The sequence below is a fragment of the Schistosoma haematobium genome, chromosome ZW, assembly GCF_000699445.3.
Source record: "Schistosoma haematobium chromosome ZW, whole genome shotgun sequence".
Classification (NCBI taxonomy): Eukaryota; Metazoa; Platyhelminthes; class Trematoda; order Strigeidida; family Schistosomatidae; genus Schistosoma; species Schistosoma haematobium.
In genome coordinates this window covers 43,436,452-43,560,851 of record NC_067195.1, presented here as the reverse complement: position 1 = coordinate 43,560,851, position 124,400 = coordinate 43,436,452, and the positions used below count along the sequence as shown (strand labels likewise).

Here is a 124,400-nt window from a genome sequence, read left to right as displayed (position 1 = left end):
TGTCCTCTTCTGTCAAACGTATCAAATATATTTTTATAACTTATCTCTAACTTTCGTGTGGTAGAACTACACAATATGTTTATAGTTGTTCGTAAGTACCAAAATAAATGCTGGGTTTAGCAAATCTGTTTGTGAAAGACAAAAGCCGAATACATGTCTAAATAAATACAAATGGCTGGCATAGCCTACTTATTTGAAGTGGAACAAATGAAGGTATGTTTAGTCAATAGGCAATACCCAGTAGACTCACTTTCGTAGTAACGAACAGTCGGTAGTTTGAATCCAGACGAATTAAAAAAGTTAGGTGCAATACGTAGTGAATCACAACAATGGAGAACAGGTCTACGTTAAAAGAAAAGAGGCCAGAGTATGAGGCATGGTAAATTTTATATATTTCAATTAAATAACGAAGTTATGCTAAGTGTTTACACAACTGCATAACTTTGTCATTATTACTACTTTTTATTTATCATTTTCTACTAAATTATAGTCCTTTATTTAGAGGGTGTGTCCGGGTTTGGATATTGTAGATTGCCCCCATATCATAATTAAATCTACTTAAGGCCGAAATTTGAGTCCAAGAAATGGCAAGCACGGTACAATAATTAAACAAAATAATTAAATATCTTTGTGTAATTGTTACAACCATGAAGAGCTCAACGAGTGTCTTGCCCTGCACAAAAGAATGAAATGATGTCGTTACCATTATCTTCACTGTTTACTGATCAGTTACTCTGTAATACCTAGGTTCAATAGAATCTGTTGAAATTGATTAGACTTGACATGTGGTGAACAAGAACCCAGGTGGGAACAGCCAGTCAGTTGTTTAACACAAAATTACAGAATATTTTCTTAATATATAAGAACCACACATTAAATACTTCATTTTCAAATCTTCCATCAACCGTTTTTCACGTTTAGTATGATTCTTTCGACTCACAGTTCATTTTATTCAACTAGATCTATTTAGTCTTCAGTGACCAGTCATTCAACGTTTGAACGATGTTACATACTACTTATATCTGCCGACATAAGTTACACACCCTACAATCATACTCCAAGCTCTGTGTTTCACACTATTTATATAATTGTGTGATGATTAGGAGTATTTGAATTATAGTATGAACTAAGAATTCCAGAAACAACGCCACTGGGTCAAGAAGTACAAGATAAGCACGAACGAATGTACTGTATTTGAAATTTAAAATCAAGCATTCAACGAGTACAAAGGAATAATTAGTTCATTGAAACACCACATCTGCCACAGCTTAAATTGGAGTCTAAGTGTTTGTAATTGATTGTACGTGTTCTTCTTAAGTTCATCCTGTGTCTGTCCGACATTTTATTGGACAAAGTCTCTGTATTATATAGAATGCACTCATTAGTATTAGAGTTAAAGGAAATTTTTTATATCCTCATGAATCATTTTACGAAGCCTTCCTTTACCTCATTCGAAATTTGTATACTTAACATAATCTAGCAGTAGTTCCTTGAGAGCTGTATAACGAAGCGAAATGGGCCCTTCCAGCATAGCCAGGGTTCTTAATAAGTTATATGCTTCTTTACCGATGAATATGAAAAAATGTGCTGCAATATTAACATCATCATCATCTTCTTTGGTCGTGTATATCCAACAATTCCATCACATATTTCATCGCGAAGTCAATGTGATAATTAGGAGTATTTGAATTATAGTATAAACTAAGAATCCCAAAAATAATGAGATTGGATCAAGAAGTACTAGATAAGCACAAACGAATGTACTGTATTGGCAACGCTTCGGGAGTATCGTCCACTGATGGAGGTTGTGAGGACTTGAAAGTCAAACTGTCGCAAGATGATTGCTGCGTCACATCGACAATTCGTGAAGTTTTTCAGAAGCGGTCAAAGCAAGACATTTTTGGATTTGAATAATATGACTCCTTTGGTCAATAATTATTTTTGTAGTATACACATACTAAGTACGTTATGTAAGTATGTAGAGAAAACAATGATGATCCAACTTTAAAGTATTTTCTCGTGAGATATGTCTGTACATATGGACGTAAACGCAGTTCATCAGAGTCAGATGCTTGTCTTCAGGATGTAGATGATGATAGTGATCATCATTGTTCTGAAGAGCATACAAATTCTAACTCATCAGCACAACCTAGACAAAGAAGACGACGTCGGTTATCTACGTATGTCTTGTTTCGACTGAATTTTTCCTACAGGTCGAAATATTGCCATTGTCAATCCGGATTTTGTTCCGCGAAGTAAATTGTGAGCTAAAAGTCACTTCTATCAAGACCGTGCAAAACCATCCTGACACAGAAGGATATATTTCTGTAGATCCTTCAAGACGACAGTTGACGTTAAGTGAGGACTTATATTTAAGAACGTTTCTTTTGAGTCATACGCCAACTCGTAGCTTACGGCACCTGGTTTCTTGGAAGTTCCATAAACGGCTTACCATGGGCGATATCGCCATAACGCATTCACAGTTGTACCCAGGCAGTATGTACTGACTCGACTTATCAGATCAACAAAGGTGGGTAAGTAACGATTAATAATAAATTTATCTCAAAGTTTTCCAGTGTTCCAGCTAGTGGCTACTGATAGTCTTGAGCAAAGGCACTGTTATGTACGCTCTTTGCAGGCAAGAACGACGCAAAGATCTCGTAAGACTACTGGAATGCTTTAAAGACATGATATGAGGTACTTATCATGCGCGCACTTTCGTAATGGATTCGGCAGCGACCGAAATTTCAGCGGTACAGTCTGCACACAGTCATTCCAACATAATACTTTGTTCATTCCATGTCTTAAGAACATTATTCAGAAAGGTTAATGTTAGCTGTACAAATTATTTTCTGTGGTTCCGAAATCCTGACTACATGCTGCCCTGTTGCCATATTTTGTATGCACGTTCTAAAGATCTAATTCGTGAAGGTAAGTATGTGTTCCTCTGTCTCTATAAGCATTGTAGACTTAATTCGACATAGCAGCCGGTGGACAAGGAAATACCTAATGGACTTGGTTCTTCGTGCGATGGACAACGTGTCAATCTCTACAGGGAGTGATGATCTGCTAGAGGAGTTCACTAAAAACTACCACTCAACCCATGCTCTTAGTGAATCTTTGACAAGTACTCATCCGTTCATTCTTCGAAGCATCGGAAGACATATGCGCACAAGTGATGAGTTCAGTCGGTGTTAATGATAAAGCTACTTCGTCAGAATCCATTGTGCTCACTGACCATAGCTATGCTTCTTGATAACAAGTTCTAAAATTGTAAGCTTTTTAGTTTTACATAGATTCATTTATATGACCATTAACTTGTTCTTATAGCGTAACGGCAGGAAGAGTGTACTTTGAAGTCTTTTGTGGTTGTGAGACATAGGGATAATTGTTGTAACATTTATTAGGTTGGCGCACATGCGATTAGTCATACAGACCGTTTACCAAATACTGCAAACCTGAACATGGTGTACTATACTACTAGGTCGAATTCCGGTCTGTCACGCTAGATAAGCATTGCCGTAATTAAAAGACTGGTGCGTTACAAATGAAGACGTTTAATAAAGTTTAAAACCAGCACAAATGGTCCATTAATAAATAACTTCCAATTCTTAAGAATTATTCTTGCGTTTTGGTTAAGTACATCAGGTTGGTGTTTAACTTTCATTCGATGTTCTACAAAACAGTCCATTACAAATGCAGTATCAAAACAACCTAACAGCTTATACTAGACGAACAAATGCCCCATATCGTAGCCATCATCCAACCTATGAATTCATAATGCATGCCAATATATATCATATACATAACATTTACAACACTCAGGACAGCTAATATTTTCACTATTTACCTATTTCTGCCATAAACGTCGGACAAGACAGTGAAAATAAGCCAGTTGCAATAAAGAAGGGAAAAACGATAAATCTTATCATGGTATCGTTACTTGGTGCGCAGTTTTGGTAGCTTTGACGACAAAACAATTTTTGTGACGATATATGCTTAGATCATGTTATTTCATATAAAAATAAAATGTTTGCCTACCCTCAGTGTAAATTTAAGGGGAAATAATTGCTAGTCTGCGACGCAAATACGGAAAAACTATTAAAGCAGCACCTGAATAATGAATTTTCAAGGACTCAGCGATACCATGTACCGCAAAAGGGAAAAACCACTTTTCATTTGGTTGTGAAAATGGAAAATAAACTTTCAAATTTTTTATAAATCATTTCGAATTTTGGCTGTGCACATAGCAGAAATAAGAAAGTAGCGCAAAAAGAATCGCGATATCCTTGGAGCGTTGCCTACTGCATTTGAAATTCGAAATGAAGCATTCAACGAGTACAAAGGTATCATTAGTTCATTCAAACACCAGAGTCTTCTTCATCAGAAGTACCTTACTCTGCGTGATAAAATAAAGCTTTATGGTTAAGCTAAAAAATGGATGGTCAATATTTAACTCTTGATGGATTTGATTTGTTAAAAAGAAAAGCAGAAAACTGTTTTCCATAATTTGAGCACCATGTTCTTCAACATGGTTACGATAGAACAAAAAGGACAGCGAACAACGAAAGACCCTTCAAAGTTCTTCAACGTGAACTCAAGTACTATATAGTCGATAAGAAATGAACTAACGATAGTATCAGCATCGATCGCCCTAAAGCTGCGTATTTATAAAAAAGAAGTCTTATCCACATCGACTTTCTATCGTACAGTCGAACAACACGGCTCTAACACTTATAAAACTTCATCCGACAGCCAACACGCGCGTTGATACTTTGGCAGTATCGGAAAATAAACTTAAAACAGCGCATTCTGGAAGAAGTTTAAGATTTCCAGGACTTTTAAGCGACTATCGCACGTAGGACACCAGTTAACAGTTTGCTTCATCTCGGCTTTCCTTTGTATTACATATAATAAAGAACTTATAATGAAAATTTATTCGAAAAACAAACAAAATCCTTTTTGCTAATAGGAATGATTCTGAAACCACTCTGGGTGCAGCACGAAACCATTTAAATGGGCTTCCGATCTGTTATACAGATGCCCGAAGCTTGTACAATAAGTAGCTAAACTCTGTCAAACCGGATGTAATCGCAGTCACAGAAACTTGGGTGATTCATTCTATATACAGTATGGAATTCGATTTTGAAGGTTTCGCGTCAGTAAGAGCCGACAGAATCTATATGCATAAAGGAGGTGTAACGATAAATAAATCCCTAAAACAAGTAGCTCTGTCAGTCTTCGACAATAGACTCACTCAGCTGAAGGCGCTCGGTTATGCATCTGTATCAGATCACGAGCGCAAACGCCGTGCTCAACATTTCCTGCAATCACTAGCCAGATTAGATCAGTCCATCCTCGATACATTGATAGCCTATCTAATATATCTTCGAACCTCCTCTCTTCTGTCCTTTGGTTTCACTTGGTGGGTACGATTCATAATAGAAGGTGTTACTGGTGTTACTCCTAATACATGAGGCATATCGACATAAAGATATAGATATTTTAGTTTTTTACTTTCTCTTATCGTATGTTTGATGTGACGAAGAAGTACTACCAGATGTGTTGTGGACACTTCTACATAATTTCTGATAATGATGTCGGGCCACAATAATAGCATAAAAATCCCAGAGTATCTTATTCCCTTCAAAAAGTTAGGTCTGTCTACACACAAGTCATCAAATAATTATGTAATTTCGACTTAAGTCATGTGGTCAACAAATCACAATGCTCTGCTTTTTAGAACAAAAAGAATCCATGATGACGTCATGATTGTTCTTAATGTTATATAATAATTTGGTTGGTTTAAATTGCGAGGTGTAACTAGAGCATTGTGTTTTTTAATTCAGGCTTGTTTATTTAACTGCGAACGGTCGTTGATTTTGAGAATTACTAGCTCCTAAAGTGGCCAAAACAATAACCTCAAAGTTTTTAGTGAGGAAACAGTATGCCTTATAAGGTTTCCTCTTATAATCTCATGTTATTTCGAACTTCTGCTTTTGTAGACAAACTTCTACTAAATTAATGACAATTAGGAACATGAGATTGTACTCAAAAAATATATTGCATGTGGATATCTGTCCACCTTCGCTTACGTGTCTTCTTCAATAAACAGTTCCCATCCTCTCTAGTTGAATGAAAATATTATAAATGCTTAACCGAGAAGAGATTCAGTTAAAGGATGAACTCCCGTCTTGTCTCTCTCCAAAGTGATGACCACGTTTTTCTACTCTCTTGGTACCTTCGGAGGATACAAATAAGCATATTAGTGATATGACGTAATAAGTAGAATTTACTGTTTCTGTGTATATAAACTACAGATTCACCATCTCATTTTTTGTAATCATGCTGCTAACAGAGCACTTGATGTTCATAACCTATGGTGTTCATAAAGTTAGTCAAGTTATTCAACTTTCAGTCTTAAGTTTGCTATGGTATAAATATATTCAGCCTGAGGTCTAGTGTAATTTCACCGACGTTATTCACAAAACAAAGGCGGAAAGCCTGATAAGAATCTGTCAAATGATTAGCAATATTCTGGTCAGTCCAGCTATAGCAGATAAAAAAACTTGGTTACATGTCATCGAACGATTAGAAAATTCTTAGTTTAACTGAGGTGGCAGAACGAAGGTCAATTACATACAAAAATAAACCGCGTGGTATGTTATACATTTTTGTTCTCGCTGGTAGTTCGTTTTGACACATGGGAAATTCTCATGCCGCAAGAAAATGCATTTCCGAAGAAAGTATGTTGACTTCGAGATGTTAACCTGACTCGTAGTCGCTGAGTATCTGGAGACAGCAAAGCGCAACTACTTAGAAAACTATGAACATCCTGTTAAAGTAAAGAAACAATATATGATGTAATTGTTGAAGAAACCAGCGTCTTTAGATGAATTCAAACAACTGCGAACCTTGGGCACAGGATCTTTTGGTCGTGTTATGCTTGTACAGCATAAAAAGACATCCAACTTTTTCGCGTTAAAAATCCTTGACAAAGCAAAAGTATCAGTGGCTTCTCTAAATTTTTACATCGAAATAGATAATAAAACTTAAACAAGTTCAACACACACTTAATGAGAAGAGGATTTTACAAGCCATCGATTTTCCCTTTCTGATTCGGCTGGAATACAGTTTCAAGGTTTGTATGTTACTTTATAAAACTAGTAAGTAGAATGAAGTTTACTTGTTTTTAGGACTGGAATACGTCTCTGGAGGTGAAATGTTTTCTTATCTGCGAAGAAAGGGCCGATTTAGGTAGATTTTGTTCTTAACATTTTTTTGACTGCAGTGAGTCTGCAGCGCGTTTTTACGCAAGCCAGGTCATATTAGCTCTCGAATACTTGCACTATCTTGACCTAATATATCGAGATCTGAAACCAGAAAATATACTTTTGGACCCAGTTGGATATATAAAGGTGAGAAAAACGTATTCTGTAACTTTTAAATTTCTTTGAGTTTATATGATTATTTATTTGTTATTATCTGCAATTTAGCTGAAAAACATTTAGATATATTATGTCGTTTCTAGTGACTTGAGAATTCTTATACTTCAAATAAAGATATTACAAAAGATAATAATGAAAGCCTTTCCACAACAATTGGTCAAAATCAGGGACATTTTGTTGGCAAAATAACTAAGCGGAAAACGTTTCTGTTGTCAAATACTGAGTATTGCGGTAACGGTTACATTTTGCCGTTAAGTGGAAAAGCTCGTATTTTAAACCAGAAGCCCCATTTTTATTTGACTTAAACACTTTTCAGTGAGTAGTATGTCTTATAATTGAAATTCTGACTTGCATTTACGCAGCTTTCAACACATATTCATTCCTGTATACGAGAATAAACGAGATGTGATACATTTGCCTTAGCTCATCTTCAGTGTCCTACAAATAGGACAACAACTCAAGATATGTATAACTTATCAATAGCAACTTGTTATCATTGCGTTAACGAAGCGTGAGATTTGATGATGCTGAACGGTAGGTTATCATAGAGAATTAAAAAAACGCTGAAACTTGATCGGCCAGTCTTTTGATAGATTTCTACTTTTTGTGGCAGTAGACTGACCCATGAGTAAGGGCAGTATTCGAAGTAGCTCTATAATCGACTAATCCACAGGGGGTAGAAAAATATCCTTTTGTTTTGAGTAAAAGGCTTATTTGGCGGAAATATGCTTTCCAGGTTAAACAAAGGGTGACGTTCTAGTTGTCTAGATTTTTGTATAACATACAAAGAAGAGCATAAATGGTTTAAGGGAATTCATGATTTCCTGGGATCTAGGCATTTATGTTTTATTGTAAGCGCCGATCGGTTAATGTCCGTATATTTTAAGATTACATTCAGATTAGATTATTGCTCTGTTTTCAAAGTGTACTGAGAAAAGATTTTGCAGGAATCATATGTAAGTGTGATCTTAACCACAACATTTTCCATTAGTTTGGTCTGACGGGAAATGCAATTTTTCATTACTAGGGAACTTATTTGTAGAGGATACTGTCTAGAATAAAAATCGCGGCTAAATCATACACGAGAAAATATTAATTTTCATCGAAAAATCATTAACAAAGATATTTATATATATTTTATAAACTATTTTATTTATTGAAAAAATTTTAAATCTCAATAAGGTCTATATCAAGAAAAGTTGTTTTGATTTGTGAAACTTAAAATCTAGCCACAAATCTTTAATAATCCGACAAATGTTCGATTTGTGGTTCAAAATTACTTCTCATATTTGACGGTTAGGTGTATACGATTTTAGTGATCTTTCTATTGTTTTGTGAATTCAGGACAAATGTTTTCATACTGTTAATATGTAATATATTCAAAGTCTGTCATTCTAAACGGAGCTTGATTGGGTTTTCGGAGATGAAAGACGAATGGCGCAGAGTGCAAAATTTAGTTCTGAATAGTTTACATACAGGACCAAGGCTTAACTGTTATCTTGGGAGACGTGATAATCTCCTCCAAATATATATATAAAGGCTACTTTTAACTATTTATGGCAGATCGCTAATTGTATTCAAGATGTTCGGAGGGGATTTAAAACTTCCTGGTGTGCTAAAAATTGGACAGATGAATTGACAAAGCTGGAAACCCTCGGTGACTGAGGTGGCTTGGGCATATATTAAGTATTCTGAATCACCTCTTGCCTCAACTGAAGATTTCAAATGGTTCAGAATTAGGTTTGAAGAAAGTTAACAAATGCCGAACGAAGAAAGTTCACCAGTTCATAATGTCAATGACTGTTTAGTCAAAGAACTTTTACTGACTTGGACAACCTGTTTGTAGTTTGGGTAAACACTGTAGCTATGATTGAAGGTATTTCGTGATATGGGCAGGAACTGGTCGTAATCAAGCAGATGCAACTCATCCTTGTTTACTATTAGGTTTTAAACTTCAAAATTAATTTAAACTTTTCAGTTTCTCTTTCTTGGTTCATATTTCCTACGCACAGTCTTTCTTATCACTAAGATTAACATTACTTTTATTGCTTTGACACCCTTCGTGGTTACTTCGTGACATTAATTTACAACTTGGGCCGATATATTTCTATGTCAGGTCATACTTTGCTCACGATCGGTCAGGTGGCTTGATTGTTTCAATAAAACTAATACCCTAGTATACCATGAACTAAAAACATTACATGTATCTGCATAGAACTGAAAAATGATCTTCAAAAACAGATACTTGCAGCAGTTATTTAGAACGTAACCTACTCTTTGAAATATCAAAGGAGATCAATGCATATCGTTTCCTAGTGAGCTTGGAATATTATTTTATGGATGTAACACAATATATTTTAGAGTAAGAAGTATTCAAGTGAGAAACTTTTAAATAGCATATAAAACTTGTGTTTTGCTGCAAAATCCGTCGAAAATAGAACATATGAATTAACTACTACCTGAACATATATGTGTTTGCTACGAGCCGAGATAGGTGAAACTAATGCTACTCAGTCTTCAACTAACTGGACACTCCGTCTCATTTACAGAAGTTTTGTAACTCGACTATTACTTTGCGTCTATTCCCCGACCGTTGTTGCTACCTTGACGTGGTGGTCGGGCTTGCCTATCGTGATGAAGCAACCGAGCTATACTGGCTGGAACAACCGTTCCTCAAGGTCCTACCATGTCAAACAGGTCGGTTGAAGAGCAGTAAGACTAAAAGCAACAAACCCAAGATCCGAAGGCGAAGTCATACTGCTGACTGTACAGAGGTGTGACAGCAGTAAGGTGTTTCCTTCAGACAAACAGCATGACAGCGATGCTGCCTTCCCACAAGGAGGGGTGGGGTTGGAAAAGGTTGACCCTAAAAATGCGCACCTCACCTTACCTCACGGATTTCCGTCTCCGGCGGTAAGGCCCTTTGAAGAACGGAGCTAACACGTCAAAAACCTCCCACGAAAGGGCCGTGCGCGACCGGCCTCAAGCGGTTGTCCCTTGGGCACTGCGGTCACGCTCTCGGGTCACTGAGACCACCTCTAATCCAATTTCCTTTTCAGGTACCTCCAGAAGGACCCTTCCACGGTGTGGGCAACCGGGAAGTGATAACCGCCCTCATACCTCTAACAGCACCCAAGGCCACTGTATTCATAATCAACCTTCCTCTTCAATTCCTATTATTCCTCCTACATCGACTTTCAACCCTAAACTTCCTCCTTCGGCTTCCTCCTCAAGTGTCACCATAGCCAACGATTCTAGTGCTCAAAACTCTGTCCCAGGTCTACTGAAACCTCGCTCCAAACTACACATTGGAGCTTTCAACGTACGCACTCTATGTCAAATCGGTCAGCAGGCTCCCTTGTCTAAAACCCTAGAGTCTCTTTCCATTGATGTATGCTGTGTCTCCGAAACACGCATACAGGATTCCAGTGTGGTCATTCACTTGATCTCACCTCGGCAAAACGGAGAGCCAACGAGATACACCCTCCGTGTATCTGGTGTCCCGATGGCCAGTTCTCGTGGACTGGCAGGTGTAGGCATAGCACTAAGCACGAGGGCGGAACAAGCACTGTTAGAGTGGATTCCCGTCAACAGTCGTCTATGTGCTGTTCGGCTAAACGGCTCCGTAAGAATTCGGAAGGATAGGGATACACGTCGTTGCCTTTTCGTCGTTTCTGCCTACGCTCCAACTGACTGCAGCTCAGATGATGTGAAAGATGAATTTTACAGAAAGCTGTCCGAACTTCTTCAGAAAGCTAAACGCTCAGACATAGTACTCGTAGGGGGTGACTTTAATGCTCAGATAGGCAGCTTAAACCAAACAGAAAGGTATTTAGGTGGATATTTTAGCATTCCGGCACAGCGAACAGATAATGGTGACCGTCTGCTGCAACTGTGCTCAGACAATCGCTTATTTTTAACAAACACAAATTTTAAGCATAAGGAGAGACATCGTCTAACGTGGCGACCGCCTGCACCAAACCAACGATGGACTCAAATAGACCATATTGCCATCAGTCATCGTTGGAGAGTCGGTAGAAGATCGTCGCTGATTCTAAAGTACCTGCTTGGACTCCGACCATGCCCTAATGCGGGCACGCATCTGCTTGCGCCTCACTGGACGCAAAAAAGCCACAGTAAAAAGACCCATTAGAACTGAACTGAGTGACGAGAAAACCAAAAATAGGTTCCAGAAACAACTGAGGTCACGATTAGGTAGTTCTGAAGACGAGGCTGACCCAGATGTTGCTTGGAAAGACATACAAGCAGCTTTGGAAGCAGCAGTGACATCTATTAGCGACTTAAACCACAGAGTTTCAGAGAACCAGTGGATTTCTTCAAAGTCTATCACACTGATGGATTCTCTCAAACTCGTCCCATCAGGTTCCGAACATGATGAAGAGCGACAACAAATCAGATCTAGGTTAAAAAAAGTCTAAGAAACGACCGTGAGCAGTTGTGGGCAACGAAAGCAAAAGAGATGGAAAAGGCGGCGACTATAGGGAACACAAGACAGCTTTACAGACTAATAAAAGAAACTGGAATTAATAAGTCAAGTGTAAGTGAGATTATATCGGAAAAAGACGATACACTCATCTGCTCTCAGTCCAGGCGTTTAGAACGATGGGCGGAACATTTCAGAGAACAGTTCAACTGGCCTTCAGCTACTCTACAACTACCCTCCATTCCCAGACAGTGTGAATGGAACATTGAAGTAGGTCCCCCAACTCTTGCTGAAGTTCAAAAGGCTATTGCTAATCTGAAACGAGGAAGGGAAGCTGGTCCAGATGGACTGGCTCCAGAGGTCTTTAAGGATGGTGGTCTAATTTTAGCGATTAGGTTGACTAATATTTTAGCTAAGATCTGGGAGTTAGACGTTATTCCATCTAACTGGTCACAATCACTTATCGTCACAATATATAAGAAAGGGTCAAAATCATCCTGTGACAACCACAGAGGGATTAGTTTAACTAATATAGCATCTAAAATACTAGCCTCGATAATGATCGGACGCCTAACTGAGACTCGTGAACTGCAAACACGAGAAAACCAGGCTGGCTTCAGATCTGATCGTGGTCGCATCGATCAAATAGTCACCATTCATCAGGTTCTCGAACACAGGCATACTTATCGGCGTCCGACAATGGTGGTCTTTCTCGACTTAAAGCAGCATTTGACTCGGTAGACCGCGAGATTCTGTGGCAGTGTCTGTCATTGAAAGGCGTACCCCAGAAGTACATAAACCTTGTAAAGGCTCTTTACTCGAACACTACTAGTCGAGTCATAGCTTATGGCGAACTGTCATCTACTTTTGCAAACTCAAGTGGTGTCCGTCAAGGCTGTCCACTTTCCCCATTTTTGTTTAACTTCATCATAGATCTACTGATGGAAATAACTTTCTCGTCGACTGAGTTCTCGAGTATTGATCTCCTACCAGGAGGTCCACTTATCGACTTAGAATACGCAGATGACATAGTCCTGTTTGGTGAAGACGCTGACAAAATGCAGAGTCTTCTGGTAGCACTGAGCAACAATGCCAGGATGTTTGGAATGCGCTTCTCTCTCTCTAAATGCAAGTTGTTGCTTCAGGACTGGTCTGCGTTAACACCTGAACTAAGGATAGGGAGTGAAGTAGTCGAACGCGTTGACAACTTCACTTATCTCGGAAGTCTGATCAGCCCTAATGGGTTGGTATCGGACGAAATCTCAGCACGGATTCGAAAAGCTCGATTGGCTTTTGCCAACTTGCGTCACCTATGGCGAAGGCGAGATATCCGTCTATCAATAAAAAGACGAGTATACTGCGCGGCAGTCCGTTCTGTTTTAATTTACGGCAGCGAAACATGGCCATTAAGAGTAGAAGACACTCGTAAGCTATTAGTATTTGACCACAGATGCCTTAGAAATATTGCTGGCATCTGCTGGGATCACCGGGTAAGTAATAGTGAGGTTAGACGCAGGGTATTGGGGAATGATGGTAAATCAGTTGATGAGGTTATGAATCTTCATCGACTGAGATGGTTGGGCCACGTGTTACGTATGCCTGAACACCGATTACCACGACGTGCAATGCTATCCGGTATTGGAAATGGTTGGAAGAAAGTTAGGGGCGGCCAAACCAAAACGTGGCATCAGTGCTTGAAGTTACGAACTTTTAGTCTGAGCCATGTTGGTAGATGCAGACTACTTGGTTGGGGTCCGCGTGAATATCGTAACCAATGGTTGGAGACTCTTGGTGACATGGCTCAGAATCGATCACAATGGCGTCGGTGTATACACTCCCTGTCTTCCCTTAAACTAAGAGGTTAAAATCACTTCATATCTTTCTTTCTACGAACCAATTTTTTCTTCTTGTACTATATCTCTATATGCAATCTTTCTCTTATATATTACTACCTTTGACCTAACCACTGCTATGAATCTGGTGTTCATCTTGTTGTGCTGATGCGGTATGGCAACCTTGACCGATGCACATATGTGCCTGGTCCTACGTTGTAGCTGACTTGCGTCTATTCTAAAATATCAGTCAGTTTAAAAAGTATACTATGTTCTCATCAAAAATAGCAAATGTTGGGCTAATGTGTATTGTTTTGTTATACCTCGATGAGAAAACGCTCATTTTATTAAGTTTTACTCCCAAAAGTATTGTTTGATAAATATGGCTAGATGGTCAAGGTACTCGATATCTAGAAATTTGAGGAAAGAAAAGTCTTTCTATAAAATACTAGATTCATGGAGTACTTTTATTCACATCTTATCTCTGAAAATAATGAGAAAATGTGTTCGTAATATGTCAAGTATGCGACTTGAGATCTTAATTTTCCATGTCTAGCAAAGCCTTACAACTAAAATGAAGAACCAGCAGTCGATTAATTTTATTTTATTACACAATAGTTCATAGTGTATCAGTCATAGTTTCCTGGCTAATTTTTAAAATGCGTGATCAGTAATATTATAAAAATAATTAGCAATTCACTAAACACCTCTATTTTGCCTGTTTTAAAGTCAGGCTTGTACTTCATTTAAGTCAGTAAAGCCTTTAGGTCCAATATAAACAAAGATAAAACTCTTGATGATGGAACTATCGATATTTTGTGGCCCATGGTTAAGGTATCCATGCAGTATATGAAGCTTTTAGTATTCCATTGATGTTGCGGAAGTAATCGTGTATTCACGCGACTTAGTCAATCATGTTGAAGCATAATCCATTTTTTATGATCAATGAAATGATGTTAGTATTTGTTAACTGAGTTAATATAACATACATTTTCACTTAATTAAGAAAACTCGCCAAATAGTCAGATGGTCGGCCTAACAAAACTTAGTATACTCGGCTACGGGAATACCAGAAACAGTATATGTGGACGAAGTGGAAAACCGCTAGGCAATGGCATCCATGCATTGTTATTAAAACGGTACTGTGGTTAAAATAGAACTACTTTCAACTGAATAAAAATTACAGTTAAAACCAAGCGATTTATGGGAACGTGAGTAAAAGTGAATCTTCTGTACTAGAATTATTTTCGCTCCATTTTACTAGAAGTCTGTAGTTACTGTGTGAGCACACCCCGAGACTCATTTTCGGGAGGCGAAATCTTTTGGATTAGCTGTGTTCTACCAATTGAACTAATAATATCCTGTGACTCCGTTGCTCTTACTTTACAGTATAGACTAAAAAACCTCACTTCGTTGCTCTTTAATTTAACTGTGTTCTAGATTTTAATGTAGCCACAAATCAATAATACATTGAAGACTCCCGTGATAAAATAACTTGAACCTCGTTTTTCATGCCCTCAATTACTGTCTCTTATATACAGAGAATAAGATATGATAAGTCTCTTATTATATTAGCTTTCCCGTAAATGACTTGATATCTTGCCAGTATAGCAGTTGCTTTAAATTAAAAAAATGGCTAAATAACTTTCCAGTATGTCTCCTGAAGTCTCATTGTAAATCGAAGCATCAAAGACAATGTAAGCTCTGAAAAGGTTTACATTTCTAGTGTTCAAACGATTCATAATTCTTTGTTAAAATTAAGTTTTTGTTGAGATTTATTCCAAAGCCTCATTTCGCACTTATATAAACCCAAACATCTCTACCCTAACAAAATGTTTGCATAACGATAGTGAACATATTCTAGAAATGCTTAGGTAAAATGTGATGTAAATGTTCGACATGCTTATACATGAATGTATATATATAGCATAAACCAAGTGAGGTAAACGATCTTGAGCTATTATTAAATGGTGAGCATACCAATAATGTTTACACACATTTTTGTAACACATTTGATACATCTTACAAAACACGTCATCATCCATACTGATAATAACCTCTTACGTTTACATTTGAACTGTTCTAAACAATCAACTTGAATTTATGCATCAGTGAGTTCGTTTGTTAATTATTTGTCAATGGTGAACCACTGAGAATGGTTAACCATGGCTATGTGTTCATAAAAAAACAATTACAGTTACTACATACGAGGTTGTTTATGAATGGCTGAATGTCTTGGTAGTTATCGAAATTGTGTTATGAAGTAATTAGTAATTCGTACTCTATCATCGTGATATCTATGAAAACATGGACTGTTTAATGAATGTAGATCGAAAAGACCGTGATTTGTTCTTCGTACAAGTTAAATCTTTTCATGTGAGCATGAAAATGTACTCTATCAACATGTGGCTACATAACCTCAAATATTTCTATTTGGATCTTTTATGCATGTTTTCTAGAAAGCTTGATTAAGGCATGTCTTGAAGCAAACATTTATTTAAAACATTCAGTTTTTAATATACTATTATATTTTATTGACCTTTAAGGTTACATTAAAATTTGGGCTACAACAGTGTCGTTTATACATTAACAATCGCTTAATGTAAGTTCTGGCGTTGTGTTGATCAATTAATGTAGTTTGGTCACTCAAATAAACAATGGAATACTGGTTCAGATACTGGAAGTTTAAAGTTGCATACAGCACATGATATTTGACACTTTTGTGCCTCATATAAAACACTGAGGAGAGTCGCTCTTATTCTGGGAGTTAAATCTATGTTAGCTGATGCACACAAAGTACAGTCAGAATTAAAATAATGCCTTAATTTATGATAAGTAGTGAACTTCTTTGGTAGTGCCACGAAATAAATAAATTTTAATCTAATGGTGAATGTGAACTTTTAATAATTAAAAAGTGTTCTGTGAACAAGCCATTCCCATGGCTTTCCTCTCAATGTAATTCAGGCGCTATTATAATACGTTCTTGATGTAATTGGGTAAGCGTTTGATTCATCAGCATGTCCCTTGTACTTACAGATTTCACGAGTAGTGAGATAAAGCTAATAAGTAAACTACAACCCTTAAATTCAACAGAAATATCGAAATATGTTATTCTCAGCTGTTGAAAAATGGTATTGACCGAATGTTTGTTATGTGAAACAATGAATGGTAACAGAGAGTTACAAATAAACGGACCTAATAATTAATGTATAGAATATTTTTGGTGAAAGAAATTTGAATTAGACCAGGATACACAATTTTATTCTTAGAAAATGATTTTTATTCGTGTTTTATATATGCAAGTTTATTAGTCTTTGAAATTATCACTTGGTCTCACCCCAGATTGATAGATAATTTAAAAGTTAGTGTGATTATTGTACTTAATACGTTAAACAAAACATAAAATATAATGAGACTGTCTTGAATAAAGTTAAAATGAATGCATTGTGTAATAGATTAATTAATTAATCTTAGAATTAATAATAAAACAACAGCTCTGTTTTAAGAAATATTAGTCTTTGGAAACTTGGAGTAAAGGGAAAAGAAACTTGGAGAATTCGGAAGTTTCGTAATTTCACTGATGTAATTGTTGACTTATGTTTGGAGCGTTTTGGGCTAACCACCACTTTTTCATTGCGTAGTGAACTGAATATAGTGACTAGCGTAGGACCGTATTTTGTAACATTAATCTAGTTTATTTCGTGAGGAATCACGTTAAATATATGAAAAGCTTATTAGTGATTCTTGTAATTTTTTAATCACAAACTGACCTGAATCTCTTCATATGTCAAGTAATCTGTATTCCATCTACGTGAATAAATAATTTGATTAGGCAGGAAGATTTGATAGCTATGGTAATTCCCTCAGAAATCTAATAATTATTTAACTGATAGCTTTGGTAGTCTAAATTTCAGCATCGCTAGAAGGAAACGAAAGTAATGCATATTAATTACAAGTCATTTTAAAAAAATTATTGAGTTGCAGAGAAATTAGTTATATAATAGGCGTACCTGCCTAACTTATATATATGTTTGCAGTTGACGCAGAAGTTCAAACCTCAAGGGTAATACTATCAAGTATCAGAAATTGATAAAAATCCTTATTTGAATAGTTTATTTTATGGTCATTATTTATTTGATCACATTATTATTGGTACAAAGGGGCACCAAATACATGTGCGCCACACAAGTCAACTTGTATGTGGGCTGTGATACTACCCGGGTGCCCAGACCGAAACAGGTGGTTTTCTTAGGGGGGTTATGTGGTTACTAAAGTAATATTCCACAGATAATAAAAGTTCAGTATTGTTATATTTATTATTTTACTAAAATATAATTCCAAAGTTTGAAAGATCGCAACAGAATTAAATTGAGATTGCTCCATCTGTTCATAATGTATGAAACAACTCTTATACTGTTCATAAAATAAATACTAGCTTCAAAAATAATCTTCAGCTACCCTGAAATGAAATGTACTTACTGACTTAATACTTGATAAGCTTACAAATTTTGATAATTACTGTCAAACTATTCGTTCTAATCTTGACGAATATTCGTATAATTTGATAATCATTGTTCCATCAGATTTGTAATAGAATATCTATTAATGAAATGTGTTAATAGACACGGAATAAACCTTAAGCGGATTAAAACGAGGCTAAAAATAATTACAAGCGGTTACGACACGAATACATCATTAAAGTACAAATTAAATACTATTCTCAGGTTAAATAAATGTGGTTGTTCAACATCTGAAACATCCGACCATTTATACATTAAAAGATAACTTCACTTATTTCGTGCTTGATATGGTTTTTGCACCTTGTTTTTCACAAACATTTTTTTCTTAACTGTCGTTGTTGTTGTTATTTAGCCTCTCGATAATTTTAAATAATCACAGTTATAATGTTAATTAGCATAATATTATTAATTCACTGCCTTCAGTTTACATCGCCATCACATGGTCGTTAGCTTTTTATTTTTTCGTATTGAAATACAGTTATGTACTATGTTTCTTTATTGGTTTATGCACTGCATAGATTTATTTTATTTATTATGAAGAGAAGAGAAATGAAAGAAGTGTGTTAAGCAGATTGGAATCATCAGGTACATGAAATATTGGATCTTTTTTTTCATTTCAATGATATATATGCTATCTTATGTAACTGTTCAGTCTTCACGTTTTCTAAATGAATTGTATTGGCTTATCTAACTAGAGACTTTAAAAATGTATTTTTATGCCTATTTTAAACAGATACTTTCTATGTGATATTTTCATGGATTTCGCTCGCCAAGTGTACAGAACCTAACAATGAGTAGCCATGTGTATACCATATCAGTAGTGATTAGGTTTTTAAGTTCGGTACATTATTCATGTTCATGTATGGAGGTCATCCGTTGGAAAAAAGTATTTATATACTGATTTTCAAATTAACTCTGATGGTTATTTGACTGACAAAATTGTATTTTTTCACATCACGTTTTTGGTGTTGATAGGACTTTTTGAGTCATCTTAAAAAACATCATTCTTTTGTATGCAATAATAGTTGCACTAGTAATATTCTAGATTTTTAGCAGTCGATTTTCTCATATAAATTGAAGTGTCGTTAGAATACACATGATTAACTAGTTCACTGAGCCAGAGCTTAAAATTATCCCCTACTAATTATTACATTATTTTGATTACAAGTAATGTACAATCAAATGTCAACCATGGATTGTTGGTGGTTTCTTTAGGTGGATTCATTTGTAACAACATTGTGGTGTAAATTTTTATGAGTATATATATATATATATATTCATTTATTTATAACAGAAGGGGTTTGTGGATATTATAGTAATTTTAATTGCTGCGACCATGAGTCAATTGAATTTAGACCACTATCTGTTCACAACATTTAACATGTATATGAAAATACCATGACTTCTCTGCCAATCTACGGTGATTCGTAAGCACTTAAAATCAGTAAATGAACCATTGCCACTAAAAAACAAGAATTTCGTACATCATTTGAATTTGGCTACAACCTAGACTTTCAAATCATTGATTTTATATTTCGATCGACAGTACTGTTTGGCAACGACCATTTTAATGGATATATATGTTATTCTAATAGCCTTTTGTATCTCCCTAATGGAAAATGGTAATGATGGTAAAAATAGATAATTTTGTATGTATGTTAGCTGCATTGCTCATATTGATTAAAGTTGCTTGAAGTTAATTTAGTGGTACGTATTAGTAATAAATGGATCATAACTTCAATAATTATCAGAGATTGCTGTAAAAGCATAGATATCAGACCATGATTTGTCGAAAGAAACTTTTTTTAATATGTCATAATATAATATTTGTGAATTTTTGCATATTAATCACACGATGAAACTCTCAGAACCAAAACTATAAACGTACAACGACTTCTTAGAAAGGATCCCAAAACACCAATCATATACATGTTACAGCTTTTAGATATAAAATGAGTTAATTTAAATATTTTATCAATTGACCGAAATGTTTGTGAATGATTCGACATTTTGAAATTCATGTAAATGATATTAGTTGTGCTCGGAAAACGAGATTCATAAACTCATTTTTAGATTATTTGTTTGTCCGTTTTTTGGTTTTCTGTCTTATTTGAAAAATAATGAGTGTAATAATAAAATAGAATAAATTGCATAATGTGCTTTTAATCACAAAATGACCCTGAATAAAATGAATTGCATGATACAAAAAGTATCTATTCTTAAAGTCAAAGTGAAGAAACACATTTTATTTGACGATTCATTACTTTAAACATTTATGTTATAAACGAAATAGGTCATGCATGGTTAAGTTCATTCTATTAAAACAAGCACCATTCGCAAATATAACGAAATTGCATAAAAATAAACGTGACGATAGAACCTATTTATCAAACTAAATCATTTACTAGAAATGTATGTCTAATGTTAATATATTGATTCATGTTCACAATCACCTGAAATATTATTTCAGTGTATGAATTATCTTAAACGATATCTAAAAATCAAACACATCGTTTTGAATAGTATACTGTATTTTTAATGAGACCTATTCTAAGCGAATACAAATTCGCAAGTAAAAACTAATATTTCATAGTCTTCAAGGATGTTACTAAATTACCCTTTAAAATATGCATGCCTATCATTTACAAGTTAAAAACCAAACTATTTTGTGCAAATATATATATATATATATATATATATATATATATATATATATATATATATAATTACTGAACTATTTTGACCTTCAGTGATGTGCCATTTCTTAAACCATGAAATATCAAACAATAATTCATTTTCCCCGCTGAGTTTTTACGTATTTCAATTTTAAAGATCTGAGTCGACCTCAAAAAATTTCATTTTCCAATAGCATAGTTTAAATGAACTACTTACACACTCTCAATATGAAACTAGAGTCAACTTTACTTCAAATCACCGGAAAAAAAGATCATTCAAAATATATCTAGTTTTTACTTCACTTTTGTATCATTTGTCTGATTAACGTATTCATGTTTCTGAAGCATCCTACCAATCGCGTATGTAATATCCTAAAAGGAATTTAAACGTAATCCCTTTGAAGACGAACCGAAAACCCTTTCCGTAGTAGGGTTATGAAGTAGTAACGTACAAAGCGATAATTCAGCACTTAAAACTAAAAATATGGAAGATTCGAATCCTATCAGATAAATAATCACATTTAAAATGTTCTGTCTATGGTTTGTTTTTAAAAATAATAAGCAAAACCTTTTGTCTTCAGTTTTCAAGTCTGAATTCTTACTTCTAAAATAATCTTTATAATGGAATGAAGTCTGTTGGGAATGCAATAACGACTAGCAATCTATTATATCATCTAGCATTGTTTTGCATGTTGTAACGTTCTGCATTAGCCCTTTATTTATATGAAATAATCGATATCAAGATTGTGCTTTATCTAATTAACTGTTTATTTTTAATAATTTATGTACATGCGTTGTTCATCCACATATAACAAACACTCCCAAATCATCATGTGTTTAGTTAGTTTGTTTTGATCAGGTCAACTGATCAATTTTAATGATATTACATCACTATTTGCGATTGTGTAGTAGGTCAAAATAGTATTGACTATTCGCCTTAAAAAGCTTAATTTTTATAATATTTGAACTTTGTATTTCAAGTTTAGGTCAGATGATTTAAGGAAAACGTACTGACATTAATTATCGATCACACCATCTACCACAGTATTCTAAATTGAAATCTTAGATACATTTGTGGTGTGAATATTAATAAAATTAATCAAAATAAGCGATTTTATGGGAGATAATTAAATTAAGGGGCGCGTTAACTTACTGTTAAAATTAGATGAAAATAGAGTAAAGAACAAGGCAAAAGTGTAAAGTTAGTTTTTTCAATTACTTAATGTCACCATAACAATATAATCAATTAACTTACCCAAATATATTTTATCAAATCAAATTGTTGATACTTTTGACTTGAAGGATATCTATATATGGCTTGTCTAATTATTCATATGTGACTGATATTAGTCAGGCGTACATGTAATTTTACTGCAGTTGATATTGGCTGCCATAATGAGACTTGTCCAAAACAGTATCATTTTTGTTCTAATCCTTGATTAATCCACGATGAATTATGTTGGGAGGCTATTATAATGCCCAGTCCACAGTGTTTATGATATAATTATGTCACTGCTCTGTGACATGATACAGTCATGTACTCTATTCAGTATTGTGATCAAAGATAGTTACTGATCAAATTCGGTTGATGTATGTTTGTTTTCTGACGTTCATCAACAATAACGATGTGTTACATAAAGTAAACTTTTCATACTTGTTGAGATTTTAAGCTTTTAAATTGGCAAAATATATTTGTCATAGGCTACAAAAGAAGGTGAGAAAAATGTACACCCTACGGAAGATCAATTTACTTAAAGGTTTATATTTAGTCCCGTAATTAAGATAGTGAAATCAAACTGTGTTTCTTAATGTCTCAGAGTATCTGTTTCAGAAAAAACTGTTGATCTATTAACCAAAATCATGTACTAAACCGTTTTGTTTTAATCTATAAAATAATTTGTCGATCAAGTTGATTTCAAAACTAACGTTGAGTTTTATTTTCCATAAATGTTTATTATGGTACAGAACTAGAGTGATTAGTGCTGCGATTAATGAATGCTACATGATACATAATATTGATGACACTTCACGTTTAATGTAAGAATCAGCTAACTGCTTATTTTCTTAAACTCGCGATCAAGCGATTATGTAATCCTGTTATATTATTAAGACCCCTTAAGTAAATCTGTTAGAGGTTTCAGTTTCAAAAACCCTGATATAAGCGATAATGATATGATAGTATATGCTTTTACAATGTTACTTAACTAGTATTCGTACTGAATAACAATTTTAAGTCTCCAGTAATTATTTATTCTAGGGGAAAATTATCTTTCAGAATCGAAGTAGAACATACATATACTTTTATATTCCATGCAAATGAAATAAAATTATGTGAAGAATAATTACCTAGGGATCATAACAAACGACTGGACTACCTGATAAAATTAATGTGTAAGGCATAATATCAAATAAAATTAGGCATCTTAAATATTTTCAAACCCGAAAAATTGTTAAAAACTCTTCTGTAACAATGGGAAATTCAAATTAAATTGAAGGTCAGGTTCACAACTAACTTTAATTAGCAATTGTCTCTAAGTTCTGAGTGCTTAGTAATATTTTCAAGTGACAATAAAATGTAGATATTTTCGTTCGTTTAAGGTCTCGTTTTGGTTGGAACCCAAGTCATAGGGTCAAAACTAAAACACCAGTTATATTTTAAAAATTCTACAATTTATTTCATTCACATCCAGTGTAAAAAGACTTGTCTTCACATTATTCAAATGTTAAATGGATGATAAACTGTTAATCGAAACATGACTGAATGATAAAGAAACCATTATTTTGTCATTTCATATATTTATTTCTCATGGTAAAAGTAAATAGAAAAATTATAATTGTAGCGGAAAACTATGAAATCACTTGTGTTTGAGTATTCTCTATCTACACACGATGTAAAATAATGATGAAAAAAGCGCTTTAACTAGCTAATTAAACACATTCATACAAAGCATCGATTACACAAATTTCACATGCATATATGGTAGTTGCAACCATTGAATGTAGAGATCTCAGGGATTATGCATAAGGTATGTCTTTTTATGGACACAAAATTTATCGAATCACGATTGCTCTAATTTACTATTCAGTTTGTAAATTGTAACTGGTAACATAGTTGAAACATAATCGAGTAAAAATGGATAGAATTTGACCATACATGCCATTCATTTAGGGACGTTGGAATGACAATAACGTAACAATAAAGATGGCTATATTAAGTCACATATTGGTAATATTAACAATGAAGATTGTCGAATATTTATTGGAAATGTCATTAAGTAAAAGTTAGTGTTACATTAATGGTAATGCAATGCGTTTATTAATGTATTCATATATCTTGCAATAATGAACCAAAGTGTTATAAAAAACATTTCAATATATTCCAGTGTAACTATCCTCCTCTTATACCATAGTATCTTAATCCCATTCCTTTGAAGATGTGTTTTATATTACATAGACACGAGGACATATATAGTTCGGGTTTTAAATTTTATGACATGATCTTTGTTGGGTTAAATGAACACTATAAAATATATTAACGACAGCTTATAAGGTTATCTTGCTATTTAAACAGTTATTTAACGTCAGCAAGATAAAATAGTCATTAAAGTTCTTGTTGAAAATCGAAAATTTCAAAAATCTTTACTTTTTCTCAAACAAATTAAAACAAAACCCTTTCAGAAAGCATAATAATGAGTTAATATGAGTAGAAAATTGTTGCAGATTATTGTAAACTGATTAAATTTGGACATTATCACCAATGAATCCCGCCTCACTTATCTGGAGCTTAGGCGTTCACATGCAAAACTGAAGGTCCTCGTTCCGATCTCCGGAAGCAGGATAGTCGATATACACTGGTAGGAACTCTACACTTGAACGAAACGACTGTTCGGTGCTTCTTGGGCATTAGTGGTCGTCTAACTTAGGTCGATTAGTGATACTAACAACGTGAAGGTATCAGTCAGATAAAAAAGTAAATGCTGTTTGTTTTAACTTATATGAAGCTCGAAATAGTTGTTCATCATATTCAAAACTGGTTGTTTTAAACTGTCCGAAATTTCTTGAAATAAATGACTGCATAATACGACAATACATGCATGAAGACGTCATATCATGAACAGAAAAGTGTCGTTTACATTAATTTTCACTTGGGGCTTTGGATTGGAATAATGACTGTTTGTTTAATTGGTTTTAGTTTGTTCTTTGCCCAATCTAATATGGTCTTAAAGTGTTCTCTTGGCTTTATATCACATGAAATGCACTTGAAAAGCAAACTAAATATATTTTAAAGTATTTAGGGGTTTATTCATTTGCACCTGTTTTCTTACATCACTTGCTGCAATCACAGAAATGATTTATTAAGAAAACATTTTTATTAATGTTTGTTATCAGTATTGTAGCCAGGTGTTTCCACTTTATGGAAAGTCATGATAGAATAGTTTGAAATATTGATAACCGTATAACTGGTGAGATACGAAAAGGTGACCATGACGTCTAGAGTATGTTCTGAGGTATATTAAAAACATTTTGATATAAATACATAAAATGGACCAAATGAATGTTTGAGGATTATTAATTTAACATTATTGAGGTAATCTGTTTAGTTTACCATGAGAAATGGCTTAAATCAAAGAGGTTTTTTTAAGTAAAATTAATAACCTGATTATTTTCAAAGGGATTTGAACTAAATTACCGATTTGAAAGGTATAGTTACCCAATAGTATACCAGTTTTCTTTATGCTGGGTGTATATTAATGAGTCGCTAAGTGATTAGGTGTATCAAAGTGAATATTCAACTACTTATTTTCTTCAACAAGTTTGATGTTGTACGATGGTTGGTCTTCCTGAATTTAAAAATGTAGTCAATTGGATTCAAATCCAACCATTTTTGTGATGTCTGTCTGTTTACCAAGTAAGAACTTTCAACGTCGATGACAATTATAGGAATAAATGCTCATTACTGAAATTTATGGTACCAGATAAGAATTGGGATTCGGTCTATATATTATACAATCATTATCTACAAGAAAACGTTCTAGTTGGGTAATTTAGACCATTTACAGACATTGATATGAAAATTGGTAGTTGAATAAGTCACAATATTTTTAAAATAAAATATTGTCAAGTAGCAAATTCAGTAAACTGTAACATGTTTGCTTAATTAACTAAATGCAGTCTTTTGAGATTATTCTAAAATGTAAAGACAGTAATCTAAAGTGAGACTGTGTTAATTGGACTTTGTTGCGATTTTGCTAAAGCAGTGTTCTAAGTTCAACTGGGCTTGTATTAATATATCTGTTTTTACCCATAACTACTGAAATTAAAATATTTGTAATACATATGAATTTAGTAAGCTAGTGACCACAAAATGGAGTCATTCTCCAACTTAACTATAAAAAGTCCATTGTTATGAGAAACATTTATTTTTGAATGACGAGATTATTAACTCAAAGTATCAAACTATGGAGTCATTGTTAAGGTATACTGTACTGAGATTTGAGTGTGAAAATTAAGAAAACGTTAACTTTTATTCATGATCGTTCATGGGCCTGTATTCACCTTTATAGTCGCATTATTACATATAGTCGACAACCTTAGGCAGAAATTAAGTATGACTACAGGATACGTCTTCAAAATCCATGAGCCTACATTCACTATAATGTTTCGAGAAATCTGCTATGTTGTATTAGTGACGTTCCATCTTCTGTGCATTATTTTAAACCGTTGGAAGATGAAAAGAAAATATTGTTGGTCTTGATAAATAATCCCGAGAGAAACTAGACAATTGTTAAAGTCAGATTTCTAGAGTATTTCTGTGATGAGCACTCACGAATTACACTTTAATACAAAGGGTGTGCATTCATAATCAGGGGAGGACTAATTGTTTTTGTTTTGTTTGAGCCCAGTGAAAAGTTTTTACTTTTAGTTCGCTCTCTTTTCTAAATGACTGATCCAGTAAACTAGGCAATTTTAAAAAAATAAACATTTTTTAAAAATATATAACTTAGTTGAGCCAATTGAATCTGTTTTGTTTCATGTTAAATTCCAATAAAATTTGGAACAAAACTCAAGAGTTAGGCCCTAGATTTGCTAGCATGACGTTTTTAAGAGATTTCAAGACATTCATGATTTATTTAAGAAAGCAAAACAAGTGATGCTTCAGGTCCCATGAAATATATATATATATATATTTCTGTCAAGAGGAAGCATTCACCTGAAACAGTTTTTTTATGAAATGTGTGAATTACGTTCTACCAATGGTTATAGAAAATGGACATTCATTGGCGAATGACTCGAGCTTCAAACGACAACGAATAGGTCCTTAAAACAAATGTTTCTGATCAAGTTGTAATATAAATTGCTATACATACAGAGTGGGGTTGAAATTTTTTGGCCTTACAACGAGTAAAAAAATAAACTAATTCACATGTGTACCTATAAAGCAACCTTTCACGGTTCGAGTCTGTTATTTGAAACATAAGGGTTCATGATTAAGTGTTAAAGTACATTAATTATATTCTTATGCTTTATCTCTTACATTTGGTTTTATCTAATCTTACGCTTATCAAGAAATTTTTATAATTAAAAGGATGTAGCAAACATTTTCAGTGGTTTTAAGATATAGCTTACCTCTTTATTATTTCATTATTTACTAGTCTCTGTTGTGTAAAGATACGTTAAAGTTAATTTCAAAGTGAATTTAGAAACATATATGTCGTTAAAAATTGTACTCGTGGTTTTTCGACATGTTTCGTGTGTATAAAAAGATTCGAATCTCAATATCATGTAAACTCAGAGGATGTTTTGACATTACCTGACATTTAAACTGCATTGACTTTCGATTATGTTACAAAGAGAGACTTGGATAATGCAAAACGTTAGTTTAACTCGAATTATTGGTTTAATTAACAAGAATGTAAGAAGTAGTATGGTTCGTTTGAAGATTCGATTAAAAAACAGCTATTCAAATGTGATGAAGCTCATAACAGAATATTTGCCGTTGATGTTTGTATGTTTGTCTTAAGTTTGCTTAATTTGCAATTGTAATCAAATCACTTTGAATGGACATGTGTTGTTGTTACTTTCACCGCAATTAGTTCCAAAAGTTTAGCCGGGAAACGTTGAGCTGATATAAATGTAGGAGATATCTGCTAAAATATGAACCTAAAATGAAGTTGAGACTAGAATTTTCACTTTAAACTCAATAACAGGTTACAGTTAAATCAAATGCATTAAGTCTTTTATGAGTATTAAAAAATGAATGATGATATTTAATCTGTTTTACTCTTGTTTCGTAATTTGATGAAGCTATTCACTACAGAGCGGATTAATCTAAACTATAATTAGTGATGTTATCGGAGCTTTCTAGAATTACGTGAAACAACTGGAATTTGTATTAAGTACTTTTCATACAAACGGATTAGTATATAAGATTTTATATAAGTATGAACTTTATTTTGACAACTGCATTATCTTTGTTAGGCTTTATAATAAATATTGAGTAAAATAGTAAAATTAATGTTCTAATGAATCAAAATGTTTAGAAGTACGTATACGTGATAAGAATGAAATTTTTCGCGATTTTTAGCTGATGGTAAACTATTTTCTTTTAGCTTAGATAAGAGAATGTGTGTTGGGACTATTTATACCAAGAAAGAAAACAGAATCCTACCTTGACTGTTTATGAAGTCTCCTACTGTTGATTGCGATTGTCGTTCTTTTACCAAAGAATATTTATCGGATTATTTGTTTAAGAACTGTTAGCTTTCTATCTATTCATTAATTTACGTATGTAAACAATAAATATTTCAGTATGTTAGGTATGTATTCCCGAGAACACTCTTTATCATCTCTGTTTTTACAGATTGCTGACTTTGGCTTTGTTAAGCACGTGAAATATCGAACATACACACTGTGTGGTACTCCTGAATATTTAGCTCCAGAAATTATTCAAAGTAAAGTAAGTTGTAGTGTTTCAAATATTTGATTTTGTAAAATGACCAACTAAATTTGATATAAAATATCATCATAGAACATTTATGGTAATTAATTATAAAAGCTATTGTTCATTTAAATCTCATTTATCAAAAACGTAATAACTACAACACTTTTCCAACAATTTCTTATTGGAATATTTAATGAGCGAATGTCACTTCTTATAGAAAATAAGATTCTTCACACCATACATGAAATTACTTATCCGTTTATTCTTGCAATATTTCGAATAACTCTGGATAGACAAATCGTGCTTGTGTTGTATTAACACCAGAGATCTGGAAACATCTCAATCTTACTCAATATTTTCAACCGACACTTATCAATTTTATAATCATAACTCATTTTAAAGTAAATATTTATTTATTTACAATCATACGAGAGTATCAGTTCAGTTCCTTAGTATTTTTTACATCACATTATCATTTATTTTCTATTAGGAAGCAATCAGAAGCCATTGATAAATTAAAATAGCTTCTTACTTTGATCAATATACAAATACATATTTTTTTATTATAAGCCGTTTCGATTAGGTAGTGAATGATTGTCTATTTTCACTTAAGGATTATACTATTATAAATCATTGAAAATTGATAAACTAGAAGTCATTTAATTCCGTTAAGTTAAAAGGTGAATTGAGATCACTGAATTACTCTGGTTTCCGTAGTTCTTTGACATTTATCTCATTCACATAGTTTATAACTCCAGGGAATCAAATAAAAAGTTGGAAAGCAGACTACTAACAACGGTGGTATGAAATTTCGTTATTCTCTAAGGAATTATACATAGTTAATAGACTCACTTTGATATTTTATATAACTGCATTCCAAGTAAATTGATAAGGAGATATATCCACCTGATTTTGAAAGGTTTGACTTATTATACGTACTTGTCAAAAAAAAGAAACTTTCATTGGTAAATGTCATACAAATAAATAATATGAAGTGTTTTTTCATTAAGGCATTTAATCTTCCGTTTTTATTTCGGAGCAATGACACTTTTCAATAAATATAAATCAGTAGTAGAAGGGGTTTTGTGGATATTATAGTGATTTTAATAGTTGAAGTTATGAGCCAATTGAAGCTAGACCATTATGAAAAACCTAAACAGCACCGGACGGCCGTTTTGTCCTATTGTGGGACTCCTCAGCAGTGCGTATTGACAGTCCCGCCCCTCGCGAGATTCGAACTCAGGACCTATCGGTCTCACGAACGAACGCCTAACCTCTAGACCACTGAACCGTCATCCAATATGAATCACTCGTAAAATATCAAATTTAAGTTTAGAAAGTTAACTGTGTCAGTAATATTTCAGTTCCTAATCATTCTATGGTAATTAATATTGATTATAGTAATGGTTTATTCATATATGATTTGTTTATTGTAAATAACTTTTATTGAAAATATTTAGGTAAATAATCTCGTAAATACTCTGTCACATATCCCTGTTAAAGTTTTCAATGGAAAGATTCAGAACATCCATTTGTAGTAAATTATTTAAATTGCCTTTCGGATTCTCAAGACATTTCTTTTACATTGATATTATTGAAATGAAAAAGGTATTTTTTGTAGTAGGTGACAGTGCACTCATTGTATCATATGGATGTTTGTATTATGTTATTAGTTAATAATATTAATAGATACATCAGTATTTACGAAGTACTCGACATCAGCTTATTATTCAAGTTGACAGTTGTGTTTTCATTTAAACTATTTTGGGTATCTGAAAGCATGTTATTGAGCAACTGATAGTTAAACATTACAGTTTGTCTATAATACTTAGATGGCAATTAAGATATATAGAACTTATTAATTTTTCCTCAATACTACCACTAGATTTTAAAGTTACTAAGCATTTGCTAGAGGTTGTTGTAGACACTGATGTGGATATAAGTCATCAAAAGAAAACCATATACAAATTTTGCGTCTGGTGTATCCCGTTTTCAATAGATGAACAGATGATCACTTATAAAGCTTCAGGTCAATAATGAAATTTTGACTACCACGGTTGATAAGACAATGACATAGTCCCGCCGTGATATTATCTTCCTCTTCTACCTGAAGTTTGTGCTGATGATGTCGTTCAGAAGAACGCTGAAAGCTCCACGAACAAACCATCCAGCTTAGAGAACAAAACTCCATCAAAATCATCCACCTGAGCTACAAATCTTCTCCACCGTTCTCTTTTATGTGCGCAGGTGTAGTACAAATACGTACCCTTTAATTATATAGTACTTTCAGAGGTGTATAAAACAGAAGTACCTGTACAAATTTGTCATTTATCGATACAACAGTGACAACACTCGAACCGAGCAAACGAAATGCAATGTATGTTTCAAGTAACTGAGTCAAGTTTGTTACCTAAATAACTACTCATCTACCGTAAGAAGTACAGATTAAAGAGACAACAAATGATGACGTTTTATTACTTTAAATACAGACATATACGAAAAATGAATCTAGGTGAGTTATATACTTGTGCATAAACATATAAATCTGTATCCTATTGGAGACTGAAGTAATGGTAAAATAATGGTGCCCATGACCTTACAATTATGTCTCATTGCCTAGCATGATCTACCAAACAAAGTTTTATACTTTTTTCCATTAGTCAAACCAATATTTTAAACAGAAGAATAGTTCACTCTGAGACTATGATCTCAAAAATCATTCAAAAGTATAAAGTCTTTGTTAAATAGACTGCATATAGGTTGTGGACATTTCGATATAAGTAAGAATACTACTCTCAACTTAACAGTTTAGTTATGATTGTTTCAGTCAATATATTTAAATTAGTTATTTTTTCGCGCTTGACGCTATTTAATATATCACTATCAATTTCTCACCATCCCACACCCATCAAATCAACTAAAAATATTCACCTTGAAATAATAAGGTAATCTTTCCAGATGCCTGATAAGATTTGAAAAGTGTCTAAAACATCTGCAGATGTATGAAACAACAGGAATGTTTTAATGAATGAAAGAGTATTTGAAGCTAAGTCGTTAATAGTAATCTGCATCCAGGTGCCTGAAGTTTTTTAAAGTTTTTTGAATTAAGTAATCAAGATATTTAGAAGGACAATTAATCGAATAACAGCATAACAGTAATGTAGTGAAATGTTTTTGTAGGTCAACTTAGGTGTTAAAACTCGAAGAAAGAAGTGGAGTTTTATGTGCACAAATGTTTTTCAAATGAACTAACTATGCTTCATTTAGAGCACTGGAAATGCAAAATGGAGATCCGAGATCTAAGAGGAAGAAATGAGTTAGTAAAATACTAGTTAACTAGTCTCAGTGACATTGCTGGTAAAAAAATTATATTTTAAAGGATTTTCAGATTTTTCGACTTAAATTACACAGTCATTAAAAGAGACGTTACGCAACCATACAAATTACGTTTTTTTAAACTGTTTTGCTTTCGACTGAAACAAATAAAAGACGCTTGTTTCAACTTCCTTCTAGAGTTGATAAAAAGATTTATTTGGTAAACTGTGTGATATTTTACATTTTTAATTCATAGCGAATTCAGTAAAAACACTGTTAGAGAATGCATGTAACTTTTCAGTACTCACTCCATCTTCGAAATGAAATTACTTAAAATAATCTACTGTGGAGATAAATTGTTTCCGGTTTTTCGTGAATGTCTGATAATAATAAATGAACATTCAACATCTTCCAGCTACAAGCCTTAATTCATTGTCAATTTAAAAAAAAACATGATTACAACAAATTGGTTTGTCTAATTACAATGATCAAATTAAAATCATTAGACTCATTGTGGACTTGTAAAACCTTCGACTACAAAAAGGATATTACATTAATGGTAGATACGATTAAAGAAATATGACACCTGGATAACAAACAGGAAAACAATTTAAAATGATTCTAAATACAATATATATTGATCTAAACTGCTTTGTTTGTCAGTAGTTCACGGAAATTATCAATACAGAGAAAACGTCCAAAAAATCCAGTATTAGAATGTTCAACAACAAAAAATTCATACCAATATTTAAGCAAGTGGTTCACAGGTTTTGGTAGTTTTGGGTTCACTGAGCTACATAGCCTGATTAAGAAGCTTTCGCTGTTATTTTGGACAAAAGTATCAGTGATTATCCTTAAACCGAATGTGAATAAACGTCTGTCAGTTGAATGAGGAACTGGAACTGACATTTACCATAGGTATTTTTATTTAAACAAATAAAGCGGTTGGTTTATTCGGTTTTTCAATTAGTTAACATGTTTAAAGTAAATTTACCATCCGTTAGTATCTATTTATTTCCAAATTTAAACAATGGGAAGACAAAACAAAAAATGAAGTTAAATGGTTTCTGTTTTTATGCACAAAGTAAAATAGAAATATAATTTATTTGTCATCTTGTAAATTTCATATGTATTTATAAGGAAAAAAACTAAAAAAAACATAGGTGACAGAACCTAAGATTTGTAGACATGGGCTATAACTAAAAGTCTAGTAAATATATCTTCAGAATACTGAAAACACAAAGTGAGACTGATGAGCACGGTGATTACTTTTGGTACAATGATAATAACAATTCAAATAATAGTTTCCTTTAATAGTATCTTCTATCATAGGTATCATCCCTTCCTTGATCTATATACTATTTTCTACACAACTTTTCTCGGCTTTCTGCACTGCTAAATATTAATTATTCAGGTCACCAATTTCCAATGAGAACTATTAGATTGTACTTTTTTAACCCATCAATAACCGTGTTCTGAACAGACTGATTTCCTTGCTGCTTACTTACTTACGCCTGTTAATCCCAATGGAGCATAAGACTCCCACCAGCATTCTCCGAGTCACTCTGTCCTCGGCCTTCGTTTTTAGTTCTATCCAATTGTAGCTCATTCTCCGCATGTCTGTTTCCATTTCTTGGCGTATTGTGCTCTTTGGTCTTCCTCTTCTCCTTCGGCCTTGAGGATTCCAGGTGAGGTCTTGTCACGTGACGTAGTCGAGTGCTTTCCTCAATATGTGTCCTATCCACTTCCAGCGCTTCTTCCTGATTTCTTTCTCCGCTGGGATCTAGTTTGTTCTCTCCCACAATAGGTTGTTGCTAAAAATGTCTGGCCAAAAGATCTTACGTATTTTTCGTTTAGATTTTGTTACTAACTAGTATATTTTTCATCTTTCTGCTGTATTTAATCGTGTATATTCAATAGTTAAAAATTAAGCTACTTACGAGCTTCTCGAAAGCAGACACCAACGTCGTTACAACATTTATATTATATTCTTTCATGTTTCATCGGTAGATTTGCATAGACTATTCGTTTCTCATGTTACATTGCGTTAAGTATAAGATAAAGGTGTACCTGTGTACTTAGCTCTACAAAGCCGAATGTTAAAAGTACTTTTTTAGTTAAATAGTCCCAGAAATAATTTATTCACAATCACATACCATTCTCACACTGGTTATGTATTGGAATATTTGTGAATACATTCTAAACCTTTCTACATTCTCATTTACTTCCTGATAACAGTAATGAGAAAAAAGGTTGGTTGCTTCTCTGACTCTCTTTTGTAAAAGATAATACATTTTCAACCAGCTGATTTCTGTCATAATTCAAAGTTAATGTAGTATTTTGGTTTGCTCTAATGTATGTCATATTTACTTGCTTTTTTATTTATATTAGGTCTTGACAACCTACTAATGGTTTCCGTACAGTGTTACAATTTATTAGCTTTCTTCGCGTCATTTGTCAGATAACGCTTAGTAATTAATAAGAGTATTTTTGTGTTAATATTTTTCTAGACATGTGTGTGAAGTGCAAGTACGGGAATCTAATGAAACGACTAAATTAACTTATCTAATAACGATAACCTTGACTTTAATCAATATATCCAACAGCAGACGTAATCGTAGTTTTATACTTCTTACCTGGACAAGAATATTCTCTAACTTTTTTTTAATCCTGTAGCAGATAGAGATAAATTCTAAGTATACAAAACAGGCCCTAGGAAATATAGAAATATAATTTGTTCATGTAAATTTCCAAGTTTACTGACAATAAACATGTACACGTCAAATTATTTTTATGTGCTTTAAATTTGCCGTGAAATCTAATTATCTGATCATTTTTTTCTGCAACATATTCCGTGAATTGTTTTCAAGAAATTCAATTATGTTTGCCTACACAATAAACAAAGATTTCTAATAGCCATTGTTCCTAGTTTTTTAGAGTAGTTGTTTTCTAATATTGTTATGTGTAAATTTTAGTCTTAGCAAAAAAAACAAAATAATTTTATACTTCGATAAAGACTTCACAGAGTTAGCTTCATAAACAAAAAAATGAAAATATATTTATAAGAAGGAAAGCAAATTTTATGTACCAATTATGATTGAAAACAAGAACTAATGATCAAAGTGTGGACTAGTTAAAAGAAATATTTTGTTAAAAGTTGTATTGTATTAAGAAGGAAAAATATAGTACGTAGTTACACATTTTATGCGTGTTGTGATTTTGTCTTCATCATCGACAAGATTAATTTTCCAGGTTTAAAAATGTTGCTAATACCAAGCTTCTAATTTCAAATATTATATCCGAGATTATATTGAGAGTTAGCATATACGTGAACATAGATGATTCATTATTAAAAAAAAATTAGTTACCAGCATATTATTTTGAAAATTTGCATATCATACGTAGCTTATCTCTCGTTCCAGTGAAACAACTGTTGTTGTCTTGAGGCGATGAACAAGAGGTGTATATTTCGAAATATACTTCTGTATTCATCAACTATGTTGAATAAATCAACTCAAAATCAGATGTTTAAAACAACTTACGTTTACTTAACAAGGACAATCAATGTTTGTTAATGAATACTTATCATATTACTGTTTACAGTGTGCAGTGCCAGTTAACATCAAATTAGTGTTTTTGCATTTCATTTTTGAATAAAAATTGCACATCTAGATAGAACGGAGTGATTTTATCAAATTTCGTATCATCGCAATTTTATTGGCTTTTACAAATTATTGAATATAACTCTCGAAGCAGATGTACCAATAATGTATATGATATTGTCATACCTTCTAGGTTTCTGACTTTTTTTGAACTATTGAGCTTTCTCTAAAAGTCTTTTGGAATCTTACAGCTGGTGCTAAGGATTCTATTCACTTGACTTCTTTTTCATATGCTTATCCTGAGCGAAATCACTTGATATCGCAATTAAGTTATATTCAGTTTGCTCAGCTTTAGATAGTGGCTACCAATGCAATCCACAACGAGTGTTTCATTCTGTTCGAGACTAGTTGCTTTTACAAACGTGTTGATGTACAAATCAGATCTTGTACACAGTCTTTCGTTTTCAAAATTGAACCCGTTATTTGCTCAGGATGCACATATCCTGATAAAACGCAGGTCTTAAGAGGAACTGCAGGACTTAAAACAACCTTTAAGTGATAAATCAAAATCAAAGTCTAAAGATTTCAACCTATTAAAGTAATGATTATGGGACCTAGACTCTCTTTTTAACATTACTCGATAACACGAGAAATGTTACAGTTTTTCTTTCTACTAGGGAAAATAATTCACTAATGAATGATGTGCTGATAGCTTAAATTCAACCATGAATGTCGGTTAAAATAAAGAGATCAAAGCTACTCACCAACAAAAGCACCACAAGTGCAAAAAAATAACAAACTAGCTTTGACACAATTTTAATTTCATTTACATCATATGACGTTCTTGATGAGTAAAATTTATAAAAAAGTTTATTGTTAGTTTTATATTCATTTACTGTTCATGTTTTTGTTTCTGATCACTTTCATTTTCTTCATAGTTAGAAACATGAAAAGAATTCTTTCTATTAATTAGCGTCGTTTATTTTGCTTTCGGTAAACTAAGAGTCATAAATGGTTAATAATATTTTTTGAATAGATATTTCGGAGATTTACAAAATATCATGAATCTGTTAACTAGTAAACAGCAAATTATCGACAGAACTGTTTACTTTCTAATGATTTATTTATTCCTATAACTATATCCAATGTGAGATTTTTTAAAAACTAGTCTCAACTACGATAATAAAAACGCCCAAAATTAAAGGACATTAGTAGTGTATGGGCTTACGCATTACGAAATCAAGACAAACACTAGTTTTCGGACATATGATTTGAAGCTACTTGATAATGTAACTTCGTTCATTTTACCACATTGTAATAATAATTAGTAGTGTTTCAACTAAACATATTGAAAACAAGATTCTGAAATGTTACCATTGATGACTATATTAATGGTAATGATAATATCAGTTAATGTGGCGAAGAAATCAGACATCCCTTAATAGCACAGTTAAAACCAAAAAAAAAAAAAGTGAAAACTTAAGCAGAGCTTATAACAATGGAAATGATAAAATTAGAGAACTTAAAGATAATAAATATTGCAATTAGACTAATCAAATTATTATAAACATGTACTCACCGTTACAAGTTAGTCTGATGAATAAGTTTGTTACATTGATTTTCATCATAGGTTGATTGAACGTGATCAGCTATTAGAAATCAGAGGATATTGATTCGGTATTTCAACCCAATACAAGAAACCATGAGGGTATCAGATATATAGGCAAGGGAATACAAATCGGTTTACAACGCAAACACGAATATTTAATAACCGACTCAGAAGTAGAAATTCGACACTGTTCAGTATTAACTAATTCGAGAAATTTAAATGGAAAAAAGGCAAAGATCACATACTATTTTCACTGGATTCACCGAATAGCACTAAATCTATCAAGTTAAATGATCGATAAGAACCCATATTTTAATTAGTTTTAAACTGATACATGATAGATTACCTACATTATACATTAGGTAATAAAACGGTGAAGGACAGATTAGTGCTTAAGGGATTCATACTTCCTAACTCTGATGAGATTTCTTTATGAAATATTTAACTTACTTTTCAGACTACTCTTAACCGATCAGCATAGTGTTGGCGTATAAAATCATTACAACTTCGTTTTAATTCTTAAAAAATATCACTCTTGTGGTATAGAATATTTCAAGTGGACAAAGTCTACTGGTTTAAGTATTGTGGCTCAATTAACTATTTTTCTAATTTTCCCAAATGTATATTTATTCCATCACAAAAGCATTGTAAATATAAATAAAGTTTCACTTTGGTGGGTCTTTTTATGTGAGCAGCTTGTCGAATGCAGTTAATATATAAATCTGTTTAACTTGCCTGGTGAATCAAAGTCATCTGTTCTGATGCTACGGATGTTGCCATCATATGGTCTATCTACTTGTCATATTTACAATTTCAGTTTATTCATTTTATTTATCGCTTAAAAATAATGACAAGTATAGTAATTCTAAACATTTTATTGGATTAAGCGAATTATGGATTTCTCATAAACTAAGAAGATATATTTCAATACACGATTCACTTTATAATCAAATGCTTTAGAAACGTGGTATATATATATATATATATATATATATATATATATATATATGTCTGTTTATTTAATAATTAACTCTTATTTTTTACGTTTCATTATCCAAGACATTTCATTAAAATGAACTGATGACATTTATGTGTTCATAATACCATGCTTAAATGTTAGTAAAAAAGTTGAAGATCCTAAGAAATTCAGATTTTGTTTTATCAGCAATACACTTGTTACAGCTATTAAGTTCAAAATATTTTTTTCAATTAATTTTAATGCATTGAGAAATAAGTATGGTTTTATTCATATTATTATTTATAGGGTTATACAAAAGCTGTCGACTGGTGGGCAACTGGTGTATTAATTTATGAAATGGTCGCTGGTCATCCACCGTTTTTTGCAGACGAACCAATAGAAATTTATGAACGTATAGTTATCGGGAAAGTAAGTTAAAGAACGAATTTATTTAATCATTTTTTAAAACATCTGTTGTACTCATTTTTTAAAACTTTATAGCTATGAATAATTCACAGAACAACTTTTTAGGCAATGTTTACCTATTGAAATAGAAGTAGTGTTGCAATAATAATTTTTTTTCTGAAAATAATGTTTCAAAGAGCACTGTCTTAGAAAAGGTCATCCATCAAAAGTTCATACAAGTTATTAATTTTAATCTTCGAAGATTTTAAAAGAGATAAACCTTAAATATTTTATCATTTTAAGTTGTTTGGACATCACTCAGTAAGCATTCCTACTGGAGAATTAAACCTTATTGTTATGAACTGGAACATAATTGTTAATCAGATTTTTAAGGAAATTGGGTTACTTTTATCTTATTAAACTACTTAGTAGGTGTTTCACACTATTATGACTGATACAAGCAAATAGTTCGGATAAATGTTGCTTTAACGAAATTAATTATGTTTATTTACCAAACTTTTAATTGCTAATGTATTAAATTTATAAAATAAACATATCCATTAACTTAGTAATGAAATCTACGTTTATAAAACTGTAACATTAAACTTTCAGCCATCATGTCTTCACAATAAATGAAGCTTTATATGTTCACATTATTAGTGAATAACAGACTACATACTCAATAAATTGAGTTGATTAATTAGGTTCTGGAAACATCATTTCAATACAAGATAACTAGACAGAGAGAAATAAATTACTAATATAAATTTTCAAATGAACCAACTGTTCTGTAAAATGAAATTTTTATTAGGCGACACAAAGGTTTTGGAACTTTTACTCAATACAATTTATTTCATCCTAATAATTTTAAGTTTTTTTAAACTAAGATGTATACAATAAAAAATAAAAACAGAACTTCTGCGGTGAAACTAAGGCATAGTGATATATATATATATATATATATATATATATGATTATTTCAGCTTATATAATATTATTGTTATTAATTAATAATTTAATTAGTATTTTAATTTTTTCCTCTGAAAAGAACTTACCACATGTAACGTTTGTGATATACTGAAGTAGGTATACTTTTGAAACTATTCACATACGTTTCATTTGCCGTACATCATACTATAATTGTATTACAGTGACTTAACTTTAGCAATAATAAAAAAATTTTTGGTACGAATTATCTTTAACCATTTGTTTGCAGATTAAAACAACTACTACTGAGTATGCTCAGCAATGATACATACTTAAATGATGACCTAGATGCAACTATACATATATTAACATGGTAAATATAATGTATTGAACGTCGTCAAGGCACTTGGATCTTTATTATTCCCAAATATGGATTTAAATAGTAACATTTATGTTATGAGTATTTTACAAAATCATGTCCCATGAAATTGCGGATTTCACCATTTAGATGAGAGATAGAGGTTATATGGAAGGAAACATGTTTAAACAAACGAGAAATATTTTTGGTTAAGAATTGGATATGGAGAGTTGTGTAGTGTTTCAGATTAGAATTAAAGCATAAAATGAGTGTCTGCAACATTATCACTAAATTATTCGAAGAGGAAATCAAATAACTATCATTTATAAGTTTCATTCATGTATGCCCATATCAACAGTTTGCGGGTACACATAACGTACAGTTTTGTCGGATTCCACTAGTGTTTCCAGATTACAGTCCAATTTATTCGTTAAACTTGTGCCTGTCTTCTTATTTTACTATTTCATTAACTGTTAGCTTATAGCAAAGTTTTATTTATCACCTAGGAATGTTATTACTGTAAATTCTGGTAAAATATATAAACTGTATGGTGGTTCTTCGGAAACCTTCGATCAATCTGGTTACAAGAGTTTGGGGAAAATGTTTATTCACTATAGAGTTTGTACGCATCTATGTATCTTCGTCAAAGTCACGTAAAGATCAGTAATAGAAAACCGTAACGACCACCATTATTAGCTGGAAAACTCAAGAGAAATTTAACAGAAAATCTGAGGTTAACATTTTGAAGGCATTTTTTCCTTATTGTTGACCACATGATACGTCAATAAGATATTATTGAACTTACTGGAAAGACACTATAGAAGTAAATATGTTATACTTCTTGACATATAGCCCCCTTCTCAAATAAAAAATTGTCCAAGTTTTTCTGTTGAAGTGAGATATATTCGCCAAAGCTTTTATGGGCGTAAATTTTTATTTAATTGTTCTTATGTAATTATCAGCAGATGCAAAAAGAATGACAGTTCAACGCAGGAAATCTTCTAGACGATGTTCTTTACTGAAGCTCTACAACCGTATTTATAGTTGTTTCCTACGAAGTAAGCTATAATAAAATGAAAGGATGTTGAGTCATTGACAATGTTATCAAAACATACTTGATGACGAAGTGAATAAAATAATACAGACATTTATGGACAATGGATTCGCTTTCAAGTTTACTGACAGTCTTCAAACAAAAAGTCGAATGGAAATAACTTTTATTATTTGGAAGAAATTATATACTAACATTGTTTACGAAGGGAATACGGCAGCCGAAACCTTGAAAATACGATAATCGAGTCCTCTGATAAGAATATTTTTATATGACCTACGAATTATATTTTTTGGTAGGTAACTGATTTGAAGATGTGTCAAGGATAAACCCCTGCGTCGAGCCACCTCAATGAGAATCTGCTGGTTTATTTACTCTCGCGGATCATATTATGTTTGTCGTGCACCTTTTGTAGACTTATACCTGAGTACTACTTTTTACGGCTCTCTAAAAGGTAATTACATAGCAGTCATCAGTTCTATTATTGAATGTTTAATCAATTCTGATCATCTGTCTCCACATGAATTGTCATCTACAACTAGCCAGCGTCAAAGTAACTGGATTTAAAAGAAGTTGAATGAGAAATGTATCTGCGGTAGATTTTTTGATAATTCATCAAATTAGGCCTATTCTAGCAAGCTTATAACCCTCTCTTATAATTTTGTAAGTTGTTTTTGACAAATAGTTGTTTCTTCCTTATACTCAGGATGTGTACAACTATCTCCTGACTCTTCCTTTCATAGGTTTTTTCACTTTACTATCTTTAATGGTCCCTTGGCTTTCATATAAATTTTATTTATGTCATAACTCAACGCATTTCTATATATTATAGACTGTTGTTTGTGAAATATCTATGTATTCGATTGTAAATATTTCGCAAATATTATCATCTAAAAGAAAACCTCATACACAAAAATATTCTTTTCTTGCTTAAGATACAAAAATTGGACAGATCACAGGAGACCCACATAGTATCTCATTAAGAAGGCGATAAACTATAAGTTGGGCTTAATCTTTAAATAAAGTAACTCGCATATGCATATACTGAATGAATCCCAAAACCCTACTTATGCTAATAGTATACAAAATTAACAGGGATTAGGATTGGGTATGAACTAAACTGTCTATCAAATGATATATGAAATAACTAATAAGTCCAAAAATTTAAAATATGTATTTTAATAGCCCAAATATTCATGTTTACTTTAGTAGATTACTGTAAATCAATGAAATGAAGAGAGAGTAAACTATGGATAGTCCATTTATTAATCTTTAGCCATCATTATTCCAGAAGCACATAATAGAAAGATAAAAGTTTAAATTCTTGATAAAATATCATTTCCATGTCTAAAATGAGGTTGAAAATAAAATACACTAAAGCATCCAGTAATCATTTCTCTTAAAAGCCTAACAACAGTAAATTGAAATATTAAATTATTATAAATTAAAGTTAACTAGATTGTGTTTGATTTTCACTAAACTTTCCCCATTTCTAATAGTTGAATTCATGAGACCACCATGAAAAACCTAGTGTAGCTTTATTTGACTCATGAATTTGACTATTGAATTACTATAATCTCCACAAACCCCCTTTTCCCTTTTTGTTTTTTGCTAATAATTTGAAAAACCATAAACAGTATTCAAATGTTTACTGACTGTCTTTGAGTGTTGAACATTAATTAAAAACAAGCTTGTAAAAAATCAATGAAAGACGAAGATTATCTGTTTTTTCACACATGAATAAATTACTTCACATTTTATAGATCTTAAAACCAACTACAAATAATGAAAGTCACATGGTTAGTACTAGACTTCAACAAAAAACTAAAACGTCTAATCGTGAGATATTTCTGACAAAATAACTGAGAATCAATATCATAAGCAATTGTTTAGAATGCTGATTAATGTGGTTTATTCAGTTCATGGAATAAATTATGTCGGTAGTTTTGGTAATTTCCATGTAAATTATGGATGTATCGCTTCCTAAAATTGGTTCTATCAGGTTTTGTACCATTACATCGATTTATGGAAAACAAACTATTTCATGTGTCAATGAATGTAACTAATATGACTTTAAGTAAATTATTTCATATTCATAAGCTATTCTTGGGCTGAGTTTAAAACAAACTAATGACACTTTATTTAAATTAGTTGTAGTTAAAAGTTATTCATATTACATCAAGTAATTACAGCTTTTCTTTATTCAATAACTTATGCTATAACTAGATTTTCTAGTATTTGTCTCAAACCTCCCAAGCTACAATCAGAGTACTTAGTCAATTTCCTGTTTGTATTCACAACTCCAAACCTTCTTTTGCAAAGGAAGTATCTGCTAACTACATTTCGTCAATAACTAAAGCACTAAATTGTTGACAAGGACTCAATATCACAAAATTTAAATTCATAGCTTCTGACCCATTTGCTTACAGCTATCTAACAGTTAGGTGTAAAATCCTTTGATTAATATGTAAATTAGGCATAGATTTATGTAAATTTATCAGATATACTGGGTTTTATATGAAACTGTCTTTAGAGTTATTTTTCATAGGCTTTTATTACAAAACAGCCTCATAGCTACATAACAGGAATTGTATGTCTCCTACCGAACTGGACTATACTGTGATGTTCACTATTTTGTTTGATATATTTTGCGCGGTTTTACCGGGTAATCAAATAGAGCAACGAAATCAGCATAATAAATGAAACTTTAATGGTAATTTGGTTTCGTTTATTTTTGACTTTTACTACATAATTGAAGGCTTAGATTTCTTGAATTTTCGCGTGATCAAATAATAAACTTATACGATTATTCTAAATAAGTCACTAAATTCATGTTTTATATCTTCATAACTAAAATACAATTGATTACGAAGACGTTTATTACATACATTTGTTTGTTTCTCCAACAACATATTAACTATTTGGCAGGCAAAATATTTACCAGTCAATCGTATAACACATATCGATGGGTTTTTCATGAACGAAGAAAATGAAAGTGGTTCCTTGCCTAATACATGTAAGTGGAATAGGTTAAAAATACGTAAACTGTAACTAACCACAAAATGTATATGGCCAGAATATCTAAAGTTATTCATTATTTGGTTTCCACCTCTAACTTAACATAGGTAACTTTCGCATTATTTGAACTAAGATTTCAATTGTCAAGTAACCATGTATCAAAGTGTATCTACTAACAAATGGAAATTTAGTGCTTTCAATAGATAAATTATTTACTTGTCAGAAAATCACTAAAGAAAAATAGAAAAAACCATGAAGAAGTATTAAGCAAACATTATTACTTCAGTTGTTGACCTACTTTTTTATTTGATTATTATGCAACATATATGTAATAAAGCATCCCTTAGTACAAACGTTTGATTCCTGTTATATCTGACAACGATTTTCTTCATTACTTCCCTTAAACCTATGTGAATGAAATGTGATGCTCAGTAAATCCATTCATGAGTTATTCTCAAATTCATAAATTCACTCACACAGGAAAAGTTCATTTAAGAGATTCAATGTTATATGTTTTAACTAGTTTTTAACGAAATCAAAAAATAGTTTGATTGTTTTAATTTACTAGTGCAACAGATAGCACTACGATGCCTCATTTCTATGAAAGATATATAATTAAATTAATAAACCAGTTAAAATGTCATATGATTTAGCCAAGTTAACTCATAAGATATTTAGGATATACAAAAATCAGAAATAAAGCTTTTCACAGAAAACAGACCGGTTAAGAATTAAATAATCATTTAGGATATATATATTCATTGTTTTTTATCCGAATGATTTTGTTCATATTCTTAAAAAAGTGAATTTTTAAAACACTTTGTATATAGAACAGTACGTTAGCTGTAAATTTAATGGTTTTCTTAGCATATTTTTTGAATGACGATGTGGATTTTGAAATTTTATGAAATGGTTAAAGTAGAAGCTGGTTTTTTGCTCCGACAGAATTTGGATGAACCTGGTTTTAATCTTGTTAATTCATAAAATCTGATATAATGCATTGAAACTAGACATTGTGGGTTACCGGCTACTCAGTTTGTTATTAAATGACTTACTGTTCACTGAGGAAACAATCTCAGATTTCTAAAGCGTAGCATTAAAATCTTTATTATTTTCGCTAAACACCACAAATACATGAAAATCTTTTTAAAATTTACTTTAATTTGAACCCCATAGTTTAAACCAAAGCCTTTTTTGTAAATAAATTATCTTTTTGCTCGCTATATGTATGGTTCATATTTTTTACATCTAATGTTTAGAATATTTAACCATGCCCGCAAATAAACTTTGTTATGGATGTCAACTGAATACAAAGTACTTGTAGCACAGCGACGTCTCCTGACATTCAAAACTCACAGTATTTAGACTGCCAAAATTAAACAAAGACAACACGTTGAAAGCTTTGCAAGAGATTTTAATCAAATGAAAAAGCTTTCTTCTCATTGAACATTTGGATATAACGAAACAATGTTTGTGTTTTATTCAATTGTTTAGGGAAAAAAACTGCAATATTTTTTTCATTTTCTTGTATTACCTACAAATTACTGTAGACGAAGTTTAATGTGAATGCAGAAAGGTTTTATTTAAAATTACAAAAACATGTTACGTCATCCAGATAACTAGTGGGAACAAGCAATTTCCTAACTACAGAATATTTTGAAGTGCCAAATTTTTTTTTAATTCGTCGAGTAATCCTGTATTTTTGTAACAACGATAATCATATACCGTTTTTTTTAGAAGATGCAGCAAAACAGAGTAATTCATGTTATTTGCTCTCCGATAAAATATGTGAATTTTATTTTCGATACTAAAGTACCAAACATGGACTTATTCTTAGAATGTTTTTTGCAATCTAAAGAAAAGTGTATATTGAGAAAAAAATGAATGTCTCATATTACACGAAATCTGATATTCAATTAATCATGTTTTATTATGAAAATAAACGAATTATACAAAAAAGTTCCATTTGATTTTAAGAGTTCACCTGGAATCCATTAACTCTGACAGTTAAGGATGTTTATTGAACTGAAATCGATATTATAGGGTTTTAATACTTTGAAAAAAAGTGAGATGTTTAGTAAAATATTGTACAAAATTTTCAAATATATGAAAAATTCATTAAATTATATGTTATCTCATAAAATATAAACTTAACACTTTTCAAAGTTCGAATATCACTAAATTCCATGAAAAACCTTCACTAATGTTTGAAAACAATCTTTGACCCATAGATTATTATTCTGGATCTATCTTATTGATTTAACAATATATTCCTGTCGAAATAACCAAAATAACTCTCTACTGTGGCTAAGCCATTAATTTTTTCATAAATATTTTTTAAAATTAAAAACCGAACTTAATTCAGCAGAAATAGGTGAGAATAATTGAGCTGTATTACGAGCTGAAATTTATGACAGTTTTTTGATGTCTTTTTTTATGTAGTTACGTTAATTCTCCCTTTATTATCTTAGTTTATTAGCGATTGTTGGTTCACAGTTTTTAAGAAAACTAGATAAATATGTGTGTTAATATATTCTGTTCCTGTTCTGTCCCTGATAAGTAAGTTTCACTAACGAATTTAGTGAAATAACTTAGATAGATTTATCAATATTTATTTAGATAAATGCGTGTATTATATTTATTTAAATATTCAGTACAGATTCAAGGTATCTCATGTTCAGAACTGTATCATAAATGAGTAGAACAAGATTTTATATATTATTGACTACAAGTAATTTGAAAGGTAGTGGTTAAAACACAAAATTCTATGATACTCTGTAACACAATTTCACTTTTTCATGATGTCCAGAAAGGTAAGAAAAACTTTAGTAACAGTTTGATGTAGAAAACACTTTTTTCCGAAAACAATAAAGGCTTGTTGGTATTCTCCATTATCTCTAACGAACCTGAGGTACATCTGTGATGAGATAATAACCATGCAATGCTGAGGCATCCTGTGACACTATAAAACAGCCACCATATGGTCAATATTTTTTTAATGATGGCCTTAATTAAAGCACGGAATAATTATATTAGGTGTTTCAGACTTTATCACATTTACTGATGTATGTTTTCAATGTTTTCAGCTAGGTAAAAGCTATTCACCAGTTATTCTGTGGATGTGATAAAACTATCGAATAAGACTGTTTTATAATAAGCTTTCATCATAAAAGTCACTAATGATTAACATATTCAGTGTCATCTGGTCAAAACAATTACGAATAGTGTACTTAGTATCGGTCCTATGATATTTTCTCTGGGTCCTGAATGTGCCAACATTAGTTTTAATAATATAGATTAACATTTTGCACTAAAATTACTGATATGCATGTATCTCATCAACATTCCTCTGTCTGATTTTGTTAAACCATTATTTATGTACTTATATATCTTATTCAATATGCTATCTCAAACCGTCTACAATGTTGTTTATTTATCGAACTGAATTTTCATATTTTGCGTTATGCTAAAGCTACACAAGATACATGTCTTCACCCACTTAGATGTTAATATGGGTTCGTTAATATTCGTGATGAGCTTGGCAAGTAATTGCATCAACACAAAATATTACGTCTTATCAGCTAAATCACAGGTTAATAGAAATAAGAATTTCTGTTTAGTCAGAGGAGTTTTACCATTTATTGTTTAAATAAAGTATTCTACATTATAGTGAGCTGGAGCTTAGCTTAGTTATTGTACATTCTAGTTGATAAATTGTTTCAAAAAATTAACCAAGTGTCAAGCATTTCAATCTCTGAACTTGAACATAAAGCTAATTTTTTAAATTTAATTTTCTCATGCATCATCAGTTTCAAATTTAACAATTGGATTCGTATGCAGGTTAATAACTACATAATAATTCCTTGTGAAACGTATATGGCTGATCTATATATGCACACATAAATATATTTGTTTTATGAATTTGGGGATACAGTGTTTCATATAATATTCCACTTCTCAAATGCCAAACTCTTACGTTTATGCACTATTGATAAACGTTTCCCATGAAACATGCAAATTACAAACTTGTTAATTAACAAAAGCTATAAAATAAAATGAAATAAGTATTTTCATTAATTTTGTTCTGACAGCTTTATCTTTTAATACGTTGAGTAGTAATTCATTAGTTAAAGTAACTAAACTTTCAGCCACTTAATCACGAGCTCTGCTTCTATTTCTTTTACTTCATATTATTCAGCTTTTTAGATTCAGTATTACTTAAGTTTAAGCATTGGTTCAGATGTAAGTGTATGAACCAGTACATAATTGCTTAGTTATTTTAAACACCAAATCTCTTTACAAAATGACTTTTTTTCAATAGTTCGTACACTTCTCTTAATCATACACAAAATCGTGTGAACTAGATTTATAAATTTACAACCAGTTGGTCACTCTCCTAGTCGTTGCTTTGAATACTCTATTAATCCTTATTGTAATTGTAAATAAATTCAAAAGAATTTTAGAATATATTGATTGACCTTTAAAAATTTACGATGGTTATCAACATTCACATTAAGAATTAAAAGCACATATCAATCATTCTTATCATTAAAACGTACTTATTATTCATTCTTATTTTACTTTCAGTATAAATTTCCTTCCCACTTCAGTTCAGATTTGAAAGATCTTTTGCGTAATTTGATTCAATCTGATTTAACACGACGATTTGGTAATTTGAGAAATGGTGTTCAAGATATTAAATCTCATAAATGGTTTTCACATTTGGACTGGTTAATGATTTTCAAAAAAGAGGTAAACATTTTATGGTTTGTTGTTATGATTGCTGTTTTGTTGTAAATTATGTTACTTGCAACTACTTTTGAAAAATGAAAAGAAAAAATGACTTCATGTCTACTTGTTGTTTATGGTAGAACTAACTACTATAACTTTAGTTTTTATATGAGCACTATTCTAAATGTTCCAACATTGAATGAGCTATGACAGAAGTATTATAAGTTACTCAAAAACTAGTGTTTATTTACGCTTTTGTTCGCGTTTGTAGCTGTTCTACTAACAGATTAATATTTACTTGTTCGAATTTAAGTATCATCTAATTTTGGTATTCACAAAAATATTTGAAAACAAAAAACCATGATAAATCGGGTAAAATTATTTTTATTTGACGCTAACCTTGTTAAGTCTTAATTACATTCACTAACTTATAATAACAAAGTTTGAGTTACTTTTAACTATAACAATCATAATCACATTTTCTTCATCTGAAAATGATAAAATTCAATACAAATAATAATTAGCTTTGTAATAAATATTTAATAAAAAACCGTAATTGTTAGATTGAGAAGTTATGTAAGATAGTTCAGAAGCAGCACCAACCAGGTAGATGTATTCAGTTTTTATTTTTTCCTATATCCCGAGTTTGAAAACCATTTGATACTTTTTATTTCTTCCTAATTTATTCCTAATCATTTCTAATATTATCGATAATACAACCATTTGGTCCATCATCCTGATAATTTCAAATCGATGGATTTATAAAAACGCAACAACTTCGGACAATGCACCACTGTACCATTTTTACGTTGCTAACGACTAACTAAATTACGATACAAAACATTACAAAATTGATATAGCAACCATTCATTTGTTGTCAATTATTTCTCTAATAATTAAGTAATGAATTTCTAACTACTATTAGGAAACATTATCGGAACCAGAAATTATTTTTGCGTGTTAACCTGGCGACGATCAATGTTAACAAATAATTAATGAACGACAATAGCTGTTTTAGAAGCATAAGCTGTACAATCTCGTGAGCACAATATACAATAGTTATGACGGTTGTTGAATTATGAATATTATACAATATTATACAAGAAATTTCAAAGCTATCACCTTCACAAACACGTTCTGACATCTTGAACATCTTGAACTGGCATCCACTGGTGAAGGTATTAGTTAGTAATTTACCTCAGCATTTCAATCACTCATACAACATAAGTTTTGTAAACACACTCATAAAAGACCTTTAACCTACAGAAACCATTTCAACAAGTGTTAGGGATGTGCACTGATGAAAATTTGCCTTGGAAACAATGCTTTCTCCGATAAATAAACAAGCAACTTTTAAAAAGAATTTTACTATTTATAGTGTATTTGTGGTACTTCATATTTAAACTGTTTGTCTTAGTCTACGTTCTATATAATAGTATTATATTCTCCAGTAGTTCTATCTGTTATCACACTCTAGACCATAATCTGTCTATAAATTATAACAAACTGTACCAAATATACCTAAGATCAAGTATAGCAGTCCCTTTACTACTGAAAACCACCTACTATCAAAATTTAATGTAGAATTATACGGAAACATTTGGTTGATATGATCACCAAAATCGGATCACAACTTGGTATCCTTGTCAAGATTTAAGACACATATATAAAAGATCAAATCGACGTAAACTTCAAACACCCTTTTCAGTAATCAATACCTTCTTTGTTTTTATAACTAAAACAAGTATAAAATTAATTATCAAAATATATCAAAAGATTCAGATTGAAAACTAAGATCTTAACAATACTTTCTCTCGGTGATGCTGGTCTGTGAATTGAAATGTTGTGACAAACCATTGATTTTCTTCATATCTCGATGGCAAAAACGTCTTTTATCAATCTAACTGTAAATAACCATAGTGATAGTGATTTCTTAGAGTATTCATGAATTATCAGAAAAAAGCTATTTTCATCGACAAAAAGTTAATCACCTCATTAATTACATTGAATTCTTATTTGAGCCATCTTAAATCTGTAAAATTACTATCCACATATTTCGGTGAACAAGTTAAAATACATTAGTCTATTTTACTGACTATTTTATGGACTCGTTCAATTCATTTTGTAATGTATGTTTTTAACTTGAGTACAGCTTCATCGTTGACGAAGATCTTTATGTCTGTGTTTTTAAAATTATTAGTAAAACTTTTCTTTCTACGGATTATTTAAAACACTCAGTGAACTGTGCAAATAAATAAATCCGTAAATATGATTGTCATTCATTGAACAAAACTTAAAGATGGTCAGTAATAAGTGCTATTTACAAATTTTTTGTAGTGGTATCTAAAATAAAAGCTTGATAAATTATAAATTGTTATTAACCATATAGTTTATTCAATACTCATGTGGGATAACGTTTTAATTATCAGAATATCATTCACGATATATATTCAACATGTTATTCTGTCAATATCAAATGGACGGTTATGGAATGTTACTCACAGGGTTGTTCTGCTTAACATTTTAATATTTAGTTGCCTTTGAGACCAGTTGCGATAATAATCTTCACAACTCCTGAATCATTACATACTTAATTCGATCAAATGTTATGACTGAACTTATCATTATCAAATTGTTTCTGTGGTTAATATTACTGCTGCGCAGTATTCCCATTAAGATCCTTCCGGCCATGCATCTGTGAGACATGTATTCATGCAGAGTCTCTACCTATCAAAGAGTGAGTATCCACTACCTAAATGAAATATATACCCATCAGCAATATTATCAATGACACGTGATCGTACACACGTTTGGAAACAGCCTCCAAAACTTCGAAAAAAATTAAATGAGGAGAATACTTAACGGTGATCTTTATAAATGGTTTATTTACATAGATACATAAATTAACATTTTTACGTAAAATAATAAGATGATGAAGTAAAACATCGGTAGACAGTTGATCATATTAACTTAGTTGTCAATAAACGTAGAATTTTAAAGATCATGTTTCTTTATTCATTTACAATACTTTAAGAAATCATTTGAATAATTACAACATTAAAACGTGAACGACATATGTGCGCTTTGTTTAAACAAAAGAAAATAAATAGTAAATAGAAAATAAATAGAAGGGCCATTATTACATTTTTAATCGTGTGACGATGACAGTTACATGACGTACGTCCAAAATGTTGTGCAATTTTTAGTTAAACACTAGAGCATTTTCATCTCTGTATGATATATTGCTTAGTACAGTACTTTTTAATTTCTTATTTATTCTTAAAGTGAATATAATTTCGGCTATTTTATAAACAGGTACAAACTTATTAATCAGTACGAATTGTAAATCATATTTTTTAAGTAATCTGAAACTATTTGAAGTCACATGGTATTTTCATTTCATTTTCAACCATTCATACATCTACTATTTTTGACCTTATCTCCTTTGAAATAAATCAACTTTAAAATGAAGATAATATGAATGGTTAGTTTGTTATTTTTCATATCTACACATTGTATTTCAATGATTTAAATATTTGTGGACAATAACTTAAAGAGTAATATTCCAATCAATCTTGGTAAATATAAGTAATTAGCTCTTCTAGAGTACTTTAGTTTTACAAATAAACATTTTTGCATGATAAATTTACTTAAATATTAATTTATTCATCCTCCATATTCTTATTTTTTGGTAAAATCTCTTTTTCTTCATTCAGCAATTAAACTTTACGATAAAATAAATTATCCACATTAATAGTTAATCTGTTTTTTAAATGTTAAAACGATAAATATTGAAACAGATCCCTTAACAATTTAAAACAAGTAAGTGTGGGATTTTAAGAATTATAATAATTTTATCAACTTACTAACTGAAGTGTTTAATCAAATCTTTAGGATTCATTCACTTAAATAAAGCTTCAGTTGAATGACTTTAACTTCCGTAAATGTCTCATATATCTGGAAGTAACTTTATATATGTCACTGCAAGAAACTACATACTCCAATTATATCGTTTCCAAATTGAACGTTCATAAATCAGTTCTATGGAGACCTAGTGTTTATAAAATACTTTTTTAAATTAGAGTACGTTGTAAAACTCACTTCCTGAAGTTATTGAGTTTATCAGTAGCAATTGCAATAGTATTTCCATTAATCGTAGGAAACGCCGTTAAGTTTTTTTATCACTGAATCTTTAAGTTAGTTTCAAACAGTTATATGATCTGCTACAAATTATGAAGATGAAAAAACTCAAGCAAAAAATAGTTCTTAGTTCACTCATCTTATATTAGACTGGGACTTTTTTGGGATACATTGTTTTCATTATTTATTCACCGAAACGTTGCAAATGTCCAGGAATCAGCATTTCAATGTCCTCGCATTTTATGATGAAATTTCATTACTCTTAAAATTAGTTCTTTAGTCTTATTCAGAAGCATAACAAAAAAAATTAGATTTCACTTAAACGGTTAACTTAGTGAACTAGTACATCGTTATTGCAAGCGAAAGGTCTAACAATCAACGATGTTGATACGAAAGACTAGAGTATTTAATAACAAAATTTGTTAATCAAGCACGTTTGAATAAATGATTCATTAGAAGCATTCTAAAGTAGACTAATTAGTTTCTTGCCGGTCAAATAACGTCATAAAACATAGACCGTCTAGTAATACACTTGATGAAAACTCGGTGCAATTCTATTTCAAAATAATCTTACAGAACGTTGTTTTATGTTCACAGACTCTGAAAAATATTTTTACCCGATTACAATAAAAGAAATCCAATTTAATAATATCGTTATCGTATTCTATAGTTATCTTAAAGCAATGTTTAAATAATGGAAATTGATTCGTATTTGGGTAAACTACTCAAATAATATTATTCAGCCTAGTTGTCGATTGTTTCATCTTGTTCCCACGTAAGACCTACATAATAAATTACCCCTTTTACAAACGAAAGTCATTATTAATTTGTCACTTTTTCCATCCCATTTCGGAATCATGTCTTGTGATTTGAACTGATGGATAATTATGAACAACAATGTCTTTCTTTGTGGTCAAGACATGCGTTAGACAATTACACTTTTTACTTATCAGTATACTTGTTTACCCTGTAAAATTTATTTATCAATTACTTTCTGTTACATAAATTAGTTCTCTCGTCTCCAGTTTTCTAAGATGTATTCTGTCCGTCATACCTAATCACAGCACGAATTTTTTCTGACGAGTTAAACAGTAGAAACCTGAAAACATAATTTCTTAGCAGTAAATAACTTGAAAACATATTAGTCTTTACGTTCTTTATTTTACATCACATTCATTTTTAATACTCGTGTTTATCGTCAAACGGTAATTATATAAAATACATATTCTTAATGACGCTTAATTTATTTTCGGACGACGTGGAGTTGATATATATATATGCTTATTTCCAATCACACTGTTACTAAACATATTTAAGTACCTACTTAGATTAGGTTTTATGTTTACATTGTTACCGTAAAATGAAACACAGTCAAAATCTCTGAATCATTTACAACTACAAATAAAAATTTTGGAACGTTAATCAGCAATATATATGTGGAGGGAGTCAGTAAAGAATGCTGTACTGTAAATGAAATAAGCGCGTTATAAAAATTTTACCGTCAGTTCTCTAGGCAGAGGTCTGGCTAAAAACGTGAGCAGTTAAAAACCTAAATATTATTCAGCATTGGTTTTTTTTATTTTGAGTAATTCAAATAAAAGTTAATTAATTCATATATAACATAAATCTAAGTTACGAAGGAGAAGTGATGACATTACAAACAAGAAACCTCAATCTATAATCTTTCAGTCTAATTAGTTAATGAATAATTTAATCGTTCTTCTTAATTCATGAATAATTTGTTGGTTTCTATAATATGCGATATTTGTTGTGTATTTCACATTTTAGATCCCATGTCTATTTGTATCAGTTTATTACTTCGTTGTTTTTAAATTTAACGAACTAGTAACCATTGGTAACAGGAAACGGTTTCCGCGTGTGCTTATACAATGAGGATGATATTAATGTTTCAAATAGATCTTACTGATGCATAAACGTGTCTATGACTACAGATTACCCTTCCTTATTACTAGCTTTGTTCACTGAATTACGTTTAAACAAAAATTTTAATTTTTTTGGGCTTTTTTCATCTTCCAGTCTTTCCATTTATATATAAAAATGTATATAGATGGTTAAGTAGATATATATAGTCAAGCCCATTTTATTTTAGTAAATTACCTTTTCAATCAACTCGACAACATAATAAATAAGTTCGATTTTCTACAAATTCATTTGTTTAAAATTGATTGAATAGGGCAAACAATGAAACACTTTCTTTAGAACTGAAATCTACAGATTGCAACAATAAATGAATTCAATAAATGAATTTCAGTTATTTTTCGAATATATATGAAGACAGATTTTTACAATAAAATGAATATCTTATTACTCGTAATTAAGTGAACCATCTTGACAATAAACTACAACTCATTCATTTGTTATAGTTTGTGTACTGACTACACCTGAAAAATGTTTACTTTTACGCCTATGGTTAAGAAATAATGCTTAGTTCCATTGGATCCATCCTAAAAAATTTATACAGTTTTCTAAATTTTGCGATTCAATTCGGTTTTTTAACTACTCATAAATAAAATCTTCAAATGTGATTGTAAGAGAGCAGGAATAAATCCCAATGAAACCGTACACATCACATATCTACTTAAACAATATATATAGCGTGAAAACAGTTGAGGTAAATGAATAAATTCACATATCGAAAAGCAAAATGCGGTAAAATGTTATAAACAATAGGTGTGAGTTTCCTAACTGGCGGTTTATCGAAGCATAATAGTACATTCTTATAAAATCATTTTTATAGTTTTTATATGCTTTTGGCACCACGAATAAGTATAGTGATGCATTAAAATAATGTCATTGAACGGGTCATTTTTAAATTATCCTTAAACTTTTTTGGTTTCAGTAATTAACTCAACCTTTTTTGATGATGTCATTAGAAACTCATAAATATGTCTTATTTATGGCTTTGCTGCTGTAAGAACTGTTTGGTTAGCAGTCTATTAGTTGACTTTTTCAATTTCACTAGCTGATGTAGCTTGGTTTTCATGTGACTCATTGACTTACAATCTGTATATTTGGTTTTTGCAGCGAATAATAAACGTCTCTTATTTATTACCGTAGAGCTAAATATGCTCAGTAGTCAGTTAATATTATTCTTCATGTAAGAATAAACTCTATTTAGTATAACCAAGCGTAAATCTTATTAATGAAATATCTCAGTTCCTTATAAGAAACCAACTCATTATGTGATATATAGTCATCACTAAAGCTTTCGATTCGCCAGGTTTATAAAGAGTAAGCTAGTTCTTTTAATAATTTGGCCTAATTGAGTTAAATGTATTATTTAGTTGATTTTAACCTATAACGTTATCATGAATACTAAGTAAAACAAATAACTTAAAACGATGAACGTTTACGTAGATCACTATCTCCTTGCACATGTAACCTTATATAATTTAATAACTCCTTTTGGTAATATTTTGCATATATATATATGTTATTCTAGTTTTTTTAATGCAATTTCTTTTCCTAACATTGAAAACTTTGTTCTGGACTTATTCAATCATTTAGTCAACTTAATTCATCAAAAACACATTTGTATGATAATGAGTGTATTTTGAATCGAGTGGAATATGATAATCTGTCGCATTTTAATTTTTTTCTAGAAAGAATCAGCTAAACAATATGCGATAAATCAAAACTTTTATTTTAGATTCAAGTGTGTGTGAGTTTTTGCTATTCTTATATAAGCTGTTTATAAAACAAAGCAGTTCTGAATTACATAGATCTCAATGGTAAAGTTAGTGAAATAAATTGTCCAATACTCTGTAGGAATATGTATTTATATGTAAATACACGTATATATATAATTAGAGAGAGACTAGTAATATCAGTACAATACGTACTTAAAATAGAAACAACTATTGATGTCGTTAACATATCTACAATAAGATCTTTGAGTTATTCTAGTTTTAAATCTACCCAATGACATACTTTGGTATAATTTCTGTAAATGACATTACAGCTAATATAAGTTTGGTTGATGTGAACCAAGTAAATGAAATCATGGTTAATATTGTCTTTAGAGTAATATTATAACTTTACATCCTTAAAATCATCAAACTATATAGCTTTCCAATATATATATAACCTGTATTTGCATTTCATAATTAACAATGGAATAGTGGCAGTTGGCTTTCAAAGATAAGCAAATTAAAAACAGTTACTTTACTTTAATAGTTGATATCATGATTTTGCACATTCCAATTTTCTTATATTATTCATTTTTATCGGTAATAACTTTCATATATTCAATGATGTTAGTATTTTGTGCAAGTTGAAGTTTTCTCGCAAGTATAGTTTCACTGAAATCAATTTGTATCCACGTTATGTATTAGACGCATATTTCATACGAAGATAATAATTAACTTTTTTAACACTCCAATAAAACGATTAAATACAATCAGAAATTACAGTTGTAAATTTCATAATCAGTGAATATTTTCTTTTCTGTTTAATTAATCTTATCGTAAAGAATCACTTTGATAAAAAACAACCTAATCTTTTGTGTATTTTACAACATCCTGTCTACACATTGAACAATTCATATACAAGTAATTCAAAGAACTAATTGCTGTTTAACAATATTTGTGAAAGAAAACTCTAATTAAACTTCCGAGTGACAGTAATCTTAAATAATTTTTTTCTCCAAATATTTTGAAGCCATATTACTTCTATGTTCACTATCCAAACAAATATCTATGGGTAATCGTGTATTATGACTTAATAACTGTAAGAAACTTGTAATCCATTCTACTCTGCTTCATTTACTGGAAGTAAATGTTAAGATTTCCAACCAGTGGGAAATTGTTTATTTACATCTAGTACACTTCAGTTATTGTTTTTAAATTAATTTTCGGGACTCGATGTTGCCTTGTTACAAAAATCAATCCATCTTATAAATAAATCCTGCCTTATGTACTTATCTTTACTGTGACTAAGTACAGTGTGTTAAGATAAACGTTTTACTCAAAGAATTAGAAGGTAAATATATCTTCTATATTGACATAAGATCATAAGGAAAATTTTCGTATATTGTCACCCCTCAATTACTAAGTAGTGTAAATCAAATGACTATATAATAAAAAAACAAACCTTATCATAGTTGTTTTTCAATATTTATACTTTTAATTACCCAATATATATATATATATATATATATATATATATATTTCCAACTCAGAATTGCTTAAAAATAAATAAATATATTAAAGCAAGATACATAATTGTCCATTAATATAAATATCCATATCCGTATCACTAAGTTCAATTTGATACTTAGAAACCAGCAAAGTATTGAGTAAATAGTCTATAAGTATAACATTCCAATGGGTAAAAAATTAAATTTAAGTTAAACAACCATTGAAGGCTTGAAGCACTGGACGGCCAGTCCGTCCTTGGGTGGGACTTTCGGCGGTGCGCATCCACGATCTCACACCCGGGACTCGAATCTAGGACCTTCAGTCTCGCGCGCAAACGCTCAACCTCAAGACCACTGAGCAGTCATTCAGTGGCGACAATGTCTTACTATGATATTGCACGATCATCTTCTGCTGTATTCGGTGGATAACTGCCTCACACCTGACTCAATTGAAGTCCCCTGGTCACGGCTCCTCTCAAGCAATTAATTATGATGAACATGTAAGCTAAAGATGGATTTTGAAAAGTCCGTTTCAAAATTTCTCTGCTACTAATCAAGAAGCACCCATTATTATTATAGAAAATAAAAATATTTACGCCCGTATAATTGTTTTATATTAAAAGAACTAAGTTATAAATAAAATGGAACGATATAATCTCTTTAAATTTATATGGACAACGCAAAAACTTTCGACTATATTTGTTGTTTCTTTCTCCACAAATGTTGAAGAACAATTATATTTTCGTGAATCTTATATGTTAATATCTACTTATTCTTGGGAGCGATAACCATCAGTATTATTTTAAAATGTTTATATTTATGCACTTGCTTACTAAATCTGTGTAAACACTGACCGGATGTGTCTTATTATGAATATATATATATATATATATGCATACCATTTTTTGTTTGGACAGCTAACAGATGTGTTCTACATATCTTTTTTAGATAAAGCAAATAAGATTTCAGATGTATGCATTAAAAGATTAATTTTATCTGGTTGAATGTTATGTAAATGACTTCATCTGAACATTATCTAGAAATATTAACTAACTTGTTAATATATATAAAAATTAGAATTTCCGTTCCATCAACACTAAATATCTGCTCACACAGTACTTTCTATAAGCCGAAGTAAATGACTGAAATATTATTGTGAATGCGCACGACCGTATCTCCTAGACGAAGCAGACTGCACTAATTGAAAATGTCCAATTCTGGTTATCATGATTCAACAAATACACATAAATCTTGTAGATCTGCGTTAAAAGGAACCATTTTTATTTAGATATTTCTTCGCCATACACAATTTTATCGTCATTTCATGCAATTGTTTTATTAAACGTATTTGTTGGACGTCACTCTTTTGTAAATACGTATAACAATCTGAACTAGTTGCTTGTTGAGTTTCATTTCTAGAAGATGCAGATAGTTTATAAAGTCATTGTCATGAGTGTGTTAACTTATCGCAGACAAAAGTAACGATTATGTCAAAAAGTAAATTTTGTGTATATTTCTTTTACAACTAGTTCACGAATGGTTATTTTGGGTATGTTAAATGTTATACGTTGTGGCTCAATATTTTCGGAAGTTTCCTTTTCCTTACCATGAAATTTAACTCAAAAGCATATAGCCAAAAAGTAAACTAAAAGGCGGTTTACTGTAGGCAAAATCAGCTATGATATTTATATATATAAAGTAATGTATAGTGATAAAAATATAAGTTGCGGAAATGTAACAACTACAAATGAGAACTGTCTTCTACTTTGCATTAGTTATGTATTTCTAACATTAATAAGTGGTAGAATTGAACCATACATTTCCAAATAAGCATCACTGAATATAATTAAGGTTTTGGTGATAACAATATCTATTTCCAGTGATGAATAAATTAATATGAGAAACGGGTATTTATGTTGTGCGTTAGCTAAAATTCTTCGATCTCAATTCTTCATATTGTTTTAAATCCAAATACTCCATGAATGAAATGGGAAAATATAACTTCTAGATGACTAATAAATAACAATCAATTTAACTTCTGTGAATAGCACTAAATAACTTAGTCAAATAAAGATCAATGTAATAACGTAAGTTTTATGAACTATTTAGAAAATAAATCTTTGCTAATGTAACAAACCGAAACAAAGTTTGTTTGAAAAATGTGACATGTTGCTTTAATATCTATCGTACATAAAATTGATCGCAATGCTTTGCTTGTCAAACCATTTTACATGAAAATAAAGTCAGATAAATCGATCAAAATACTCTAAAATGTAGATAAGAAATGTATTAAGAAGAAATCGTAACTGATTTTAACTTGAACAACAAACTATTCAAATTACTGAAGAAAATATCTTAATCTCATACACTTATATTTTAGACGGAGGAAAGTTTAAACTATCGTACGTTCAACGACAGAATTCCCTAGGTCGGTACATGCATTGGTACTGTTTATGGTAAATGATATTCTAAGCGTATTGTGTCTACTAGCCTAGTTGTTCGAAATTTTCTCTGAAAAAAATTGATCATTCAGATTTCACTCTCTTTCTTAATGCATTGACATAAGCAGTAAATTTACAATCAAATTATTCATGATTTATTGAAAACATCAATCTCATTTGACACACAAGTCTGTCCTTTCCATAAGTCTCTGCAACTGATATGCGGAGAATAATCTTGAAAATAAATCATTTAAAATATTCACAACTTACTCTTGGTTACCACTTGACAAGAAAACAGCATTCGGACAACAAGTTAGTATACTCTTTGCAACTATATCGATTTAGATGTTTAATGTTATTTTCGTCACCCAACTGAATAGTTTCATTACTAAATACTAACTAATTATACTTATTTCCCAGTTCTTTCAACAAAATTTATATATAAACTGTACCTCAAAACAGTTCTTTATTTGCGACACAAGATAATCGTATTTCTCTCTGATAGCTTTAAAATGGTAAATTGGTAGATTTTCGTTTTGCTAAAGAGTTAATTCAGCTCGGTACGAAGTTGTTTGAGAAACGTAAAACTTTTCATATACGGGTTTATCCTTTGGTTCATTACTTACTTAGCTTTAAAAACGTTGAAAATTTCTATATGTGGAAAGCAGTTTCTCGTGACATTTCAAATAAAAAACCAAACTTAAATTAATGTCATGAATATATCAATTTTTATAATTATATATGTTATTTTCTTTCAGTCCGGGTTAAAATTTTTATATTCACTGCACAAGAATGAATATAAATTGCGTCAATAAAGTATTGTATATCCTTCTAATTACTTGAACAAGTTATAATGTTCATTTTTTGAACAAGAATGTAGTCTTTTAGTGCGAAACTATTTAAAAAGAGAGGCTATCCACAGCTGATATTCTAGTTAAATAGTACATCGTAAATTGTCGGGACAATATGATTCATCATAATACGTTCGGCAACTGATAAAACAAATTAAGAATTTACACCCAATACCCCTCGTGAATTAGCATAGGCTCACGACCAGGACTCTTCTTTACATTTGTTTACAGCCGATATTTATCCTTTACATATCTCCTTCCGATTCTCGACGTAAGCTGTTCTTCAATTTTCCTCTATCCATCCTGCATTCAGATTTCCAAGGTAGCGCATGCCTCATGGTTCAAGTTATTGATTCCCACAATCTATGTCCTATAAAACTCCAACTTATCTTCCTTATTTACTATTCAGATGGAAGCTGGTTTATTCTCTCCCACAGTAGGCTGCTGCTGATGGTATCCGATCAACGGACATTGGGTATCTTGCGTAGACAATTGTTTATAAATACTCATCCCTTTCGATTATGGTTTTAGCAGATCTCGACATTTCAGCTCCGCACACTAGAACTATCTTGACGTTCATGTTGAAGATTCAGACTGACCGATGTTGGTTGACAGTTGTTTTGAGTTCCATATGTTTTCCAGTTGTAGAAATGCTGTACATACTTTGCTAATTCCTGCCTTTACATCTGCACCAACTTCTTCCCGTTCATCGATGATGCTGTCCAGGAACGTGAAAGTTTCCACCTGTTCCAGAGCTTCCGTATAAGATGTGACTGGTTGGTATTCTCCGTGCCGTATTTTCGAATCTTGCTTTTTCCCTTGTGTATGTGTTGAAATTTGTTATTTCAATAGAATCATGGTTAACAGTTTATTGGATTAGAAATTAATAAAACAGAATCATCTATGACAAAATTATATTAGCTTCAGAATTGGTGATCAACACAGATTAACTGAAATCTCTCTTTTTCGTTTGAAATTCTTAGACAGCGGGCATTTAACCGTTTTCACTCAAAATTGAAAATAGGACTTTCGTTTCTTCCAGAGATTATGCAAACCAATGTGACATATTGTTGAAATCTGACGGTTGGTATTTTTAAACTTGTGCTACTTAAGAATCTAGCACGATCTACATCTTAGAACTTATATTCCGTTTGTTTGTTCCATAGTTTGAAGAGCTAGTAATTAACAGAAGGTCTTTTACAATAAAATTTTTTCTATTGATGTAAACAGTTGCATGTAACTTGTTAGTGTGTTACATAAATTGTTATTTACCATTTAAAAATAATATCATGTAATCGTCAATTATAACAACTGGATTTTCTCATAACTGTGAATGTGATGAATCCCATTTAATCCAATAACTATGATCCCATCTAACTGAAAGTCATTTCCGATGACTTCACTATCAGAATCATAACATATGGTGTATTTTGTCATCTAGCCTGATGAACTTATGAATTATTTGTAATTTAAACTTCAGTGAGTTTGAAAATTAAGTTTTTGAAGGTAAACCCGTACTTTATATTCAACTTAAATGCGATAGTATTTATAATACATTGTAAAGAGAATCATCCATTATTTGGATATTGAAAACTGTAAGCACGTCGATTGAGACATTTGGAATTGAAGTAAGTAATCAATGTTGATTTATCCTGTTTCTGCCTGCAAGAAACGCCTTCACATCAATTTTTGTTTATAACGGTAACTATGGTCATTAAAAATAGTTAACTGTAAAATTCGGGATAATGAATCTGATCATGCTCGACTAAATAGTCGACTCTCAACTATTACCGTAAATTGTGTAGAATTGAAATTACAGTAATGATAAGATTATCTTTTTACATGACATTCAATGTACAATGATTTGAATTTCAATTATTTTGTTTCGGTTTTGCTTTTTTACGAAAATATTATAGGTAACAGCTCCTCTGATACCCAATTGTAAAGGACCTGGTGATGCAACAAATTTTGAAAGATATCGAGAAGAACCATTGAAAAAAAGTAAAATTAATAAATTCGAAACAGAATTTGCTGATTTTTAAATTGAATAGAGAAAAATAAACAAATTAAAGAATTTATTTTTTCATCGAAAATTTAAATTCTATCCTTTCTTTTTTATCACAACTTATTATTAAAATACAAACTGAATAAGAAACATAAGGAATAGGCATGTTTTTACCTATTTGCTCATATAATTTTCCTTTGGTTTTCTACTACAATAGCACATATTTAACTGTTTGTTTATCTTTTTGAATTTTGTTTCATTATTTTTTTTCATATTATTGTTTCTTTGTTGGTGGTGTTCATTGTGTTATTTTTTAATATTATCTAACAATTATTTAATGACAATGCCAATTATTTGTCAACAATTTGCAACCACACAATTTTAAAAACTGAAAGACAGACGATGAATAAAACAAGATTATTGCTCGTCACTTCAAATAATCATAAAATATTCGTGATAACACAGCAATATTAGTTCTAACATTACAAATGGATATATATATATATATATATATATATATATATATATATATATATATCACCTCATATCCTTAATTAAAATACACTTTACCTGAAAATGTGTATGGTTTAGCCTCAGTTATGCGCCTGGTTGCTTTTTCTTTATTTGCATCAGATTAAAATGATCATCTAATTGAAATTAATTGTAAACAGTTGAGTATGGAGACATTCACTGCCTTATTACTGTATGTATGTCTTCAGCCTATTATTTATTTAGTAAAATAATTGCAATTATAATGAGGAGTAAAAAAAAATAAAACAACATACACATTAAAATTATTTAAATCAATTTTCTGTTCTGGGTTTTTCAGTTCTTGTAAACCTTAATGTTTAGAAAAGAATAAAACATAAAATACTATGTAAAAAGGTTAAAAGTAAATTAAATAATATCTCTATAAAACAATTGTTTACATTAATCTATGGAATAGAACTTGGCACATATATTGGTTATTGGTTTTACAAAAATAATCCTTTATAAAATAATGAAAACTGTGATGACTCAATTGTTGTTTCGAATTGTAACGACTCTATAATTCTTTAGCTTTGGAGTTGTTTTATTCTCTGATTTCAAGAGAAAATGCAACATGTTTCACGTTTCCCTCTTGATCTACAAATCTTCATCCTCTTTAAATTACTTGTAACCCATTTTGTGTTACCATTAGTTAACTAATTTCATCATAGTTGACCATTAGCAGCCTGAGATTTAAAGTTTTATGTGAGATCTATATTCAGTCAATTTTAAAATATTATCCAATCATTATTTAATTAGATTGCTAACATTTTAAATGATTGTTAGAAATCTTTAGTAATTGGAGCAATATGTCAATGAAAAGTTAGCCATTCAGGTAAATCTAAATTTTATAACAGAACCGGAAACTGTTGTGTGGCCTACTTTGATTTTTAGTAAACAGAGCTTGAATCTTTCTTTTTGTCTTCTTTAAGATAACAAAGGAAACTAAGTGTGTGAAACGAGGTATATAACTGAAAAACGTATTAGTTATGTAGGACGATAATATATCAGTCATACCATAAATAACATTAAATATTTAAACACAGTTCATGTGAAATAATGGAGCAACTCCTTAATGTATAAGGACAAAATACGACTGAAAAAAAAAGTAAACATCATTTCATGTTAATAGTGCTTGAAGGAACCGTTACTACTTTAAATTCATTTAAACTCTCGGTCAAAAGTTTTGTGATTCTAAAAACCCTTTTAGCTGTCTTTGCTTATCTTATATTTCAATGACATTATTCTTGATTACAAATTTCATCATTTAACTTCACAATGCTGACTTTTTTTCAAATTAGCTCTAACTCCAATTTTGAACTAGATATTTAGTTATAAATACATTTGACTTAAACTGTACAATAAGCTAATTTAGATGTACATTATGGATAAGTATTGTGCATCTGTAAAATTAAACATTCATGCATAAATACATCATTACATAAAAGAATGAGACCGAAGAATTGTTAATGAAAATTTAAAAAGAATCATCGCCAAATATATTTATTTATTTATTTGTTCAAACCTAGCATAATCAAATCAATCTATGCTCTAAAAACTACTAAATTCGTGTAACGTTTTGAAATAAACCGATGAAAATTCTTAGAAATAATCATGTTAATGTAATGTTAAGTAAGCTAGAAACCTGGGACCCAGGTCTCATGCTATTTGATACCCATCTAAAGAAAATCATACGTTCTTTAACGATTTCAGGTAGACTATTTTGACGAGCACCAGCTAAGACTAGACCTAAATTCTATGTTTTCTGCTAACTGTCTCCAACTACATAGATCGAAAAAGTAGTGCATGCAATGTCCAGTCACTTCGAGTAGTGATCACATAGCAACCATATCGATTGAATTTAGTCAATAATATATCTAAGAATAAGATACTTAGTAACCAAATATCGTCTAACATTTTGTGAAACTATATATATATATAAGGATGTAGGTGACATTCCATTGATCACCTAGTATTCAAGCGTCTCGTTTTCACAGGATTTTTTGGCATCATAAATAGCTCGACTGTAAATCTTTGATAGTGTCACTGGATTATTTGGATTCAAATCCTACTAGGAGTATCAGTCCCCACTACATTTCAAATACGCATTGCTGGAGACGATCAAGGCTTCTTCCTGATCACATCTTATTATTATCTAATACTAATAATGAAAAATTACAAGCTGAGTACTATGAACTTATTATGTGTTATTTCTTACTAAATGAATTAACTCAGATCTGTATTCTTTCGTAGTCTTTAGATTTTATTGTATTAGGAAATTTTTTATTTTGCTGACGCTTAATAATTAACTCTCCATTTCCATTCAACTGTATTTATTTAGCTTTATGAATATCTTGGGCTAAACATTTTCGCTCCATTTTGCAGCAAAAGTTTTTACCAGAAATCAAACTTGTAAAATCACATTGAAAAGATATGGTTTACAAAGTCATGGAATTTGATTCCTAAGAACGAGATAAACAGAAATTTCGGGTCACACAAGTCTCTATATTTAATCAGAGTTAATAATTTCATAACCACCTTGAACAATACACTACTGTATAAAAATGTTAGTTGAAATGAAAAAAACACTATTAGGTATCTCATTCAATCATCACTTTACGTTATTTTTGGTTTGCTGTCTTATCTTTTGTGTATATGTCAGCTATGGACAGTTATTTTTCGGCAAGCGATATTTCTGATATTTTGTTATTTTTCATTATAGTGATCAAGTCGATGTCTGGCTTATAAGATAGATTTTACCATTAATTTATAAGACAAACCTTACACTTTACTTACATTTTTAAATAGTCATTCAGCTTATTTCATTTGTTATGTTTGAAGAAATAACTGGTTGGTAGTTGGTCAAACTGATAATTTTGTAATTATTTTATCAGCGAATACTAATTGCGAGGTAAGCTAACGGTGAAGTATTTATTCAGTTGATTTCATCTTAGTCGAAAACTGTGCAGGTGTTTTTTTCTGATAAAAAAGATAGCAATCATTTTGACATTTTTCATAGCGAAGTCAGTAAATTTAACTAATCACTGTCTACTCATCTGCCTCAAGTATGAATAAGGTTATTGAAATAGCTTTCTACTGAGTAGTTTAGTTATTCTGAATATTAATTAAAATTAGACATAGTAGTTTGCTTTGATGAGTTGCTTCGAGTCTGTTAAGCTCTCGAAATTAGCATATTGTAAGATAATAAACAAGCTCTTTATTTGTTTACAGCAATCATGAATGAATCTAAAGGTTTAACAACTGAATTAAAGGCTCTACAGAAATATTTTGGTTATTATAGTTCAAATAACTTTACTTCGTGTATTATGAATCCATCACAAGTATTTATTCAAATAATTCTTAAACAGATTTGTACGGTAAATCGTACGAATTACGCCCGATAGTTGACATGACCTCCAAATTAATGTTGGAACACTTGAAATTTAGTAGGATATATTTCTACTAACAAGTAAGAAATCAGACTGTATCACGCGGTAAACCTGATCTCTAGCTTATACAACGCCGTTCATTTCAACAAAAGTATCATGCTTAATAAAAGTCGCTTTGAACATGTTAAAATATAGAAACCTTATATCAGTATCTGTAATACTACATATATTCAGTTGCCAACATTAGCATTATTTACTACCATATGAGTGACAGGATAAACAAAAAGAATTAGGTATTAACATTTTTTATTAGAATTTTGTATAGTATCTCTTGATGTCGTTAGATAATTTTCATAAATTTATATAAACATACATATGTAAATGTATTTTGCGTATAAAGTGATCGTATAGATACTTTGTTATACCTTATTATGCTGTACAATATTAACTTTCAATCAATTTGGTGATCAGTGACTATAGTACTTTAAAGTTCTTATTCACTTATGTCTGTTGGGAAATGCATGAAAGCAAGGAAGTCATATTGTGGAGTGTGCTACTTATATTGATGTAAGTAGTATATTACGCGAGTCAGAAACGTAATGTCTGGCAGCAGAAGATGAGGGGAAGATCAAGAAAAGAAGAGCGAGAACACAATGGAATTTGTTAGAAAACGCATGATCAATGGAATGGGAGACAATGGATTGATATTTGCAACAGAAACAGTTCAGTTTGATATGATGCATTAATATTTTGCAAATTGACGATTTACTATATGGTATTCAGATTTTAGATGGTGGTTGGAGGTAGTCAACAGGATAACATTTAGTGTGACTTCCTCCCCCTCTTTATAAGCAAAGATGGATAGTGGCTAGCAGTGGAATTCAGGAAACGCGTTTCGTTCTTTTTGGGACTAGTCAACTGGATGTTCACTCTTAGACTCGAACACAGTACCGTTCGTTTTAAATACTACCGCGATATCCATTTATATACTGAGTCCTGATAGTCACTTCTTTGTTTTGAAGGATGCTTTGATGATCCTGGGTTGATGAGATTCTCATCCTATAAGTGCTTCTTTGGACAGCATCAGTGCAACTACCTGAGCGTGCAGCACATTTTCTCCCTCGTGACCAGAGTACAGCAGCATCTCTCCCGAATCTAATCTATTCTGTCCACCCTTGGCCTGATGGATTTCACTTAGTTCGAGCACCGCCAAGTTGTATTTCCTCATTTCCGTAGCCATTTGACTGGTTTTCTTAGTCTCCTGAATTGTCCAGACACTCCATGTACCTCTATTGATTGTTTCTCTGGTTGTTAGAAGGAGCATGGGTTTCGTGACTTCCGAAGAATTTCGACTTTCACGATGAGGCGTCATAATTCTTTTGAAAGAAGATCCTCTAACTCGGAGGGCACAGTCTAAGTGGTTTAGCTCGTTTATTCTGGCTAGCGCTTTATTATCAAGGTCGTTTTCTACGAAATGAGGTTTCAGGTTTCATGCCAAGCTCTCTTCTTTTGTCCAAGTTTGGGACCGGCAATAACGTTGAAGAGCTACATATAACTCACTAAAGTGCAACTGTAATGTTAAGGCGTCAACAGATAAATCATTTGAATGAACTAATTTGACTTTTCTTTTATGATATAAACTTGATGCTAACCATTGCCTTATTTGTTGGAATGAACCATCACTGCATAGTATAGAACCTATCCATTAAGAACCATATTTTGCATGTCATATTGTAGTGAACATGAACATGGGTGGGGACAACCGAACGTATTTAGCACGAAATTTACAGACTATTTGGATAAAATCTGAATACAATTGATTGGTCACTGGGTGGTGATCAATCTCATGCTTGTCTAGTCCCTATTAGTGCAGATCGAATGCTATCGATCATGTTGCAATGTGGCCACCAGTCTAGGTGACTCGACACTGCGGGCACTATGTATTGAGATTAGATGGTGGTTGGAGGTAGTCAACAGGAAACCCTGGACCCGGGTTTCGTGCTACTTGGCACTCGTCAGCAAGGTGTACCTGTAATCTTGAGGGAACTGGTGCTCCCTGGCGGATTCGATCTCGTGTCACCCAGCTTCACAGTCAGAGACGTTACCACTGAGCTATCCGAGCCGTGACTAACCTCCTGTAGGACTGGTGGCCACATTGCAACATGATCGATAGCATTCGATCTGCACTAATAGGGACTAGACAAGCATGAGATTGATCACCACCCAGTGATCAATCAATTGTGATTACATCTCAGTCCTACAGGAGGTTAGTTAGAAAGCACTAACTTCAACATGTCAGAAGGTTATGGACCAAAAGAAGCATCATCATAAGGAATGGATCTCTCTGGAAACCCTGGACAATACTCAAGAAAGTGATAACAGGAAAACGACAATTAACAACAGCTGAACAAGAGCAGAGAAGTGAAAGCGCACGCCGAATACACATAAATAAACAAGCAAGTGAATAGGAGCAATAGAGCCGACATGCAGAAAAACAAGTAACACCTAACCAAGAGAGCCAATGTAGCAGCAGCCTCTACAACAGTAGACCTCAGTGTACACAAGTGAAAGATCAAGATTCTGAAATACAACACATCTTATACGGAAGCTCTGGAACAGGTGGAAACTTTCACGTTCCTGGACAGCATCATCGATGAACGGGAAGAAGTTGGTGCAGATGTAAAGGCAGGAATTAGCAAAGTATGTACAGCATTTCTACAACTGGAAAACATATGGAACTCAAAACAACTGTCAACCAACATCGGTCAGTCTGAATCTTCAACATGAACGTCAAGATAGTTCTAGTGTGCGGAGCTGAAATGTCGAGATCTGCTAAAACCATAATCGAAAGGGATGAGTATTTATAAACAATTGTCTACGCAAGATACCCAATGTCCGTTGATCGGATACCATCAGCAGCAGCCTACTGTGGGAGAGAATAAACCAGCTTCCATCTGAATAGTAAATAAGGAAGATAAGTTGGAGTTTTATAGGACATAGATTGTGGGAATCAATAACTTGAACCATGAGGCATGCGCTACCTTGGAACCATGAATACGGTTGTGTGTAACTATTCAAAATAAAGTTAACTGTTTTATTAACAGTGCATAATTTTCTGTTATATGAGCACTCAGAACAATAATCCTGACCAATTATGTTATCTACCTATTTTATAAGTTTTCTGTTTCATTGTTTATTCACCTGTTTGATAAGATATATTATTAAACGTATAATGAAACCAATCACTTTACATTAGAGAATTCACCTTTTTATGACACTACTTCAGTGATGCAGTCGTGCAGATATTTAAAAAGCTGTTACGGCGCCACCTGGTCATGAATTATTAAAGCTGAAATTGTCTTCTTTAGTTTTTTTATATTCAAGCTGTAACTATATTTTACTTATATTTTTAAAACTGGACGTTTGCTCTTGGGTTTGTTACCATGTTTTCAGACCCCGGATGACCTCAATATTGAAAGCTTGTGATGCTTTTTGTCCACATACTTATTTTGAATAACAATACCTTGGTATATCCGCAATTCGGTAAATTTATTTCTCATTTGGTTTTGGATGTAAGGAGTGATCTAAAAGTGAGCTCACCAACAATAGTACTTAACGACCATTCTTCTACTGACTCTCTTCGAACTTGTATGACTGTGCTCCCTTTATTTATCAGTCATAACCTTTCGTGTTTTTTCTTTATGGTATTCGTTTTGTTCACGCATTTGTCCATTCTTCTAGTTACTGTCCAATATGTTTACGAAGCTCTTTTGCCATGTTTAAGAGACTTTATCGATTGATTTTCTGTATACCAATGACATCGATGTAAGTTTTGGTAGCATACAAACAGCCTACTCATTCTGGATAATCTAAGACTCTATGCTCAGCAGTCTGGGGATTAGTTTAGTATTGTACCCACGGGATTCTACTTTTAAAAGTAGAATTTCTTAGCTTGACCTCATTCAGTATGAAAATCTAGATCTGGTGAGTACTCGTCTCTTAACTTTTCCAGATTATTGAGATCTGTATATCACACAAATTTCTTCAGTAAGGTCTGATTTATTCTTTGAATTTCGGAAGATTTATTGCAAGTTTTCAAATTGGAGAAAAATGAATAAAGTCCAGCGAGAAAATATTTTTTTGTTATAAGCTTTCTTTTGAACTAATGGCAACTATTATACAATTCATTATTCTTAAATTATTCTCAATCTATTAGTTGCAGCATCTCACACTCACAGCCACTTTTAGCTTGACTTTGTACCATTGTTATTTTCCACTTAGTGGTATGATGCGGTCTAGTTTGCTGCTGTAAAAAATTCGTATATCTGAAGTACATATTCCATACAACGCAGGCTGATATTAGTGTTCTAGACTGAACCGGTTGGTTTAGGAGAGACTATTATCTTAGCGAACCAATAAGAACTAGGCACTGAGTTTATGCTGCTCGTACGAGTTTATGCGTCATTGGTCTGGTCAACACGTAGATGTTCTAGTTATCGATCTTACCACTTGATAATTACCAAGTCATAAAGATATAACATTTTGCTTTATGACTTCTTTGTTGAAATATCTTTATTTTGTGCAGCAACACAGTGTACATATAATGTTTGCTTATGCAGTAAGTCAGGTCGACAGTGTGCACTTTTCCCACTTGGCTTACAGAATGGATGGACAAAATTTTCATACAAGATTATGGTGATCAGTAATCATATAAGTATTTAGGAGTCAGTTTCTCGTGTTAAAGTCGGAGTTCACGTCACATGAACATTACTAAACATACCCGCCCATCGCAGCATAAGGGCTGGTAAAAAGTGCTATGAAGGTCGGCTCAGTTAACCCATAAGAATGGTCAAAGACCCTTAAACGCTGATTAATGGTTTTTCCAGGTTAAATTATTTTTAACTGAAGATTTAGGTAACAAAATGATTTTGAGCTAGCCATGCGCACGTAGAGTGTTTTAAAGGAGTGTGTGAGGCGGAGGTGCAGTGATGAAGGTCAAGACGTTATAGAGAACTATTTTACCTTACCTGCATATGATGCAGTATTACCCTTGTTTGATGTTGATGCTCGAAAAACAGCAAGTAAAAGTCTATAATATTTCGACAGTCATTTAGTGTGTATCTGTGATGCACACAACGAGAATATTTTTAAGGGAAGACAGCTTTCAACTTGATAAATGGATAAGTAATCGCCCACAAGTGACTCAATTATTCATGTCAAATACACAAGCTGTCGCTTTTAAAAAAGCTAACTTCGAAATACTTTTCGCCTATCGTACTTTGAGTTCATTCTGAAATATTTCGAGTCTATTATTTATAACGTCGATATACTGAAACCGACTTTATTAAAGCAAGACATCTCACTAAATACAAACCCAGATTGTGACACTTTGCGATCTCTAGCATCACTCATACTCTCCGGGAAGTCAAGCAAACTGCCAAGCAAATCAGATCTCAAAACAAAAGATCATTCAATCATATATAAAAACAATCGACTGGAAACGTTTTTATCTTGAACAACTCATAGTCTTAACATAGCAGACAAATGAAGATTTGGACTATTGAAAGGAGAGTGTAGTAGACTTTAGATACGGTTATGTGAAGTACGGCTGTTTAAGGCAGAACTAATCTCTGTATTTCACGAGGAATCCCGAATAGAGCTGACTGCTTACTTGTGCGGTACCTCGTCCTAAACATTATTTATCGATGATCAGTGAGAAGAATAAATTACTAGTAGATTAGGTGCAGTGAGTAATTTGGTGAATACGTCATTCAACAGAATGGTCTTGGGTGTTAAAAGTTTTGGCAGTGATAAGAAGAGTAATGGGAGATTGTATTTGTTGTAGAAGAAGGAGTTCTCGCCTTATTCAGCAGCTAAGTATCCCTACCATTGGTCAAAGTGGAAAATGATGTCTACACACTCTTTTCAATAAGGATATTTTATTTAAGTCACATTTTGGGTGTGTAATGAAACGTACTCATTTATTTAAAATTCAAAGCTGTGCCTAAAGAAAGTGGCAAAACTCGAAGTATCGTTGTGCTTATGAGGGTTGTCGGTAGAAGAATCTATCTGAAGGAAATTTATAGATACTGAGGTTTTCGTTTGATGGGAACACAATTCTTTCAGGATCGGACACAGGGACTTATACAAATTAACTCACACGGAAAAACAAACGAAAAGCATTCCGATTTGAGGGTTGGCAATCAGTATGGAAACGTTTGTGTGGGCTATACTCATCCTATTTTTAAGGTACCAAGTACCACAGGACGTGAACGTCAGTTTACATATGGGTACCTTGGAGATTTTCATGATAGAGGTTGAGCGTATTATTAAAAGTTAGCCTCTCATTCCTATCACTGTTAAATCAAGATTTCGAATTAAAAGCGTTATAAGATGCAATTTAAATGGTTGAGATCATGAGTGAATACATGGAAAACCCGGTTTTCCATGGTGGTCTAGCTTGAATTCACTTATGATCTCAACCGTTTAAATTACTTTAATATCCATAAAATCCCTTCTCTAGTTATAAAATGTGTTGATGATAAAAAGGAAAACACAACAGGTTCAGTGATGACCCACTACATGAGGGCTGTGCTGCAAGGTGGAGTGTGTGTTAGAGCAAGCTAACGTTTGGGGTTATTCCCGCAGCATGTGTTTATAAGAATAGAGTTGCTTTTTAACACAGATGCGAAAGTACTCAACTGAAGAGGAGTATGAGAGAGTGACTTGGTGGCGATATATCCTGACTTCTTAATGCTAAATAAGTGACCTTGGGGCCTATTTCAGTGGCCAATACCTGACCATAACAGATCACCAAGATAATTAGAGCTGAAAACAAGAAAAACAATTTTAGTGAGAAATATTAGAAATCTGCGTATTATTGGAACTGCAGATGACTGGTTATTATTTGCCCTCCGAACTTATCATTCTTATGAACTATAAACATAAGTGTGATTTCGGGCGTACAGTTTTAAATACTAAGGCCCATTTTCCTTTTATTGTGTGCTTGTACCAAGTAACTGATCACTTTTTATGCTAGTTTGTTCTGATGTTTGTGAAAAAAGTTTCATCTGTGAAGTAACCAACGTTTTCATGATTGGGACTGTGGCAGATGAATCTTGAAGTATCTAGTTTATACTTTGAACGTTTGATATATTGATCGAATATTAAAGTATTCACTTACCCCAATCCCTGGACATGATCTACGCATATTTTTTCATTCTAAACTATTGGCTTCTGTCCTAGAGATTAAATTTCAAGAATTATTAATGGATTTTGCTTTTGTAACCGTTGCAAAGAACATTATAGCCCGTGTATCGAGCGACGGTTGAGCGATACAAGCCATTTTTGTTATGTTTGTCAAATAAGATAAGCGCTTATACATGTGGCATTCCTTTTCGCTTAAAATATGCTTAAATTGCAACTGTTGATCTTTCAGTCAACCTAAATATACTTATTTGCACCACATTTATACTGTTAAGGTTATTTTATATGGAATGAGACAGATTCTTTATCGTTCTCCTTGGTAAAAAAGTAGTAAGTCGGTTATGTTGTACATTTTCGATTGCTGACTGTGATTAAGTGTCAATCCATTGTCTCAAATTTTACTTTGCTATATCATCACCAACTTCATTCTATTTATTATAGTGTTTAGTGTTGGCCCCAACAATCATCCTTATTACCCTTGTTTAATACACTATCCACTTTCACTTTTTCCGTTTACCAGCCTTATTTTTGTGATCACTTCATTTCTTAAAGATTATCTATGTTCCGAACATGCATTTTAGGACTTATCAACTCCTTTGAAGTCCTTTAAGCAATGTGCTTCGACTCGCTAAGAAGCAATTGTCAAACACTTTTTGATGTGTAGTGATAGTCTTAGTTGAGGGGTACTCACCACTGTTTTAAACGCTAAGTAAGCTAAATGCCATTTAAGTAGTCTCTGAATTTTGTATGATCCCAAAACAAACGAACTGAATTTTTCCACAATTTTATCTTACAGCATAAGATGGTCATAGTTTCTAAACTACCTGAAGGCTTCTGACATGGTTTATTGTTTTCCTTACATAGGAGAAGTGCATTTCGAAGTATTATGAGCATAATAATGGTAGTATATTCTCAAATGACTAACGTTACACGAGGCGTGCCAGTTTTTAGGCTAGGCGCAGTTATTACAATTGATCGATCACTTGGTGGTTATAAGTGTCATTTGTGTCAAGTTCTTCTTAGCACAGATCGAATGCTATGGATCGAGTTATAATGTGGCCACCAGTCCAGGTGACTCGACATTGCGTGCACCATGTTGAGACTAAATGGTGGTTGGAGGTATTCAACAGGAAACCCTGGAATCGGGTTTCGTGCTACTTGGCGCTCGTCAGCAAGGTGTACCTGTACTGGTGGCCACATTACAACTCGATCGGTGGCACTCGATCTGCACCAAAAAGGACTTAACACACATGACATTGATCGCCACCAAGTGATCAATCAATTGTGATTACATCTCATTCCTACTGGAGGTCGGTCGCGGCCTGGATAGCTCAGTGGTAACGTCTCTGACTGTGAAGCTGGGTGACACGAGATCGAATCCGTCAGGGGACACCAGTTCCTTCAAGACAACAGGTACACCTTGCTGACGAGTGCCGAGTAGCCCGAAACACGGGCCCAGGGTTTCCTGTTGACTACCTTCAACCACCATCTAAGGTGCAGTTATTACAAATGCTACAAGCTTCTTCTATGACGTGCTGGTATTTGCTTCACTGCAAAAAGTTACGCAGGTGTGTTATAAAGCACACTGATTATATAATCCAGGGAATAACATTTCTCGTATACGAATACAAATAATGTTAGTAAGACTGAAATTGTACACATAAGCGTTGGCGTCCTTTATGGAGATTGCGTTACATCGTATCACTGATGGTCGAGAATGGATCCACGTAAAGTCGAGAGCTTTTAGAACTCAAGTTTATATACTTCTGGAATATGTGAGGTCACAAACTGACTATGAGGAGAAATGTCTACATCTCTTGATTCGTGTGTATTCTAAGAGACGTTAGGAAAACCAGAAGGTCCCGTTCGAAACTGACAGAATCAGATATCTTAAGATCAACAGTAACGTCTCAATTCCTAAATATTCTATGAATCTTTCTGGACATCAAAATGAACGATTAAGCAAGAGTGCTACAAAATCATGGAACAGCGGAATTAGCATTGACTTATTGAGAACATAAATTATATAACGTCGAGAAGAAACACATCGGCAATCCATTACCAATTCACACTTATACTTACGCTCGTATGTGATCCCAATTAATCACAAAGTATACTTGCTATGCACAATCAACCAGTCGAATAATCACTTTTACCAGGAAATTCCTCGCTTAATCTCATAGTTTAAGTCAATAAACACTAACGAAAATTTCATATTTTCCCACAATATCAGAAATAGAATTCGTAAACCATCAACACTTTCGTGGCCCGATAGTTGATTTTTAATATGGACAGCCAAATTTTATATTCCCTGTGGAAAGAGGAATGCAATGTGATAAGTGCGATAAGTGATTCCACAATATGTGCACTCATTCAAATCCCACTGTATACAGAAAATGCTCAAAGCCTAACTCCCATTAGCTCGTAATATTTTGTTGTTCAAGCAAGACATTACTAACCCAGGAGACAATAAGCCTTCTGGTGTTGGCCGGCAAAATGTTGATCATGGCTGGACTAATAACATGGGCACTGATAGCGAAAAGTGTTGCAGTGTGGTAAGTGCTAATATGCGACAATCCAAACACCCGACCGAACAACATGCAATAGAGTAATCTCTCTTGAAACAATTAAAAAGTGAAACAACACTTGGCGTTGATGGTTATGTTGCTATAGCAGCAAGTGCTGACTTAGATAAAACCATCTTTTCCGAAGGGTCCCTATGTGGATGCTCCGACTTTTGGGAAATGGCAGATAGTGCGAAGACAAGGGAGAAGAGAAAAAGATACTCACAAACAACATCCGTCTAGTTGAAAAGTCTTTGGTACGCTCAGTCTATGCGTCGAACGTTACTCCACCTAAGTTCCAAAGTGAGACGATATTTAACCCTGACCTAACTAGAAAACGTCTGGTTTTATCACATAATGTTTTGGGTAATTCACTCGAACTAAACGATTGTGTTTCAAGAACAACCGAGGATAAGTGCATAGCAGATCGCGAGCAGGAAATGACATCATGATCAAAAACCGTGAACATGACTTTCAAATTAGTAAAATCCGTCCCTAGTCTAATTATTGAGAATCTGAGAGAGTCAAAAGATAATGAGTTTTCCAAAAGGCATGAACACAACTTGGATTTAGTTGAATCTGCAAATAGAAATGTACTGCAAAAATAGGTTTCAGTACATATCACGAAAGTAATAAGACTTGGTGAGTTAGTTGGAGGTGACATTCAACAAAAAAGCTCTTAAAGTTAGTTCTCAGAAATTATGAGGAAAGAGATGTCATACTGAGTAACCCATACAAAACTCGTAATTCTAATGTTCATATCTGACTGAACAGGCAGCTTGATGATGGAATCAAGTGGAAAAATGCCCTTACCGGGTCAAAAACTTGAAAGTCAAACAAACCTTAAGATTCAGGTCTTTCGGAAGTACTGTCTTCCAAGACCTGTATAGAAAGAATGAGTGATTCTCAAAACACATTAACTGTGGGCTACACGAAACCTCGTAATCTAAGAAATAAAATGATCGAGTTACATCTGATAGCGGATGAATTAACCCACCATGTGATTGTTGGCACAGAAACGCGGCTCACCATCTATGCAAACTCTTCCCTCATCACTGATGATTACATCTGTATCACAAGTGATATAGTCATAAATCTCAAAGAGTCAGAACACTACATTTTAGGGATTATTTTCATGTACAATCGAACACAACAGAGGCTCGTGATAGTGGTACATGTGAAGTAATTTGTTGTAAGGTTAAGTCCAGACAAAGGTGAAAGGCTATGGGAGGAATATACCTTAGTCCTCGTTGTCTTTCTTATGACATTATCTTAAGCCATATCCGTTTTTGGAGTATGGTCGAATATTGGAGATTTCAGCACGCCGCATGTTAACGGGATAGAGCTTGGAACTTCAGGTGGATAATTTGATAGCAATCTGTTATCAACCATTATTCGGTGTACACTTATACAAAATATCGCTAAACCAACATATATTGACTTGAAACATGAACAGTCATTGCTGGACCTTGTATTTACACACCACAGTGACGATGTCATCGACATTTGGCGCCTTCCCCTGCTAGAAAATGGTGATCACGTTGTACTTTACCTTAGATTTTGGACACATGGTATACAGTACGTATCTGCTTCACCCTATCCCAACATCTGGCGAGTTAGCATTCCGACAATTAGAAACTGTAAAATCTCAAAAGAGTAGTCGGATAACGCAAATGGATCGATCAAAGACAAGTAGGACACGTTTAAGGCTACATTTGATTCTGTAACATTACCGTACATCCCACGGTCAACACGTAGGCTGTCACACTGCCCTCCATCGGCTAATAATGAACACCAGAAGCTGCTGAAGCGTAAGAAACACTTCTGGATCTTATCTTTGTCAACAGGACATGAATCATATAAGTGTGGGTACCGAAAAATTAGAAATATTTGTAAAAAGACCGTAGCTAGTGCCGCACCATTTACGAAATAGAGTAGGTATATGATAGCCATACTTGTCTGAAACAGCTGTCCTTTGTACATTAAACCAAGAATAAAGCGTAGTGATGGCTAAGTTACTAAGTCACATAGAATCATACAATCTGTTAACCCCCTAGCAACACGGGCATCGAAACAAGCATTCGTGCTTAACTGACTTACTTATTACAAGAAAGGATCGAACGGTTTGTCTGTCGGTGTGATATTCATAGATTTAGTTAAAGCATTTGATAAGGCCTCTCACATAGGTCTTATGCAGAAGCTTCCGAGCTTCGGAATAACCGGTGCTGTACAGAAATGTATAAGTGACCTCTTTTGTCACCGAAGACGAACAGTGTGGGGTTAAATAGGTTGATCTCTGAATAGAACCAAGTCAAAAGTAGCATAATCCAAGGCATCATCTTAAGTCCCCTACATTTCCCTACCTACGTTGATGAATTACCGTGCTTGCTTAAAATATGGACACTGCTGCTGATTCATGTCTTATTAAGGATACCTACTCACTTGAGCGTTTTAAGCGCGTGGGAAATATCAGTGAAAGCCTTTCTAAACCCCCTTATGATGAGCGCTTAAAATGCCTTATCTTTTCCCCTTATGTTCTCGTAGAACGAGAGGTGACCTTATATTGACATTCCGTGTCTTTAGTTACGATGTGGGTGTTAATGTGGTTTATCTGTTTGCTCCTTCCAGCATTGGAACTCTTCGTGGCCATAGAAAGAAGGCTCAAAAACTGAGATCTAATAAACTCAAAGTGGGGTTCCGTTTTTCTCATCCAGTGGTCAGTGTCTGGAACACCATACCCGAACAAATAGTATCAGTCCTATCGGCAAACACTTTCAAAGAGACCTTCACTAGAAAACAAACTGTTAGGATTATTACAAGTCCACTAACATACTATCATTATTAATGAGGACTGAAGACTGATCTCGAACACATCAGTCATACCTCGTTGTTTCAACCGTGCGCTGCGTGTAATTTTCTTCAAGGTAACTCGATCAGCAAATTGTTTGTATTTAAATCGCTATTCTTCATAAGTAGAAATGTTTTAATTCATGGTCACAAGTACATGTCTATTACTGTGAGGGTGTCTTTAGACTTCAAAATGCACCAGTCTGAGAAACAAACATTTGACATGTTTTTGTCTGGTGATAAGTAAGAATCTGAGGTGCGCGCTTCGAAAGATTACCATCGTTTAATTAGTTCTTTATTCAGTCCTCATGCTATGCTTTTCCACTTATCACAGTTCACTTATGCCCTTCGGCGGAGTGGAAGGTTAATTTATTTGACCCTAACATGCATAAGGCAAGCAATCTATCCCAATGGACATAGTTGTGATAATTTCCTTCTTGATCGAATATTATGGCTTGCATTTAAATCTTCAATTTGGATACAAGTAGTCTTTTATAATTTTGGGGTAACTAGGAACGAACAAAATATAAATTTTTCCATTATTAACTTCTAATAATACCAACACCAGCTTTCACCTTTATGTGATGGTTAGGTTTGCATATTCTGATGACCCAGTGGATATATATACTAGACAGAATATTCATTCTTTCATGTCCTACCATACCAGACAGTTTGGTCTTTGAGTTGTAAGTTTGAAAGTAATAAACTCATGGTCTGGGATGGATTTTTACTTCTGAATGTACAAAAGCATAACGGCAGTTAAGAGTTTTTGTGGCGATGTTTTCTCTGGATAACATAAGGAGAGCGTGGGGATGGCCTCAGAAATATCTCTGTTAAGGCCCTAAAGGTATAGTTCTAGGTCGTTCGAAACTCGATAGGGTGCCGTACATTACTGGCATCAAGCAGTTGTCTGTTTTTCACTTCATTTGCGCTTTCTAGTCGTTTAGATCACTTCCAACCCAATCTCCTTTGTAGGTACCTCACTGAGAATTGTCCTTCGACAGTTTGGGCAACGTGCGAGTGACAGCTTTCCTCCTACAACACGTGAAATCACCCCGTTCATCATTAAGCCCTATTTTCACTACCTAGCTGAAAAAAGTTTACAGATTACATATTTATCATATATACATCAATGGCTTCAGTGTTTGCACGTTTTCTGATTTATCAGAATTACTGTGGTCGAACTTTTTTTTTTTACTATGGACGTCTGTTCAGAAGAACTCAGCCTTCAGCTTTCTTTTCTCTCATATACTTTACGAGAAACTACTTGTGACTTGGAAGAATGCTGATATTAACATTGGTCCGGCTGTTTGCTGTGTCTGCGGAATAGTTGTTACTTATTACAGTGAAACAAGATTACTACACCGACTGAAGAAAGGAAAATAGTGTAAATCTAGACTTATTAACTGACCACTGATCAAAGAGACTTCAAAGCTAACAATAAGGTGTATATCATTTTAAATTTCCAGTCAATGGATAAATTTTGAACGGGCAGTGGTTAACGTAAATTAATTAACAGTTCAGTTTCTATATAACTTACAAAATGGATAAGTTTACCTACTTGACTGAAAAATATAGCTCGTCACTGAGCTGTACGTTTGTTTTTTGACCCAACTTTATACTTCTATTTCTGAATCCAACCACATCCTAGATTCCTCTGAACCACTTTCTAGTCTGAAGGATATATTGCCAACGTCACCCCGTTTCAAGATGTCTTCTGGAACTGAAATCTTTTCGTGCGGCTATATTCTGTAGCAGTCGTCCTCGAGGTGTAATTAGTTTACTACCAACACAGTCTGTGGTAGAATTCTCCTATATTTCGATAACTGAGTGGTGATAATGTTAATAACATTATGAATAAATAATTGTTTTGTTTCTCCTGTCATCTTTAACAGTCATGCGATCCCCCGTATCACGAAAACTTTTGTGAAGTAGTACACTGTACCACGGATAAGTCTAACAATAATAATAGTGCTTATCTATAATTGTGCTCAATTAACACCTCAGAACCGTAAAAATTGACTGGTTTAGTTAAGTTCTATTGAAACATTCATAACTCACTGTGCTCATTAATCAATAATTATATTGTAAACGAAACCATTCCCAAACCGTTGCTGCTAATGTAATTCCATTTTATCTAAATTACTCAGTCTTTAATGGAACACAATAGCTTACGCAATGTGTCAAGAGCGGAAAACTGAGAAAGGTTTGGACAATCAAATGTCCCAAGTCTTAATATTGGATTGCTGACGAATGTCGATTAACACAAAAACTAAGTTAAAGGGGATACTGCTGATTGTTTCTAATCATTGAACATCAAAAGAAGTGCGATACGATATCGAGTCTCTAAGACTTTGTTACCTAAATGCGAATCTGTGTAAATTACGGGACATTTTCATCAGAAAATGTTAAGTTTCGTAAAATTAAGTTCAATAGTGGATGAGCAGTCAGTCAGTCAGCTACAACGTAGGACCAGGCACATATGTGCATCGGTCCAGGTTGCCATACCGCATCAGCACAACAAGATGAACACCAGATTCATAGCAGTGGTTAGGTCAAAGGTGGTAATATATAAGAGAAAGATTGCATATAGAGATATAGTACAAGAAAAAAAATTGGTTCGTAGAAAGAAAGATATGAAGCGATTTTAATCTCTTTGTTTAAGGGAAGACAGGGAGTGTATGCACCGACGCCATTGTGATCGATTCTGAGCCATGTCACCCAGAGTCTCCAATCATTGGTTACGATAGTCACGCGGACCCCAACCAAGTGGTCTGCATCTACCAACATGGCTCAGACTAGAAGTTAGTGACTTCAAGCACTGATGCCACGTTTTGGTTTGGCCGCCCCTAACTTGTGGATGAGCAAATCGATTGTAACACACACCCTGATAATATAGACTGTTTCGGGTGATAATAAGAACAAATAATCTGTGAGTAAATTATAAGAGTCCAGACACGTGGTTATCACATCAACTATATGTGCCTAACCTAGGGAATACTAAATATCCAAAGTTTCCAAGCTGATCCCCATCGTTATGAGAACACTTACACTGATTGATAACTATGAATGAATTATTGTTATGCATTTCTAGTCCCCTGCACTGATTAGGTTATATTTCTCGAGTTTTTTGTGTTTAGCAGCCGCCAAATGGTACAGTCAAGAGTGGGGAAGGTCATTTCTCTCTCTCGAAATGCTCTCACATGACCACGTGTCAAGGAAGTCATACTCACTACATTCTCGCGGCGGGGGTGTTGTTTACAAAATTGAGAGGACGAGAAGCGAATGTTCGGCGCTTTAACCGGATCGGCGGACACGGAGAGTCCACCTAGGGGAATTGATGAACCCTGATTCCAAACCAATGGTGCACATGGGTTCTGAGGTCCTGAAGGGACAAATGACGTATGAACCTATTGTTGTTCATCAGCTGCCATGGGACTGCATCCCCTAACGTTCCCCACCATCTTGTGGTTTAGACCTCTAGGTCAAATGTTCGAGGAGTGTCTCCTTAAGAAAACCATTTGCTATGGTTTGGGCACCCGAGAAGTATTCAATCCCTCACACAAATCGAATGGCGAAGTGTAGCGCATATATATTTGATGCCTTGTACCAATGTTTATGTGTTAGAATAAAATAAATATTTTGAAATGCCAGATTATTTACAACTGGTATTCTTCATATTTGCATACTTAGGTTTTTGTAATCGTCACTTGAATTCTCTATATATTACATGCAAATACAGAATGAGTGTGGCCAAGAATTCACTGGATAACACGGGAAATTCCAATGATGCTATCGATTGGGATGTATGCCTACTTTTTATTCGGTTGTGTCATGTATTTTAGGATATGGTTTATCATCCAGCATTCGGAGTAGATATTGATCCCAAAGCAGGCTTACATCCAGCTACTGAAGCTTTGCAAGCACTGAAATATGAATCAGAAGATCCAGATGGTAAGTTCACGTACCATACTGACTAGTTTTTTTAATGATTAGCTAATGCTCGTAGTTACAAAGAAGAAGGAAATTATTATTATAAGGGAAAAGACTTTTCTAAAGCGATATTGTCTTATACAGGTGGCCTACGTGCAAAGTCATCAGATCGTAAATTAAATGCAATACTATATACCAATAGAGCAGTATGCCATTTCTATCTAAGTAAGCGTTATCTTCAAAATCATTCTTTTTCTTTAGAGAATTACCGATCATGTATTCGTGATTGTAAGTCTGCTGTCAGTTTGTCACCGGATTATGTTAAAGCTTATGTAAAAGGTTTACAGTTTTTTTAATACTAAAACTTCATTTTAGGAATTGAGGCTTGCCTAGCACTTTCAAGAATTGATGAAGCTTTAGAATTGTCATCAACCGGCTTAAATATATTGCCTTCTTCTCCTGAATTACTTGAAGTACAGTATAAGGTTCTTAAAAAGCAAATGGAATTAGATAAGGAGGTTGAACAGCGATCAAAATTGGATTGTAGAAAAGAAAATGATACGAATACTGAATATGAGATTTTAAAGGTAATTAACCGATTTTTATTGTTAATTGACAATATAGAACTTCGCATTTTATCACATGTTTGGTCGTAGTTCAATTTTGATAGTGTTCAGAAATAGACAACTTGGTACTTCGTTATTTAAATATATTCAGAATCCCTTCCCATCAAGTCATTTTCTATTTTGATATCCTAACTGTATTCATGAAACTTCGCTGGAAATGTGTAGTTTAACTGCATAGTAATTTACTTGTTCTGCATTTTATGGTCTCAGTTTACTTATTACGGGCTTCTAAGCGTTTTTTATTCGGCTATCTATTACATTTTGGTTCTGTGCAATCACGAAACGATCATGACTCATACTACTTATCTTGGAAACTTACAATCCCCGGTCGTCAAGACTCTTTAGTCCTCTCACAGAAATAACACAAGTTAGGCCTGATAATTGAACCATAAGATATTTAGGAGGGTAGGTCAATTATGTCTACCAACCTCATTGTACTAAACCCTAGCTCTGAAAAATGGTCTCCTACGTAAGGAGTGTTTTCTGCATAATATTGTTTTAAAAAGCTGCCATAGTGATTGGCGAGAGTTTAACTAGCAAATAGTTTTCAAAATTGAAGGCTATAACTTAATATTATGATTTTGCCAAACAATTTTCCTCAAAGAGACAATTTCTGAATCTTTAACCATTTATTTTATAACAGTTGAAAAAAATACAGAAAAATATGACGTTAGTGTTTATCAAAATTCACTGTTGACTGCAGTACGTAGAATGTGTAATTTTTCCTGAGTTTAATGAGTCCTCCAACATGTGGTCAAGAAACTATCTTCTGATTTATACCCTGATAGTCTGCAAATTCCATGAGTTCCCCTAAATGCTTCACTTACAGCTTTTAGTTTTCCGAAACTTGACATTCATATCTTATCACTTTTACACTATCTAGTCACGTGGAATCGATGTTAATCTCAAATTAAAACCTATTGATATGCCAGAAGTGGGTTGTTCCACATTTTATGTGGATTCATTGGGTAAATTTCACTGGCCTATTCTTTTTATGTATCCTGAATTCGGACAAACTGATTTCCTCCGTGATGTAATTGAATCAAGCATGTAGGTTTTCTGTATTATACGGTTTTATATTTTCCTAGTGTTACATCCACTTCATTTTTGTTTCAATGAAAATAGATATAAGTTAAATCGCTATTAGGAATCATTCAGTCACTAAACCATAGGAGTACCGTTGTGTCGTCGAGATTTTTTAACTGTACAGTTAATACATTAACCTTACACTTGCTAGCCTTTTCCATCACTCAACTTCAGGTCATTTAGTTACAGAGTATACACTCCCATGCAAAACTTTGAACTAGATATATTATCAGTCCGTTCGACGCAAAATAAGTGGATTGACGTTGAAACTTACCTTCCATTGTACAGAATTTGAATATTTAAACTACTAAGTTAGAACTTCATAAGAACTTCATAATTTTTATTGCAACGAATGCATTTTATAATCCTAACAAAATCCTGATGTGAAATAACTTCACACATGTTTTATATTAGAAGCTGCTATATTTTTACACTATAGTCCAATAGATTGGATAGTTTTTACGAACTCAAATTAGTGTTTCTCATTACAGGGAATTATAGTTTTGTACACACCACTTTTTAATAGATTTTTGTTTTTTTTCTAGCGAACTTATTTATCGCATAGTTACTGGTTGTCCGCACTTCTAGTAAAATAATAATAAAGATTATGCTATATGAAACACATCCGTATAAATTTCCCAGCGCTTGACTTGATGAGAAAAGAATATTAGTCTCAAAATCGGTTTATCAAAAAGAGTAATGTTTTTCATTCACAGCCAGAAAGTGATTTTTAAAAAAATATGTTGCTGAACTATAAAATGACTGACTGTAGTAATAAACCTTGGGACCATGAAAGCGGGGTTTACAAAATATAATACTCTTAAAAATCAATAACAGCGGTAGAAAAAGGCATCTAGTCATCAATCTCACTCCCCACATTTTTGGTTTGAAACTAACAGTTCAGATATGAATGTACATAAAAATGTTTGTTTAAAATATGAGTTACTCGTGAGTAGTTGAATAATGCAAAGTAAGGATCGCTTTTACAATTTTTATTCAGGATCATTGATTGTTTAAAGTTAGTTTTTGATGTGAATCAGCCTCCTCCACCGTGGGATCCGAAGCGCCTATACTCCCTTGAAGATGATGCTATAGAGGTATTATTTTTAATCATAATATAAGTGTTATATTTTCTAAAGTGTTATCTTTTAGATTAAAATTTCAGTCTATATTCCTTTTATTTGTTGTCCAGTATTGTTGACACTACTTTTATTGTTAAGACTCTTTAAATGTCCTCTACTTAAGCTAATGAGAAATGTGTCGACTTGTGCCGAATAACATTTATACCAACTCTTGCGTTAATAGATGTTTGGAATTGAAGTCTATTCTGTGATATTCTAGTATACTTAATGATGGGAGAATTCCAATGCTTCATATGCCTATCCATCATGTAAATTTACTACCAGTGAAGTTTGATGATTCTTCATTTAAGAAAGGATTCTAACAAATTAAAAGCAGAAACAAATCCGTGGTCTTCAACCATATTTTATGTGAAACATCAAGTGCTAACTTGGGAATTCAATGTACATGTTTCAGATTTGGTTGCAGAGAAAAGGTTTATAAACAAATCACGTGGAACGTTTGCTACAAGTTGGAGATGGTATGCTCTGGGATTTCCTTAAAATTTAAACTTCCTTTACATAAATTTTCAACACAATACTTGATTTACTCTTTTGTAACAAATGTTATGATTACTAATTACAGAGTATCTGCTCTAAAGTGCGTGTGAGTAAAGTAATATCCCCCACAATTTTGAAGTCAAAAGGTTTTACTCTAAAATCACCTACATCATAATGTTAACAAAAAAGCTAAAGAAGAAGCCAGACAATGCATAGCTCTGTTTAATTCCACTGTTAATGTAAAGAAAATGAATCATCGTTTTTTCCCTACTCATATATTCTGCTGCCAGATTTCCAGAACGTTAGTTTTAGATGCATAAATTCATAGAAGTCCTGTTTAAATAGTCTAGAACATTCGTAATACCAATAATAATTCCAATGACCGAATTGCGTTTGTTAATTTTGAACTAGGGACATTAATGATTCCTGTGAGATCGTTGCTTAAATACCTCCCGGGGACTTATTAGGTATATGTAGTCAAAATGCCAGAAGTTTTATTTTGAAGAACCTCCTGAAGATTCAGATTGTCAGCAAATGTTGGAGTGACTGAATTTACTGTATTTTTGTGAAGTGCTGTGATAAGTCTTAACTATAACAACACCACTTAGAGGTTTCGTAATTTACACCTATTTAATCCAATTGACATCTTAGCCATTTATTCAAATCCTAGTCCACACCGTTATAAATTAAAAATTATGGTGTTTATAACCCATACTACCTAAACGCGCAAACTGATGTACATGGAGTCAGGGTCAGTTGCCTTCTAATGACCAGTGTACGCCTTTTAAAACTTATTTCGTTTTCGTTCCCTAGCCAAGTTCATTCGTTTGACAATTTTAGGATTGAAGATTTTCTTTCCTTACTATTCACCCAGGTTTATTTTGAACATGATATAATGAAAAAGTTTATTCTTTGTTCACCGCAATGTACGATCAAAAAACTAACTAAACAAAATGGGTAAGTGTTTTCCCCAATAATTATGATCGTGGCAGTTTATTCATCATTTATAAGGTATGATTATAAAAATGTTTATTCAAGAACTGTATAAATTATAGTCTGGTGGCTACGTGATTAAAACAGTAAACTCTCAGCCACTGCGTCTGAATCTCACTGCATTTACTTCAGTCCAGTATCATCGTCCTATTCCTATACAGGAACAACGTATAACAATTATGTTATGAAAGAAATTATAACAGTTTGCAGTGTTAACTAGTTATTTTCATAACGCGGTCTTTACTTACCTATATCTACAGAATAAAATTTACTCAGATTGTAGTTAGCTAGTTCGTCAACTGAAAAATAAGTCATCAGTAGTTAAATTGTCCTTCAGCGAAATTAACGAGTTGTTCTAGCAGTGCTCATTGTTAGTGTTGCGGTTATTTGATTCAGCGAAAAGTCTACTACCGTATGTTTTGAAAATAATTGTTTCTGAAATCACTACATAAATCTTCCTAATTCTGGACGGATTGGGTGATTTATCGCTTTATAAAACTAATTTTCCATTCCTGGTCTTCAAGCCCATGTCAAACAAGTTGATGTATACACATGGGTTTTTAAATATACTATTTATAGCAGTAGTCAATAATCTCTTCAGTGTTCATTCATTTAAGTTATGTTGATATTTTCTATTGTTTGGAAATCTCATGTAAAAGCTACATAAATCGATGAGATTATCAACAAGATTTGTTAATTTTGCGTATTCGATAAATTACGACATCTTTGTCAAAATAGTTAACTAATTGTCGTAGACGACTCTCGCTTTCCAACAAACAAATGTACGTGTACTGTCCTCGGGAATATTCCAATTTCAATTCATCCCTTAGATAAATATATATACTTTAACTTTGGTGGTTTTATGGGGTGGGGCCAATTTCATTTTAATCACCAATCGATGACATGTATACTGAATGCCTCATATTCTTAATTAGTTAACGAATGTACTTTAATTCCCCATGAAAACTGTCTTTTAAGTAATTATATTTTAACTAATTTATTTTTGAATATTGGTGTTTCATTCTTCTGTCTACTGCTAAATTTTGTTATCAACAAATTATCATTTTGCTTTTGTCCTTTTGTGTAGATTTAGTGTCGGCAGAGATCTACTCATTATTTTACATGTGATATCTAAACGATCAACACATTTCTATAGTAGTTGGAAAGACGAGAAAATTTAACTTGATTGACTGTCTAGCTTTACGCGTTATTTGTAGGAATTATCCCTGTTTTTTTTAAATACTGGATAAAATAAAACCCCATTTTAGAAGAAAAACTTTATCTATTTTTCCTCTGTCTTGTCTTTGTTCAGAGCTTTTGGCTTATGATCAAAGTAAAGATTTGCAAAAATAACTAGATTTATAATGAATTTAAGAACGTATCACTGAGATACAACTCAACATTTTACAGAATAATGCGCTTAATATGACAGGTGTATAAGACGGATTCTATAATCAGTTATTAATATATTTATATTGTCAATTATTTTGGCCATGGTAGATTATAAAAAGTGACCAACGGATGTCCGCAATGTAAATCTTGCCCTAATCGGCTTTTTTACGAGACATCTGGGATCCTGAGGCAAACGATGCTTCCTTTGGTAGTTGAGCCCACTTCAGCATTGAGTACCAAACATGATAGAGACCGGTAATCTAGTCATATGATGTACCTCACTATATGTACATTACAAATGCATCAATTTTCAAATAAGCAGCAGTCGACTAAAAAAAATAACCAAGATAGTATGGCTCCTTTAGATAGCAAGTAAATTCTGGATATAAACATTTTTAGTTTGCTCGCCCTATATTGAACAATTCAGAATGGTGTTTTATTACTTATTTAAATGCATAAACGTTGATACAAGAAAGCATCAAATATATATGCGCTACACTTCGCCATTCGATTTGTGTGAGGGATTGAATACTTCTCGGGTGCCCAAACCATAGCAAATGGTTTTCTTAAGGAGACACTCCTCGAACATTTGACCTAGAGGTCTAAACCACAAGATGGTGGGGAACGTTAGGGGATGCAGTCCCATGGCAGCTGATGAACAACAATAGGTTCATACGTCATTTGTCCCTTCAGGACCTCAGAACCCATGTGCACCATTGGTTTGGAATCAGGGTTCATCAATTCCCCTAGGTGGACTCTCCGTGTCCGCCGATCCGGTTAAAGCGCCGAACATTCGCTTCTCGTCCTCTCAATTTTGTAAACAACACCCCCGCCGCGAGAATGTAGTGAGTATGACTTCCTTGACACGTGGTCATGTGAGAGCATTTCGAGAGAGAGAAATGACCTTCCCCACTCTTGACTGTACCATTTGGCGGCTGCTAAACACAAAAAACTCGAGAAATATAACCTAATCAGTGCAGGGGACTAGAAATGCATAACAATAATTCATTCATAGTTATCAATCAGTGTAAGTGTTCTCATAACGATGGGGATCAGCTTGGAAACTTTGGATATTTAGTATTCCCTAGGTTAGGCACATATAGTTGATGTGATAACCACGTGTCTGGACTCTTATAATTTACTCACAGATTATTTGTTCTTATTATCACCCGAAACAGTCTATATTATCAGGGTGTGTGTTACAATCGATTTGCTCATCCACAAGTTAGGGGCGGCCAAACCAAAACGTGGCATCAGTGCTTGAAGTCACTAACTTCTAGTCTGAGCCATGTTGGTAGATGCAGACTACTTGGTTGGGGTCCGCGTGACTATCGTAACCAATGATTGGAGACTCTGGGTGACATGGCTCAGAATCGATCACAATGGCGTCGGTGCATACACTCCCTGTCTTCCCTTAAACAAAGAGATTAAAATCGCTTCATATCTTTCTTTCTACGAACCAATTTTTTTTCTTGTACTATATCTCTATATGCAATCTTTCTCTTATATATTACCACCTTTGACCTAACCACTGCTATGAATCTGGTGTTCATCTTGTTGTGCTGATGCGGTATGGCAACCTGGACCGATGCACATATGTGCCTGGTCCTACGTTGTAGCTGACTGACTGACTGCTCATCCACTATTGAACTTAATTTTACGAAACTTAACATTTTCTGATGAAAATGTCCCGTAATTTACACAGATTCGCATTTAGGTAACAAAGTCTTAGAGACTCGATATCGTATCGCACTTCTTTTGATGTTCAATGATTAGAAACAATCAGCAGTATCCCCTTTAACTTAGTTTTTGTGTTAATCGACATTCGTCAGCAATCCAATATTAAGACTTGGGACATTTGATTGTCCAAACCTTTCTCAGTTTTCCGCTCTTGACACATTGCGTAAGCTATTGTGTTCCATTAAAGACTGAGTAATTTAGATAAAATGGAATTACATTAGCAGCAACGGTTTGGGAATGGTTTCGGCCCATGCTCCATTGGGAGTAACAGGCGTAAGGAAGTAAGTAATTCTTTTATTGTTAAACGATATCGTTAAATTAAACAGATGTATACTGTCCGGAGGGTTAAGAATTAATAATAGGGAGCTAGAAAAATTACGCCGTATATATATAATTTAGTCTTGAGAACAATCTACTAGATAAATGAATGTATGGTATGTTGGGTTTAAAAATAAGACCATCTACAAATAACAAATTTAGAGAAATTAAAAACGGATAATAATTTTCCATATATATAAGAATGATATGTATGCATGAGTAAATCATCAACGCTAACTTGATAAAAAAGTGGAATGAGATAATGGAAAAAATATTCAAAGAGAAAAACAGTAATCATAATAAGCATAAAATAATATGTAAAGGACAATAAATGTATAGTGGGTGGTACAATAAGTAAGTGTGCGTGTGTATACTACGTATGAATGGATAAGTGCGAAAATTGTTTGAATAATTGTTATGTAAATCACAGAGGGTAAAATATTTTAAAAAACCTGTTAACAATCACATAACAAATAAAAACTGTGGAAAGGATCAAATATGTTTTCAAAAAAATGGAAGCCCCACGCTGAGTATGTATAATAGAAGAGAACGACGACCAGATAATAAAGTTTGTTACGTGGTGGGTTTTCTTCGAATTATAACATGCCTTCTACGTTTCCTGATTGTCTTCGATGCTGAAATATATACAAGAAAATACGCTAACAATGTATAATACCAACATCTTAAAAGAATGATAACTGAATTAATTATTCGTCCTGATATTTTCAGAACACAGCCCACCGTAAAAATTACCTCATAATATCATGCCGGTAATCCTATTCAGGGTGATGTAAGCAAAAATTAAATACCACAAGATATGAATTGATTTCCTGAACCATAAAAAACACTTACTCATTGAGGCTACCAGTGGATCCAAAAGAGACAGTCATATTTTAGAGATTTGAAAAATACGATACTGCGAGTTAGATTCGTCTAGATACACTGACTGTAAGCTTGATTCTTAAAGAATGAAATAGCTAAGTGGTATTTGTATTAATTATAAAACAAACCAGCTGACGTTATATAGAAAACACAAAGTAAAAAGATCTAAATGGATTAACCCAACGATCAATACAAGAGAACATAAATGATCAATCAGTTTACCAGCTATTGCAAGACTATAAAGTACTGGATGACTGCTTTTGCTTAAAGCTTACACCAACTTGCTCATTGTTGGCTACACTGAAAATCGAAATAAAAAATTTACTGACACTATTTAACTTTATGATGTGTTTAAATTTTGTATACGATTAAAGTTATAATAAAGTACGTAATTATAGAATACTGGTTTTAGTATTGCATCACTTTGCAGTAGTAAGCAGTATCGCCAATTTTAAGTATAATTACTACGGTTTGGATTGGTAAATGAAAAAAACCGAGTATCTGGAAGATATATATATATAATCACATTAAATTAATTCAAGTTTAAGGTTTCCATTTATATGAGGTTCGAAAAACTGCGAACATCGAATTATCCTAAACACAGCAAAAGATATCTCCTTGATTCACTTTAATCATCATCGAAACATATCATAAGACTAAAACGAGGCTAACATCTTAGATAGAACTCGTGTGATGAAAATGTGAGTGTAGAAGGGAGTAAGCATCAACTGCTAAGTTTACTCAGGAGAAATAAGCCTGAATCCCATAACCAATACTCGTGAGTTTAAACATTTACCTGGTTTCCATCCATCAAATGAATTAACAAACCAATAAATCAGAAAAAAGTAATATAATTGTAATGAGCTGTGTAAACCAGCATTATTATTATCGAAGCAAAAATATATTGTACCATGCACAAATAATAAACACCGCCTTTACTCTAAACTCACTGATCGTCCGGAATGTCTAGGTCTATTATGATTAGATACTGCACTGTAATGATCGGTCTGTAATTGTTTTCGATGTTTAGAACTGGATTTGTATTGATTATGATCAGCCTTATCTTCAGTGAGCGTTACAGTTTGTTCATCATTCTCTTCTGAATGATATTGTTGTTTCTTCTTAAAATGAGGGGAATTCAAAGGGCGCAGTTGATCAGATCGTTTCAACCTATCTACTTCCTGATTATGGTGATTATTAGGAAGCATTACACCTCCGAATACTGGCACACCACCTACAGGAGGCTTATGACTAGATGACAAATTGCTTATTCTCGTATTCGGATCATAAGTGTAATTATCTTTTTGTTGGACAGTATTCGTTGATGACTCATCATGATGCTTCTTACGACGATGTGTTTTAGTATTTGCATATATAGGAGAATTCGGTCTACGCTCATTTATGGAATTTGATATCTCAGAAGGATGTCTACCTTTACGATCGTTTTGACCATGTTGAATAATAGGATAATCACTTGATTGAGATCCACCTGTAACAGACAACATTTCGTCTGGTTTACCTTTTCCAGAGTGTCGATAATTTACATAATCATTATAAGGAGCTTCATTATCATAACTTTCGTTTACAGACCCATATGATAAAATATTTGAAACACCATCACTATATTGTTTACTCATTTGAGACTGTACATCTTGTACTTCAGACACAACGGACTCAGAATATGGATGATGTCGTGGAACAGTTCCGTATAATTGCGTTGCATTACTATTCCCATTTACCTAAAATGATACACAACAGATATATACATAATGCTTAAGCATAAAAAACTGGTATGTAAAAGACAATTGCACTGTAACAAACTATTTGTTGGCTGTAGGTTTTGTAGATTGAATCAGAAAATTTCGCAAGAAATCTGGGATTTGAAAGTATACAACACGAATATCTGTAATAATCAATCAAAGGTAGGGATTAAATAGAGACAAAACCGGAGAATACATACTTACTCAAACGAGTAATCTTGGTAGAATTAGTTTCATAATACAATGTATCTTTCGGTGGAAATAGGTTACATAAGAAAAACAATTACGTTAATAAAATATGGCAAAGGCTGTCAACAAATGCCTATTTAGAAATCAAGCAATTCACACAGATACACAAATTTTCATACGCGCAATCAATAAATCGACTACGGGAAAAAGGTAAACAACATGGAATGAAGAATAGAAATAAATTTAAATTTACCAATTTTCTTGAAGTAGATTATTCTAAACCATATAAATGAGAACAAAGTCATAAAACTCCAAAAGACAAGTTGCCTTATTTTCTATCATCCATATATTTTCATTAAATAATGCAACTCAGTTACCAAGTTGCCAGGTTTATGTGTACTGATTTTTGAGCCATTAACCTACTTTTCTACTGACGAATATATAACACTCGCATTGCAACTAACAATTTTAACTGCTAAAAAGACACTATAATAGTAAGTGGTAGTATCTGTGTAACGTGATAAATGGTTAATACTTACTTCAATGCTCAACGGTGATGATCCAAAGTAATGTCATCATCATCAGATGATTTGACGTGTATTAGTTGCTCAATGTTTATAGTTAATAAACACGATTTATTAACACTAATGAGTAAGAGATGAATTTAGTTCACCCTGTGTTATCTTAGTATTACAACAAGGGACATAGTTACTGAGTTGTATAGACAATAAATGGTATCTATGAAAAAATCACACGATATCAGCTACTTAACTATTATAGTGCCTTAAAAAATATAATCCAGACTGAATAAGACCAATAAAAGAACATATTTTCAATTTACAAAATAATCAGCAAACGCTGTAGTAAACTGGTTTATTGAACTGTTGAATAATATCAATTAGGAAAACATACGCAGAAATCTGAATGTCAAAGTAAACGCTTAATTAATAGCATCATTAGACCTTTTTCTTATAACAATATTCAAGATTTAATACCTAGTTCTATTCCCATATGAAAATAATATAGATGACCTCGATTATTTACGCAAATTAAGCTAATTTATATGTATAACACTGATTATTTCCTGCATGAAATGAGAAACGTTTTAAAAGATTTAGGGTTTTAAAAATATTTAAACTTTTTTGAGATAGTGAACAAAAACCAATTACCGTAACAAAAGACTACAACACCTAAGGACAAACATCAATTCTTTTCAACACATAAAAAACGAAAAAGTAATATAGATAATTGTATTAGAGGCAGTAGTGAGAAACGATTCATTGAATTTCTACAAAGTTGCCTATTAATTTGTATGATTAAGATAACTATACAATTACTCTAATGCGACGTAATTCTTTTTACTATCGTCTAGAAGTCGATAAATATTAAAATTACTAGAGATCTTATTTGTTCTTAATGATATAACAAGGCAAGAATTAAGCTCGATTGTCAGGTACTAATTCCGTTGGAGAATGAAAAACTTATAATTCTCACATCTTCCAATCATTAATTTGTCAAATGACTTGTAATCAATGTCTCTTCTTGTGTTCATGTATATAAATAAGCTGTCCTGTCTTCCGATATTAGTTTAATTGACCGCTTACATCAATAATTCAGTCTCATGAACAGTTATCACTCGACTAAATTGTATCACTGCATAATATCAATCGACCAGTGAATTCACTTTATTCATTTAACAGTACCCAAACGTCTTTTCATTACAGTTGGTAACACAAAATACGTCCGTAACCCCAATGATCAAGCAGATATCCTTCAACTGACTCATGATTTCAATCCGTGAAATTTCTAAAAAATCTCCACAAAACTCATTCTGATAATAATAATCAACTGCTCACTAGTGACTGACTTCAGGAAAAACTCCCGAAGTTCTAGTGAGAAGCCGTTACCAGTGGAGTTCAACCAGGTCTGTTGTGAGATAGGAACTCACTGAAGACAATGGTGTACGGTGGCGCAACTTCGTGGATTGGTTGAAGTTAGACATTAACACCGTTGGATGCCGGCTCAGTGGTCTAATGGTTAAGTGCTCGCGCGCGAAGCCAGTAGGTCATGGGTTCGAGCCCCGCGTGGTGCGGGATCGTGGATGCGCACTGCTGAGGAGTCCCATACTAGGACGAAACGGCCGTCCAGTGCTTCCAAGTTTTCAATGGTGGTCTAGCTTCAACTGACTCATGATTTCAATCTGTGAGATATCCTTATGCCCTGGTGCATGCTATATATTTTGTTTTCCTCAACAGCCCAAACCAAATGAGGTGTTGGAGAAATTAAGCGTATAGATAAGTAAGTGAATAAAAACAAGTGGTTAAATTACTAAGCCACAATTTGATTATAAGGTTATCATTAAAAAATTCGAAAGGTTATTTCAATCTGAAACCTTTCGTGTCACGGATTGGCATCAATTACAGAGCTGTTGAACAGTTGCTACGATTTCAACAGTAAGCACCTAGGACTCTGTGTAAGATTGAAGCCAGGACTTTGAGATCTCAACATGAGTACAATTCCATTAAGTCGTTGAGACAATCGACCGGTTCACATTCTCAAATTGAATCTATTCGACACACAGCGTAGTCGTTATTCACTGTAACTGGAGAGTAACTGATTATTTGGTGATATGATTGAACTCCATCAGACAGAATTTCTACAGAGATTTCGTGAATCTGTTTTGAAATTATTCACAAATTAGCACATGATTATGAACTAAGCGTGTTATTTTATAGTACTGAATTGCTAATTGTCATTTGACAAAAAAGGTAGAATAAGCAAAAGGAACTTACTCCACTACCCATTTGAACAGAACCAAATCTTCGTAATCCTTGTAACTGATCATTATTTTGAATTTTGCCTACAGTCATATCACGTGGATGTGCTCTGTTTAATGTATGCATATTCATAGCTGAAATTAATGATTAGAACTAAAGTTTCTAACTGTAGAACATTAAAAAAAATATTGAACAACAAAACTATTTTATCGGAAATTTATAATAAATATAGAGTATCAAAAATGGTAATATAGTGAGAATAACAAAACACAGAAATAATTCAGTGATAATCAACTCGTATTTTTGTAAAAGGAACAAACAGGTTGATGATCAAATGAGATTCGAATTTTGAAAAATACATCCACTGCTAATTTATTCAATGTTGTTTTAGCACTTGTGATGATGGTTGTTCATATCCTTATTAATAATTACCTATCGGAAAATGTATTACCATTGAATCAATCAGTAAATGATCTCATTATGCTCAATATAACTTTTTTTACTTCATTCAATATAATCTTTTCTTTCGAACTATTTTAAATAAGGGTGGGGGTGTGATTAAGTAGTGAAGACGTTCAACTTTCAGCCTTTAGTGAGTCGCAGGTTCGAATTCCGTTCTACATACTACAATTTAGACACTCACGATTTTTAGTCAGGCTTTTTGGCTCAATCGGTTAGCCAGTGGAAACAGAAATTCCAGATTAGATATTTTATCATATCTCATTATCATCCTTGAAAACGTAAATAGAAACCAACCAATAAAGGCCTTCTAAATTGGCATTTCAATTTTTGGAAAAATTGCATACAATAAAACGGAATAACAGTCAACTCTACTAGTTGATTAAAGAATTATACTAGATAGATAATTTTATTATGACAAACGCTTCTTCAATTCGATACATTGCGTAATTTCAGTAGTCAGTTAGTATGCCATAAATAACCATAACGCCAAGTATTTTATGTGAAGAAACGAATTGTCATTATCTCTAACAAAGCAACATTGTACTCCTAAATTATGGTATTTCATGTGATAATGAGAAAAATATTTTAGAAGTCACATGATTGTATTGTATATGACGATAAGTAAACAAATGAATGAGTTTACTTCTTATTTATTTATTTATTTACTTATATGAAACAGAAACGATTTGATACAATGAAGTACTTAAAACCAATGCCCCATACGAAACGAGACAGCATTCTTGTTAATACATCAAAAGAAAGCAAAAACCGGTAACAAAATCATCAGTGACAAGTGAAATATAACACTGCATACTCTCCAAATTATACAACTTATTAATATTATAGTATTGCAGTTACCCTAATTCATAGCTTTTTTATTTCTTAGTTTAAATAAACAGCGCTTATAATAAGATCGGGATACAAGAGAACCCCATACTACATTAATACATCGTTAATTTGACATGGCAAAACCAAGAATTTCCTTTTAAAAACGAAAACACAACTTCATAATCACACACAGACTGGTGGGTTTCACTTTAAACCATGCTTTCCGCCTAACCCAGCCAGTTAAGTCCAGAACACTAGTCTCAGCCTCTGCAATATAAATCCTTATATTTCAAAAATACTGAGTATATATACCAATCAAACAGACCACAACGTAGCATAAAATAGAAAATAACATTTGTACAAAATCTGGACAAATGTGGCTGTGAATGTGGGAGACAGTTACTAATAGACAGGGCATAATTCAAGAATGGTTAAATGTATAATAATGGTTCATAGGTCAAAATAAATTTTATAATAAGAGGAATATGAACATGAATAGTTTAGTTACTTAACAATTATACGGTAAAAATATACGTTTAGTATTGATCCATAAAAAAATCCCAAAGTTATCATTCATTATATTTATCGGGACCTAACATACGGCTAGTTAGATTGGTGATGTGATGGCCACTGTTGCTATGCACGACTGGATAAAACTATAATTCAGTGGTTGGAATTTAATTTTTCGCCAGTAAAACATTGTTCCGCAATGACTGATTAAGCTAAAGCTAACACATTTGTTAAGATCTCCTTATACGACTCAGATACTCTTATTGCTCAGCATTCTTTGGACACTTCACTCGACTAGTCGTCAAATCAAAACATTCCTAGACAGGAATGAAGTTATATTTTGAATAAACTAAGTTAAATGGGAATAAAAATCACAATTAGAACGTTAATATACTTGTAATTTTACACCATAAAATTGTAGCGCAGATTGCTAAAGAAACAACCAGTAAACGTGCCCCAACACAATCCTGGACGGAACATAGTTTAATTCAATCTACATCCCACTAACATTTAACGAAAATATATGGCCATCCACGATCGATTATATATATATATATATATATATATATATATATATATATATGCAAAATGCTGATCTATATATTAATTATTGGCTTGATACAGAAAGAAAACCGGTATAATTAACTCTAGTTAACCTAAAACGAAATAAAGTTATTCTCCAAAATGCAAATTCATCCTATTGTTTAATAAATCAATTTTGCACCTTAGAATAATAATCTTAAAGTACAAGTACTCAAAATTCTTAAGACTTAACTAATTTGCATCTTAATTTTTAATAAATCAGCTATAATAATCGATTAATGAGTAGATTTCTCTCGGAAAATCATTGAGTAATAAAGTTAACTAAAGTACAATAAATAACTGAAACTAAAATGTAAAATTTATTAATAAGGTCACAACTTATCGTAGCCATTTGCCTTTATCCACTAATGTCTACTTATTTGCTTGTTTTTTTTAAAAAAAAAGAATAGCTTCTCGCTAATTTGTGATAAGTATATATACATATATATACAAACTCAAGGTATCCTATGTGAATCGCATAGATATTGCCATAAGTATTTTGAACAGAGTTGGATGTTGGCTAGCAGTGAAATCCAGGAAACATGTCAATAAAAGACTGATCAGTTGCAGTCCTAAGCATTCAAATAACCGATAGAAAGAAATTAAACTTCACTTAATTGCAAAAGCCAGTGGCTATCTGAATTCGGTAGCTAAGTGGATAGAACGTTGACGTTTGGAGCGAACGGTACTGCGTTCGAGTCCAGGATGAATATCAACTCTGAAATGCAGGTGTATCCGACTGATGAGTCCCAAGTAGGGCGAAACACGTTTCCCTCTAGCCACTATCCAACTCTGGTCAATACAATCTTAAGAGTTACCACGATCCCGGTGAGAAAGTCACTATCTCCATTTAGTGGATTAGTGGATAACGTATCGGTGTTTGAAGCGATTGGTGTAAACACCAACCTTGAGATGCACGTATATGTAACTAAAGCATCCGAAAAAGGACGAAACAGGTGTTCTTGACTCTACGAATAACACTAAATACTTACGTACATATCGTTTCCTAAAGTATTTGTTACCAATTAATTTTCGACATTATTTCTTATCATTTACTATTTGTTTAAAAATACTGTTGTAATTAAAAGTATCAATGTTTTCGGATTGTTTTGACAAAAAGGCAAAATACTAATTCTACTTACCTGCATTTAAACCAGTAGGCATACTTGCCGTACGTCGCTTCAACATTGAACGATTAAACCGTGGATGTGGCCTATCAATATTCGTTGTACGATATTGGAAGAATGTTCGTCCTGTATAACGAAATTGTGATTTACTTAAACTAGGTGTTGATAAAGGTCTTTTAGGTGCTGGCGTTTCTTTCAGTCGAAAAAATGCATGATGTTCGACGGCAGCTTTCCACAGTCGATTAGCTAAATGTGGATTTAACAAACGAAAGCCTACAATAGCTTCTACAGGTTCTGACTAAAATTGAACAAAAAAGGCAGTTGTTAGATAGGCAAGAAAATATGTCAATATTGTAAACGGGATTATCCACTACGTAAATTAAACTGTCATGATGATTGAGTATAAGTTGATACCTCAAATGTAACCAAATTATATCTAGTTTTGATTCAGAGCGAAAGCAAAGGTATATTTAAGTTTGAAGAAGAAAACACTAACGATGTAAGCGTAAAATGTTAACTAGGGCAATTATATTATATAAAGTACTTAAATATGGGACGATAGTTTTATTCTAGTGATCAGTAAACAGTTATAAAACTCCTACTAAGCTGAACTTTCAAACATTCAGTATAGAACGGATTGTTATATTATTAATAATTAAACTAATTCAAGGGTACTACGAAAAAATGCGATACCTTTTCGACAGAAAGTATATACTACACAGAAAAAAATCTCAATTTAATTCAATCATCAACAAAAATTAGTCATTGTGATAGAAAGACCAAAGTGTTTCTGAAACAGTCAGTTTCTTGAATACTCGAGCACACCTGTTTCTCATCTTTCAATTTGATTAATATGCACATGAAAACTAATGTCATGCAACCTATAGATTTAAAGCCCGGAAATCGATCATGGAACATTTCATTCATACATGCATGAGCAAATATATACGCACAAACAAACACTTGTAGAAAAGGTTAACATGATATTGGAAAAACCGAAAATATGATAAACTATTCGTACAACACGGTCACACAGTTGTTTTGCTCATTAGATGAACTGCATAAAAGATACTAAGACAAAGTGAAAAAATTGTTTGTTACGCACTATTTATCAATTAGAGTTGTAGCATACTTGCGTGTACGAGTAAGAAAACCAGTTTAATTTTCGTTGCTCTCTTTCTCACACACAGATACACATTTCTATACATTTATTCACAAAATGACTTATAAGTCTAGCCACAATAAATCAATTCAATGTGTAGTGAATTGTAGTTTAGCGTAAACTTTGATAATTTAATTCAGTTTACTAGTTGACTTTTCCTTGAGTAATTTCGATTATGACAGTTAGTTAGTTAGCAGGAAACAACAAATTCCAAAAATACGATTTTTGTGAATGACTGGCTTAATATGAATGCGACATCGATAAAAGAGAAACATCATTGATAAGTTTACGGAATAAAGGGTTTATTTTTCACTAGCTGTAATCTGTACTCATATAACGTATGAGCACAAAGATTTTCTTTACATTACAAAAATTTGAAAGATGAAATAGGACTTCGCGATAAAATAATACAGATAACATGTTTCCGAAATTCTGTTGATCGGTATATTCAATACATGATGTAGTTACTTAATCGTTTCTATTAAAAAAACCTCTACAATAGTGTACCAAAGATATCAAAGATTAGTTTCATAGATGCATCTCACTTATAAGTTGATTTCACTACTAAATGAGTATACTGAATGAACATTATCTATTTAGTTAACTAAAACATATCTAAGACAAGAAAAAGCAGTCGAGAAAATAAGTAAAACTGTTGGCTTTGAGCAAACCGTCAATATATGAATTTCGTCTAAAAATAAAGTTAATCTATCCGATTGTTAGTATCCTGGTTTTTTGATCCAGTGAAAAGGATTTCGATATCCAGTGGTTGATTAATGAAGAAGTCAAAGCATCGGAATCGGCTACAAATAAAGACTCAGTCGACGTTTTGGGGACGGTACTTTTACTAAATATATTAGTCATTACCATATTTACGTCAAGTTGAAGTCCATTGAAACTTTAATAACCTATCATATCACAACCGAAAAATACCAAATAATTCAACAATGCCAACACTAATTTAAACTACTGTAAATGATCATTTTCAAATAAATTCTTTGCAGAATTTACAAGTCCTTTGAGAAGAATTATTATGCTGATGAGTCTCATATTAAAAAGAATTGTTTGATACTCCTTGGTCATCCATATTTCTTCAGATAAAGTAAGTCCTTGACGAAAACCATCTTCACAGTTAGAAAATATCAATAAAGACAATAATTTAAATTGTTACTAACGACCTATAAAATACTTCATACTTTTTCAAATAACTCAGGATGACGTATTATCTTGTTTAAGAGTTTAAGCTAACAATAACTTGTGGGTGAAAAACTACTTGAACACATTATACTGTTAAAATATTTTTCAAGAGGTTGATAGGGTAGAGTAGAGCTGGGTGGATAACAAGTTAAGAAAACTTATAAAATTTCATAGAAAATCTAACTAAAAAATAAAACAATGATGTTAAACACGGGGATTTTATATAAATGCGTTACAATAGATACCAGTAAAATGAAGAAATTGTTGTGAAAAAATACTTAAGGCCATTTACAGTTAGGAAAATATTTTGGTCAACAAGGCAAAAGTCACGATGCATACACGCACACAGATACCAAGGATGCGAATAAGAAAAGTGGACAATAAAATTATCAATAGCCACGTCTGGAATGGTTTCGTGACAAATAGTTACGGATTAACTGAGTAGCTAGTCCTGTGATATGATAATCGTGATATAAGCAATATGTTGGCAAAAGTCAACGAGGAGTATCAATACAACTGCAAAATATATGACCCAGTAGTTAATTATGTTTAATAAGCTGTAGTATTTGCTTTCACATTTATTTTCAGCACGATTCTCTTTTCTACAAACTAGAATACTAACTCCATTAAAAATTATAAACAATTGAAAAGTGTGATGATGGAAAATATTAGTGAAACAAGTTTAGACCAAATTATTTTGGTTTTGTAGCATATGCACGGAAAAAATGCCTCGAAATGTTATTGACAACCTTAAAATGCAACCATATATGTTGTGAAAGAAAACAATATAAACTGAGTTGTATAGAAAAATGATACTCTTGCAGGACACGCTACTGGGCTGAAAGAATACTTATTTAGTGAAATTACGTAATGTTTATGCAATATGTACAACCAATCTCTAATCACCTCTTTTCATCCCGTTGTGTTCTGCAATCCAGGTTCGATCTAGACTGTCTTCTCTTGCTTCCTTCCTGGTATCCAATGTATTCAGTATACTCTATGCTTTTTGACCTCCTGCGACTCGTCTCTCCGGCTGTCGACAGTAGCAACTTCCACGAGACGATTCATTACATACCACTTATAAGTAATCCTGTGAGTAACATTCATTACACTAACCGGCTAAAGTTAAACACGTTACTGACGCATAATATTGTAATTTTCCAAACTAAAGTAGCTAAAAGTTTTATAAAATAGATGGATTGTCGTTCGGTGGATAACTTCTCGGATGTTTGAAGCGAAAAGTACTAAGTACAAGTCCTTAGGTGAAGCAAGTACATTTAAATGACAAGTTACAAAAAAATGAAACGCGCACCCTGAATTTCAATGCCTGGCACAACCCATCTATTCAATAAAACTTGTAACAATACGGCTATATCGAAGCAACCATCACAGGATTCACACAACCCTACTAAAACTGATCAAAATTCAGTCAAGATTATAAACAATGGAATAATGGAAGCCCTCACAAATTAAATTAAGTAGTTCTGATACCAAAAATTTATGGTAGCTATTCACATGATGTGCATTTTATTCAATGTGTACATAAGAACAAGTATTTAAAGTAAACCAAATAACTTACATAATCAGGTCGAATTTTTAAATAGAAATTATTTTTTTTATACGATATACGTAGAACTTTAGGCCATGCAAATCGACCAATACGCAGTCGGTCACGATAAATAACTACACCATGAAAACCAACACCAATATAAATATCGACATTTTCCGTATCTTTAGCCGGGTGTAAATCAACACCGTATAGTTCCAACCGTTTAGCAGTCTCTAAATATTTAATATCAGCTTCATTCGGTTTCATACCACTGGAATAAAGTAAAAAGTGTGTCATTAGTAGTGTGTTCGTATATATATATATATATATATATATATATATATATATATATATATATATATATATATGGGTGGTTGCAGAAGATAGCATTTAATCTGGCTGCATTAAATGTTTTTTGTACAGCTCTTCTTAGTTTCTGAGTCACGACTTTTTCAGTGGTGTCATCTATGAATTGTAATTTTATGAAAAGTACTTTCTTAGGGACAGTAGGTATCTTTGCCCTTGTTTTCTCCATTATGTGCTTGCTTGCTTACTTAGTATGAGTGGGTACCCTATGAAATTCATCGACAATCACAGGTAGGACAGTCTGATCGATGTTGTCGAGGCAACAAATCAGTTGAACTGCTCTTCGAAAAACTCTGCCCATCGTCCAAGACGTCGGTAGATGTTAGTGATTGGTATCCCATCATCTTCACATATTGTTTCACTCACACCAGACGTCTTGCTGCCAGTGACTTGGATGAGTTCAAAGAGCTCCTGGCAGCTACCAGATGCAGCGGCTGCATCTAACTCGCCTGCACGCTCCAACTACCAGACTTTCCGGCCCTTACACAAGTTTCGCATAATTTCATTACGTAAAAGTCTTCGTTTATGGTCAAACTCGCGGTCGCCCGGAGACCGACGGACTTCAATGAGTTGTAAGGAGCCTGAAGAAATCCAGTGCTTATGAGCGGGACGTTTCACGAAGCTGCAGGCGACTTAACTTGCACTCAACTGCGGCAAACGCTCATCTATCCTTTTAGGTGGGCTGACAGCTAGCCTTGAAGCTAGCTCGGTTTAATATTTAGTCGCAAGAGAAGCTGCAACTAAGTTTCTGACATCGATCCGTTTACGACGATGAACTTGCCGACCACTGTGACGTGAGGTAAGATTAGCGCAAACAAAAGCACGACCAGAGTCTAGACAGGCACTCCCAAAGGAGCATCAATCTTGAACACAACCACGCCAGCGGTAGCTGGTCGCGATTTTATCAATCTGAGTTCAAGCTTCAGATGCAGAGAGGCGACGCCAGTGAGCATGTCGGCGATGACTGTGCCAGAAACGGGTTGCAGCCTGCGCACAGATGCAGTTGAAGGTCAATATCTGACCTACGACTAACAGGTCCCCATCGACCACCTATACGACTCTCTTCTGTGACTAGACACCCAACCTGAGCATTCGAATTGCCAGCTTGTACTACAATATCGGTCGGAATCACTTTCTGTAGAAGAACAGTTAAGTGGTGATAAAACTCATCCTTGATCGCATCCGGGCCGCAACCTGTCGGAGTGTAGGTGATGACGAAAAGCCATCGTTCCTCACACCGATTTCTTCTTACTTTGATGAAGCTTTCTAATCTAACAGCACATAACCGACTGTTAGTGGGGATCCAATCGATCAGTGTTGTCTCGGCTCTAGTGCTTAGTGCGACACCAACGCCAGAAAAACCAGACGAAGATGCCACAAAGTCCCCGGATTAACACACACAAAACAAGCTATTCGAAAAGACAGATGAAGAGTGAATTTGTAGTACTCCACTAGTCTTGAATACGGGTCTCCGATAGACAACAGATATCGATATTGGGACATTCTAAAGATATAGCCGACACTATCTATTGTCTGATCTGCATCAGTGTGAGAACGTTGAAGGCAGTTTAAATGGTATACGTGATTTCAAAAAGACTGATCCAATATTCGAAGTAAGTGGTAGCATTCAACTTCCGACCAATCAGTGAATTGAGGTGGTTTGGATAGGACAAAGTTTCCACTATACGCGAGCTGAAAAATAAAATACTTAAAATGAGAATAAAGAGGAATACCTAAGTGACGTAATATGGAAGAAATAAAAATGAATGTTATCATATGATTGTGGATAAGATTTATCTGAGTGAGAGTTGAAGCAAGGATAATTTTCCCAGTAGTGATTATCATTCATTTTTGTGAGGGCTGTGATATTCCCCGAGTGCCAAAACCGAAACATTATTCAGATTTGTTTATTAAGCACAGAGTTAAGCATCCAGTCACGTCTTTCGCGCATGACGCTTACTAGTACAATCTGAAAATGAAGTGGATTCGAGTCAGAGAAGAGCAAACTAAACGGTCAAAAGTCAAATGCTCTATTCGTTCATTCAGTTGCCAGAAGGATATGTTACCATCCCTAAGGCACTGAACATTTATCATTATCAACTAAAGAAGACTAAATACAATTCAGAGTATACAACTCAATATGTAGTAAAATAGTTAAGGTAAAAAATTTGTCGATAATAACCTAATAATCATATAAATATTTGAATGCGGGTTGTTTAATTAAAATGACAATGTAGAAACATGATGGTTTACATTGAGCTTTACTTAATAAAATATTTCGGTAAATGTTAATGAAAATAATAAACTCAAGAACATGAGAAATAATAATAAAAGATAAAACGACTTTTATCATAACCTTAGATTTAAACTTTACTATAGAAGAAATATAAAGTGAAGACTATGCTAAGAAATGATCTTGAAAAAGGAATGTTTATAAATTCGAAATATATAGCAAATTATAATACAAATAATTGGAATACATTAAATAGTGGCTGACAATTGAAACAATGATGCTGTTTTGGGAACCTACAAGCTTTCAGTCCGTTACGATCAACGTAGGATCCGACACAACTGTACATCGGATGCAGTTGATACATAAAAACTGCAAGTAAAAATATCAATCAATAAAATTGATGAAAGCTATGAATTAAGTGGAAACAAAGATTAATGCTCCAGCTTGAAGTTTCTAATTGAGATCACCGTTACTTGTAGTACTTAGACTGGAAACAAGAAATCTTTGATCATTAAATTTCGACGTTTAGTTGTGCAACCTAAGTAGTTTGAAAATAAACCAAGTCTCCTCTAGGTACAGAGACAATTTTACTCAAACCCAATCACTTAAATGTCAAAATAAGGAACACCTTCACTGGCAAACTAAACTTTTTGAAACGTTATAGTTCCCGCGGTTGATAACCAAGCCGAATGGCTCCAAAGGCAAGCAGAAGATTTAAAATAATGTTACTCACGTCCCACCAGGATCATATAACGATAAATAATCATGTATACTAGTCATGGGTTCCAAGATATTATATGGATAAAAGTAGCCACTTCTTATACAAAATAAACTGTTGGAATGATCATTTTAAACACTGTACGTTAGTAAAGTTGTAGTAACGTAAACACCTAAAGGTTTCTCCACTATATTCCCTTGGTCACCATTTACATACATAAACACTTAAACCCAAACAAATTAAAATGAACCAGTATTATTTGTTGAGACAATTTAGTTTAACGGCAAGAAATTAAGACAAGTTCATTTAGGGTAAGGAATAATACGAATGCACTAACAGCTGAATGACAGCAGTGTTCAGTTTAAATAGCTCAAAACCCCGGGCAACAGCCCAGCATAGTCATCATCATCACCAGATGACTGAGTGATTTAGATTATGAATACTTTTCATGACCCAAGAAATCAAATATGAATCCACATATTTTTCTAGACAAAAAAACTACTCACGTATGGGTTTTATGCAATTCCACAATTTTTTTCAACAATTGGGGTGTAGGTGATGGTACAAATTCAAATTCATTTAAATAATCTAACCCAATATGTTTGTCAGGATCAAAATCGCCTAATTCTGCCTGTACCATAAATGAACCTAATAATGCTTGTGTAACCCACGAACAAGGAAGTTTCCCAGTGTAAATATCTTGTCGAATTTGTAAAGTAAGCTGATAGCGTGTCAACTCTTCTTGCAACAAGGATGGCTCAGGAGGGTAAAATTTAACTTGAAAATAAAATAACCGTTGCTCGTTATCTAATGAAAAAAAGTTGCAAAAAATATTAGGATGTATACATGTGGATATTAAACTACAAAATAAATACAGTATCCCATTAACTAAATAAATCATACAGTACGTTTGGTCCTTTATTCGCTGAATGATAATTAAGCCATATAACCGTGATATTACATGACATTTCAATGGAAACAACTCAATCCAAAGCGAAAATATTACCTTATCATCATATAAAATACAATCGTACTACTAAATAGCAGTAATTAAATATTTCTAAATCAGTTCCTATGAGCCCCTGATAACCTCGGTTAGAAAATGAGTAAAATGGTCGTCCTTTGCTGATACAAAACGTATCACGTGGCGTGAGCCAAACGAATGCTTTCCAAAAATCATAAAATGTGAAAGTTTTATTTGTGGCTTGCTTACTTAATTACGCCTGTTATCCCTAGTGGAGAAGCATAACCCGCCCAACAGGATTCTCTAACCAACTCTGTTCTGGGCAATCCTTACTAGTAGTTTTGACTTGCTATCCATACCTATGATACCTGCCTCCAATGTTCGACGCAATGCGCCCCTCGGTCTTCCTCTTTTCTTTTTTTTGGTGATCCCACGTTTAGCGCTTACCTTGTGGTGCAATCCGGTGATTTCCGCAATGTTTGTCTTATGCACCTACAACATCTTTTCCTAATTTCCTCTTCATTTGGAAGCTAGTTTGTTCTCTCCCATAGTAGGCTGTTGCTAATGGTATCCGGTCAACAGACGTTGAGTATCTTGAGCGGACAATCGTTTATCAATACTTGTAATTCTTTATGATGGTTGTAGTAGTTCTCCAAGTTCCAACTCCGTACAGTAGAACTGTCTTAACGCTCGTATTGAAAATTCTGACTTTGATATTGGTTGACAGTTATTTTGAGTTCTACATGTTCTTCAGCTGTAGGAATGCTGACGTTGCTTCGCTTGGCAGCGGCAATAGGTAATAGCAGACAATTGTTCAGACTCGTTAAGGAAACCGGAATTAGGAACCCGACCGTTAGCGAAACAATCTCAGAGAAAGATGGACATATTATTCATTTTCAATCCAGGAGATTGGATCGATGGGCAGAACACTTTAGGGATCAGTTCAACTGGCCTTCAGCCACACTTCGGTTTCCCACGATCTCTAGTCAACCTGAATGGCAAGTTAATGTAGGTCCTCCGTCCCTTTACGAAGTTGAAAAAGCCATAGGAAATCTGAAACGAGGGAGAGCAGCAGGCCCTGACAGGTTTACTCCTGAGATTTTTAAGGATGGTGGTCCAGTATTAGCAATGAAATTAACTGAGGTCTTAGGTAGAATTTGGGAACTGGACGTAATCCCATCTGACTGGTCTCAATCACTGATTGTGCCAGTCTATAAGAAAGGACAAACGTCCCCTTGTGACAATCACAGAGGAATCAGTTTGACTAATATAGTGTCTAAAATATTAGCCTCAATAATACTTTGACGCTTAATCAAAGCTCGTGAAGAGCAGACTAGAGAAAATCAGGCTGGTTTTCGACCTGGACGTGGTTGTATAGACCACATATTCACACTACGTCAGGTTCTAGAACACAGACACACATTCAGACGCCCCACAATGGTAGTATTTCTCGACTCTGTTGATCGTGAGGTTCTATGGCAGTGTTTGTCACTGAAAGGAGTACCAAAGAAGTACATTAACCTTATGAAGGCTCTCTACTCGAACACAACTGGTCGAGTGAGAGCTTATGGCGAACTGTCATCAGAATTGACTACCTCAAGTGGTGTTCGTCAGGGCTGTCCACTCTCCCCATTCTTGTTCAACTTTGTGGTCGACGTACTTTTAGAGATAACACTCTCCTCATCTAAATTTCCAGGGGTTGAACTTCTACCGGGAGGTTCACTTGTTGACTTAGAATATGCTGATGACATAGTTTTATTTGGTGAAGACGCTGACAAAATGCAGAGTCTTCTCACCACTTTAAGCAACAATGCAAGCATGTTCGGAATGCGATTCTCTCCCTCGAAATGCAAAATATTGCATCAGAATTGGGTTACATCGACACCCGAACTAGTGATAGGGAGTGAAGTAGTTGAGTGTGTCGACCGCTTCACTTATCTTGGAAGTCTCATCAGCCCTTGTGGTCTGGTGTGTGACGAAATCTCAGCACGGATACAGAAGGCTCGACTAGCTTTTGCCAACTTGCGTCATTTATGGCGTAGGCGAGATATCCGTCTATCAACCAAAGGACGTGTTTACTGCGCAGCAGTTCGTCCCGTCCTACTTTATGGCAGTGAAACATGGCCGGTAAGAGTAGAGGATATTCGTAGGTTACTAGTATTCGATCATAGGTGTCTTCGAAACATTGCTCGTATATCATGGGACTATCGAGTAAGTAATGTAGTTGTTAGGAAACGGGTACTAGGTAAGGATGGCAAATCAATTGATGAAGTAGTGAAACTTCATCAGTTGAGATGGCTGGGACACGTGTTACGTATGCTCAACGACCGACTGCCTCGACGTGCTATGTTCAGGGACCACGAGATGATAGCAACCGATGGTGAGAGACCCTGAATGACATGGCTCAAAATCGTTTGCAATGGCGCAGGTGCATCCACTCTTTGTGTTCTCCCAAATTCTAATCTTCTGAATTCTTCATGTCCCTTTTTTCCTCTTTCCAAATTTATTTCACTGGATTATACTCTTTAAATAACATCTCCAAACCCTAATCTTCCCGATTACTGCTTATACTCTTGCTACCTCTACCACTACGGGATTTGAATCGACAACTGCATCTCTGTGCTAAGGTGGTGTGGCAACTCGAACTGATGTACGTACGTACGAAGTTCTACGTTGTTACTGACTGACTGACTGACGTTGCTTCGCTAGTCCTTTCCCTTAGGTCTGCATCAGATCCACAACGTTCATCGATGATGCTGATCACGTACGTGAAAGTTCCTACCTCTTGCAGAGTTTCTCCATCAAGTGTGATTAAATTAGTGTTCTCCATGTTGTATTTGAGGATCTTGCTTTTTCCCTTGTGTATGTTGAAGCCTACTGCTGAAGAGGCTACTGCTACACTGGCTGTGTATGGGATAGAAGAGCCAGGTCATTTGCGAAGCCCAAATCGTCTAGTTGCATCCAAGCTGCCGATTGTATTCCGTGCTTCCCTTGAGATGTGGAGGTCTTCATAATCCAATCAACCATCAAAAGGAAGAGATTAAGTAGCTTTGTCGAACTCGGTCCTTACTGGGAATGCGTCTATCGACTGTCCTCCGTGCACGACTCTGCAGTGTGGTCCGTCATATGAATTCCGTATGATATTGACTATCTCAGGTACACCATTATGTCGAAGAAGGTTCCACAAGGTTCTTCTATCCACACTGTCAAGCACCTCATAGTCAAGGAAGTTGATGTATAGTGACGAATTCCATACAATTGATGTTCAACGACGATCCGTAGTGTCGCGATTCAATCTGTACACGACCGATCCTTACGTAACCCGATCTGTTGATATTGAAGTTGGGCGTCTACTGAATCTTTCATCAGGTTCAGGAACACTATGTTGAAAACTTAACCTGATACCGATAGTAGTGTGGTGTGTGCTACTATTGTCAACAGATATAAGTAGTATGCCATCAATCGAAAGTGAAATGCATGGACCAGAAGATCAAAGAAAAGAGAACGAGAACAAAGAATGATTGATGTGGAAACGAAAGAAAAATGAAGTCTGAGACGATTAATTGACATTTTGCAAATGAAGTATTTACAGTATGGTCCTCAGATTTTACTAAGATGTTCTGTAATTTTGTGTTCAAATACATTCGGTTGTCCCCGCATATGTTCTCGTTCACTACAGTAATGTGGTGCCTCTGTAATTTTCACATTTGATTTCCTTTCTTTGGTATCTTGATAGGTTATCCTTTCCTCCTTCTAAATCTTCCTGAACAGAACGTGGAGCATGTTTGCAATCGCTTCCATGTCTGACTTCAGTGCTTTAGCTGGTATATTGTCAGGACCTGCTGCTTCCCCACACTTGATTTGTCTGGTAACCATCGTGATTTCTTCGATCGTTGGTGGAGTGATATGTATGGGAAGGTTTATAGGTGCCGATGGATTCAGTGGAACTGGCTTATTCAATAGTTCCTCAAAGTGATTTACCCGTCTTTCGCTTTGTTCCTGAGTCTCAGTGATTGGCTTGCCTTCTTTGTTCTTGACTGGTCTCTGGCTTACTATATTTCCCTGATAGTTTCTTCGTCGTGTCATATAGTTGTTTCATATTTCCTTCTGCAGCTTTATCCGCTGTCGTTGCTAGGTCTTCTGTGCATTTCTGCTTGTCAGCTCTAATATTGCTCTCCACTTTCATGTTTGATTGTGCTTGTGCGTTGAATTTCTCTGCTCTTGTTCGGCTGTTGTCAATTGATGTCTTCCTGTTCTTCCTTTCTTGAATATTGTCCAGGATTTCAATGGAGATCTATTTCTTGTGATGATGATTCTTTCGGTCCAGGACCTCCTGACATGTTAAAGTTAGTGCTTCTTCGGTCTTTTTCCAATTATCCTCCATAGTAGTTTCTTCTATGAGTCGATCTTGTAATGCTTGAAACTTGTTGCTGAGAACTATCTTGAATTCGTTGAGCTTGTCAGAGTCTCGAAGAAAGTCTGCATTGAATCTTTGTAATGCTGTTTACCCAGTTGTCCAGTGCTTCTTTAGCTTCAGATTCATCTTGGCAAACACCAGTTGGTGGTGATCTGAAACTATGTCATCTCTCTTGGTTCTCACGTCTTCTATTGACCTTCTGAATTTTCTAGTGATGCAAATATGATCGATTTGATTCCCTGTAGTGTGTCCCGGTGATACCCATGTAGCTTTGTGTATGTGTTTGCTGGGGAATATAGTGCCATATATAACCACTTTGTTGAATGCACATAAAATTGTAAATCTGTCACCATCCTCGTTCCTTCCTGCTGGTCCATGTCGTCTCATGATATCTTCATAACCGATGTTGTCCATTCCGACTTTGGCGTTTAGGTCTCCCATAAGGATGGTCAGTTCCTTTCCTGAGCACTTCGCTATGATTGGTTGTAGCCTCTCATGAGACTGATTTTTATCGTCTTCATTGCCATCATTGATGGGTGCGTAACGTTGGATAACATTTAGTGTGACTTCCTCCCTCTTTGTTTTGAAGGATGCCTTGATGATTCTGAGTCTATGAGATTCCCAAAGGCTGTGATATTGCATCTTAACATTGTCGAAGCAATGGCTATACATCTGGAAAAACAAGAACTGTGTGTCCAAAAGAAAACGGTACAACCACTTTTTCTACCATGGTCTTAATGTCTCATAATTATCTTCCTTCTTCGTACTTTTTTTCCTTCACAGTCATCTGCTTCCTCTTCTATCTTCTCCACAGACACTACCCCCAACTGGTTTATTTCTGTTCCTGGGATCCTCATGATTACATTTCGTCTCAATTTTAATATTTTGTCTTACTATACTAAGCCATCCTTTCTTAATTATAATTTCCTATTTATCTTCACGACTGATATTTAAGTCCTTAACAATAAACTATTGTTAGTTTCCATGATAAAGAAAATAATGTTTTGATACCTTTGTTTATTCTACCTCACTGTTACCATGTTTAACAGAATTTTATTACTATTGTGATTATTATCATCCCGAAAAACAAGTATATATATTTGCGATTGCACAGCTTTTAAAATGAATTCGCCGGAAAGAGAACTCTTCGCTGAACTACTCTTTCTGACTTTATGCCTCAATGGGTATATTCTGTTTACTCAGAAATAAATAAGCATAAAAGCAACGAACAATTTATCATTAAATAATGGACGACAGAGTAATATTAGTTATTTATTTATTTTAACACATAGATATTGGTACAAGGAGGCTATATACGTGTGGCCATGTGAGAGCATTTCGAGTAATATTTGAGATTTAGGTAATTAGTTTGTACAAAGCTAATCTAAATAAAATCATCCAAAACTTAAAACTGCAACATACAGTTACTCATGAAGTTGAAAAGTTTAAAAAAATGCGGTGAAGGAAGTTTTCTCTTTGATGACAGTCTTTACTAAAGCTGTATCCATTAGAAAATACGATTTAAAGCTTTTCAAAATAGAATCAACTAGCAATATACAAATAAAAAGCGACCAATGTGTAAAAGATTGCTAGAATACAACTTACCTCGCAACTGTTTTCCAATCTTGGTTTGTAAATCCAGCCAAAACTGAAAAAAGAAGGGAGATATATATACCACGCTAGTTATTCATAATACTTCAAAGCATCTCGACGCAATAGTGATCAAATCAATTTCGTTTATCTAGTTTGAACAGTAATTATAGGTCTTATCAGTTTTCTAACAGACAAACCAGATTGGTTATGAAAAACAGACCTCGGATTTCAGTTAGAAATGATCGTGCCTACACAATTGAATGTAATATCGACATAATAGCACTTAATATAGTAAAAATTTCAAGCTAATGAGTTTTTTATAACAAGAAATGAGTTAAAGAATTATGAAACAAAAGCATAGTTGCAGATATCTAGTGATATTACTACTGATACTAAAAACAAGATAAAAATGGTTTTAGTACAGCAAATCAAGGAATATTATTTGGCACTACAAACAAACCACCTAACCAAATAATTTACCGGGGGCGATTCGCGGGCTTGGCTGCTATAAGATACTAATACTGATTAACATTTGTTGTGAACACTTGAGGTCGTGTTTACAAAGATTGGTTATTTATTGATACAATGGTATCCAGAGTACGATGAAATATAATTACTAAGAAACTTACCCATGTACGTATTTTGTTACTGACGAACGTCAGTCCAAAGTAGTCGGCTTCATAAAGATCTAAGTTCTGACACACCTGATCGAAAAGAACTTGACCAATATCATCACGACTCAACTGGAAAACAAGCTCCTCACCATCAAGCATAATAACGCAAACTGATGTAGAACTATCAGACGGCTTGGTAATTTGTGACACATGAGCTTTCGGCTTGCGTCGCCTAAAAGAAGCGAATAACTTTGATAATACGTTTTTCGTTGGCGAAACCTCAGGTAGATTTTGGTGAGGTACGAGTTCATTCTGGCCTTGTCCGAATTCAGGATTCCAAAATCCCCGTCCACTCCCAACAAATGCATTGGAATGTCCATCATCTAGCAAGCGTTGTTCGTAACTCGAATAGGATTCAGAGTGTAGATTAGTGGGTAAACCCATGGAAGATTCTCGACGTTCCTCAGAACGACCATTAGAAATGGGAATGCTGACTGAAAGAGGAGAAGGTGGTACTGAGCCATCATAGCGAATAGAACCAGACACTCCACTCTCCTCATCTTGATGATATGGTACTTGATTTTGAGAAATTCGAGAACCTGTGCGACTTCTGTACTGATTCTCATTGTCACTGACATAACTATGGATACTTTCTTGATATTGATCGACAGAATATTTGTGTTTCATACCAGCCACATTCGACACATTTTCATGTCTCGGTGGTTTTTTCTTCGACCTATGTCGTTCTGCTTTTTCGTTTGGGTAAGTCTTTTCTACACTATCCCTATAAACAACTCGACTTGAAGAGTAAGGTCTTTTGGTAGCATTAAAGTCAGCATAACCTTCAGTGGTCTCGGGGTCATGACAGCCGTTATCTTGGTTATCATATCTGTTGTCCGAAAAATGATTGAGGAAGCGACTAGCAGTTTGATCAGTAACCTCATAATCTCGACTCTTCTTTTTTCGATGGATTTTCTCTCCGCGCTCCCTTTTATGTCCCTGTACATCCTCCATTATAGTATTCTCGTTGGTGGCATATAAGTTTAAAAGCAGTCTGTCATGAAGAAAAAAAGTTACTTCATGAAGACATGTAGTTCGAAAATTCGCCAATAAAAAATGAAAAACTTAACACAATTCGGGGAGACAGGAACCATGATATGAGCCAAGACATAAGCTGGATGAATCAGAAGTAACTACGGTTTTGGATAGGTCTAAACTGGCAAGGACAACTGGAAGTGATGCAACAGACAAGAATGATTTCTAATGATAAAATTATTTTGATAAATATATCTACGAATCAAAATCGGATTGAGTACTACCGTTAACTGGCATAATAGTCGGTATCATCCATCACATTGATTCAAAAAATTCATACTGGCTAGCTATAATAAGAGCACTAGCATTTGATATAATTATGCTTTACGAGTAGCTCAACTTTTAACAGCTCGAAAGTTTATAAAAAATACCATCTGAAATTTGGTTCTCTTCCTTTACTCAAAATGAACAAATCCAGTAAAAGGAGTACAAGAGTATGGCCGAACGATCCATACATAGATACCTATTTTACAAGGATTGACATGATGCACTTCGGACCTACTTTAAAATGATAAGTTAACCAGTGCATTGAACTAAGCATAGTGGGTATAAACTTTGGTTGAGTAATAAAAGCATACAAAGCAATGTTTAAACACTTGTCAGCACAAAAACCCTTAATCTATGGATGCCTGAAATGATGAGAAACAATACAATTGGATATTTCTCCTCATTACATTCTAACGATACGTTGACAACCAAAAAACTCCCTTGCAATACAGTGAAATCGGGTGTTAAAACATTTATTATCCTGACATAAATGGGCATGATCGCTAACAGTCAACCTATGTCGAATTCGCTAAGACAACTAAGTTTGTTGTAAAAAAAATTATAACTGTTAAGGAAAAACGGTACAGTGTCACATAAAAATAGGGTTAACACTGGTCCGTCGAAGAAATCATCATTCTAGGTATCCATAGATGAACAGACATGATTATCAATACTGTATATATTACTGTCTATGAAAAATCGCACATCCAAGCTATAAAACTGAGTTCCCAACGATGGATCGTAATGATGCTTTTTTTATCTTAGCCATTTAAGAAGCTAATCTGTCATTGCAAATGGAGCTTCACACTTAACTGACTACGAATAAGAACAAATCATACCACCTAATCGAACTCACTTAGAATGGTAAGCCCACACAAAAATTTAACCTAGGCATTAGTGCATTCCAACAACGACGGTCGATTTTCTCATAACAAACCGTTTGTGTTACGATTCTGTTATTCACCTCCATAAACTTGACCCATGACTTTAATTTGTGATGAAAAACAATATATATTTTACCTCATAAAATAGTGTGTTTTACAAACCCAAATAAATTCCTCTTGAATTCTGAATTCCTAATGTTAGGAATAAATGGTTCAAATTGGTTCGACTGGTTGTGGATGGAATAGAAGAAGCTTTCGCTTAACGGGCTTCCGTGTCTAGTAGCAGTGGATTACCAGTACTTTCAGGCAGGAACGATAATAGAGGAAAAAGAAATCGATAAATCATGGTAAGATATTATCCCTAGTCCTTAAGAATAGGTCAAGTTTCCTCTTGAAGGACTCCCGGGAAGTCGCTTGGACTAGCTCGGCTGGTAGCGAATTCCAGCATTTGACAACTCTCAGGGAGTAGAAGTTGTGTCTCTAGTTTCTGGGTGTTACTCCTTAGGTTTGTGTTGGACCTAAACTTAAGCAGGTGTTTAAGGGGATGTCCGGAAATGATAAGGATACTGTAATCTATTAGAAGACCACTTCTAAGACGCTTATACTCTAATGAGTAAAGGTTTGGTGATTGAAGACTCTCTTCATAAGGCTTGGATTTGAGTCTTTGGACTGATTTCGTGGCTCGCCGTTGTATACGCTGCAGAGTGTCCTTATCCTTTTAAAGTGAGAGAGGAAACACCATGTTTCCGTATTTTAAATTGAGACGAATGTCTCACGTGGATTACTTTACACTTTGAAGTGTTAAAGGTAAGTCCATTGTCATCTGCCCAACTTTGAAGTCCAGTCAGATCCTCCTGAAGTGCCTGTATATCGTGTTGGTTACGTATCTCTCTCCGAAGTTTCACATCACCAGCAAAAAGCAATAAGTCAGGCGATACCTTTTGTGGAAGGTCGTTCATATAAATCAAGAAAAGAAGAGGCCCTAGTACTCAACCCTGGGAGACCCTACTAGCACATTACATGGCCCGAGAGAAAGTGAAGTTAACCCTAACCTTAAAGTGTTGATTTTTTTTAGATATGAAGTGTGTCAGTTAATTAGGGGTGATTTGATACCCAATCGTTTGAGTTTATTGATAAGATATATATGGTTGACCCTGTTAAAAGCTTTTGAAAAGTCAAGGTGAATGACGTCAACCTTCCCCTTGCGATCAGGGATGGTTATCCATCTGTTCACCTCAGTTAGCAGGTTGGTTATTCAAGGGTGACCTTTCCTGAAACCGTACTGTTTGGGTGAAAATAAGATTCAGGATAATAAATTGTCGTGTATACAGTCGCATTGATATGTGATGGTATAGAGAGAAGGGCCACTTGTCGGTAGCTTGAAGGTTCGTTGCGTCGACCACTTTTGAAAATTGGTGTGATATAAGCCCGCCTCCAAAATTCCGAGAAGTTGCCTCGGCTTAACGAGTGCGGGAACATCACGCTAAGTGGTGTTGCCAGGACCGAAGCTGATCCCCTCAGTATAGCAGAATGAACCATATCCGGGCCAGGAGAAGTATCTTTTCTTAGGTGCTGCAGTTTCCGGCACACAAATTCAGCGCTCACGTTCACTTCGGAAAGTCCGGTGCAGTTGCAGATGAAGCTCTCATCAGTATAGTTAATGTGGGTAGGTTGAAATGTTCGAGATTATTGTCCAGCCAAAAGTTAACGGCGTCACCGTCGTTATTGGTCGGGCCATTAGAACCCAGAAGTTGGGAAACTCCAGTTTCGGTTTGTCGAAGAGAAGCTGCATAACGGAATAAGTTTTTCGGATCGAAGACAAATTTATCGATAAGCTTTATCTGGCAGTGAAACCTGTCTTCTCTTATTGCCTTTGTGCATATATTCCTTATATGTTTGCATTGCCTGTACGCACCGTTGTTGTCAGTTCGTTTGTATTCCGCCAAACTGCCTTTTGCGGCTTACCAAATGAAAAGTGCGGTTCTTGATAATTGTAGGCTGCCTGTAGCTATTAGGGACCGTTTGAGGAACTGACTGCTTTGTAGCACATAAGAGCGTGTGCAGTTAAAAGTCACGATGAGCATCCACAACAAGTTGAGTGTGAACATCCCAACCCACCTGTTTTAGATAGTCCTGTAGAGCTGACACATTCAACCGTTTGAAACTCCAGAGTCTGTTGTTGGTGAAATGTCCTTCTCGGCTAGTCTCGTCACTTGTTGAGTCAGTATATTTTAAGCTTCAAGGATTGCTTGATGAATTTCCGGTCCGTCCAGGTTTGGGACCATGTTGCTTGGAGGTCGAAGCGAGTTTCCGATTCTTAGGCTCTTCGATGATCGGACGGACATTCTTGGGTGTAGTCTCTGGGGCAAAATCACCAAATGATTTCCCTACAATTCTTGGAACGTTCAGCTTCTCGGATTGTGACGCCTTGTTTTTTCTAACTTTAGTACCGAAGGTCCAATCACCTACAGAGATTTTGGGAACCACCATTGCATTTAGGAGCTCTGTGCTAGGAGACCCAAGTCTGATGAGGGAGTCTATTACCGTCGACTTTATGATAGTGCTGAGTTTCAACATGCCATCACTAGTGTTTTTACATACTCCATCGACAGTGGCGCTGTCGAGATCCCACGTCTCGTCCTCATTGCGAGTCCTTGTTTATCTACCCGCTTTATGACTGTCTTTTTTCAAGTTTGCCGACAACTTATTCCTCAGACCTGTCAACAGGACAGTGATGTTGATCAACAAAACTTCAGCAACCGTGTTGCACATGACACATACCCACCCATGATCCGACTTACCGAGTCTTTTGTAAGCAGTATCTGTGAGATCTCTGCACGCCTCATGGAACCAACCTTTGCAGTTGTTGCACTGGATGACAGATGTAACAGCGAAACAGCAACCAGGTCGTTCGCACAAATTTTTCATGGCTATATTTACATCAAATATTTAATAGATGCTAGCAAAAGCCTAAGACCGTAAAAAACAGCATACTAAAAACGGGCAACAATGGATGAAAATGGGTTACGATAAACTGAATTTAGCCTTTACATGAAAAACTGAAAAAACTGAATATTAAGCTGAGGCAAAACCAGTTAACTAATAAGTTGGGTAAAACTCAGAAAAAGTAATCCACCGAACGTATAGCTCAGAATAGATTCTTTAGATCAGAAATGGCACTTTTAGGAACACAGCAAAAGTTTGAGAAATGCAAATCACGTTAAAACTGCACTTCCTGTTCGAATAGAGTTGTTCAGATGCACCAGGAGCTGAAAAGAGATATTTTTTCAATGTTCCTGTGGACAACCATGTGATAGTGGGATACGGAAACTAAGTGATTATAGAAGTTTAGAACTGCCGAATAAATTTTGCTTTTAACAACGCTGTTGTCTGTAACTGATATATAACTGAGAGTCTCAAACCCGTTCAAACAAGAAGTAGGGGATGAGTGGGTTTGAAGGTTCAATCGGAAGACAACCTGTGTGTCTATTATTACACAATTTAAGCCAAGTAGCTGTTATGGAAGATGCGTAGTACAGGATAGGCAATCGTGACTTGGCGAAAATCCATGACAGAGCGCCTTTAGCTAGGGTGTGAACAGCAAAATCAACAGGGCAAGCATCAATTCTGAAGACTTGCAGAACTACTCCTGGTGTTCTTATTCACTGCTATGTATTACAATAGGTTAGTACTCCGTAAGCATCCTACCTAACTTTTTATTTATCTTTCATAAATTCGTAGCGGCAAATAAAATCCTCAAAATAAATAGTTCTGTAGGTCTCAAACGTTGATGCTGATTTCACTAATTTTACTAAACACATCCTACCTGAAGGTGCACAGTCACTTATCCGCACCGGATCACGAGTTTTTATGTCATGCTACCCATCCCTTGTAACAACTTGCCAGCCTAGATCAAACGTATCTCTACACTCCAGCAACCTTCCAAACACTCCACCAGACATATTTGCAGCTGTAAACAAGTCTTCGAAATAAATGATTTCAAAGTCCTTGACATCTTATGCTAATATATCTTCAAAGCTCTTCATTTCTGACTTCTGATTTGACTGGGTTGATATCCTACAAGCACAAAGGTGCTACGGATGAAAACGTCGTTAAATCCTATGGGATTTCTGTATTTCTAAGCATTACTTACTTACTTACGCCTGTTACTCCTCGTGAAGGAGCATAGGCCGCTCCTTTAAAATATCGAGCATAATCAAAAGTATGGTGTGTACTTAAGAAAAAATTAGGTTGCTATCTATTTGAATGCCAGGAAAACCACTTCTATGAAGTTGCGACCTATGTTCAATTACTTCAGCTATTGTGTTGTTTATTCTGCTACTGCTTAAAAGTGTTCTCACATTAAAATGAATTACAAATTCCATGATACACGAAATTCGATGTCGGATCCCATGAGGCAAACAGAGAAGAATGCTTAGCCTTCAATCTCTAAGGTGGTAATTGATGGACACAAATAAGAGACGGGTCATTATTAAAATTAACTCGATATGCATGTACATCAAAATTAGAAGAGACACTTCAGCAAATGTTCCAAAAAAGCGGCTTTTGAGATCATGAAAATTATTTTCTTGAGATCCAACCTATGTTCGTAAGTTATTAGCAGAGTTTAGAATAGTAAAACAGCTGTAATACCGAGCTGAGTCACTCTGCAATATGTTCTAATGTCCCTTACTGTGAATAAACTCCAGCTATACGAAGTTGAGTACAGGACAAACTACTTAACAGTGCCTATACTTCATGTCCTTTACTTTCACATAACATTACTCGGATTACTTTTGGCTGTATGTTATACAGCCAAAAAAATTACCCAACAGCCTCAAATTTTCGACGTTTGCTTTAAAACCTTCGATAAATAAACGATCGAAATGCTAGCCGTATGTAATTCTGTTCAGTTTTTGATATTTGATGATCAGTATCTAGTTTTTGTTTCAATAAATCTCAATCATTTTTTACTTATTTTCGATATGTTCGATATTCCTTTTTTTACATCCTCTTATTTCATAGTTATCTCCCACACCTGTTATCTAAGAACTGCTGTAAATTTCACCAAAATTTGCAGTAAAACCTTAAAGTGTGTTATGAAAGACTTAATATGATATGTGGCGGAAATGTTTGGTTGCTAGCCAGTATATTGTGTTCAGAACAGAATTCAACCTGCTTTCAGAGTTAGGTTTGAATTAGCCTAAATGACCAACATTATTGTTTTACTGTGGGGAATAGCATCCCGGCTTGTGTTGCTACATGACTATACACAAATTATATTGCTTCTCCGGCTAACTGTGATAAAGATCTTATAAATGAGAACAAAACTTAGGGCTTATTGCGTAATAATTTATGTGCAGTATTCAGTTAGATGGTTTCTTGGTATTCGGATGGTATCGGATGTTTTAGCAGTTTCGCGTTCCTTGGTCTGACCAATTTTACCTCGAACAGTTGGTGATTTTCCTGTGCGATGAATTTATGCTATCAAAAGTTAAATGTATGCCCTCAATACCTAAAGCAATCGAGATTTCACGTAATAAATATATTTGTTAGTTTATTCTTAACACTCATTTTACTATTCGCCTCTTCTTTGTAGTCATCTACCTACTTGTTGCTCGTTGATCACTGAATAAGTTGGATAATAAGATAAATATCAGCCAAAAAGTTAATGGGATGGTCAAATCGCCCGAAAAATAACTGTACCAGTCCAAAAAATGCAGTATTTTATTGGTTGAAATTGCAGAATAAATACGATAAATACAAAGCGTCGAAAAAGGACAGGCCTTTTTACAGTGAGCGGCACACGTTTAGTAAACATTACTAGTGACAAAATGATGAGTTGTCGGTATGAACAATGATGCACCAATCGATACAATATGTACAATCATCAGCAAGCTTCTGATAGATTATTCGTCCATGAACACCGAACGCAGGATTTAGGTTTTTGAGTGGACAAAAATTCATTAGTAAGAGGGAAGCTAGAATCATAATAAAAGGCCGATGACGTGGGACGGTAAAAATAGTGAGTTATAGTTTCTCACACACATTCTACGTCTTATCGAGTATTTTGGATATCTTTATTTATCAGCTAATAGCAGTACTTTTGCCATCACACATCAGTCTTTGTAATGTTTGTTCTTGTTGAATAGCATCTATCCCTGTTAATTTGTAATTTTGAGTAGTTGCTCTTCACTACCTGGGTGAATGTTAAGTCACTTTGATGTGGTTATTTGTAACAATGGAAATTCGAGTAAGTGAATTTTGCAGTTTATGAAATCAGAGATAGACAATAGTCAGATTTTCTAATTAAAGATGAGCTCTAAATACCTCTGACATTTAATTCACCACCAAAGGATTTTGATGAACATGGATGTCTGGTAATTGTTAATTCAATGAAGGTTGAAAATTTTCGCGTTAAACAATTTTTGAACTTTATACAAATTGCTGATATACAACGATTAGCCGTCATAACAATCATAAGTATCAATATTTTTCAGGGAACTGACGTATTGTTGTGTAATTTAATAATAACACTCTGTTCCATGAAGCT

General features: G+C 33.6%; 4 protein-coding genes across 9 annotated transcripts; 2 read left to right on the top strand and 2 right to left on the bottom strand.

The window, feature by feature from the left end:
* The first annotated feature begins 6,624 nt into the window (after positions 1-6,624).
* On the top strand, positions 6,625-65,055 carry MS3_00003633 (uncharacterized protein). 2 transcript variants are annotated; one of them, XM_051211477.1, is made up of 12 exons: positions 6,625-6,746; positions 6,782-6,843; positions 6,877-7,005; positions 7,043-7,141; positions 7,175-7,257; positions 7,292-7,418; positions 16,271-16,326; positions 28,781-28,876; positions 38,652-38,774; positions 44,015-44,102; positions 48,692-48,856; positions 63,342-65,055. In XM_051211477.1, the coding sequence occupies exons 1-8, from the start codon at positions 6,704-6,706 to the stop codon at positions 28,809-28,811; spliced, it is 630 nt and encodes a 209-aa protein (XP_051071541.1). In that variant the 5' UTR covers positions 6,625-6,703; the 3' UTR covers positions 28,812-28,876; positions 38,652-38,774; positions 44,015-44,102; positions 48,692-48,856; positions 63,342-65,055. The 2 variants fall into 2 exon arrangements, with proteins under 2 accessions (XP_051071541.1, XP_051071540.1); XM_051211476.1 differs by lacking the exons at positions 16,271-16,326; positions 44,015-44,102.
* Positions 65,056-79,840: 14,785 nt separating this feature from the next.
* TTC4_1 (Tetratricopeptide repeat protein 4) lies at positions 79,841-90,929 on the top strand (the record flags this gene model as incomplete). Of its 3 annotated transcripts, none has more annotated exons than XM_051211474.1 (10): positions 79,841-80,220; positions 83,658-83,770; positions 83,810-83,918; positions 83,961-84,122; positions 84,159-84,236; positions 84,273-84,484; positions 85,407-85,573; positions 86,610-86,706; positions 88,103-88,185; positions 89,309-90,929. In XM_051211474.1, the coding sequence occupies 9 exons, from the start codon at positions 83,708-83,710 to the stop codon at positions 89,400-89,402; spliced, it is 1,065 nt and encodes a 354-aa protein (XP_051071538.1). The 3 variants fall into 3 exon arrangements, with proteins under 3 accessions (XP_051071538.1, XP_051071539.1, XP_012794582.2); XM_012939128.3 differs by lacking the exon at positions 79,841-80,220 and adding an exon at positions 83,362-83,366 and having other exon boundaries at positions 83,707-83,770; positions 89,309-89,402; XM_051211475.1 differs by having other exon boundaries at positions 80,042-80,220; positions 83,658-83,918; positions 84,159-84,484; positions 89,309-89,497.
* Positions 90,930-91,683: 754 nt separating this feature from the next.
* FRM-1_4 (erythrocyte membrane protein band 4.1-like) lies at positions 91,684-118,670 on the bottom strand (the record flags this gene model as incomplete). 3 transcript variants are annotated; one of them, XM_035731423.2, is made up of 9 exons in its annotated part: positions 91,684-92,306; positions 93,504-94,292; positions 97,295-97,413; positions 100,804-101,086; positions 104,727-104,967; positions 108,520-108,820; positions 115,000-115,042; positions 115,617-116,655; positions 118,633-118,670. In XM_035731423.2, 9 exons carry the CDS (start codon positions 118,668-118,670, stop codon positions 92,268-92,270), a joined length of 2,892 nt encoding a protein of 963 aa, XP_035587057.1. In that variant the 3' UTR covers positions 91,684-92,267. The 3 variants fall into 3 exon arrangements, with proteins under 3 accessions (XP_035587057.1, XP_051071536.1, XP_051071535.1); XM_051211472.1 differs by lacking the exon at positions 118,633-118,670 and adding an exon at positions 117,820-117,933; XM_051211471.1 differs by lacking the exon at positions 118,633-118,670 and adding an exon at positions 117,820-117,933 and having other exon boundaries at positions 91,684-94,292; positions 97,295-97,445.
* Positions 111,695-114,927, bottom strand: MS3_00003631 (uncharacterized protein). Its single transcript, XM_051211473.1, has 2 exons — positions 114,817-114,927; positions 111,695-114,773 (listed from the first exon to the last, which is right to left on the bottom strand). The coding sequence occupies exon 2, from the start codon at positions 113,061-113,063 to the stop codon at positions 112,731-112,733; it is 333 nt and encodes a 110-aa protein (XP_051071537.1). The 5' UTR covers positions 113,064-114,773; positions 114,817-114,927; the 3' UTR covers positions 111,695-112,730.
* Positions 118,671-124,400: the final 5,730 nt, after the last annotated feature.

What these genes read in the sequence shown, in the direction of transcription:
- MS3_00003633 (XM_051211476.1), top strand. Translation starts at nt 6,704, where the DNA reads ATGGGAAATTCTCATGCCGCAAGAAAATGCATTTCCGAAGAAA. An exon ending in AAAATGCATTTCCGAAGAAA is followed by an intron (nt 6,747 to 6,781) that starts GTATGTTGACTT and finishes CCTGACTCGTAG; the next exon opens with TCGCTGAGTATCTGGAGACA. An exon ending in ACCCAGTTGGATATATAAAG is followed by an intron (nt 7,419 to 28,780) that starts GTGAGAAAAACG and finishes CTGTTTTTACAG; the next exon opens with ATTGCTGACTTTGGCTTTGT.
- MS3_00003631 (XM_051211473.1), bottom strand. Translation starts at nt 113,063, where the DNA reads ATGACACGACGAAGAAACTATCAGGGAAATATAGTAAGCCAGAGACCA.